This window comes from Cricetulus griseus, chromosome 4 (assembly GCF_003668045.3).
Source record: "Cricetulus griseus strain 17A/GY chromosome 4, alternate assembly CriGri-PICRH-1.0, whole genome shotgun sequence".
Lineage (NCBI taxonomy): Eukaryota > Metazoa > Chordata > Mammalia > Rodentia > Cricetidae > Cricetulus > Cricetulus griseus.
The window spans coordinates 228706275-228841363 of record NC_048597.1 but is presented as its reverse complement, the minus strand read 5'-3'; the positions used below and the strand labels follow the sequence as shown (position 1 = coordinate 228841363).

The 135089-nt window shown below is 50.8% G+C and overlaps 6 protein-coding genes and 2 long non-coding RNA genes across 14 annotated transcripts; 3 read left to right on the top strand and 5 right to left on the bottom strand.

Moving 5' to 3' along the window:
• Positions 1 to 8570: 8570 nt before the first annotated feature.
• On the bottom strand, positions 8571 to 13874 carry LOC103163886. The gene is made up of 2 exons (XR_004769783.1): positions 11299 to 13874; positions 8571 to 8910 (listed from the first exon to the last, which is right to left on the bottom strand). It is a non-coding gene; the product is annotated as an uncharacterized LOC103163886 (long non-coding RNA).
• Ccdc13 (coiled-coil domain containing 13) lies at positions 11378 to 45671 on the top strand. Its single transcript, XM_027415454.2, has 15 exons — positions 11378 to 11595; positions 12411 to 12559; positions 14615 to 14757; positions 16786 to 16875; positions 21558 to 21674; positions 22650 to 22754; positions 26117 to 26278; positions 29574 to 29750; positions 30515 to 30721; positions 34073 to 34200; positions 35049 to 35132; positions 36264 to 36386; positions 42410 to 42561; positions 43732 to 43846; positions 44558 to 45671. Exons 1-15 carry the CDS (start codon positions 11378 to 11380, stop codon positions 44715 to 44717), a joined length of 2130 nt encoding a protein of 709 aa, XP_027271255.2. The 3' UTR covers positions 44718 to 45671.
• A 7080-nt stretch (positions 45672 to 52751) lies between these two features.
• On the top strand, positions 52752 to 59431 carry Hhatl (hedgehog acyltransferase like). Its single transcript, XM_035443292.1, has 11 exons — positions 52752 to 52857; positions 53480 to 53547; positions 53949 to 54062; positions 54186 to 54380; positions 54650 to 54859; positions 55047 to 55215; positions 55539 to 55683; positions 55793 to 55828; positions 58480 to 58681; positions 58978 to 59119; positions 59307 to 59431. Exons 1-11 carry the CDS (start codon positions 52752 to 52754, stop codon positions 59429 to 59431), a joined length of 1512 nt encoding a protein of 503 aa, XP_035299183.1.
• Positions 59432 to 59761: 330 nt separating this feature from the next.
• On the bottom strand, positions 59762 to 65011 carry Klhl40 (kelch like family member 40). The gene is made up of 6 exons (XM_027415450.2): positions 63860 to 65011; positions 62588 to 62748; positions 62211 to 62318; positions 61930 to 62115; positions 60711 to 60857; positions 59762 to 60098 (listed from the first exon to the last, which is right to left on the bottom strand). The coding sequence occupies exons 1-6, from the start codon at positions 65009 to 65011 to the stop codon at positions 59987 to 59989; spliced, it is 1866 nt and encodes a 621-aa protein (XP_027271251.1). The 3' UTR covers positions 59762 to 59986.
• Positions 65012 to 71885: 6874 nt separating this feature from the next.
• Positions 71886 to 82165, bottom strand: Zbtb47 (zinc finger and BTB domain containing 47). Of its 3 annotated transcripts, none has more exons than XM_027415448.2 (6): positions 82014 to 82165; positions 77978 to 79465; positions 76821 to 76968; positions 75851 to 75966; positions 74748 to 74892; positions 71886 to 74621 (listed from the first exon to the last, which is right to left on the bottom strand). In XM_027415448.2, the coding sequence occupies exons 1-6, from the start codon at positions 82014 to 82016 to the stop codon at positions 74347 to 74349; spliced, it is 2175 nt and encodes a 724-aa protein (XP_027271249.1). In that variant the 5' UTR covers positions 82017 to 82165; the 3' UTR covers positions 71886 to 74346. The 3 variants fall into 3 exon arrangements, with proteins under 3 accessions (XP_027271249.1, XP_027271248.1, XP_027271250.1); XM_027415447.1 differs by lacking the exon at positions 82014 to 82165 and adding an exon at positions 81207 to 81772; XM_027415449.2 differs by lacking the exon at positions 82014 to 82165 and adding an exon at positions 81463 to 81763.
• On the top strand, positions 81322 to 96291 carry LOC113839183. Its single transcript, XR_004769782.1, has 2 exons — positions 81322 to 81455; positions 95283 to 96291. It is a non-coding gene; the product is annotated as an uncharacterized LOC113839183 (long non-coding RNA).
• On the bottom strand, positions 85688 to 123726 carry Nktr (natural killer cell triggering receptor). 5 transcript variants are annotated; one of them, XM_027415444.2, is made up of 17 exons: positions 123578 to 123725; positions 123349 to 123428; positions 116227 to 116301; positions 115416 to 115523; positions 114447 to 114491; positions 114113 to 114140; positions 102847 to 102876; positions 102241 to 102386; positions 101249 to 101471; positions 99710 to 99865; positions 96591 to 96678; positions 95789 to 95934; positions 91981 to 94797; positions 91131 to 91226; positions 90470 to 90526; positions 89842 to 89946; positions 85688 to 88197 (listed from the first exon to the last, which is right to left on the bottom strand). In XM_027415444.2, exons 2-17 carry the CDS (start codon positions 123404 to 123406, stop codon positions 88110 to 88112), a joined length of 4266 nt encoding a protein of 1421 aa, XP_027271245.1. In that variant the 5' UTR covers positions 123407 to 123428; positions 123578 to 123725; the 3' UTR covers positions 85688 to 88109. The 5 variants fall into 5 exon arrangements, with proteins under 5 accessions (XP_027271245.1, XP_027271243.1, XP_027271244.1 ...); XM_027415442.2 differs by lacking the exon at positions 114113 to 114140 and adding an exon at positions 112592 to 112679; XM_027415443.2 differs by lacking the exon at positions 114113 to 114140 and adding an exon at positions 112592 to 112679 and having other exon boundaries at positions 89842 to 89943.
• A 3182-nt stretch (positions 123727 to 126908) lies between these two features.
• Ss18l2 (SS18 like 2) lies at positions 126909 to 129670 on the bottom strand. The gene is made up of 3 exons (XM_027415441.2): positions 129498 to 129670; positions 129285 to 129361; positions 126909 to 127205 (listed from the first exon to the last, which is right to left on the bottom strand). The coding sequence occupies exons 1-3, from the start codon at positions 129564 to 129566 to the stop codon at positions 127118 to 127120; spliced, it is 234 nt and encodes a 77-aa protein (XP_027271242.1). The 5' UTR covers positions 129567 to 129670; the 3' UTR covers positions 126909 to 127117.
• Between the last annotated feature and the right edge of the window lie 5419 nt (positions 129671 to 135089).

Below are 135089 nucleotides of genomic sequence, written 5' to 3'. Positions count from 1 at the left end.
AAGGTTTTAAAGTTTGTTGGCTTCTGAAAATGCTTTCCAAAGAGTGCATGAAAAATACGTTATAAACTCCCCTACAACCTGAGGAAGGGGAAGGAGGATGTGTGTGTATGTGTATCTCTATGTGTGTGTGTGTGTGTCTCATCATCGGGAAAGCTGATGAGAGCTGCAGAGAAGCAGTATTTATTCAAATCATACTTGCACACAGAGTAATTGTGGGTTCCTTTTAGCTCTTTTATAATTGCAAAGTTATATTTTGCTGCTTTGTAGTAGGATAGTTCTTAAACGTCATATTGAAAGAGAAGTGTTGTTTCTTTTTTGTGGTGCTGGGCATTAATGCAGGGTCTCAAGTAGGCTAGGCAATCACCATTCCCACTGCACTACACCCCAGCAGACTGTACTGTACTGTACTTAAGTGGTGATACTTACAAAAATAATAAAGGAAATACACAGCTTACTGTGGACAGTGTGTGTTACATTCCCTGTAAGAATCATAAATACTAAAGGACCAAAAAAAGCGAGGAGAATGGGGGGGGAGGCTGTTTTTTACACAGACTGGGATAAACAGAATGCTTAGTGCACTGTAAAATCCCCAGTCCAGCATGAACTTACATTCCATAGTTACAGCATGGCATATGTATTGTTATTAAAATAAGTGAACACATCGGATGTTTTGTATTTATTTCAGCATAGAGAAAGAGTAAAATTTCCCTCAGCAACCCTGCTTATAGAACAGAATATCCGTACCTGTGGAGGGAGACAGTTAAAGGCCATCGACAACTAGGAGCGATTGGGCACTTACTGTGTGCCCCCACACTGCTGAGAAATTTCTGTTTCCTTTATGCGTAGATGTAGGTGTGTATTGGGTGTGTGCAGGTGCCCTCAGAGGCTGGAGGTATTGAGTATCCCTGAGGTAGAGTTACAAGCAGTTGTGCTGGGAACTGAATTTGGGTTCTCTGTAAGAGCAGTTCTTGCTCTTAACCATTGAGCCATCTCTCCAACCCTCTCCCTTTTACCACGTGTGTGTGTGTGTGTGTGTGTGTGTGTGTGTGTGTGTGTGTGTGTGTAGCAATCACAGGATAATTTGGGGAGTCAATTCTCTCCTGGGTGTGAACAGGTTCATAGTCTTGGTAGCAAGCACCTTTACCTGCTGAGCCATCTTGCTGGGTTACACATGTAATACTGTTAAATTAATGATCTAGGAGGTAGGACCCTTTGCTCAGACAGACCTGGGTCACATGGCTGGATCTTGGGCCTGGGAGGCAGACAGTTAACAGGACTGACTACAGGACTTTGCTTTTTATTGTTCTAGTTTAGAATAGATGGAATTGTTCCCTTAGAAGAAACCAGGAAAGGTTAATAGCTTGATAGGTGCAGACAGATGTGAGGACTTGATGTAGTGACCCTGTCTAGTAAGATGAGGCTGCATTGTGCATGTCCTACTCAGGGGCTGTATGATCTGGACCCCGCCAGGGCATGACGGGAGAGCATGGACTAGCTACGCTTCTGAGGTCCTGTCTAGCTGTTGGAACAGGTTTCAGAAAGTTCTGTTTTTTGTTTAGTTTTGTCTTTTTGGCTTCCTGTCTTAGTGTTCTGCATTTTGAGAATTTGTTATTGAGTAACACCTAGACTCATGGTTCTGCCATTCTTAGCCAGGTAGCTGGGTCTTCCTCGTCTAAAGTGGGGACACTATCTAGGATTAGAGAAAGTAAGTCATTGAAGGGCGTAGCCTAGCACACTGTGCTTTCGTCAGTCAGTACACGGCTGCTGTTATGATTGTACTGAGTGTAGGGCTTAAAGTCTCTGTCTAAAGACCACAACAAGCATGGCTGCCATGGAGGAATAGCATTCATGGAGAGAGTTCTCGTCCGGTGTTGGGTACTAATGGAGTGTCGTGTGATTGCGTCGGGCCTTCCTTCCCTGTCACCTATCCGGGCACAACGGTCTTCATCATCCAAAGCACTTGGTGTTAGTTTCCAGCTCAGTTAATGCTTGTTGAATCCATTAGTCAGTCTTGGGGGATTTTGCATTTCTCAAGTTTCAGTTGGTCCTCTGTCCATGGTTTTCCATGTGCATGGATTCATGCAACCACAGGTGTGACCTGTTTTATTTTTGTGTCAGTACTGAGCATGTGTGGATTTCCTTTTCCTGTGGGGTTCCTAGGAGTGTGGTGTAACAACTATTACACGTCGTCCTGTTGCATTAGACAGTGCGAGGGACGTGGAGAAATTAGAAGAATGTGAAGGGTGTGCACAGATCGTGAGCACACCCCTCACAGTTGTTTGAGAGACCTGAGTACCTGTCTGAGGTTTGGGGGTTCACTGGGGGTTCCGGAACTTATCTGCCATTACTGGGGATGCCGAGTCTGAGCAGCAGTGACATCTGGTGGCAAGAGTCAGATCTGACCACATTTACAAGCTCCCTAATGGAGCACATCAGAAAGTGAGGCCCAGTGGTCATGGAAACCACATCTCCTGTCCTATAGATGAGGGACTGAAGCTCCGAGTTCCCGGGACTCAGAGTTAAGCTCCCTCATGGCTGTAAGGCCGAAGGGTCATGAGGTAACAGGTGCCACGTGTCAAGCAGTAGAACTGAGGTAACTTTGTTCTCCATCCTTTTTGGAAGCACTTTGGATTCAGGAGAAAAGAAAGCCCAGGCCATAAGATGGAGTGCCACAGGACCAGTGAACCTGGGTAAGCTCAGGAACCAGGACTGTGCATGTGCCCGAGTCCCAGGCCCGAGGACTCTGCTTCCCTCAGCCACCTGCACAGGGCAGACACAAAAGAGGAAAATCAGCTGTAAGTGGGTCAAGCTGAAGCCACTGTCCATCCCTAGTATTCTGGGCTGTTCCCAGTGTGACTGTTCCCAGAGTCAAAAGTTCCTCTTCAGCAGAAGCTACTGTCTTCCCTTTCTGGCAGCCCTCCCCGGGTTTACGTTTCTGTCAGCAACAACATGACCTACCACCATCTCCCCTTGCTCTGAAATGCAGCCATGTCTCTTCCTCTGTTCTTCAGTGGGCCAGTCACCAAGTCCTGTCAGCTTGTCTCACTTCTGTCCCCTCCACTTTCAACCTGGGCCAGTCGTCTGTCTGAATCTGCCCCTTCATACCAGTGAAGATTTGTCTCAACCTCTCTTGAGGAGGCTGAAGAGATCACACACAAACTGTTCGCTGGGGAAGTGTAAGTCAAATGCTAGTGAGGGTATAAGGCTCTGGGGGCCTAGGCAGCAGGACAAACTGTAATGACAGATCTGGTGGCTTCCATGTGTGGTTGGAGATGTGGCTTAATGGTAAAGCATGTCTAGCATATTTGAGGCCCTGGGTTTAATGTCCAGCACCAGAAAGAAAGAAAAAAGCTAAGTAAAAACACTAAGCAACAACTACAAAAAACCATGACCTGAGCCAAGAATAAAATGGAGAAATTTGGGAGGAAAACCACAATGTATGCCCAATCCATTGTGCTAGTGGCTTGGGGAAGGGCCAGGTAAGATCTCATCCATCTGCGAGGTCACCTGGAGCTGGAGGGCACTGGGTCTTGTCAGAACACTGAGTTTTCTGAGAAAGTCAACATTTGATGTCTGAGATCTCCATACACACAAACACAATTTACATATGAGCTCCATTTGGTAGAATCAGACCTGCCTGGAACCAAGTTGCCGCACCACTAAAACAACATTTTCCATGACCTAGAGGAAGCTGGGGCTGAGAATACTCAGGTCTTTCACAAGTTGAAGAGGCAGAACTTCCATCAGAACAAGGCTTGAGTCTGAGAAACTGAACTTTTTAACCCTTCAGGGCTCCCAAGTAAGAAGCTGAATGATCAATAAGGCTTTAAAACCTGGGCCACAAGTGCCTCACGGGTGTTTATCTCTGCTCTGGGTCTCTTCCCACAACACCTTTGTGGTGGCTTACAGTCCCCATTAGGGCCTGTTCTGGGGAAAGAGCTCTGGGCTGGCAGAACGAGGGAGGGTGATGGGGTTACACATGGGGGTTTGCACCCTGCCCTAAGGTCCCAACACTGGTACAAGCTTTTGGCTCAGCCTCCTGTTCACATGCCTCGATTCACACCCAAGAGGTGCTCAGTGCAGAGCAGCAGATTGGATTTTGGACCCCCAAAGCTGAAGTGAGCTGGACTGTGCCTTGGTTTTTAAGCTGCAGTAAAACTCCCATTATGAAGCATGACACCTAGGTATGCAGTAGTATAGATAGTTCACACATTACAAAGCTCCAAGGCCAGTTTGACTCACAGCAATGGTAATACTGCTATTTAAGAAAATGAAGGAAACTAGAGAGATAGCTCAGTGGTTAAGAGCAATGGCTGCTCTTCCAGAGGATGAGGTTCAACCCTAAGCACCCATATGGCAGCTTGCAACCATCTATAATTCCAGTTCCAAGAGATCCAATGACCTCTTCTGGTCTCCTCGGGCACCAGACAAACACTTAGTCACATAAAAAAGAAGATGACGTTTGTGACTTGACTCTTGTTGGAGTCAGTTTTCTGTTCAATTTAGTTTCTCATTGAGAGAATGACTTTATGCTTATTGTTTGTAGAAGGAATTATAATTTCGGTGAGAGAAGCCTACTTGATGACCACGTTATCTTCAAGAAGATAAATACACGTGGGCTGGGGTGATGGTTCCACTGGTAAAATGTTTGCCTTGCAAACCTGAGGATCTCAGTGAGATCCCATGAACCCACGTATACAAAGGCAAGTGTGGTGGTGTGTACGACTAATCCCAGTGCTGGGGAGACAGACAGGCAGTCTAGCCAAATTGGTGATCCTGGGGCCATCGAGAGGCCCCATGTCCTCGATGCCTTTCTGTCGGTATGGAAAATACTCTGACTGCAGGAAAAGTTGATTTTAGCTCACAGTTCCAGGTTCAGTCCATCACAGGGAAGTCAAGAGCAAAAAGAGTGCATTCTTCCCTGCTGTCCAGCACTCTCTGTGACCTTCTACAGTTCAAAACCATAACCCAGGTGCCACCCACAATTAAACAAGACAGTGGCCCACAGGCCACCCTGATCTAGACAGTCACACTGAAACTCTCCCCAAATGAGACTAGATTGTGACAACTGACAAAACTGACTGGCACATCCTGTCTCAAAACCTGGATGAAAGCCTTCTGAGGCCCCACGGTTGGCGTCTGGCCTCCACATGCACACAAAATTAGCTTTCTTTTCTTTTTAAAGAAGTTTGCTATGACATTGCGTCTCCCAGAAATGTCAGAAGCTACAACCACAAAGTCTCACCAACACAGCCACCTAAGCATGACCTGAACAAAATGATTTCAACAGACATGCTCACATGGAGAGGGAAAGTTCACATGATCTGCACAAAGGACTACAGGCAACAAAGCAATGCTGAAGCCAGGAGAGAGAGAACTCAGGGAAGAGCATACCGATTGTTTATCAGTATCAAGTGGTCAGTCCTGAAAACATACATACAAGTAGCATTGTGCAGACCAAACAGGCAGTTTCTCCCTCTATTCTCTCTCTCTCTCTCTCTCTCTCTCTCTCTCTCTCTCTCTCTCTCTCTCTTTCTCTCTCTCTCTCTCTCACACACACACACACAGAGACAGAGACAGAGACAGAGACAGAGAGACAATGAAAAAGAGGCCACACATTTGAAAGAAAGCAGAGGAGGGCACATGGGAAGATTTGGAGGAAAGAAAAGGAAGAGGGAAATGATGCAATTATAATCTTGAAAAGAAATGTCAAGTCATGTCCCACTTGCAGAATATGAAGAGTCAACAGGAATATCAAATGTTTAAGATGTTCTGTTTTCTTTCTTGTCTTTAATCTGAGTATTTGATGTTTCTGAAAATATGTTACATAGTTATGATTAAAGCACAGTGCATACATATCAAGGGTTGCCAAGCCTGGGTGACCTGAGTACCACCAACTCCCACAAATTGCCCTTGGACTTCCACACACAGGCATGCATGGCATAGGTGCCACCCAACAAATGAATAAAACATAATTTTAAACATTCAAACAATGAAGCAGTGTTCTACAAGTAGTCCTGGTTAGAGAAACAGGATGTGGGGGCTGGGATAACAAAATGAAGATGGATCCACATTCTCTTGGCTTCCTGAATGGTAGCGCATCACGTTTATAAACTGCAGGAAAATTTCAGGCTAAAAACTGAGCAAATGGGGTGGCAGAAGCGCCTCAGCAGGGACCGTGGGAAGGTTTTTAAATGTTTTACACACACACACACACACATGCACATGCACACACACATATATACATACACACATATATACTTACACACTCTTATACATACAGACACACAGACACACACATATATACATACAGACACATATACATATGGATACACACATATACATACAGACACATACAGACACATACACATGTGTGTACACACACACACACACACACACACACACACACACACACACCTTTTTTGAAAGATGCTGCACACCCGTGCACACTACTGCACTTCAAAGGGTGAGCAGTTGTGTGCGGTGCTGTGAGAGCCCAGTCCTGTATTTTCACAGGTAACGATACGGTACTCACTTTACGTGTCTGGGAAACAGAAGGGAAAACAGCTTCGGTGCAGCTGAAGGCTTTCACATTATAAAGGCTTGTGAGCACATAGGCAGGCCCCCCTTGGGCCATCTTTCCTGTGTGTTTGCCTTCCTTCGCGGCCCTGAAACACAGCACTGTCAAACTGGGTAGTGCATTGTCAGAAAAAAATTTTAAGAAGCGTTTTTTTTTTTTCAAAACAAAACCAAATTTCATTATTTTTTAAACTTCTAAAAATGCAAAAAAATATAAAAAAGCACTAAAATTCTTCCATTCAGATATAATCACTTGTGTGTTGTCCCATGTATTTTTTTAATGTCGGTGTTTGTGTGGGTTCATAAGTGCATGGGAAAGGCAGTTCTCAGGGAACTTGAAGTGCAAGTTCTCAGGGAACTTGAAGCTTGGGGATTTGTTGTCATCCATGGCGTGATCACTTCTAACATTCCTTTTTAAACTGTTTTGTGCCCCATTTGAAAAGAAGGAAGAACTTTCTTAGCATTATCATTTTTTGGCCTGTTGCACTCATCAGCATAGAACACAAGCTCCCGCCCCCTTCTTTCATCCTCTCCAAAGACACTATGGGTAACTGCGTTACCCTCCAGGAAACATCATCCGCTTTCCAAACCCTTGCAGGCCAGTAGGACATGCGTCCCCCCTGTGCGGAACTTTTTACGAGACACTGCACACTCGTGGTGCTGCAGCCTGCCTGTCATCCAGCTCTCGGTGGGGGTTAGGAGGATCCAAAGTTCAACAGCATCCTTGGCTGCAGACCGAGTTCGAGGGCAGCCTGGGACGCATGAGAACTTGCCTGTAAAAATAAAAAGTAAAAATAAATCCTTAAATAAAATACACAACGGGAGCGTGAAGGCTTCCGGGGCGCGTTGCTCTCTTCCGTCCAGCTCGTGGGTGCAGTTTGTTCGGCAGGCCTCCCCGGCCCGCAGCACCGTCCACGCGGTCCTTTAGGGGCGCTCCCGGCCCCCGTAGACGCACGCGGCCTGACTGGTTTCCCTGGTGACGGTTGCCAGGGCAGCGCGCCGGCGTCGGGAAGGATGGAGGAAGCGAAGGCGGCGCTGCAGACAGACTGGAGCGGAGCCGCGGTAAGTGTGCGGGGCTAGACAGGACGGACCTGGGGAGGCTGAGAGCGGGGACGGACGGGGACGGACCGAGAGCGGGGCCGAGAACGGGGACGGACCGAGAGCGGGGCCGAGAACGGGGACGGACCGGGGGCCGAGAACGGGGACCGCGTGGCCTCTCCCGGAGCCCGGGCTGTGCCGCCCCGTCCTCGGGGACTGGAGTTTTCGGTTCCCGCGTGACCGGGCAGAGCCGGGCAGGGAGGGGCGGGCAGACCCGTGCCGGGTGTGTGGCTGAGACGAGAGCGCGGGCCCTGGCAGCCGCCACTCAGAAGTCGTCCCCCCCCCCCCATCCCTGGCGCAGGCGCTGCTGCCCTCCCGAGACCCCATCCCCGGCCTCAGGCTGTTTGGGGGACTCAAGTGCGGGGTGGGGCTGAATACAAGGTAGAAAGCGGCCGGCTGGGGGCGGGGGAAGCGCTGCTCTCCCGACCAAACGTCCCCCTCTCCCTTGGTCCTTTGAGTGGGGCTTCTCTCTGTAGCCCGGCTGGTGTGAAGTCAGAATGGACTGCAGACCGGGATCTTGTTGACGGAAGTTTCCGTCCAGCCCATCTCGCCACCCGTCAGTCCCACATAAACACGGAGGCTTATACCAACTATAAACTGTTTGGCCCATGGCTCAGGCTTCCTATTGTCTAGCTCTCTCTTAATTATTATCCCATTTCTATTAACCTGTGTATCTCCACGTGGCCTTTGCTTACCGGTGATGCCCAGGCTCTTGCTTCCTCTGTAGCTACTTGGCATCCCTCTCCCTACTCAACCTCTCTCTTCCTCTTCCCTGAATTCTCCTAGTCTGGTAGCCTCACCTGTACCTCCTGCCTGGCTACATCCTGCCTGTCCATTGGCCAAAACAGCGTTGTTCACCAACCAATAAGAGAAACATGTATGCACAACAAAAGGAAGATTGTGTGGATTTATGGTTATCTGTGGTTATTTAAGTATTCGTTACAATTACTTGTGGTTACCTTGGTGGCTACAAAGTATAATTATCAAAGTCTTTCACTTTTTCTAGAAATATAAGTTAAGCACCTTCTGTGTCCCAAACACGGTTAGGGCCATGTAACACGGCCATGAACAAGGTGGATGAAAATGGTGCACCCCGGAGGCATGGCGGCACATACCTGTAGCTCTAGCGTTTGAGAGGTTAACACAGGTGGATTCCATCAGTTTGAGGCAAGCCTGGTCAACACAGCAAGAGACAGCACTAGGCTAGCCGTTGCAGGGCCCTGTCTCATACAACTAAAAAGAAGAAACAAATGTTTGTCCTCTGGTAGTTTACAGGCTAGCAGGAGAAAACAGACAATTCATGGATAAAGAGTGTTACCTGTCAGGTGAAAATGGCAAGTGACCTGAGAAGTGAGACGGGATGTGGAAGGCAGAAGAAGGGACAGTAGTTCATATTCATTAACAACTTGACTCAGGTTAGAACCATCTGGGAAATACACCCCTGACTGTGTCTATAAGGGTTCTTCCAGACAGGCTTAGCGGAGAAGGGAAGACCCACCACCCCATGGCTTCCCACACTAAATAAAAGGTAGGGGACTGAAAAGGGGAGTGGAGTAACCGCGCTCTTCCTGAGAGTGGACTCCCTGTGACCACCCACTCCTGGGTGCCACCCGTCCCTACCGTGGTGGACTGTATCCTACAAGACTATGAACCAAACTAAGCCCTTCCTTCCTTAAGTTGCTTTTGCCACACATTTGTCCACAGCAATGAGAAAGGTAACAAACACACCGTCCGGGAAGTTTGATTCTGGGATAAACTGGGAGCTATTCAGACATCCAAATGGCAGCTACAACCAAGGCCCAGTGGCTTCTGGACATTAAAGTCCTGCACAACAGGACTGCGCCCTCTCATAATTGTCATTTTCCCATGGTGGCCTTTCCCAGCATACATACATATGCAAGCAAACGTTTCTCTGACGACAATCCCTGGATGCTCCGGAAAAGGAATTGGGCTTCGACTGCACTGGATCCAACTCACTCCATTTCAACTGACACTCCGGCCAGAGCCTCGAGTACTGACTTCAATCAAGTTGAGGATTTCAACCTAGATCTTCAATCAAGCAAATCCCATCTAACATGGACTGGAGATAACCCAATAGAGACTTTTACTATACTAACATTTTTTCCCACAGGACTCCTCAAGGCTGCCATCGTCCCGTTTCAGCAGGAAGTAACTTAGAAGATGCTATGCCCCCGTTCCCATTATTGTCTATTAGGGTAGTGTAAGCCTAGTTAGGAAGAACTTTCTTATTGTTTAGAGTTGGGATTGGAAGGAGGTGTTCAAGTTAGACACCCTTTCCACATGACTTTAGGGCTTAGCCGGAATAGACAGAGTTAGGATGTGCAATAGCAGATTATTGTATCTTCTTGTATTTCACCTTTACAATTGTTAATTTTGGATGTTTTACACTATTAAGTTTTTTAACAGGTTTTTTTTTAGATTTTATTTATTTATTATGCATACAACATTCTGTTTCCATGTATATCTGCACACCAGAAGAGGGCACCAGATCTCATAACGGATGGTTGTGAGCCACCATGTGGTTGCTGGGAATTGAACTCAGGACCTCTGGAAGAGCAGTCGGTGCTCTTAACCTCTGAGCCATCTCTCCAGCCCCCACTATTAAGTTTTAATCCTCTTTTAGACTAAAAGGGGAATTGTAGGGAGACACTGTAGCCCCGCCTCCTATGAGCCCCTACAGGTGTGTCTGGACACGCCCATGAGGGCGTGGTCAGGGGAAGTCGAGGATGATGGGGGGGCAAGTCTTAAGGAGCAGCAGACACATGGAGAGCCCCTTGGCTCTGGCCTTGCTAGCTTGCTGCCCCTGGCACGCTCTGGTTTGCATTTGGCTGGTGTTTATTTGAATAAAGATATCCTAACCTTACTGACTACGGATCATCTTTGCGCACGCAATAACTGATAGTGAAGTTTCAGAGAGGGGACAGGAAACAGTGGTGGCTTAGTTGGCGTTATGTCCTGAGGTAGATACGGTTCTGTGGCAGCTTAAGCCCCTCTCCTTGCCCGTGGGAAGGAAGAACAGACATGGGGCAAGGATGCATGTCAGACAGACTTGACTCCAGGGGCTCTTCCTGCTTACAGGTCACACACAGCCCTTTGGGGCTTGTCTTCTGAGCCCCAGCAGTGGGTCACCTCAGAAGCATAGGTAGAAAGATTTGCTGATCTTTCCATTCATGATGTATGTGCTTTAATGTGTGTAAATTATACCTCAAATAAATTGTGTACTTATTTAGTTTTGGTTTTTGATGAGCACAGCCCAGGCTGACCTTGAACTCCTGATTCTCCTGCTGGGATACAAAGTCTGGGACTGTAGATATGTTCCATCACCCAGATCTATCCCTCGACTTTGAAAGAAGAAATCATGGCTGGAGCCCATTTTCCAGAGGTTGGGATCTAGCTGGTCTAGGATGGGCCCAGACGTGTTTAGTTTTGGCAGCTCCTGTGAGACACTAATGTGCAACCAGGGTTGAAAGCTGATGACAGAGGGACCAGGCAAATGTGTCACAACAATGAGTCTGCTGCTGACACTGGCAGTCGGGGTCTCTGCTCAGCCTTGGCTCAGTGGATTTGAGGTGAGGGACTCTGAATGTCTTCTCCACTCACCGATGGCTCAGTAGAGAATCTGAGCCCCAGATGGCCCAGATCATGTCACATGCCAAGGCTTCTCTGTTCTCAGGGCAGGATGGCGGCAGAAGAAAGCTCAGCAGACACTCTGAGGCTCCAGTTCAAGGCCATGCAGGAGCTGCAGCACAGAAGGTTACAAAAACACATGGAGAAAAAGAAGGAGAAAGAGCTGAGTTGTAAAGGCAAAGCCGACCAGGAGGAGCTTGCGGAGATCCCAGACAACCTCAGCCTCCTCGACACAGAGGAGCAGAACCTGAAAACCATCTTTGAGAAGAGGTAAGGACTCCTTAGCATCATGCAGGCAGGTGGAGAGAGCGGGGATGTTGGAGAGAACAGAGCAGTTGCAGATTTAGACAACTGGTTCAACTGGGCAAGTGTTCCTAAGCTTAAAGTGGGTTTGACACAGACAGCTGAGGCCTCCTGTAGCTGCTGGGTGGTGTGTTTAACGCCAGATGGAAGAACTGTAAACTCCTCAAGGCGTGGCAATCATTGTGCTGAAACCCTCGTTTCCAAGGAATGAGATGGGATTGATAGTTTGTAGATCATCCTGGTTCTGCCTTGCTTTCCCCTCTGCCAGCACTCCCTCCCCCACACACCCGAGAGGCCGCAGCGTGCGAACATCACTGCTCTGATGCACTGCAGATTCCTGACTCCTTACTTTTCTTTAAACCATGGGTGTGACGAGGGTGGAGGGATGTCCAGGCGTCCTCACTGCTCTGGACTTGACAGTGCCCTGGAGCACATCAATGTGTGCAGACTGCCATGGTGCCTCCTAGCTTTGCTCAGAACCTGTTTTTGCTGGCTTCAGACTGTACCCACACAAATGCACCCATACACATGGACACACACGCTCACAAACACACACAATGAGAGTTTTATATGACTCATATGAGGAAACCAGCAGCGGGATCCAAGCCTTTTTGCATGGTGCGTCCACACTTAGTCACCTAAGTTTTCAGTCTTATTTTGTACAGACAACTTCATAGTGCCCTCTAGTGCCCAAACGTGGTACCTCAGGCCTCGGCAGGAAGCGGGATCCTGGGCCCTGGTCAGGGCCTATGAGGAGCAGTAGGCCCACCTTTCCCTTGCAGGGTGCTGGAAGACGAAATCCAGCAGCTTCGTAATGAACTCAGGGAGACAGTCGATGAGAACGGGCGGCTGTACAAGCTGCTGAAGGAGAGAGACTTTGAGATCAAACACCTCAAGAAGAAAATAGAAGAGGACAGGTTTGCCTTCACAGGTAACTCGGGCACAGCAGTCTGATAGGCTCCAGAGAGCAGTGCAGGGTCACATGGTCACGGTGGTCTGTGGAGTTGCTGGCAGGGTCGGTTTCTCCTTGGCACTTGGCTTGGATGTTACCAGCAACTGCTGTGCGCCACAAAAGGTTCAGGGACCCAAACGCCCTCAAGGGGTGCATGCCACCTTCCCCAGCGGCTATGATGGCCCTGTAGGTCGGGGCTACACTTTGATCTTTGATTCTCTTGGTGGAGATTTTGGCGCCAGAGGTGTGAGGGGCTCTGGTCCTTCGGGTCTTGGGGTAACTTCGGCACCATGGGTGTGGACCAGGCACAGGCTCTACAGTGATGCCTCTGCCTTAGCTGTGTGAACTGTCAAGGACCGTGATCCTGATGGCACAGTGCTCCTGGAGAGCACAGAACACTGATCCTGATGGCACAGTGCTCCTGGAGAGCACAGCACACTGATCCTGATGGCACAGTGCTCCTGGAGAGCACAGCACACTGATCCTGATGGCACAGTGCTCCTGGAGAGCACAGCACACTGATCCTGATGGCACAGTGCTCCTGGAGAGCACAGCACACTGATCCTGATGGCACAGTGCTCCTGGAGAGCACAGCACACTGATCCTGATGGCACAGTGCTCCTGGAGAGCACAGCACACTGATCCTGATGGCACAGTGCTCCTGGAGAGCACAGCACACTGATCCTGATGAGACGGCCTCCTAAGTGCTTGGGTTACTAGTGCACCAGGCACAGATCCATTTCTCGTTTAACTTAGAATCACACCAAGCACGGCGTATCCTCTGGTTAGAATTCCTGTCTCCACCTGCCGAGGCTGTGGAAACGCTAGTACCATCTAGGTCCCTCTGTGTCCTGCTTACGAATTTTACAAATGGGTGGGTTTTCTTTTTTCCAAACAAGATCTCATGCGACACAGGCTATACTCTATTTCTCTGTGTAGCTAAAGCAGGTCTTGAACTCTTGATCAGGGATTGCAGATGTGAACCACCATGTGGCTTTTATGTGTACTTTGCCAACTGTGTGGAAGAGTTCATGGTCAGCACCGAGGCCTTTGCTTGTAGCTTCTATGCAAGTTTTAAAGGCTGTCTTCACTCACTGCCATGTTTATCCCCAGGGTTGCAGCTTCAGGTTGGAGCAAGGCTGTGCTGGAGGAAGGACTGGGGGAGGCAGTGTTATGATAAATCTTTCCACCAAAAGCAAACTGAGCCCCACCGACACATGTGAGCTTTACACCAGCCACCCGCCCGAGTTAGGCCCAAATGAATACACAGAAACTTGTATTAGGTTCAAAGCTGCTTGGCCAATGACTAGGATTTCTCATCTGCTAACTCAGTCTTAACTATCATAAACCTATATATTTTATAAGACTTATCTTATCGGACACCTTATTGGCATCCATCCTTGCTGGGATCACATCTTGCCGCTGGAGCAGGAGCGGAGGGGAAAAGGGGGCCCTTCCTGTTTCTCCTTCGCTTAAATATGAGTCTCCTTGCTATGTCACTTCCTGCCTGGATCAGCACTTCTCTACTACATTTCCCAGAATCCTCTTTGACTCCTAGTCCTGTCTAACTTGCTATCTGATTAGCCAAACAGTATTTTATTTAACAGTCAATAAGATAAACATACACAGTACATTCCCCATCGAGGCAGGGGAAAGATTTTCCACCATCCCCGGCCCCCCCTCCCTGCTCCTCCGGCTTCCTTGGCCAGTCTTCTGGTGACTAATAGTGGGTTTTGTTATTGCATTGGGGAAATTTGCCCCCGGGAAGAGCATCCCTGGGTCATTCCTGTTCTTCTCTGGATAGTTGTCAGTTGTTTCCCTCTAGAGCCCTTCTCCACACAGCCTTTTGAGGGCTGCATTCTACGAGAAATATGGGTGTGTACCCTACATCTTACCCCAAACTCAGCTGAAATGCGATTTCTTTACCTGCTGGAGGCCATGACTTCCTGGAGGCCCTGCTTGACTCTGAACAGCTGTGTAGATTTGAGGTGCAGGTTGCATTTTCAATGGATTTTGCCATTTCTGTCATTTCAGGGACAACTGGGATGGCTGGAGATCTGGTTGCCACCAAAATTATTGAACTGTCCAAAAAGAACCGGGGACTGATGGCAGAGTCAGAGAGTGCCAAGGTCAGGGTAAAACAGCTGACTAATCGCATCCAGGAGCTGGAGCACGAAGTAAGGGCCTGGGCTGCTCTTCCTCGGGAGGGGACTCCAGAGCGAGGCCACACTGGGAGGTCACAGGGCACAGGGTCTGCAGTGAGTACCCTAGTTTCTGCCACATCCAGAGAAAGGAGTGTGACAGGCAGCTAGGGGACACTGGCTGTTGAGAAGAAACCTGGATTATGTAGCTAAGGGAGATGGACATGGTGCTCCAGCTGAAGCTGCTAGCAGGCCCCGAACTCTGTATCACAGCCCCCACCCACCAGGTGGCCACAGTGGCAACCCTTAGAAGGGAGCCTAGTGTGTGGAATGCACTAGGTAATCACGGTTCAATCCATTTGCAGAAACTGCTGCTTATTTGAAGCTGTTACAGCCAGGAGTTGTGACCCTTCTGTGTCCCCTCCCTCCCAGCTAAGCACAAACCCTGCTGCTCCAGCCCAGTCGTTCTGGTTCCTCAGGAGTGAAGTGGGCTGGAGGGAGCCATCGTAGTATTTCCTGGTCCTGAAGTCGTCCCATGGCCCTGCACCATCCATCCTGACCCTGACACTTGGCACTGAGCATGAGTGTCTTCATCCTGGGACGTATTTGTAGAGATTTGGCTCAGGTTCTGTGCCACACACTGGAGAGAATAGAGCAGGCATGGATGGTTTCACTTCTGGGAGAGGGAGCCATGCGGGTGTGTGGCACAGACAGGACCCAGCCATGGCCAAGGAAAAGAGAGCAACACCCTGATGGGCAACAGTGGCAGGAGCTGCTTGAAGGGGGGTGCCCAGCAAGCCAGCCAGAGGCTGTGGGGACGGCATCCGTGTAAAGGGTCCAGAGATTCATAGTGTGTGGTGGGGAGAAAGCGCAGGCGACCAGTATGGCCAAGAGCTGAACAGGACGGTATCAGGGACGTGAGAGGAAGCCATGCCCCAAATGAGTATGGCCACCATGTAGTAGGCACCTCTGTCACCCGTGTAGCCCAAGTCTGTTACCATAAATCTTTCCGCCAAAAGCCGCCTGCCCGAGTTAGGCCCAAATGAAAACATAGAAACTTGTATTAGGTTCAAAGCTGCTTGGCCAATGACTAGGATTCTCATCTGTTAGCTCAGTCTCAATTATCATAAATCTATATATTTTATAAGACTTATCTTACCGGACGCCTTATTGGCATCCCTCCTTGCCAGTGGATCACATTGTGCTGCTGGAGCAGGAGCGGAGGGGAAAAGGGAAACGCTTCCTGTTTCTCCTTCTTTAAATGAGTCTCCTTGCTATGTCACTTCCTGCCTGGATCACACTTCTCTACTACATTTCCCAGAATCCTCTTTGACTTCTAGTCGTGTCTAACTTGCTGTCTCATTGGCCAAACAGTATTTTATGTAACAATCAATAAGATAAACATACACAAAAGTACTTTCCCCATCACAAGTCTATGCTATCTTTATTCTCTGTCTCCTCGGCTGAGTGAATGTCATAGGGTTTCTATTCCCGTGAAGAGACACCACGATCATGGCAACTCTTATAAAGGAAAACATCTAATTGGGGCTGGCTTACAGTCTCAAAGGTTTAGTCCATTATTGTCATGGGGAGAAGCAAGGCAGCGTGCAGGCAGACACGGTGCTGGAGAGACAGCTGACAGTTCTGCATCTGGATCCACAAGCAACAGGAAGAGAGAGACACTGGGCCTGGCTTGAGCTTCTGAAACCTCAAAGCACCCCCCCACCCCTCAGTGACACACAAGGTCACACCTCCCAATAGTGCCACTCCCTATTCGTCTATGGGGGCCATTTTCATCCAAACCACCACAGAGAGTGTGGCTGTGCTCTGGCTATTTATTAGTGGGCTGCTCTTCCAGGGAAACTAGGAAGCAGGGTGGACCACCAATCAAACCTCTCCTGTCACAAGTAGCTTGGAAAGGAGCATCCCTTTCATTCATGGTCAACATGTGAACCAAGGGCTCAGACACTGGGGGCGGGGCACACACCCAGCAGCAGCAGGTACTTGAGTGGCTGTGCAGCTGCTGAGCAGAACCAAATATTAATACCAGGTTTGCTTTCTCAGCTGCAGATGGCGCCAGCCAAGCCGCCGGCCAAGGGGACCACTGACACGGGGGCCAAGCCATCAAGGACCCAGACGGGAGACAGAGCCTTGGTACGAGTTCTCCTCTGTGCTAAGTCTGTGAGGTAGCCATCACCTGAGCCTCCCCTCCCCAGTGGGTTCTCATGTTCCCTGCCATGGTCCCCCACCCATTGCTCAGCCAAGGACTTTTGTCTGCCATTGTGGCCTCCTCAGAGGCCTCCTCCTGTCTATGCCCTGTGGCCAGGATGCCTGGCAGACGCAAGGGAAGGCCCAGCTCTGAGCCAGTTTCCATGGGGTTGGGGAAAAACTGGTAGAGTCAGGGCCTTCAAGCCCTGGGGAGGCAAGACCAGGGGGGAGGACAGTCTGCCTACCTGCCTGCTCCCAGGTGGCCCTCTCCTCTGTAGTCTCCTCACGGAGAGACACCCACAAAGCCTTATCCTGTTGGCAGGTTCGCTCCCAACTGCTCAGAGAAGTTCTGTTTTTTTTTTTCCCCTTGAATCTGTATGCATGTGTATGTGTTATGTGCACATGTGCATTTATACCTCAGGGGTCGTCCTCAGGAACAGCACTGCTCCTTTGAGACAGGGTCTCTCTCACTGGCTGGCTGAACTGTTCAGCTGGGTTAGAATTGATCCTCCTGTTACCAGCTTTCCACGTGGGCGCTAGGGACTGACTCCAGGTCCTCATACTTGCCCTTTACCAGTTGAGCCATCCTCCCCCCAACCCCCCTCACCGCCCGAGAGCCCCATTCTTTACAAGACACTGCAGTGTTGGGGGCCCCTGTGCTGCCCTGCAGATTTTCAGATTCGTTCTCCAGACCCATTTTTTAGCTAATGAACAGGCCACACAAAATGTAGGCCATCCATGTGCCAGATGGTGGCTCACGCCTTTAATCCCAGCACTCTGGAGGCAGAGGCAGGTGGATCTCTGTGAGTTTGAGGCCAGCCTGGTCTACAGAGTGAGTTCCAGGACAGCCAGGGCTATACGGAAAAACCCTGTCTCAAAAAAAAAAAAAAAAAAAAAAAAGAAAGAAAGAAAAGAAAAGTAGATAGGCCATGTGAATATAGTTCCATGAAAAGGTAATCAGGCCATATATGGCTTGCTAGGGATGTTGAGCCTAGAGTCTCCAGAATGTCCCAGCAGCCACACCAGGGGTTTCTCAGGAAGCCAGACCAGCTGTGACAGGAGGTCAGGCCCCAGGGCACAGTGCTCCTCCCTCTGTCTCATGTCCGCTCTTGTCCCTGCCTCAAAATCAAGCCACTGCTTGCTGATCTTGAGAGACATTCAGTCCTAGGTGTGCAGCCGTGGGCCCCGGGGGGTGTGGGCATGAATGTGTAAACAGTGTCGTGTCTGTCGAGGCAGCCGCAGTGCTCTCGTTTGAGGTAGACAATGTTCTTTGGGACCCATCCCACCAAGGCACACTGCCAACCTGTTGTTGACTTTATCCAGGCCACCGAGGTTCCTGAAGTTGAGTTACCCTGGGCAGCATTGTTGGTCTCTTGTTAGCCTGATAGGATTGTCTGCCTTGTCCCACAGGAATTTAAACCTAGCTTCTGACAACAGAGGGGTCTAAGAGGAAATGGAGCAGCCATGTAGCAGGGTGTGATGGGCCTTCAGAAACAGTCCAGGTCTGAACTGGCAACAGGAGCTTACCCTCTGTCTGCAGGCTAGTGGGTGGTGAAGGCTTTCCAGGAGGAACAGCACCTTCAAGGCATGGATGCTGGGAGCCAGAACATTGTACACAGCTGGCTCGCCCGGATGCTGACTAGGCGGCGTTTGCTTTGAGCCCTGAGCCCAGAGCCCACAACAGGAAAAGGACATGAACCAACATAACCCAGGTTAGGGACACCCAGGGAGGGGCTCATGAGTGGCCACTGCAGCAGGGGTCTCAGATGGGCTCTGTAAGCAGCCTAAGGAGCCTGGGTCCCTGATAGAAGAGTGGGCCAAGCTACAAACCTCATCGTGTCCAGGCCAGGTCCTTTCCCTGTCATCTTCAGCTGAAAGACAGAGCAAAACCATGTCTGACCATTGTACCCCCAAGGGGCAGCTACACACTAGAGGCCTGCTTCTCACCACACATTCCAGCCTCGGTCCCCTCCAAGGTACATTCCAGAATGTACCTGAAGGCCTTCCAGCCTGCAAGATGTTTCAGAAGGTTGTGATGTACCCACTTGGCAATGCCAGAACACAGGCACTACAGCTGTTTCTTCAAAAGAAACAGCCTGTGGTGTGGGCCAGGGCAAAGCCTGTGGTGGCTGGGAGTGAGACTGGGCCCAGCTCCTTGGCCTCTCCAGAATGCCATCTGAACTTAGTCCCCTTGTCAGCAGCCCACCCAAGCCAAGGGGCCTTAGTACACCTCCCATGTATGTGCCTCCCACACACCCTCCATGCACCCCCCCACTGCGCCTCACCTGCCCCCAAGGTCAAGCATTAAGCCCCTCAGTGTGGTGAGGAACTGAGGTCTGGAGTGGGCATCGAAGCCCGGCTCTGGATCCAGATGTGTCCTATGTGTTCTGCTCATGCTCTGCACAGCCTTCCACGATGCTGCCAGATCCCAGAGGTACAGGCTGCTCATGCACTCCTGCAGTGCCCCAAACAGGGCACTGAGCATGGGGAGAGGCTGCTGCTTCTCAGCCCAGGGCAGATTAAAGATACACATTACCAGAGAGAAGATAGGTGCCTAGCAGCAGAAAGGGGGAGTGGCAGGCAGCTGGCTACAAGGGTAGAAAATGTGTATCTTTGCAAGGATCTGCTTGTATTTTGTAGCATCCTCCACTCTGCAAATACTGTCCACATTGATTTTTCACTTTTATCCTGGCAGTGGTGTTAAATGCAGTCGGGACTGCTGAACCCCATGGTCAGGCCTGATTTCTTTGACTACTGCTTTTCAGGAGGCTGCCCCAAGCCCCACGGACGTCTGTAGACTTGGTCTGTTGGGCCTTTCTTTCATGCTAGCATTTACAGGAGTTACTGTTGGTGCCTGCTAAAGAAAGCAGACACCCATTGTGGCCACCCTGCTTCCCCAAAGCCCAAATCCCTGGTCCACTGGGGCATGAGCAGGAGTCCCAGCATGGCCTGATGGGTACTTAGCTTGCTTACCAACCTCACTGTTGCCATAGCAGTCTGTAGCAGTGTTGCAACAGGAGCTCAGATTGGGAGACGTGGGCAGGATAGCAGAAGGTCCAGGGTTCTAATCCCCTGTGCTACCCCCAGCCCTATGCATGCCAGCTTACCTCTGCTCCTCTCCAGACTTGATTTTCATCACCAGTGGAAGGACTATGAATGGCTTAATTATGGAGGTCCCAGGAATATCTACTGAGACAGAATATATATATATATATATATATATATATATATATGTGTGTGTGTGTGTGTGTGTGTGTGTATGTATGTATGTATATATATATATATATATTATATGATTTATTTTTATGTGTGTTGGTGTTTGTCCTGCATGTATATCTGTGTGAAAGTGTAGGAAGCCCTGGTACTGGAGTTACAGACAGTTGGGAGGTGCCATGTGGGTGCTGGGAATTGAACCCAGTCCTTTGGAAGAACAGTCAATGCTCTTAACCTCTGAGCCTTCTCTCCAGCTCTGACAGGCAGTATATTAACCATTTATTTCCAAGATTTGCCTCAAACACTGTATCATCATCGAGACAGGTTCTCACTGTGTGGCCCTGGGTGTCCTAGAACTTACTATGTAGACCAGGCTGGCCTTGAACTCTGAGAGATTCGCCTGCCTCTGCCTCCTGAGTGCTAGAATCAAAGGTGTGCACCCAATTCAGACATTATTTTTTGAAGAAAAGAGAAAAAAGCAGACATCCCTGAGTTCCAGCCTGTGTCTTTCAGGGTTGTTTTTTTTTTAAAGATTTTATTTATTTATTATGTATACAATATTCTGCTTCCATGTACATCTGCACACCAGAAGAGGGCACCAGATCTCATTATAGATGGTTGTGAGCTACCATGTGTTGCTGGGAATTGAACTCCGGACCTCTGGAAGAACAGCCAGTGCTCTTAACTCCTGAGCCATCTCTCCAGCCCCCCAGGGTTGTTGTTGTTTTAAGTCATGTTTTCATTAAAGTAAACACACAGCGCCCATTCTGCTGGCAGACTCATGGTCTGTGCTGGCAACGCCAACTGCAGAAGAAAAGGCCCTGAGTTGGGGGGTCAGAATGTGCCTGCTGTGGGGGTATAGCTCAGTGGTAGAGCATTGGACTACAGAATGTGTCTGCTCAGCTGGTGTGGCTTTCTATAGATGGATGGAGGATACTCTTAGCACAAGCCTGTGTCTGGGTGCAGCACAGAGTGGCCATACCAAGGAGTATCTGGGAGGCACAGAACCTGCTCCAGCCTTGGCCGTGTGTGTGTGTGTGTGTGTGTGTGTGTGTGTGTGTGTGTGTGTGTGTGTGTGCGTGCAAGTGTGTGTGTTTGTGTGTGTGAGTATATGAGTGTGTGTGTGCGTGTGTGTGTGTATGTGTGTGTGAGTATATGAGTGTGTGTGTGCGTGTGTGTGTGTATGTGTGCATGAGCACACTGGCACGCAGTACGTGGAGCAAGGAGCTCAGCCCTGAGGTTGGACAGCTGGGGTTCAGTGCAGGCCCCGCCTCTGCTTTGTGTCTCAAGGAGCTGGGGATTTCTGAGGACCCCAGCCCTTGACCCGCCTGGAAAAGACCTAAACCAACAGTACCCTGATTGTCATTAGCGTTTAGGCCACAAGAAACTGCTTTCTCTCTGTCCTTCCCAACCAGCTGGAGACTCCAGAGGTGAAAGCTCTACAGGACAGACTTGCAGCCACCAACCTGAAGATGAGTGACCTGCGCAACCAGATCCAGTCTGCGAAGCAGGAACTCCGAATGGCCCAGAAGGTCCTCCAGGGTCAGGGTGTGGGACTTCTCATGTGGCCAGGGTTGACCCCAGAAAAACCATGATGGCCCATTGGCTTCTCTTCTGAAACAGGGTGCTCACTCCTGCTTGTGCTGGATCAGGGGACAGGGTGGCTGGCTCCCTGGGGGTTGCCTATGGACTGGGAAGATGAGCTCTGCCCACGAGGGAGGGGCCTGGGAGCCTTCCCTTCACCTCTCCTGCCCACTTGTCCTATACCCTGGTAGACCCAAAGTTTCCACTCAGTATGCTGCCTTGCCTGTGACTCAAAAGTTTGCCTGACCCACCCACCTGCTGCCCCCTGTGACCCACAGCATAGAAAGTGAACAGGGAATGTATACTCCTTTCAGTATACATTCAGTATACAAAAGCTCCTTTTAAAGGAAATGCTCAGGTGAAGCTTGCTGGTTTGATCTGTTGGTATTGATGTAGTGCATCCCTGGCACCTGTCCTCCTCGCTGGAACCACTCAGACTGGCCAAGAGTTCCAAAACAATGTTCTGTTGTGGGAACAAGGGCCAGAGACTCAGGCTTCTGGATGGAGATCAGCTTGGTGACATACGGAGGGTATTGAGCCGACCTCAAAGCCTTGAGGGTAGGCCTAGCTTTGTACAACTTTGGTGGCCACAGAGTCAGGCCTTCCTGAGGCACAGCAGCCTCGTTTGATTCCTGTATGCTTCCTGGAGACACTTGGCAGTGGCTGTCACAAAGGGCAGTGTGCTTCCTCAGCCAACGAGAATTCTGTGATAACAGAGTAGTGCAAGGAAGCAGGCACTGATCAGAGTGTCGCAGAGGAGGACTTGCCACCCCCACAGGACGAGCTGACCTGGGCCTTTGAGGTGCCAGGCAGATGAAGCGGGCATCAGGACTCCACACCAGCTCTAAGTCCCCACAGTGAGCAGCGAGAAGGGCCTGGGCAGCCTGTCGCCTGTCTCTACCGAGCGCCTTGCTTTATTTCAGGTTCTGGCCAGTGAAGTTGGGGAGGATGTAAATGTCCAGCAGCTCCTGACCTCACCTGGGACCTGGAGGGGGCGAGCTCAACAAATCCTAGTTCTACAAAGTAAGGTGAGTCACCAGACGTCCCTGGCCCTGAGCAGAAGGCCTGACGTGCCCCCCAAAACACTGCCTTGGCCATCCTTAGACTCTGGAGCAAACACGCCAATGGGGTGATATATTATCTGTGGTTATTAAACTTGCCTGAGGATTCAGAAAAGCAAAGTCAGCCTCAAGCTATAGAGATCAGGCAGTGGTGACACACACCTTTAATCCCAGCAGCCAGAAGCTTTAATCCTAGGAGTCAGGATTAAGAGGTAGACGGATATCTCTGAGTTCAAGGCCACCCAGGGATACACGAGATTGAATCAGTCTAAAAGAGTAACAGAGATCACGCCTTTAGTGCCAGCACTCGGGAGGCAGAGGCAGGCAGATCTCTGTGAGTTCGAGACCAGCCTGGTCTACAAGAGCTAGTTCTAGGACAGCCTCCAAAGCCACAGAGAAACCCTGTTTCAAAAAACAAAACAAACAAACAAAAACAAAAAAAGATAGAAGCAGGAACTTCAGTATTCAGTAGGAGGCATTCATTCTCCAGCCACACTAAGGAGAGATGACAGTCTGAAGCTTGATGAGAGCTCGTGGAGACAGGATCAGCCCATTCAGCCTGAGGTAGAGGTGAGAAGCTAGTGACCAGATACTTTATATTCAGCTTGAGGCTTGAACCCCAGTATCAGTCTCTGGGCCTTTTATTTTTGTGTGTGTTGTGTGGGTTGCACAGCATGCTCTTGCAGAGTGGAGGGCGCCCATTCTCTGGCCTATTGTCATTTGTTATCCCACATACATGCACTTACCCCATGCTTTTCATGTGTCTGGCCCTGGCAGTTAGCCAGCAGCCTTGAGTGAGATTTGCTTCTCTACAGGCGTGTTTTTCCCAAGTTTGTGTGAATTTGCGTGACTGCTACGATGGTGGCTTTTTACAGTTTCATCCCAGAGGCCTGCAGTCCTTTTGAAAGTTTTTTGTGACTTTCAAACTTTCAAAATAAAACAGCCTGGTCTCCCTTTTCGTTTTCAAAGTATTTTGGAAGTTAATAGCAGCAGCTCTGAAGCTGACTGGCTTGAGTTCAGACACCAGAGCTCCCCTCAACGCCTGTGGGTCTGCACACACGTTACTGCCTCAGTTCCCACGTCTCTGTAATGGGGATAACAGCAGCACCTGTTTCTCCAAGCCTTGGGGTATGGGCAGAAATGGCTGAGGCAGCATGTGTGGGGGTGGAGACTCTCAGCACAACGCCATCCTGGAGGAAGCAAGGAGTAGTGAATAGCTAGAGCTTCCCGCCCCGCCCACCAACACCCTCATTTTGCCTTTAGACTGAGAAGGTTGTGGAAAATGTGTGATTCCGTCCATTCCTCGGGCATAGCCACCTGCATTCCCAGCCATCAGGGAGTGCCACCCTCCTAGTGGCTTTTTCCTTAGGATCCTTTGTGACATCCTTGAAGTCAGCATGAAGGGGAACAGACCCCCAAAACTTTGGGGCCCTAGAGGCATGAGTGTGAATCTCCTTACCTTTAAGTCCCCAGCACACCAGCCTAACAGATCCATGGTCAGTGTCCTTAAGTGGTGTTTTCACTATCGCATGGATCTCTGATGTCCTTACCCACTGCCACACCACCTCAGCATGCCTGGCCTCATCTGATTCTTGGTATAAGAAACACACACACACAGCAGACTGCCTCTAGTATGGTGCTGTCTACCTACCTCACCCTGCAAAATGTCAGCTCAAAATGTATCAGAGACCTCAGTGTAAGACCTAAAACTCTGAAAATGCTTGAGGAAGAAACAGATGTAGCACAGACCTGAATAGGATCCAGTAGCTGAGGACACGGAAGCAAGATGAGGGTCACATCTCAGATGGAACTAAGGATGAGCAAATGAGACAACCAGCATGGTGAAGACAAGCGACCCAGTGAGGCAGTCTCTGCCCATTGTTGCTCTAAAGATTAATATCCTTAACAAATGAACAAGCAAACACATTTTTAAAAATGTACACTTCTGAAGAGAAGAAATGCAAATGGTTAACAAATGTGCGTGTGTGCGTGTGTGCCTGTGTATAGAGGCCAGAGTAGACACGAGGTGTTTTCCTCCACTCTACTGCAGCCAGTGCCTCTTGCTAAACCCAGAGCTCAAAGACTCAGCTAGTCTAACGAGCCAGCTTGTCCCAGGGCTCCGTTGGCTCTGTGTCTCAAGTGCCGGGATTACAGGTGGCCCACCATACCTGCCTTGCCTTCTGTGTGGACACTTGCCTGGCAAGTGCTCCACCCACTGAGCCATCTCCCGGCCCCCACAAATACTATTTAAATAGTCGACGTCCTTAGCCTTAGGGAAATACACATCAAAACTGTATTAGGATTCCATCCCATTGGGAGCCGGGTCATGAAGAAAGCAGCATATATATGCAGGTGAGGAAAGGAGAGCTTTACACACCGCTGTGGGCTGTGCGTGGTGCAGTTACCGTGGAAGTCCATATGGAGGGACTTCAGAAACTGTCGCCCGAGCTATGGTGTGATGCAGCTCTACCACTCCTGGATATATTCGCAGAGGAGTCGGGTGAACACACAGAGGTCCCCGACAGTCTGGATGCCCAGCAGTGCCTGAAGAACAGACTCAGTGGGGCACGAAGGGAGAGAGATGCAGCATTTCAGCCATAAATAAAAAACACAAGTATGGTATATGCAGGGCTGGAGATCGTTATGTAAAGGAAAACAAGCCACACTCAGAGAGGCAAATGTTTCATGTTTCTCTCAGAGGACTTTTTAAAAAATTACCTGGAGGAGATGGACAATGAAGAGAAGAAAACCAGGGGAGGGGAAGAGAGTGGGATAGGTTCAAGCAAGGCTGCAAATGTAAGGAAGTATTGCAGAAAAACCCACTGCTTTGTACAATCACTATGAGTTTTAAGATTTCTAATAAAAATGAATATTTAAGAAAAAAATCACCTGTGGCTTTTGTTAAAATATGACTTCCAGGCCCTTCCTGCCCCCTGGAGTAAACTCTTAAGACTTGTCATTCCCGTAAGAACTTCAGGGGTTTGCCAGGCTCAGGTGGGTCACGGTGCTGAGTCCTCCTTGCAGCAGGTTGCAGAATGTACCCTCAGGCAGGCCCATTTTTCTGATGGGGCAACTGAGGTTCAGAGGGTTCAGCAGGCTGGACACAGTCACAGGAAGGGACTTTTCTCGTTGACCAAGAATCATCTGTTTTCTAAACTAAACCCCTGGACAGCTTCCCCATTTGCAGAAAATCTTCCTAGCCTGGGCCCATCCTGTACCACACCCTGGAAGGGTGGCTCCATTTTCATTCTGGCAGAATCTTCCAAGGCACCCAAGTAGAAGGACCCATGGCTGTGGACTGGTGGGTCAGCCAGCTTTACTGTCCTCAGGTCCGAGAGCTGGAGAAGCAACTGGGGCAGCGTCAGAACAAGACCACAGACTCCTCAAGCTCTGAGATAGCTGTCAGTTCAGACCCACGGAAGCTGACAGCACAAGAGAAAAACCTGCTGAGGATCCGCAGCCTGGAGAGGGACAAGCTGGAGAGCTGGGAGGTGAGGCGGGCCCAGCCACTGGCTGCAGCACACAGGGTTGGGAGATCCATGGCACCCATCAGGAGGCGGCCATCCCTTATAGGCCAGGATAATGGGGCCTTGGGGCAGCTCTGTCAGCAGCCAGCTTGGGCTGCCTGGGTGGGGCCTCACCCTGGGTCCTTTCCTTGAAGGGTAGGTAGTCCGACCATGGCCATTTGAGGGGAGCTATATGTAAAATTTCCTATAAAGGAAATGCATTATGTGGGGGTTCAGGGTGTCTTAATCACTGTCCTCATTGTGATGAAAGGCCTGAGAAAGCAATGTGAGGCAAGAAGGGTTGGTTTCAGCTCACTGTTGAGGGGACCCACCCCTCTGCAGGGAAGGCGTGGTGGCAGGGGTGGTGCTGTGTGGCTGGCCGCCTCCTGTTTTTTTGTTTGTTTTTTCCCTTTTGATCTAGTCTGGGACCCCTCCCTGCCCCCAATGGTAAGTGCTTCCCACATTCAGGGTGGATCTTTTTCCCTGGGAAACACCCTTACAGGCATGCCCAGGGTGTGTCTTCTAGGTGCTTCCAAATCCAGATACCTTGACAATGGTAACGAACCCTCACACTGGACCACACCCCCAAGAGTGGAATAGCAGAGTGGGTGGGCCAGTGCTCCAGGCTGCGCCTCACTGCTGCCTGCAAATGGGATCTGGCTCAGCCTCAGCACCTAACTGAGGCTTCCAGCAGCAAGGCCTTTCATACCCTCTCCCTGGGAAACATCACCCAGCTGTGCCAGGAGTGAAGAGGGAGACAGGCCAGCTGTAGGGTTGGGCACAGCTGGGTCTGTTGAACCTTGCATGCCACCATAAGCACCAAGGCACTTGGGTTTGAGAAGAGCCATGGTCCCCCTGACCCTCAGACACGTAGCATGGTTTGGGGGAAGGGAGGTGGCATAGAAGTGTGAGAGGCTCTCTCAGTCAGGGTTTCTATTGCTGTGAAGAGACACTGTGACTGCGGCAACTCTTACAAAGGAAAGCCTGTAATTGGGGCTGGCTTACCATTCAGAGGTTTAGTCTGTTGTCGTCATGGCGGGAAGCATGGTGGCGTGCAAAAGACTTGGTGCTGGAGAAGGAGCTGAGAGTTCTGCTCTGGATCTGCAGGCAGCAGGAAGTGACAGTGACACACTGGCCAGGCTTGAGCTCCTGAGACCTCAAAGCCACCCTCTAAGTGACACACCTCCAACAAAGCCACACCTCCTCCATCAAGGCCACACCTCCTAATAGAGCCACTCCCTGTGGCCAAGCATTCAAACACCCGAGTCTATGGAGGCCATTCCGATTCAAACCACCACAGAGTCAGAGTGACAGTCCCTCTGAGATGAGACCAAGGACTAACACCAAGGTAGGAAGCTGACAGTGGCAGCCTGGACACACGGGATGTGGAGGGTGACTCTGGAGATGTGGGGAGAATTGGAAAGGGCTTAGCTGGTGTGTGAGGAAGAGGACGTGAGATTAGCTGGTGCTGGTGTGACCCGCTCCTGGCCTGCCGCACTCGCTCCACGGGAGGGTGCTTAGAGATAATGCCCGAGTCACAGTGGCCATGGGAGGAAACAGGTGATTTGTCGCCCTCTGTCCAGGTGGTCACAAGAGCTGTGGAGCAATACGTGACCAGTGGCCCCTGCCTGCCCAGAGCTGGCTGGCGCCATCATGTCCTACCATTCTACTTGTCTATGATCTTTAGCTAGGCTGTCGTCTTTCCAGTGATAAGGGACCCAAGAAGCCATTCCCTGCCCCACCCATCCAGGTGACTCTGTGAAGGGCTTAGCTAACTTGGCCTCTGCCCCTCTGCCTCTGCCTCTGCCTCTGCCCCTCTGCCTCTGCCTCTGCCTCTGCCCCTGCCCTGCCCCTGCCCCTGCCCCTGCCCCTGCCTGCCCCTGCCTCTGCGCCTCTGCCTGCCCCTGCCTCTGCCTCTGCCCCTCTGCCTCTGCCCTCTGCCTCTGCCCCTGCCCCTGCCCCTGCCCCTGCCCCTGCCCTGCCCCTGCCTCTGCCTCCTCTGCCTCTGCCCGGCCCCTCTGCAAGCTTGAGCACACACAGGACATGGGCTCTTATCAGCTCCCGCTTCTGCTCAGCTGTCCTTTTTAGGGAGTCCTCCTCTGATGGTATTCTGCTGTGATCCCTCCCCCACGTCTCAATAGGCATCAGTCTGTCTCCCATGGTGTCATTCCTTAGGGACAAATATTCTGTGTCGCTCTTGCTTTACCCCAGCACCTGGCACGCTGTGCATGGTAGGCCCACAGGAAACATGTGAAGGGAGGAATGAGCGGCGCAGAAGCACATGAAGCATGTGAATATCTAGTGTGTAGCAGGCACAGCCAGGTGCAGAATGCAGACAGGACTCCCGTGTCTACACTACAGAGATGCCACACAGCCCGCTACTGTGCAGGCCTTACTGAGTATGCCACAGAGCCCGCTACTGTGCAGGCCTTACTGAGTATGCCACAGAAGCCCGCTACTGTGCAGTCCTTTACTGAGTGCTTTAAATGGGGAGAGGTCAGTAGTCAGCCCCCCAACAGCGCTGTTTCTGTTAGAAACCATAAACAAAACATAAAGTGGAAGCGAGCCATTTTGGTTAAGAAATGGGTTTGATGGGCAATGTAGCTAGTTCTAGTTATTTGCTATGTTCGTGTGTAAGTATGTGTGCATGTGTGTGCACACGTGTGTAAGTATGTGTGCATGTGTGTGTACACGTGTGTAAGTATGTGTGCATGTGTGTGTACACGTGTGTAAGTATGTGTGCATGTGTGTGTACACGTGTGTAAGTGTGTGTGCATGTGTGTGTACACGTGTGTAAGTGTGTGTGCATGTGTGAGTACACGTGTGTAAGTATGTGTGCATGTGTGTGTACACGTGTGTAAGTATGTGTGCATGTGTGAGTACACGTGTGTAAGTATGTGTGCATGTGTGTGTACACGTGTGTAAGTATGTGTGCATGTGTGTGTACACGTAGAGGCCAGAGACAATTGCAGGAGTCATTTTCCACTCCTGTGTAGGCCCCAGAGATCAAGCTCAGTTTTTTGTCTCCTGAGACGTCTTGCCAGTCCTAATGTTTATCTTGTAAAACAGGAGCGGTGTGCTGCTGTCCCTTAGAGCTGTCTGTCATGTGCCTGTCAGGAAAAGGGGGGACTGAGTCTGCCTGAGGTCAGGAACCTGGCGCCATCACTTGTTCCTGTGACCTTCAACAGCTGCCTCCCACCCCCGAGTCTCCCCAGTGAGTGGGGTCTGGGTTGCCCTGAGCTAACATGGGCTAGCCTCAGCTCTCACTCTCTAATGACAGAAACTGGCCGGTGAGCGGGACACGCTCCAGACAGAGCTGGAGGAGCTGAGAAGGAAGTTTGAGGGCATGCGGTCTCGCAACAAGGTGCTGTCCAGTGAGGTGAAGACCCTCAGGAGCCAGATGTTGACCCTGGTGGAGAAGGGCAGACATGACGATGAGCTGATTGATGCCCTCATGGTATGCAGGCAGGGGGTGGTGATGACACAGCCATGCCAGGTGTGCTACCTACAGTGAAGCCCGCCTCTGGGATGCAGCCCAGAGTGCCTGAGGGAGATGGCTGTGACCCTGGTACCCGTGGCCTTGGGACCCAAGAGGGATGGGACTCTGTAACGGGGATGAGACAGGGTGTGCCCACCTCCGGGGAACAGCCGATTGCAGGGTAAGGCTGCCCCTGTGGGCACCTCACTGATGGTTCTGTGCCTAGGGTGTTCTGAGTCTCCCATTTTCTCCTGAGGTGACAACAGCTGCCCTCTCCTGTCACACATCACACTGTCCTTCCTCTTTGCCCCAAAGCAATGAACCTCTGTCCTTAGAGTCCTCTTTGGGGATACGTCGTAAGGACCAGGCCTCCCGTCAGGTGCTGACAGACTCCTTGCAAGGTGTGCTGGATCGTGTCTTCTTTGTACTCACGTCTGCCTACCAGCTGGGCACCCACCCACTGAACTGCCTTCTGGTACCTAGAGGGCCATTTCTCCCACATGGCCTTCTTGGCCCCAGTCTCCCCAGCAGGGAATCTTGAGGCCAGAAAGCATCAGAGTTGAGCCTTGAGTCCCCAGGGAGGGTATTCCTGGCTCTCAGTAGGATAGCTAGTGTCTCCTGCTAGGTCTTGGCCTAGACAAAGTCGGATGGCTCTGGGGAGGGAAGCCAGCTGCTCCTGTCCTGTCCTTCCCTACCCAAAGTAGCCTGAGCTTGCCTCTACTGCCCTCTGGCTTGACCCTCAGGACCAGCTGAAACAGCTTCAGGACATTCTGGGCAGCCTGAGTGTGCAGGAGGAATCGAGGCGCACATCGCAGCACCGCCTGGACCAGAAGGTCAACAGTGAGGCCCAACAGAGCAGCAGCCTTGTGGCCCAGCTGCGGGCCATGGTGGCTGAGCGTGAGGCAAAGGTGCGGCAGTTGGAGCTGGAGATTGGGCAACTCAGTGTGCAGGTGAGCAGGATGCCACGCGGGCGGGCCCCTTGGTGCCCAGGTAGCTCCTTCTACCTCTTTGAACTTATTTCAGCACTGGCCACGCTGCCCCGTCCTGGGTCCATGTGGACCACTTGATGCCAGCAGCCTTCTAATTCCATACACACTTTTCCTCCCTGACACACAAGCAAGCCCCTGTCTGGTCACAGCACCCTGAGCATGTGCGGTCTTGTCTAAAACGCCAGCCTGATCACATCCTTGCTCAGCTTAGAAGCCACCCTGCTTCCTGTCACCGTCACCTTCCCCAGAGTCAAGAGGATCCAGACTCCTGCCAGCTCATCCTTTCCCACCTGCAGCTGTGGCCCTCATCGCCATGAGCCAGTGGCAGCTGTTGCTCAAGCCACTGTGTTGGCAATGCAGTCAGTAGGATGGCCACACTGTTTCATTAAAAATCTTTTCAATCTTTGACAATGTCATACATGTATAAAAGAGATCTGGGTTATTCTCATGTCCTCGGTTGCCCTCTCACCCCCCTAACTCCTTACCAGCAGGGCCTCCTGCTTCAAGTCTCTCTGTGTGTGGCCCGCCGGGTTTAATTAGAGTTGCATTTGCAAGTGTGTGGTGAGGGGGTTAGTAACGGGAGCAAGGGCAACTCACCAGTGGCTACACCACTGGAGAAAGTGAGTCCTCCCACCCCCAGAACCATTGGCTGTCAGTAGTTCCTGACAGGGGTGTGGTCTTATGAGCCCCTCCCCTCCCCTCCCTCTCCTGGAATGCTGACAGCCCCATTTTGTTCAGGTCTTGCTCAGGTGACCACAGCGGCTGTGAGGGCAGCAGCCATGCCATGCCTGGGGACAGTGTGTCACAGCTCTCTTCGCAGCCTCCTCCCTGAGCCTTGGAGAGGGGAGTATAGGTGTCCAGTTTAGGGCTAAGTGGTCGCTGTAACCATCAGTGCAAACAGAAGCTTCTCTGACACAGGCTGAAGCCTGTACTGACCTATAGGCATAACACACTTAGAAGGCAGTTTGATACCATGTCCACTTAGCAAAATGACAGTAGAAGCTTCCTCCCTATGGTCTGTGACCTCCCCAGCCACAGGCTTTTGCCCATGTTTACAGTATCGGGCATGGACTCCTTCCTGTGGAGCAGGCTTCAAATCCAATCAAAAAAATATACTTGTCATGGCCACTGTTGCACCAGTGGGGACATCTATGTCCAGGGTAGCCTAGGGCTGCAGGATTGGCTGATGGAGAGCTCCGGGCATCAGGCAGGTGGGGGACACTGCCTTGCAGTCTTCAGTGCCGGTGTCCTGGGAGGAGTGCATGGAATGTTCCAGCACCACCACTTCTTGTCCTTGTTCCCTGGGTTGTATCACAGCTAGGTATGAACTTTGATGACTCTTCTCCCCCAGCAACCTCCATGTCACCTTCTAGCACCATGACAGCTAGCCAGCACAGTGGGCTCGCCCAGATTTCCTCCGGCTTGATTTCTCTGTGTCCTACAACCAAAGCGTATAGTGTGTTCAGCAGTAGGATCTTACTGTCTAGGTATGGTGGGCAGCTAAGAGCAGTGTTGATGGCCTGTGTTGTTTGGGGGCAGGGGCTATGAGGCCTCCCTGATTAACAACTTGGAGGGAGAGGTCACCTGCCTGGCACTGCAGTTTTCATCTGACAGCCTGTGGGTTCTAACAGCAGTGTTGTCCACACATACAGGGTACTGCTTTTACCCTTTTCTTTATCGTTGTTTTTGTTTGTTTGTTTGGTTTTCGAGACAGGGTTTCTCTGTGTGTCTTTGGAGGTTGTCCTGGCACTCTCTCTGGAGACCAGACTGGCCTCAAACTCACAGAGATCTGCTTGCCTCTGCCTCCAGAGTGCTGGGATTAAAGGCGTGCGCCACCAACGCCTGGCTATCGTTGTATATTTTAATTGGCTTTTCCATGCATTTTGGTTTCAGTTACTGTACCACCACCCTACGCCCCATTCCTGTTTAGACTGCATCTCATTCATGTTCCAGCTCTTGCCACCCCCACCCCACCCCCAGTGTCTTCCTGCCCCCCCCCTCCATCTGCCCTCTTGCTGCGCAGCTCCTCCAGTGGCCCTGCACCTGCCCTCCCTTCTTCCTGTGCCGCTGCCTCATCCTGGCCAGCTGCCCTTAGGATGCAAGCGTCCATGAGCTCCTCCAGGAAGCTCTGGGCTCCCTGATGGGTCCTGAGCCTCTCTCAGCTCCCCAGATCTCCTCAAGCTAAACTCTCCTCATACTGTAAGCCCATGTTTTCCCCTAAACTTCCCTCAAAGGTCACAGGCTACAGGGCCTTGGTGCCTGCTATAGGACCATGCTAAGTTCCAGTAGATAACTGTCGAGGTCTGATCTGGGAGCCTGCCCAGAACTGCTCATAATCAGGTGCCTTCAGCTCTTAGGAGTTCCCCCTATGGGGGTGTCACTGGGAGAAGGGAGTTGGTGGCTTCTGGGGAAGGAGAAGTCTGGTCAGGCATGCATGTCTCCCAGTGTGAGCATAACCCCTTTAAACCCTACTGGAATGACAAAGGTGTGTCTGTCACAGAGCAGCTTTCCCTCATGTTCCCTTCTAGTCCTAGGTCCAATCAGCGCTCTGCCCCCCTTCAGACTGGCCCAGATTGACTGGTCTGCTATGTCCAGGGTAGCCTAGGGCTGCAGGATTGGCTGATGGAGAGCTCCGGGCATCATGCAGGTGGGGGACACTGCCTTGCAGTCTTCAGTGCCAGTGTCCTGGGGAGGAGTGCATGGAATGTACCAGCACCACCACTTCTTGTCCTTGTTCCCCGGGTACCCAACAGAGGACAGATTCAAGGTCGCCAGCCAGCTGGGAGCCAAGCTCCACTCTCCAGATACAATTGCATGTTCCAGTTTTCTCAGACTTCCTGGGGACATGCCATGCCACGCTGTTAGACGCACACTCACTGCTGTCCTTTAATGGTGGCCCACCTCCTGCTAACCATCTTCTGGTACACACACAAGAGGAAGAGGCCAAAAGAGGGCGGGGTCTGGGAAGCTCCACCCACACACAGCCACTCCCTCCAGGCATCTGAAGTCCAGGTGTGAGGACTGAGGCTGGCCCTGGCCTCTAGTCACACCCTGTGTGGGGGGCCACCTAGGTCAGCTCTGACCTCCCCGTGGCCCTGGCCTACACTGGTCTCACTCTACAGCCTCCATCTGAACAGAGGCATTGTGAGATGTCATTGTTATGCAAGCAGTGCCTCCGCTGCCCAGGCCAGCATTCACCCTGAAGAGAAGTTCCTTTCATACCCCTGAAGCTGGGAGCCCGCCAAGGCACCCTCCTGCCTTCGGGCCCTGTGCCAAAGCCCTGACATCCAGCCCCACATCTGTTCCCTGCAGTATCTTCACAATAAAGGAGCGGGTGAAGGGGCCAGCCCTATCCACGCCAGGTTCCCTGAGGACCAGACCCCAGTAACCAACTCTCCGGCATCATCAGGCGATCATGTCCGCAGGCTAGGATCCTCTCGGTAAGGAAAACACAGGATGGAGGGATTGTGAGTGACTGTGTATAATTCACAGAAATGGTGTCCCTCTGCTTCCTCTTATGGAAAGCCCCTGAGTGCAATTTTGTTTTATTTATTTTGAGGCAGGATCTCACTACATAGCCCTGACTGGCCTGGAACTCACTCTGTAGACCAGGTTGGCCTTGAACTCACAGAGATCCTCCTGCCTTCGTCTCTAAGTGCTAGGATAAAGTCATGTACCACTATGTTTGGCCTTTTTGTTTTTGACACAGGATCTCAAATTATCCCAGGTTGGCCTTGAACTCAAAATGTAGCCAAGAATGACTCTGAGCTCCTGCTCTTACCTCTACCTACCCAGGACTAGGATTACAGATATGTGCCACACCACCAGTTTATGCAATACTGAGGATCAAAACTAGGGTCTTGTGCATGTTAGGTAGTTGAACCACCCCAACATGCACACCACACCACATACCACAAACACACACATTACACACACCACCCACCACACACCACATACACACACAACAATGTTTCAGGTTGACTACCCTGCTGCTCGTCCATCTGAAACCCTCTCCTAGGAGCCACCAGTCCTGGGTTTCCTCACCTCAAGCACTTGCTGGTGGCCCCTTGTCTGGCCTCTTGCATCAGCCTCAGAGCACACTCACTCTTGAGTCTCTCAGACTCACTGCTGTTGGATTGCTTGGGGCTCTGTTTTATCTTGAACAAGGAAGGGTAGCCAGTTCACAGGGAAACCGTGAGGCCCACATGGCTCCCTCAATCCCTGTGCACTGTGAGGTCCAGCGGTACCCACTCTTTCCCTGCTGATGTCCCCTTCTGCCTCCACACAGCTCTGTGTCCAGCCTGGGCCACACTCTGGTGGAATCTTCTCTCACGAGGCCATCCCTGCCTAGTCCCCATGGGACCTCACCCAGGTAGGAGTATAGCATCCCTTAGCTCTGGAGCTCGCCACCTCCCCCTGCTCAGCACCCCTTAGCTCTGGAGCTCACCACCTCCCCCTGCTCAGCACCCCTGAACTCCAGAGCTCACCACCTCCCCCTGCTCAGCACCCCTGAACTCCAGAGCTCACCACCTCCCCCTGCTCATCATCCCTGAACTCCAGAGCTCACCACCTCCCCCTGCTCAGCACCCCTGAACTCCAGAGCTCACCACCTCCCCCTGCTCAGCACCCCTGAACGCCAGAGCTCACCACCTCCCCCTGCTCAGCATCCTCAGCCCATTAAAAGGATGGAGAACCGAGGCTAGGCCAAGTCCGTGTGTTCATGGAGGGTTACATGAGGCCACCTGATAGAATAAACATGTTCAGAGATAGACCTTGGCCCCGAAAGGCAGTCTGGGCCTCTTTCCTGGACTAGGGAGTCAGCACGAGGTGCCCTCCTGGCCTGGCCCCACCTTCGACAGCCTTCTCTTACCCACTGAGAATCTTTTCTCCGGGTGGGGGGGGGGTCACCTCACACTAAGTCACTGATATCCTCTCTGCTCTCTAGCCTCCTCTTTGTGGATAAAGCCAGGCTCGGGGCTTAAATGCACCCTTTGTTCTTCTTGTGGGCTCACAGACAAAGGATGGTTTGTCCTGCTTCTGAGTCTACCCACTGTCCACCGGAGACTCCTGCTGTCAGCACGCCCCATCCCTTCATGCAGGTCAGCTTAGGATCCAGGAGAGGCCTCAAGTGGCCACCCTCACTTGAGGTTCACTGTTTGGCCGTAAAGCCAGCGGGCCTCTCTCTGGGCTACTGTCCCCCATGAAGTACCTGTGACAGTTTGAGCCAGACATTGGAGAGTCTGGCAGGGACCATCAGTCACGGCAAGCCACCCGGCACTGGCAGGGAACCAGGCCCTTGGTCCTAGACAGACAGAGGTACAATGCCACTGGCAGCTTAGTGGGCCTGAGTGCCTGGCAGAACCAGGTATGGTGGCTGTGTTTCCCTCTCCTCTGGCCATCCGAGAACCTCTAAATGTCACGGTCCCTCCTGCCACTGTGTGGGGATGTTTATGTCCTCAAACTTAAGGTGACTTCTGCCCTCTGCCCTCCACTCTGGCCCCAGGTTCCTGGATTCCCCAGAACAAAAAGGCTGGCAGGCACAAGCAGCAGAAATGAAGGCCCTTTGGCAGGCTGCCGAGGTGGAGCGAGACCGCCTCAATGAGTTTGTCACCGTCCTGCAGAAGCGGTAACACATGGCACCCAGCCAGCTCTCTCCTGGGCCTGTGTGGGTCGGGACCGGGCTCTCTCACAGTCACAGCTCATGTGCCCCTCTAGGATCCACAACTCTGGGTCCTGTCTTCATTGGAGACAGCCCTGTTGTCTGTGCCCCTGGAGGAGTCTATCAGGTGACAACTTTGGGAACTGGCTCTGTGGTGAACACAGTCAGACCCAATTCAAGGGGTACTTAAGCTCTGTCACATGTGGCCATCCTATAAGAGCTGCCAGAGGGTCTCAGGGGAAGAAGATAGAGCCTAGCCTGATGCTAGGAACAGGAGAGTGGCTGAGGCGAGAAGCTGAGGTTTCTGAGAGGCAAGAAGGCAGGGTGGAGCTGAGGCGCCCAGTAGGTGCAGTCACCTCCAGAAGGTTGCTGACAGATTTCACTCACTCAGTCAGTGCCCCTGCTCAAATGGCCTGTCTGGCAATAACCGAAGGTCCCCAGGTCAGCACATGGGCCAGCCATGTGACCTCCATCCTAAAAAATATAAAGGACAAGACCAAGCGCCTGTCCTCACAGAGGTGTCATGTATCAGCCCTTTGATGGCAGGGATAATAGAAACCAGTTCTGCCTGAGCTCATTGGACAGGATACCTGGAAAGTACTGGAAAATGCTAAGGAGCAGACCAGAAGGGCCCAAGTAGAGGCAGGGGTTTTGATAGCATGTTTTCTGGGAGTTATAGCCCCTTGTCCACCCCCAAAGAGAGGACAGCCAGACTGGTGGTACCTCCGAGCACTCACAGAATCGAGGGAGGGGGCTTTCTTCTGAGGGAGCTAGAGTGACCAGCACAGACGCAGTGGAAGGCTGCGATGCAGGGTCTCAGGTACCGGAAACACCCACTCTCTCTGTAATTGCCTCCAGTGACTGACACTAATGTCTGTCCTCCGTCTGGGACTTTGGCCCCCATTTCACTAAGTCATGTCTGTGATTGGAGGGTGGCCTGGTTAAATGTAGCTGCAGAACAAGTCATCCTGACTGAGGCTCACTGGGAACTCATTGCCTTTCCTCACCTGAAGTGGCCTTTCCCAGAGCCTCCCACACCTGGCTGGGCCTAGATTGAGACAGGCTCGCACAGTGAGTCACCTGCACTAGGGGCTCTGTGACGCTGTCCTCGGGCTCATCAGCCAAAGCCAGGCTGCCCTTAGAGCCTTTCCCAGCAGTTAGCCTCCCCCCACCACCCCCCTCCCACCCCCCCAAACTTCCCTACCACCCCCCTACCCCACCCCTACCTGAGCACGCTGTTTGCCCTGCAGCTTCTGACTGCCTCACCCAATCCTCACCTAGTTCCCAGACTCTGTTGTCCTGAGGAAGTTCCTGCGCTCAGCTGGGGGTACAGTCAGGAAGGGTCCTGGCCAGCATGTCTGAGAAGTAAGTGTGTGCACGGATGAAAGAGCATGCACCAACACAGGCATGCAGAGGTTAGAGGCAGCAGAATTGGTTCTTTCCTTCCACTGTGTGTATTCTGGGAGCCTGTCCGAGGCTGTAAGGCTTGGTAGCAAGTCCTTTACCTGCTGAGCCATTTCAATGCCCCATTTCTCTCCTTATTTACAGTGAAAGGGGGCTCTCTCTCTCTCTCTCTCTCTCTCTCTCTCTCTCTCTCTCTCTCTCTCTCTGTGTGTGTGTGTGTGTGTGTGTGTGTTGTTTTTTGAGACAGTTTCTCTGTGTAGCAATCCTGGCTGTCCTGGCACTCGCTCTGTAGACCAGGCTGGCCTCGATCTCACAGAGATCCACCTGCCTCTGCCTCCATAGTGCTGGGATTAAAGGCGTGCACCACCACCACCTGGCTGACTTGTCTCTTTTTAAAAGAATATAGTTGACTTTAGTGCTGTGTTTTGTGATAATAGCCTAGGCTGGCCTTGAACTTATGATTCTCCTGCCTCTGCCTCACTCCCAACCCAATACTGGATATTTGCTGCATCTTGACTTTTCCTATTTGCTGATTGGTCTCTGCTGCTCTTTCTGGCTTTTTGTCCCTCAGGCAGGGTTACCTGAGTTTTAATCCCTTTCCTCAGTGTGGGCCAAAACTGTGCTGTTTAACACAAGGCTCCCTCACCAGCCAGCTGCCTCACCTGCATGGCATGGTCACCTCTGGGTTTTCAGTCTGCCTCTCACAGATGTGCTTCTTTCTGCAAGCAAGTGTTCAAGCCTGAGTTCGCAGCCTCTTGCCTCTTCACAGATGTGTGCTCGGTCATGCGGCCATGGAAATGTTGGCTTTCTGAATCTTTGTTTTTAGAAACACTTTATGGTGCTTTTCTCATGAATGAGAATTTAAGAGATTTAGGGCATAGGAGTCTAAAAAGATGGAACTATCATGAAGCCTATTTTAATAACTATTTGGCACTGCTGGTGGTATTTAAAATCTGGTTTTTTGTTTGTTGGTATTTGTAGCCCAGGCTGGCCTTAGATTCCCTATGTAGCGGGGAGGCTGACCTTGAAGTCCTGACCCTCCTGCCTCTCTCTCCCCTGTGGGATTCCTTCTTGCTTGCTTGCCTTTTTCTTTTAATGATGTTAGACTTTACTTAGTGCTGACTTTACTTAGTGCTTTCAAAGCCATTCGATTATTGTTTATAGTTTTTCACTGTGTGTGGGGGGGGAGGGGCTGTCATTTGTTTGGGGACAGGGTGTGCTAGCATTAACTTGTAATCCCAGAGCTGGGGAGGGCTTGCTGGCCAGGTAGCTGGGTCTGCTTGGTCACTTTCAGACCAGTGAAGAACCTTGTGCCTAAGGGTGGACAAGGCTGACCTCTGACCTCTACATGGGCGTGCATATACACCTATACACACGTACACACATAACCCCTACACATACACACATGCAGATACACATGCACACATGTGTGTGCACTCTGGGAAGCTCACATCATGCTTTACCATTGCTGCGATGCCAGCTGTTGATTTCTTAAGTCTGTGAGTGTACATGGAAGCCACCGTTAAACGGAATGCACACACTCCTGAAACAGCAAGCAGAGCAGAAGGGACAGCCCCTGCGTCCCCCCCCCCCCCCCAGTCAGTTTCCACTCTACAAGCAGAGTGACAGTAGCCTTGGATGTGTTTGTTTTTAAATTGTTAATTTGCTGTAAATATTTAAGTCGCGCCCTTCATTATGCACGATGTCTCGCTCACTAACGCCCCATGGAGCTTCTCTCCGCCTCTTACGGGGGTTCTTCCCACACGACTCCCTCATTTCTTTAGCGTCCCACCATCTGCGTTACTGGCTTCTAGTTTGCAAATACTTTCTTCCATTAAGATGTTTATCTCTGTCCTCATTTTACTTTGACATCTTTGTTTTGTTTGTTTGTTTTTGAGACAGGGCCTCACTATGCAGCCCTGGCTTGCCTAGAGCTCACTGTGTAGACCATGCTGGCTCAGACTCAGAGACCCTTCTCCCTGCCTCCTGAATTCTGTGGCTAAAGGTATGTGCCACCAGACCCAGAGGTGGCCTTTTGCTTTGCTTTGCTATGCTGCTGGGGATGAACCCAGGGGCTTGAGCTTGGTGGTGGGAGCCCCACCACCCAGCTACACCCCAGCCTCTCAGAACCTTCCAGATTGTGAATAGGGGGCAACTTTTACCTGTGTGTCTTCATCCTCTTATGGCCATGCTCACAGCCTTCCGGACAGTTCTGATGCTGATGGTGCTGGAGCCAGGTTGTTGTGCGTTGTTGCCGGTTGTAGCCATCCCAGTGGGTCAGTGTGGTTCCTGTTTCCCTAGTGATGACAGATATGGAACATTTCTTTCATGTGCTGTTGGTAATTCATGTATCTCCTTTGAGACACAGAATTTTTTGCCTACTTTTTAATGGGATTTTGTCTTGAATTCTGTTGCTGTTAAACTGCAGCCATTCCTTTCTTTCCCTGGAATTCTTGTACTGTTTGAAGACCGCAAGTCTCCGATGACCTACCATGGCATCATAAAAAAACTAACTCATTTGGGCTTGCAAGATGGCTCAGCAATAAAGGCTCAGGGTATGGGGTATCAGCTCAGGCACCATCACCACTCCTTCTCTTTGCATGGCTGCAGCCACCTCCCACTGCCAGCCGGCCATACAGGTGATGTCCCCACAGGAGAGGGGCTTGGTCTTGCAGCAAACCTCTGCTGACACAGATGGGGACCAGAGCAATCTTGCTAACAGCATCCAGACTAAGCTGTCCATCACTAACCCTTCCCCACCACACCCTGCTATCCAGGACATTAGTGTTTGCAGATAGGAACAAGCAGGGCCTGCAGATGCCACTACTTAGTGACCCTCTCTGTCACTGTGCTGTCTGTGTTCTCATGGTATGGCCCTTGTTTCACTGACCCCATGACCTGCGGAGTATGTTTGTGTTGATGGTTAAAGTGGGGGGGGGGGTGCTGCTCAGCAGAGCCGACAGAGTGAGTTCAGGTCTGTAGTGGTTAGTGCAGCAACCACGAACCACACACAGGAGCCTTTCCCAAACCTGGTATGTTGCCAGTGTGCCTGAGGAGCTGGGGAGCCCGTTTTAATCCTCACCAGCTTTATAGCTACTTGTGGGCACTGGGCACAGCCCCACACTAGGCAGGGCAGCTCTGCTCAGCTCAGCCTTGCTGGGGTGTGAGCACAACCCCACCCCTCCGTCCATTTCCCTTGCCCCAGAGTCGCTGTGCATCTTGCTTTAGAAGATAAAGTTGGCTTCTGCCTACTGGTCATGGCAGGCTAGTGTGCAGCAGCCTCATGTACAGTTTTTGGTTAGTAACTGGATTCTCTTCAGATTTCTTGCCCTTACAATCCTTTGTTGTCTCCTCACCAATACAGAAAGATGGTTCGATTCCCTGCTGTCCGCTGTGGACTTCTGGGCTGCAGCTCTGATCTGCCACTGTTTCTGTCCCCTTTTGCTCAGGTTGGCTCTCAAGAGGTTCTGGGCCTTCTGGATTTTTATTGCCACAGAAATACAAAGTGTTTTATGGAGCCACGGCAAGGCCCACAGGGCAGAACAAGCTTCCGTGTGAAATAATCATAGCGGGGTCTTCCAGGGCCTCGAGTTTGCAGCAGGCTTAAAGAAAGCAATGAAAGAGGCACATGGCGCTCACTAAGTCCAGAGAAACGGAGAAGTGAGGACATGTCATTGCCCCTGCGTCTGCGCTCATCCAAATGTGGCCCACAGAAGGCAGGATATGGTGTCTCTGCCTCTGAATACTTTGTAGTGCTTCACAGTCCCCAAACGATTATCCTGGGTAATCACTTCAGCCCATAAAGGCAGAGAAATGTTCCTATCTGGGGCCATTCAAAGGATCTGTGGGGGAAAGAATCGGGTCACAGCGACTCAAAGCCAGCTTTTCGAAGGAGGGACTTGGGGACTGCCTTTTGAAGCCAGCAGGAGGTAGGGAGGCAGCTCTGGGTGGGCTGGAGAGCAGATTCTCCCCCTCCAGGGATTCCAGATAGGAACCTAGGTCAGCTGACACTTGGATTCCAACCTATGGTGCCTGGAGCCTGCCAGCCTCAGTCTCACAGAGAGAGCCATGAGACACTAACTTTATGTTGTCTTCAAGGAACTTTTTGCTAATTTTGCTCATTAGTCTCTGCCGTTTTGTGGTGGGTATGTTACAGCAGCAATGGGAACAGATAGATTGCCTAGTGTCAACCAGCTGAGAAGGGGGAAGGTGACTGAGTTTGACAGGAGAGAGTAAAATGAATTGAAACCCTCATCCAGTGTGATAGGAAGCCAAGACCCGAGTTCCAGCCTCAAAACCAGGCACACCAGCATACTGTGTGGCAGAGAACTCAGGAAGCAGCAGCAAAGCCACCAGAGAGGTGGTTGCTCTGAGGGCAGGAGCTGGGAGCAGAGGGGTGGGACACCGGCCAGGTTTGCCTTGTAAGCCTCAGAGAGTTTGAAATGCCTGTTCTGTTGTTACTGCTGCGAACATCAACACAGGGGAAGTGACCCATCACCTCCATAGTGTGTCCACCACTGTGGGAACCAAGAATCGGGCAGGGTAGCACCTGCCTGCAGGGTGTGAAGCTTGTGTCTCACGGCCAGGGTGGAGGAGAGCAGCAGCAAGCTGCTGGACGCTGAGCAGAGGCTGCAGGAGGAGAGGCAGCGCGCTGTCCTGCTGGAGCAGCACCTAGAGAAAATGCGCCTGGAGCCCTCCAGGCCCCCGGCGTCCCAGAAGGCCGCTAGGAACAAGTCAGGTAGGAGCATGGTGGGTGCTGCCGCCTCAGGAGTGGGCAGGTGGGCTCCTGGGCTCTTCATTCGTGTTGGCAGCTGTGCCTGCCCCTGCTGTGGGGGCTTCTTGTTCCATGTCCCATCCTGGCTCCCAGAGCCTTGGGGCCCAATGGGAGCCATCCAGCAGCCTTAGCATGAAATGGCAGTTACCCCAGCCGCATGGCCTCTGCCTCTACTCCCTGTACCACCTTCCAGAGCCTTTGCTTGGCCCATGGTTGAGTCTAATTGAGCCCTAACCAAAGATGGTCTTGGGCAGACTTGCTCTGCTGGGCCAGCCACGGTGGGAGAGTGTGACATGCAGGCTTCTGTATGAAGGGCTCAGGTGGACTTTCCATGGCTGGGAGACCCAAGTCCCTTTCTTGGGTGCCACTCTGCTTGCATAGTCAGCTCCTGTCTTGTGGTCTAAGATGCCTGAAAAGCTCATGTGACTTCTGCCACTCACTGGCCCAGGGGCAAGCACAGCTCTCTTGCCCTGCACAGCTCATGAGCACCGGTGAGGGGAAGGGAGGAGTCCAAGCACACAGACAGTGATGGAAGCTCAGGCACTGAGGACAAACATCAGTCCAACTGTTCTCACAGTGCCAGGGAGGAGACTTCCATGGTTTACCCCATTGCTACCCAGCAGGGGTGAAGGCCAGTGCTGCTAAATCTGGGTGTCTCCTGAGGCCCTGTTAGCTCAGACATCATCACCCATGGCTTTTTCATCTTTCTCTGAGCACTCTGTGGCCACTGAGCCCAGTCACCCATCTCTTCCTAATAGAAAGCGGCTAGCCTCAATGGAAACCAGTAGGGGGACCAGGATGGGGGGAGGGGCGCATCAGGAGCAGTACCGGCCTAGACTTGGGCTCAGACCTCAGGCCAGCCCAAAGGTCCCACTGTCCACTTTTGGTACAAGCAAGTGACAAAACTGAGGAGGGCCAAAGGTGGGTATTTAGGTGAGGACCACCGTGGCACAGGCAGGCAGGGCCAGGGTTGGGGATGTGGAGAGCAGTCAGGGAGGGCTTCTAGAGAGAGGTGGCCCCTTCCTGCACCCTGTAGGAGATGACAAGCTGGAAAACAGGAAGTGGGCACGGTGGGGAGGGAGCGCTCGCATAACTCTGACCTCACAGCAGAACGTGGCTGCTGCCTCTCCACAGGGCCACCTACCCCCAGCACCAAGCACAACCCGACTGGGAGCGCCAAGAAAGACTCATCCTCCAGTCAGCTCTCCGACGTTCCCATGGAATCCCAGATAGAGGAGCTGACCACCAGGTGCCTCCTGCCCAGCCTTCCAGAAAGCCTAGAGATGCCCAAGTGGAGGCTTCACGGGCAGAGGGACTATGTCCCTGTCCCTGTCCCTGGCACCCAGGACTTCTCCTTGCCCAGAATGATGGTTTTGCTAGGACTGGCCTTCGTGGGGCGGGGAGGGAGGTGGTCCACAGTGCCCCGATGACCCCATGGTCCCAAGAGAACCTGTATCAATACTGGGCTGTGCCCCACTTTCTCCAGGAGTTACCCTCTAAGGGGGCCAGGGTGTGTCCCAGCCAGTAGGGGGCTGACACGGCATGCACAAAGGCCTGGGTTCAGTCCCCAGAGTTGTGTACATAGGGCGTGGTCCCTCACACCTGTAATCCCAGCACTCTAGCGCTGGTGGAGGCAAGGTGGTGAGATCACCACTGGCTGCTTACTGAGCCTGAGTCCAGCCCATGTCAAAAAACCAAAAAAACAAAACAAACAAAACAAACAAACCAGGGGTGTCTGGGAATCTGGGTAGTTAAGGCTACTTGGAGCTTCTGGGTCAGTACTGTGGGGGGGGGGGCAGAGAAAGATCCATTTGGTTTGCACCCCCTGGGGGCCCAGAGAGGAGGGGGCAGATAGAAGGGAACCCTAACCTCGCCAGCAGCACAGCCCCTCCCTTCTCCAGGCCCCGCCCCCAGCACACCTGCTGGTTCTCGGCACTCAGCCCCATCTCCCTCTGTCCAGGCTGACTATCCAGATGGAGGAGAACAGAGTACTGAGAGACGCCCTGGGCAGTGCCCTGCGTGGGAAGGAGGAAGACTTCCGCATGTACCACCAGACCCTGGGCCAGGTGAAGGGGGTCTTCCTTCAGGCGCTGCGGCAACAGAAAGCCAACAAGCTGTAGGACACAGCTGTTTGCTCAACTCCTGGATGGCAGGGCCCTTGGAGGACTCACCACAGGTGCAGGGCCCTTGGAGGACTCACCACTGGTTCAGGGCCCTGGGAGGACTCACCACTGGTACAGGGCCCTTGGAGGACTCACCACTGGTGCAGGGCCCTTGGAGGACTCACCACTGGTACAGGGCCCTGGGAGGACTCACCACTGGTGCAGGGCCCTGGGAGGACTCACCACTGGTGCAGGGCCCTGGGAGGACTCACCACTGGTGCAGGGCCCTGGGAGGACTCACCACTGGTGCAGGGCCCTGGGAGGACTCACCACTGGTACAGGGCCCTGGGAGGACTCACCACTGGTGCAGGGCCCTGGGAGGACTCACCACTGGTGCAGGGCCCTGGGAGGAGTCACCACTGGTACAGGGCTCTGGGAGGACTCACCACTGGTGCAGGGCCCTTGGAGGACTCACCACTGGTGCAGGGCCCTGGGAGGACTCACCACTGGTGCAGGGCCCTGAGAGGACTCACCACTGGTGCAGGGCCCTGAGAGGACTCACCACTGGTGCAGGGCCCTGAGAGGTCTCACCACTGGTGCACGATATACCACCCCGCGCCCAGGCAGCTGAGCTGAGACCTGCTGAGCGGCAGGCTGAGGCCCAGATACCTGGGCCAAGGAGGAGCTGGCTAACCCCAGCAGAAGATGCGTTTCCTTGAGCAGGTGCTGTGGCTCTTGTCCTCGGGCCTACCCAGAGCCCTGGGTTGCTATGGGCTTTCCACATGTAGATGAGTCCCTTGGTGCTTCCTGACGAGGGCATCCACCAGAGCCATCCAGACCTCCCCACAATCCTTCACTTGGGCCCTAGCACCCACTTGGCCGCTCCTCCACTGCGCCCAGCCTTTCTGTGGAGAGCTGCACAAGGAGGAGCCTTGTGCTTGGCATAACAAAGCTACTTTCACAGTCACTACAGCTCTGGTTGAGTGTGTTCCTGCCCCTACCGGGGGTCCTAGTCTCTAGTAGTAGGGATTTACAGTTGTGGGCACAGACCTCCAAACAGAAGCTGAGCCAATAGGTCATTCTGGGGGTCCTGACTCTGCAGAGCTCCACCCTAACTGCTCCCAGAGGTACAGCTGCAAGGGTCAGAAGGCCATCCAGGCAGGGTTGGGTCAGAGGGTGGACAAGTGAGGGCCGTGGGCCTTGGTACATGAGTACTGTGTGTTCATTGCTATGGTGAGCTAGGGGATGCTGCAAGAGGGGCCCAGGACACGCTCATTTCAGTGACTGTAACAGTGTCATGGTCACCCATCACCATACACAGCCACAGCAGTCACACATGTCACACACAGGCATACAAGCCGCTCCGCACAGAGGCACCGAGAAGAGGGGTAGACACACTGCCTCCCATGAAACACAGCCACACATATAGCTTGTACAAGGCGCACAGTGGCAGTGCCCTCCCTGGAAAGCCTGGGTTTCCTGAGACCCTGTGTGCTAGCTCATTCTCAGGGGTCTCTGGGAAAATCCTTCCTGCCCAGGGCACCCTGGACCTCCTGGACGACAGGGGTGGCAAGATGCAGCGAAGGCCATTAGGGTGAAGTGGCGGTTTGGACACAGGGAGGAAGAGCGCTCCTCTGACTCGTCGTGACAAGCGGTGGGCAGAGAAGAGAGAGGGCAGGAAGGCTTGTGCTGGGGGGAGACTGTGTGATGAGAAGAAGAGGGAGAGTCATGGCACCTCCTTGAGGCTTCAGGGAGCCCTGGCAGAAGTCTGGGCATGGGGGTGCCGGGTGCCGGGTGCCAGGCCTCATCAGAACCCCTGGAAGTGAGAAGCAGACAAGGACCAGCTAGCACCCTCAGAGGCATGCAGGGAAGTGCTGGTAGGACTGGACCCTGCCTGTCTACTGCAGCGGTCCGGGTCCTCGTGGCCCCTAGCCTGGGCTGAGCTGATGGGTGGAGCCCTGGCTTGTACAGCCCGAAACTTAGCTGGGAGCCCGACTGGTCTGCATTCCACTAGACAACCTCCGTGTCTTTGTCTGTGAAATGGGACAGCACTAGAAACCTTGTTCAGAGGGGCCATTCATAGAATAAGACATCTAGCTGACAACTCCATGCAAGGACAAGTGTCCATAGACTAGTTTCCCCTCATGCCTCTGAAGGAGTTTTGGTTGGGGGGGGGCAGGTTCTGCTGCCTGGTGCCACAGTGAGTCCCGTTTGTACCCTGGTGAGGTGGCACCTTACAGAGGTTGGTCTGCATGGGCAGTCCGGACTCATGCCAACTCCTGCAGGCGCTGGCTTTAAAGGCCAGTGTGTTTACTTTATCAAAACTCCAGAACTTTGTGCCAGGGCCCATCCCCCACCTCTGCTGGCTGAAGTAGACCAGATTCCCAGTGTCCCTCACTGTAGCTCCCTCAGCACTCATTGAGCTAGAACAAACAGTGTGCAGAGCAAGCATACAGCAAGCGCTCATACAGTGTGTACAGAGCAAGCACACAGCAAGCACTCATACAGTGTGTGCAGAGCAAGCACACAGCAAGCGCTCATACAGTGTGCAGAGCAAGCACACAGCAAGCGCTCATACAGTGTGTGCAGAGCAAGCACACAGCAAGCGCTCATACAGTGTGTGCAGAGCAAGCACACAGCAAGCGCTCATACAGTGTGTGCAGAGCAAGCATACAGCAAGCGCTCATACAGTGGGTAGAGCAAGCATACAGCAAGCGCTCATATAGTGTGTGCAGAGCAAGCATACAGCAAGCGCTCATACAGTGGGTAGAGCAAGCATACAGCAAGCGCTCAAACAGTGGGTAGAGCAAGCATACAGTAAGTGCTCACTCTTTGCAGGCTCCCTGTTGAGTCAGCGCAGACTTGCCGAGCAGCATCCCCAGGTGCTGAGGTGAGGCAGAGGAGCTCCCTGGGTACCAAGAATTCCCAGGCCAGATGGGGTGACAGGCTCCCAGTGGGTTGCCTTACACTCAGTCCTCAAGCTCATCGAGCACCATTGCCTGACTAGGCCTGGGAAGGGCCTGAGGTGAAACTGGCCCAGTCAGAGGGATGTGGAGAGGGATGGGGCAGGCAGAGAGGCTGGAGGACGCTCCCCAGCCCGGGCTGAGCTCTTAGGTGAAGGGGCTGGGAGGAGCAGACAGAAGCATTCTTAAGGGAAGGTAGGGTTGTCAAGGGGTGGAGGACTTGAGTCTTGAGGGCTCAATCAGGTCATGTGGGCATGAGGGCAGCTTGGTCTGTCTACATTAGTGACTCCCTGGGTGCAGCCTGCCCCTGTGGCCCTGAGGATGAGCAAGCCATCCCTCAGCAGGCAGGCCAGGTAAGAAGGGAGGGGTGCGGGTGCCTTGGAGGAGTAAAGAGCGAAGAAGCTGGTGACCTCAGGGGAGGGCCCCTGGCCCTCCCCCAGGAAGGTGTCATGGGTCTGAAGCTCAGGCTCCTACACTGATGGGAGGGACACCCAGTTTGCCATGGAAATGGTCCGGCCACTGTCCCTACAGTGGCCCCTGGGACATAGCAGCTGGGCAAGGTTGCCAGCTTGGTCTGGCTAACCCAAATAAACTCCACTGTCACCAGGCCCTTTCCCCATCCTCAGGGAGTTCAAGGCAGGGTGGCCTCCAGCAGAGAGCCCAAAAGCAGCCCGTCTCACTTCCCCGAATCCCAGTAAGCCAACAGCTGGCCCTCAGCATAGGACAGTTTCCTGTCACGCCCTCCACATGCACGTGAGCCTTGCCACAGCAGTCTCCACACACACACACAGCTCATATCAAGCTCACATGCACACAGCATGCATGTAATGTCACACCCAGACGCCACACAGCACACATGATCACTGCACATTCAGGACCCTTGGCCCACATTTTTACTTTAAGAAACACAGAAAAGACTGAGTTGAAGAGCTCTGAGTTTTGGTAAAACTTGGGGCCCCCTCCTCATAACTTTCCCAGGGACCCTCGAGGCATCAGGAAGTATCTCTCAGCCCAGTGAGCTTCCTGTCCCTTGTTTGTTGGGCCAGTGTCCCACCTTTCAGCCCCTGGCACACTGGTGGAGGGACTCAGCTAGTCTGTACCTCCTCTGCCTTCCCACGAGCCACACGCTTACATGTGTCAGTGTCAGGGCCACCAGGGAGTGTGGGCCAATGAGCTGTGCACATGGAGTAAGTCACTGGATGCCCCAGGAGCACACAGAGCCAGCCCATGCATAGTGGACACACTTGCAAATAAAATTGGAGGCCCAAAGCAGTGGCTACAACTCTTCAACCCTCTTGTCGTCTCCTGAGGGCACCATGTTGTGTGACACTATTCCTGGGGAGATAAAAACACAAGTCCAGATAGGGAACTGACAACAGACAAAGTAAGGGTACCACAGAAGTCCAACTTAGTGAACTAATGAGTTGTATTGGGCTTATTTACAGGAGCATAGGCGAGGGATCACTTACAGGAGCATAGGTGAGGGGTCACTTACAGAAGCATAGGTGAGGGGTCACTTACAGGAGCATAGGTGAGGGGTCACTTACAGAAGCATAGGTGAGGGGTCACTTACAGGAGCAGAAATGACACTGTGAAAGCTGCATCACCAAAGCCCACCCCAGCACGGGTGACGGCTCACAAAAGCTGGGAGACTGGAGCTCACACTGCACAGCCTGCAGGCAGTCCAGTAGGCCACAGTGTCCCTTCCAGTGTCCTCGGTGGTTCCGAGGGTGTCTCAGCAGCCCTTAGTATTTTCATAAGTTGGAAAAGAAGAGAACCTAGTGTTATGTGATCAGTTTCAGGGACTTGCTGGGCTTCTGAGTTGTTTACTTCCTTGGTGGTAAGAAGCTTCCCTTGAGGCTGCAGTGTTTCATCTCAGAGGAGACTGCTGCAGGACACGCCAAGCCCATGGCCCGCCCATGGCGGTCTCACCTTGGTGTAGACATGGTCCACTCATGGTGGTCTCACTTTGTCTGGTGTGAATGGACTGACTTCTCACCATGATGCAGTCTCTTCCAGAAGTTTCTAGAGCTGACCCTAAGCACCACTCTTTTTGGTTTTTTGAGGCAGGGTTTCTCTGTGGCTTTGGAGGCTGTCCTGGAAGTAGCTCTTGTAGACCAAGCTGGTCTCGAACTCTCAGGGATCTTCCTGCCTCTGCCTCCCGAGTGCTGGGATTAAAGGAGTGTGCCACCAATGCCCAGCTACCACCACCCATTTTATTCCTCAGTTTTCTCTTCTACCTGCTGAGGATGGTCCTTTTGGATTGTGGGGACATTAAAAAGAATTTCTCTGCATGTATCCTGGCTATTATTTACTATCCTGATAACCACTGACTGTGCCTCTTGCACACTGCCCTTGTCACCCCCACCTACCAGAAAGCCAGAGTCTGGCTCAAACCTCTCCTCTTCCTTTGAAGGTCTCATCATCTGGCAATCACATCTCCAGACAGCGCCCCCCTGCTGCAACCCCTTGCCCAACACACTGTTCAGGGTCAAAGGCCAGGGTCATGGCCTCTGAGTTGGGCTCAGAAGACATCGTGTGGGCCCCTCCCAGCTGCATCCTCTGGGCCCAAGGGTCTGCATTCCTGGGAGGAAGCTGGTGACCTAACTTCCCAGGGTGGACATTGCCTCAAGCCCTGGTGCACAAGAGCTGCCTGTGTAGACAGGAACCACTCATCCAGCCGCCACCCACCCCCCAGCTGTGGGGATCTCATCCTAGGGGAACATTCAAGTGGCTTTCTCCAGGGGCCCCTGCCCAGCAGACACTTCAGTTGCTTAGGGATGTTGCATTAGGGTCTCTTGCCTGCCATTAAGAGGACACTGTCCATTCCAGGTGACCCTGGTGGCGGACAACTCTGTGTGAGCACAAGGCTGGCATTCTGGAGCCCCTCAGCCCCATAGTCCTTGACAGTTCCAATTCTACCGGAAAAGCGAGCCCTCCCCTCCTAAGCACCAATGCCTGTCTATCCCAGGCTCTTGTCAGGATAAAGACACAAGGTGGGGACTAGATGGGCCCACCCTGGACACCCTTGAGAAGTCACAGGTAAAGGCGGCGTCTGGAGTCCACGGTATGCAACACTGCATACAGAGTGTACGGGTTCTGAGAACTGCGGTGGGGGCAGGGCTCACTAGTCTGCAGAGACTGCCTGGAGAGCTTCCTGGAAGAAGAGATCCTGGCACAGAGCACAAAGGGACACACTGCCTTTCCTGGCCTGAGGAGAGGGTGGTCAAGTGAGGCCCAGGTGCCCCTGTGTGAGCCTGCACCTCCAGAAACCCCTTCCCTCTCCCACCCCACCCCCCAATCCTCCCTGCCGCTCCCTCTCCCTGCTGCTCCCTGTGGCCAACAGTACTGCAGCGCTCGGCTCTGCTCCACAAACAGTCTGCTCCACTCCGGGAAGGCCACCTCCTCCTCCCCCCTCCTCCTCCTCCTGCTGTCACCACTCACCGCTCTAGCCTCCAGGGGGTGGGGACCCCAGAGCTGGACACACCCCACCTTGGCCCCACAGCTCAGCCGGCCGGACAGACTCACAGTCGGGACGCAGGACCCCGGAGCCCCGAGGTGGGCAGTGTGCCAGGGTCCCTGGAAGCTTCCTCAAGGTCAGTACAAGCTTGGTGTACAGCCCTTCTGGGGCCCTGAGGCCTGAGGGTCCCACCCCAGAGACCTTAGCCTAGACCAAGAGCCCCCAGGTGGGCTTTGCTCCAGGCGCACCTGAGCCAAGTGGAGCTGGGCAAAGGCACCGAGGGTCCACAGGCAGCACAGGTGCAAGGGGTCCATCAGGTGGGGCCCCCGGCTGGGGGACCAGCCGCCTGCTAAGGTCTCACTAGGGACACTCCCCACCGGCCATGGGGAGCTAAAATTGGAAGGTGTCGAGTGGGAGGCAGCTGACACAGCTATTTTGTGCTCTTCATCCGCTCGGGTTTCACTCTCCTGCTCCACTAACCTGATCCCATGCTTCCCTCCCCCACCCCACTGATGAAGAGGAGTCTCAGGTCTCAGGCCACAGTGCAGAGGCTGGACAGGAGGGTGAGGGTCAGGGCCTGAGACACCAGGGCCGGCAGTGGTCTGTCTGTTCTGAGCCAGGACTCTGGAGGGGCTCACCAAGAGCACCTGCCCCTTAGAGAAGTTCACCGGGTGGCTTCACCGGGTGTCTGCCCCTTTCTGGCCCACACCCTCTCAGAGCCCTGACTGCTGGGTTGAGGAAGATCACGGGTCAGGGAGACGGAGTGATCCTGGCTATCTCCAAAAGGGCACCACACCGTGTTCCTCTCTCACTCAGTTCCAGATCTGAACCTGTGCGGCCATTGGGAGGATTGCAGGCTGACGAGGGTGGTGGGGGGTTAGGTAGTGGTCCAGGCCCCAGGGATGGATGGCCCAGCAGGCTAGCAGGAGACAGTGAGCAGCCTCATCCTGAGACCCTGATCCTGGTCAGGACCTTGGACAGCAGCCAGCGCCCTCTCAGTTCCTGCCTGACCCTGCCTGGCCCAGCTTGGGCTTCTGCAGGTCCCCAAATAGCACAGCCTCCAGCCAGCAGCCAGCGAGACTGCTAGGCACTTCAGGGGGGGGCGGTGGGTGGACACAGGCCGGGAAACTACTGGTCAGGGGCTTGGTGGAGGAAGGGGCCAGGCGGAACCTGGAGCTGTGTGAGGCTGGGGGCGCGGCGGGGGGGGGGGGTCTCAGGATCTCAGGAAGAAGGGGCTTTGTGGGCAGGGCTTTCCTGGAGCTAAGGGAAGCTCCCTGAGAGATGGGAAAACTGAGTGGTGAACTAGAGACAAGGTCTCCCCCATGGGAAAGACCCCAAGGTCGGGGAGGAACAGTTTTGGACAAGTCCATCCAAGACGGATGAAGGACAGGAAGCTGGGCTGTGTGAGGTCTGGACTTACAGAACCTTCAAAGGAAGCAGAGCCAGCAGCTACCACGGAAGGAAGGAGGTACTTGGGTGGGAAGAGTGACTGACAGAGTCCGGAGGGCTGAGTGGAGCGGGGTCTCCTTAGAGGGCTCCACCACCCCCATGAGAGTTCATACAGTGAGACCAGGCACGGCTGGGGACTCGGGGGCCTCACCATGCTTCTCCTACAGCCCTGTCCAGGCCATGGGCATCAAGACAGCACTGCCTGCTGCTGAGCTCGGCCTCTACTCCCTGGTGCTGAGCGGGTCCCTGGCTTATGCTGGCCGAGGTCTCCTGGAGGCATCGCAAGGTAACAGTTGGGTCCTGGGATGGGGCCTGGAAGGCCTCAGAGTTCTGACCAACAGGGCCAGAAACTTAGAGGCTGCCAATTGAAAGTATTCTCTAGGCCCTGGGTTGGGAATAGTCCTGAACACCATTTTAGACACACATGCAGACACACACATGCACATGCACGCACACACACACACACACACACATGCACACATACACGCACATGCACACATACTCATGCACACACACACATGCACACACATACACACATGCACACATATGCACACACACGCACGCGCATGCACGCAAATACACTCACTCACACACGTGCACACACACATGTGCACACACACGCACACAAACATGCACACATACTCATGCACGCACACACATGCACACAAGCACACACATCCACACATGCACACACACATGCACACACACATGCAGAGGCTAGGGGAGAAGAGAGGACAGAGGAGTGCCTGACCTAGACCCAGATGTGCAGAGCACCCAGTCCTAGACCAGAAAGCTGCAGATGCAAAGCAAACCTCGCACCTGTGTCAGACACTGCTTTCTACCTAAGAGCCCTGCAGCTCTGAGTCCCTTCCCCTCTCCTCTACTCAGAGGCCACTCTTTGTTCTCAGGCGGGGCCCACAGGAAGGCCTTCCGGGAGTCCGTCCGCCCTGGCTGGGAGTACCTGGGCCGGAAGATGGTAGGTTTCCCGAACCTTTCAGGCCCCCGACCTCGACACATCTCGCCCCATATGCCTCCCCACTCTCTACACTTGCAGTTGCTTTCATTCCTCATGGCAAGGAGGGCTCTGCCTAGCTTTGGGACCTCCAGGCTCATGTAGGAAATGGGTCCTCTAGGACAAAATGTGCTCGAGCTGGCCCCTCAGGTGCTGCCATCCAGATCTAGACAGCAGGGGTAGAGTATCTATCTGCTCAGCGCAGAGCCGCAAAGCTTTGAGAAGCAGGCCCCTCCTTGGGGCCCCTCATCCATTCCTCCTTCCATGTTCCCAGCACTTCCCTCGGGGTGCGAGCAGACACCTGCAGCCTCACCCCCCCCTCCGCCGCCCTTAGGGCCTCACTTCCTCCTGTTGGCTTTGTCCAGGACGTGGCCGACTTCGAGTGGGTAATGTGGTTCACTAGCTTCCGGAACATGATCGTCTTTGCCCTCTCAGGACACGTGCTGTTTGCCAAACTCTGCACGATGGTGGCCCCCCAGGTGAGCTGGGCTGGGGCACCTCCTGCCCCTTCTTAGCCCCCGCCCAAAGGCTGTGGGAAACTCACTCCGGGGTCTCCTCCCATCTGTACAGGGAGGTTAACTGAAGTCTCCTCGTGTCCACAGCTCCGCTCCTGGATGTATGCCGTGTACGGAGTCCTGGCTGTGGTGGGCACAATGGGCCCGTGGTATCTGCTGCTGCTGCTTGGCCACTGTGTGAGCCTCTATGTGGCCTCACTCCTGGGCCAGCCCTGGCTGTGTCTTGCCCTTGGTCTGGCCAGCCTGGCCTCCTTCAAAATGGACCCCCTGATCTCTTGGCAGGTACATAGGATGGAGGGGATAGGGATAAGACTCCAGAGGCCTGGTCTCCTGGGTATCCCCAAGCATCCCCTCAATTTTTCCACCTGCCTTCAAGCCTTTGAGTAAGGTGAACACTTGCACCACAGTTTGTCCCTTATTCTGTTGTGTGGCTGAACTGAAGCCAGTGTTGCCTGGCAAGACCAGGCCCAGGTCCTGTGGGAAGCTGGGAAGGGGCTCTCCCCAGAAGCATGGGCCCGCTAGTGAGCCGGAGGCTTGCTGTCTCCTTCCAGAGTGGGTTTGTAACAGGCAACTTTGATCTTCAAGACATACTGTTCCACGGGGGCAGCGGCTTCACAGTGCTTCGCTGCACCAGCTTCGCGCTGGAGAGCTGCGCCCACCCCGACCGCCGCTACTCTCTCGCTGACCTGGTCAAGTACAATTTCTACCTGCCCTTCTTCTTCTTTGGGCCCATCATGACCTTCGACCGTTTCCATGCTCAGGTGAGGGGAACCCCCATGGGCTCACAGAGCACGCATGGCTGGCTCTCCTTTTCCTGACGACGACATTCCTGTCTCAGACATAACACTCCAAGCATGGACACCCGCCTCCGCCATGCCCAGGAAGCTGTGTCTCCTCTCCTTAGGCCGTCTATGGCTCCTGTTTCAGACAGGGTTGTACCCCTTCCAGGTGAGCCAGGAGCCAGTGCGGCAAGAAGGGGAGCTCTGGCGCATCCGGGCCCAGGCAGGCCTCAGCGCGGCAGCCATCGTGGCGGTGGACATTTTCTTCCACTTCTTCTACATCCTTACCATCCCCAGCGACCTTAAGTTTGCCAGCCGCCTCCCCGACAGCGCTCTTGGTGGGTCCCCACAATGGGGCGGAGGCAGGGCCACCACCGGAAATAGCCTCATGTGTGTAGCACCCACACTTTGAAACCTGTAGTACTCTAATGTTCGTTCACATAAAGACCTTAGTCTCCCAAACTCCAGGTGCCACTCGAGGGGTGTGGCTGGTCTTCAAGGGTCAGTGGGGCCTGGCACACACACCAGAGAGGCAACGGGGTGCCCCTGGGGGTAGGGCTGAGACAGAAAGAAACAAGACTCTGTCCATGAGGGAGGGGAGGCTCAGGATATGCTGCGATCAGTGCCCTGACCCCCAGAGAGTGATGTCACCTGTCCCCAGCTGGCCTGGCCTACTCAAACCTGGTGTATGACTGGGTGAAGGCAGCAGTCCTCTTTGGTGTTGTTAACACTGTGGCACGCCTGGACCACCTGGACCCTCCTCAGCCTCCCAAGTGCATTACCGCTCTCTATGTCTTCGGGGAAACGTGAGTGGAGAGGGTGACCCGTCATTGGCTCCCACCTTTCCTTAGCTTTGGCCGCCATGTCAAAAGGCTCTGCATCTGGCGGATTCATGCTTGTATGATCTCCCCACAGGCACTTCGACCGCGGCATTAACGACTGGCTGTGCAAGTGAGTGGGGGAGATGGCGCCAGCCTTCCCGCTAGGCGGTCAAAGGGGCGGGGTCATTGTTTGAGAGATTGGATCTGGGCTGGAGGGAGCAGGAGGCAGTGAGGTGGCTGTGGCATCTGCCTGGGCAACAGGCATAGAGCTCTGGACTCTGTAGGGGCCCCAGAAATGGTGGGAGCGGAGGCACGGCTGGCAGCTTAGTAGGAAGTCATGTTTAGTGGGGGTATTCAGGGAGTATTGTGGCACCCAAATTCCTGTCTCCCTCTTGGGAAGCTGGGCAGGACATTTTCACACAGAAATGTCTGGTTAGCATCTTTGTAGAGACTTGGGGAAGGGTTTAGGCCTGCGAGTCTGGAGTCAGGAGAATGGTTGGTCCTCCATCCAGTGAGCATCACGAGTTGGGCAAAGGGGTCTCTTGGCCCAGGCCTCAGAGGACCTGCGTCCTAAGGAGGGAAAGTAAGGTGACAGAGGAAGGGGGTAGCAAAAGTGGGCCCATGGCTACTCTGGCAGGGCCTGAAGATCTGGCAGAAAGACATGGAAAAAGTGATACTCAGAAGCGGACACGTGGCTATGTGACTCCCTGGAGACCAAAGCAGAGTGTGCAAGCATGCAGACTCCCAAAGGATGCTGCCACAGACAGGGGGTTAGTACTGGCAGCAAGAGGCTTCCACTTTCCCTGGAGACACAGGCAGGGAGCGCAGCTGAGGACTTGCATGGGGAGTGTGTACAGCAGGTCCTGGGGCAGCCTGGGCCTGCGTGGGAAACAGAAGAGCAGCTTCAGGAATGGGACGTGATGGGACATTGAGGTGTTGCGGGGCAGAGGGGTGATTGATGGAACCAGGTCCCCAAGGGCAGGGGTCTTCCTTGAAAAGCTGCAGGAGGAGAGGAGGACAGGAGGGAGAATGGGGAAGGAGGAGGAGGATGGCCAGGTTAGTCACAGGTGCTGAAGTAGGCAAGTAGTGAGAGACACAGGGTAAGGGTCTACATCACCCCTAGGCCCCCTTGCAGGAGGCCAGGGGTGCAGCATCCGTTTCCAAGCAGGAAGAGAAAGCTGACTGGAGAGAGCCCAGCGGGGATGAGGAGGAGAACATTTAGGATCCATGAGAAGGGAAACCTCATGGCGCCATATGTCCGCGCGCGTGCATGCGTGTGTGTGTGTGTGTGTGTGTGTGTGTGTGTGTGTGTGTGTGTTGCTCACGTCTGCACGAGTGTGACTGGAGTCTCCCAGATGGGCTAGCAGGAAGAAGCAAGAGATTGTGTAATGATAGTGGTGGCTGTGAGCCTGCTGGGGAGGGCAGAGGACACTCAAGGGTTATAAGGCCATTGGGGTGACCAGATGAAGCTTCTCTGGGCAGACCAGGAATTCAGAAGGGGTGAGATTTCAAGTTGGGGTACAATCTTAGGAGTGTATGGGTATGAGAAAGCTGAGAAGCCTTGGAAATTAGGTCGGGGGTGTGAAAGGTTGGTATTTACTGGGCACCTACTATGTGGCGGGCACTGTGTGGCAGGCACCCCGGAAGCAGCAAAGTGCAAGGCAAGGACTCTGAACCCACGGAGCCTACAGTTCATTGATGAAAAAGGTCATAAGTAGTTGAGGAAACACGCACACAAGTCTAGAAACCAGAAGCTGTGGGAAAGAAAATGGTCTAACAGGTGGGCAGTTTCTTTAGGCTGGAGTCTGGGCAGGCCTCTGAGAGAAGGTTTGAATTCAGGCTTGTGTGAGGTCAGAGAGAGGGAAAAAGTGCAGACTCTAAGGTACGGACCAATCGTGTCTGAAGACCGGAAGGGCCAGTGTGTCAGGCACGGCACAGAGGGAGGAGTACAGGGTATGAGGTCAGGAAGAGGCAGACACATGGCTGCATAGTGTCTTCGTGCCATAAGGAGCTTACTTTATTATTGATAGGGTGAATTGTGGACCCGTGTGTTTAAAAAATGTTTTATTATTTTATGTACATGTGTGTGGCCTAGATGTGTATATGTGTGCCACATGCTTGCATGTGCCTACAGAGGCCAGAAGGGAGCCTTGGATATCCTGGAACTGGAGTTACAGGCAGTTGTGAGCCACCCGATGTGGGTGCTGGGAAATGAACCCAGGTCCTCTGTAAGAGCTGTGCACTCTTAACTGCTGAGACATCCCTCCAGCTGCTCTCTTCAAGTGGAGCATGGAGTGGGGGGAAAGGCAAAGGCAGGGCTAAGGGGCTCCTGCAGCGGTGGTGCCATGGGTGAGCGGGTCAAGCCCCAGCAGAACTGATAGAATCTGTGGCTGGGAGTTGGGGATGAGGGGAACCCAGAATCTTGACTACAACCTAAGCCTGAGCAAGGGTCAAGCGACATGCCTCCCGCTGACATGGGGCTGGGAGCTGGCCTGAATGGAGATGGGAGCAGCAGCCTCTGGAGTTAGATGTCTAGGAACAGAAAAATTGTCTGAATAAGGAGACTGAGTCCAAGACACCGGCCTGGTCATCCACAGACTGTTTTGAAAATCTCCTCTCTGGAGATATGAAGGTCCGAGTTCGCCCCTCCACAGTTCAGAGCCTGGCAGAGGAAGTGCAGGCAGGAGATTCTTGGAGGTTGACGTACCACGGCCACCCTGCTGTGCATCTGCTGTCTGTCCCCACACTCCTGCAGGTCCCTTCTCTCATCTTTTTCTGCAGATATGTGTATGACCACATTGGTGGGGATCATTCCGCCGTGATCCCAGAGCTAGCTGCCTCCGTGGCCACATTTGTGGTCACCACTCTGTGGCTTGGGCCTTGTGACATCGTTTACCTGTGGTCTGTCCTTAACTGCTTTGGCCTCAATTTTGAGCTCTGGGTGCAGAAGTTGGCAGAACACGGGCCACTGGCACAATTCGAGGTGGGCAGAAAGGTCCAGGGCTGGGATTGGCTGGGATCAGTTGGGTCACAGGAGGTGGTGGCACTGCTGCTTCCTGGAGTCACCCAGGCATGCGTCCCTGGTCCAGAACTTTCTCCCTTAACCTCTCTTGTTTGCCAGGGCTGTGCATCACCTAGTAGGGAACTGGGTGTCCCTGGCTTCTGAGTGGCTAAGCTTGGCTTCATTATCAGCTCTTATTGCCCCTCTGGGCCTGGGTGACACTGACTGACCATGTCCCTCTCTCCTGGCCCTCCTGTCAATACATTCTTGGACAGCAGGCCCGGCTATCAGAGCAGATGTCTCGGAGGGTCCGGGCCCTCTGCGGGGCTGTAAACTTCTGGGCTATCATCATGTACAATCTTGTGAGTCTGAACAGCCTTGAGTTCACAGAGCTGGTTGCCCGACGCCTGATACTTACAGGTAAGAGACAGTGTGAGAGGATACAGCACGTGCCCAACCTCACACGAGGACAGGAACCTCTGATCTACCCAACACACACACACACACACACACACACACACACACACACACACTAGCACCCAAGGGTCTCAGCAGGGGTGTGGGATAGGAGGCAGCATCTCTTAGAGAATGGTTCCTTCTCTAACAGGCTTCCCCCAGACGACACTGGCCATCTTGTTTGTCACCTACTGTGGGGTCCAGCTGGTTAAGGAGCGTGAGCGAACCTTGGCATTGGAGGAAGAGCAAAGGAAGGACAAAGAGAAGCCGGAGTAGTGGCAGGGTCAGAGGACTGAGCTCAGCTCAGCTGCTTCTGGGCCCCAGGCCCAGGCCATGCAGCAGCCTTACCAATAGAATAAAAGACTTTTCTACCATAGTATTCTGGTGGCTTCTTGTCCACTCTGGGTAGGGGGTTGATGGCTCCAGGCTTTGGGGGAAGATCATTCATAGGGCATGATGGGGCGTCCTGTGAGGACAGTTCATTGCCCCTGAGCTTCCTAAGGGAGGTCTGGGACAGCACCAGAAGGTGCCATCAACAGAGACGCTCCCATATGCCAGGCATAGACACCGAGTCCCTTAGGAGACGCAACAGGCACACACAACCAGCCTGGGCAAGGCCAGCACACAGTCTGGGATGCCTGCCTAGCTTTGCAGTCCTTGAGGAGACACAGTCACCCCAGAGGGACACGAAGAAGCCCCTTCATTCCCGTTCCTCGCTGAAGTAGCCTCTCTGGCTCACACTGGCCTCTCCATGCTCCTCTCTGGATCCCACAAGGCATTTGTTGTGAGGCCACAGGATAGGAGGGAGGCTCAGTTAGGGCCCTTCGCTGGTCACATCTTGGTCAGGCGAAGCACGTTGAGGCGTACAGGGAGGAAAGTGGCACCGGCCGCGTAGGTGATCTCCCGAAGGACCCCCTCCCACTTCTTCTCATCCTCGTTGAATCTGAGGGGAAGGGAACATGGGGGCAAGGATGGGAGCTTTACCTCCTGAGGCCAGGCAGGAACCCTGCAAGGAGGGGTGGTGGTGCCCTAGGCCCACCTCCAAGTATGTCTGTTTCTAAACAATTTTCATGCACTGAAAAGTGGGACCCTCAAACACACAACAAACACCACAAGAAGATACCCTGCAGTGAAAAACCAGGAAAAGCCACTTCCATGGCCTCCACATTCCTCAAAGTTCACTGCCCTTTGGGAAAAACTTCCAGTCCCCAAAGTCAAGTCTCTCCCCCTGGACACTGAAGAAGTCCCTGAGATGAAGAGGTTTGGAGGAAAAATAAAACAAACAAACAAACAAAAAAACAGCTCCTGGAGCCTGGACCCGGCTTCCACCCCTATCCTCACGCTTCCTTCAGACAAAGCACCCCAGAGAAGGGGAAACAGACTCCGGGTCTGTGCCTGAAGCTGAGGGTTGGCTCCTGCCGGTGACCTATGGTGCTCCACAGTGGGCAGGCAATAGGTCCCTCTCCTCCATGGGCTAGTGAGAAGCTGGGGTGGAGCAGCGGTGTTTGCTTGGGACACTCAGGATGCCCCCTCGGCTCCTCAAGGCGGGGCTCACCTCCATATGTCATTGAGCTCTGTGGGGACCAGCTCTCCAGACTCAGTCTCCAGAGTGGCGAAGCCACCCAGGGCATAGAGAGTGCCAGCTAGGCTGACTAGGCTGAGTGAGCTGCGCTCCTGCGGGAAGGCCTCGAAGGAAGACCACCTAGGGACAGGGGAGAGGTGAGTGATCGGGGCTTCAGCAAGCCGGGTCACCGTTCCCACCACCACAGCATCCATCACCCTGGGAATCCGAATTCCAGTTTGCAGCCCTCTCTGGGTAATAACCTCTTTACTGAGCTTCAACCACCTACGATACTTGGCCATCCCTCCATGCCCCCATTCCCTCCGACCTTTACCTCCTCCCCCTGCCCGTTCCACCCGACCTGCATAGTGAATGGAAACCCCACTCTACACCTATCCCTAACCCTGTGAGCTCAGTCCCCAGGGCTGCTAGACTCAGGCTCAGGTTGTGGCTGCCCTGTTCCTTTGACAACCCTCCATCCTTCTCTGAGACATCCCGGTGGTGGTTCTGCTGTCTGCTCCCCGGATTTCTGCTATGGGGAGCCCCTCCTGCACACATCCAGGTACCCTGAACGTACATTTCCTGAATGGCCCTTCAATTCACTGCCTAACTCCTGGGGGTCCCCAACAACTGGCTCCTTAGACTTACTCAAAAGTATCCATTCCACCCTCTTTCCTATCCTACACCCCACCCATCACTAACCTCAGAGAATGTCTGCTGGAAATGCTTCTCCTCTGCCCCACCCGCCCCATTTCTCAGAAGCCACGTCCACTGCCTCTCCTTGGCCTTCAGTGAAGCATGGAGCTTAAACTCATAGGAGACATTTCACTGGCCCATGTCCTGGTAGCAGAGCCTTCCCGCACCCCTTCACCCATCAACCTCCAGAGCTGCTTCTAGGAGCCCCACCTTTTGGTGATGGGTAGCCACTAACTGCCATCTTTGCTGGATGGGTCCAGGTGGCTTCTCTTTCCTGGCCCCCTGACCCAATGCTGCAACTTGAGAGCCAGCCCATGTCCTGGTAGCAGTCCCCAGACCCCACCCTGGGAGCCCTTCTGCAGACTCCCTTGCAGGGAAGCCTCAGAGGAGAGGGGGCTACTTCTATGCCAATGTTTCAAATCAACACAAGGACCTGGTCTATGACCCTCAGCAGGGCAGACAGGGCTGACTCTGTCGAGCAGCTGCAGAGGAGGGAGGGGCAGGGAAAGGGACCTACTTGTTGTCTGCAATGCTGTACACCTCTGTGGAGCTGGTAAGCCCTGTGTCTGTCACCCCTGCAGCCACGAAGATGCGGCCATCATGGACGGTGGCCCCGAAGAGTGAGCGGGCTGTCTGCATGGGTGCTAGCTCCTTCCACTCAAATTTCTTGGGGTCGTAGACACACATCGTGCTTAAACATTTCCTGTGGGTGGACAGAGTGAGCGGAGAAAGAGAGGCTGGGACAACTGCCTGGCCCCTCAGCCACATAGAGGCTCCTCCCACTGGCCCGAAGCTCACCTGTCCTTGCCTTTGCCTCCAATGACGTAGACGAGGTCCATGTGAGAAAGTACCGCGTGGCCATACACTGCATAGGGCAGTGAGTCTGCTTCACCCCATTTGAATGACCTGGAGGGGACAGGAGGGACTGGAGTGTGGCTCAAGCCTGCATCAGGTCTGGTTCTCGGCATCCACCCCCACAGCACACATCCAAAGTGCTCGGTTCATTCCCAGCCCTCCCCCCCCACCTGCCCTTCTGCTCAAGGATTTCTTTTCAGGTCCCCACCCAAAATGTGCACCTGTGCAGGCCCCCTGGCTGCTCCAGTGGTTCTAGCCCCTCCCCAGGGCTCTGCCCCAGACCACCCTGTCCCCAAGGCAGCCTCGCCACGCCCACTTACAGCCTGTCATAGCACAGCACAGAGTCCAGGCTGTCCTCGCTGTCCTTGAGTTCCCGGCCACCAACCACGTAGATGGCGTTGAGAGCCTCCCCCAGGCCGAAGAGGCATCGAGGTGAGGGGAGTGGCGGCATCCCCAGCCACTCAGAGTCCAAGTGGTCAAACTGTGGGCAGGCAATGTCCTTGGGTCAGCTACCACCAACCTCTATACTTTTTTTTTTTTTTAAAGTTTTTCAAGACAAGGTTTCTCTGGTGTGGCTTTGGAGGTTGTCCTGGAACTCGCTCTGTAGACCAGGCTGGCCTCGAACTCATAGAGATCCGCCTGCCTCTGCCTCCCAAGTGCTGGGATTAAAGGCGTGCACCACCAACTCCCGGCTTACCAACTTCTATACTAAGCAGGCCCAGCTCAGCCAACTCCTACTGAGAGGAGTCCTTCCCTCAAAGAGGGAGGCCCTCCTATGGCCTTGACTCTTCAGTGGCCCTCTGTCCCAGGCTTCCCACCTCTTAAAATCTATAAGCCTTTCATCCCACCTTCAGCACCGCCTAACCCCATGGTTACAGGCACGAGGCCCTGAAGTATGTGCATGGACACTTCCTTTATCAAGCAGGAAGCTCAGTGTCCCATGTACAGAGAGAAGAAGCCTAACACAGTAAGCCAGCCGGGGGGAGCTTCCCTTCACCTACTCCAGCTGTGAGGCCTGTGAACTTAACCTTGGCACCCAGCTGCCCAGTGACCCCTCACTGCCTGTGCCTTACACACCCACCAGTCTAGGTGGCCAACGGTGTTAGCCCTTCTCCTTCACATCTCCACGTTTTACCCAATGGACAAGTCAGGCTGTAAAGTCTCCACAGTCACATGGCCAACCTGGGCCAGGCTTTCCCCTCACCCAGTCCCTGCTGAGCCTCAGTTTCCTCCCCTGGACGGTGAAAGGAGAGTGAGGTGTTCTTGGTGTGATACTCTGTGTTTCCCATCCTGTCCTGACACTCCTGCCAAAACCCAGCTCCCTGACCTTCAACCCGCGGGCAGGGCCAAGGCCTCCGGCTCCCCAGATCGCTGCATGCTGGACCTAGCCACTTCCAAACTCACTCACCAGACTTACACAGCTCTTTAGAAACTGCCTTGAACTTTTCTCCCTTCAAGCAAGTGACTGCTTATCAAAGGTCCTAGACCCAATGGCAGCGGCTCAAGTAGACACAGGCCCCTCCCACGCCCCAAGGCTGCCTAGCAGTACCCGGAAGCCAGCACTACTCCCGCTCCCAAGGCTGACCAATCACCTGCAGGAAGTAAGCACTCATAGGGTCCTCCTTGTTGTCCTCATTGTAGAAGAGGCCACCGGCTACGAAGACCTGGTTCTCCTTGGTCACCAGGCTGACGTGGTTCTTGGGGATCTGGGTGGACAGGGACGCACAATAGCACTCGTTGGCGGCTGGGTCATAGGCCACAGCACCTTCCTCGCTGATCATGAAGATGAGGTCTTGCAGGAACATGCCGAAGCGCAGGGTGTCGTTGAGGATCCCCGGCAGCACACGATCCTCATCGTCATCGGCCTTGGCGTCTGCCGCACCCTGGTTGGCCTCCTTGGCCTTGGCTGTTTCCTCGCCCTTCTCCTTCTTCTTCTTGCGCAGCGTAGTGAGGCGGCCCTCGTGTGCGTCCTTCACCATCTGAACCTTGCGCAACAACTCGGGCTGGGCGCGCACGAGCGGGTGGCGCTCCACGCGGCTCTCCAGGAAGGCGCGAGGCAGCAGGCGGCAGCGAATGCTCTCGAACACTGTAGGCAGGGCGCGCTGGCGCTCGGCCTGTGCCTCAGCATCCCCGCTGCCGGCCCAGCGCATCACCGCCTCGAACACCGCCTCCTCCTTCTCCACGTTGAGGCCGTCGCTAGAGATGATGGCGATCAGCTCGTCGGCCGAGAGCCCCAGGAAGTCGTTGTCGCGCGCCACCAGCGGGAAGCGCGAGCAGATGAAGTCGCGCGCTGCTACCGCCAGGCGCGCGCAGTCCAGTAGGAGGCCGAGGCGGAAGACAGCCAGGCAATTGGCCAAGCACAGACGCTTCTGCAGGAAGGACACGCAGATGGTGAAGATGGAAGGGATCTGGAACCGGTGCGCCGCGGCGAACAGGTCCTGCACGCTTGCCTCGTCCAGCGCGATCTCCGATGTGTACAGGTAGTGCAGCACCTGCGACACCACGTCGGGCGACACCTCCTCCAGGCGCAGCTCCCCCGCGCCATCGGGCTCCGCCAGAAAGCGCGCGCGGAAGTAGGGGCTGCAGGCGGCCAGGACCAGGCGGTGGCACGGGAACTCACGCTCGCCCACGCGCACCACGCAGTCCAGGAACTTGCCATGGTCCAGCATGTCCTTGAGGCCGTCCTGAAGGAGCGTCTGCTGGTACAGCCGCTGCTCCTCCGCCTGCTCCAAGCCCAGCGTCATGGTGCGGCTCCCTAGAACCAAGCAAGCCTGTGTGACAAGGGCTGCTCTGCACACCTCTGCTGTCCTGTGGGGTCGCGCACTAACTGCGCAGCTGTCAGCGCTGGGCTATATATAGAGCATGCTGGACCCTGTAAGAGGAGCCGCTCGGCCTCCTGCACATGACGCACAGGGGACAGCTGGGCAGAGGCCCTCTCCCTTAGCAGCCTTGACTCAGCGCTGGGGCTCATGGGGCGAGGGTGGGGGATATGTCTGAGCCTTTCCAGAACTGGAAGGTCTCTTGGCCCTACTTGCCACCAGAATCCAGGGAAGCCTTGTTTCTGAATTCCTTCGTATAGACATGCCGCTGCACATGGAGGGAACTCTGGCCCCAGGCTGAAGTCCACAGAGTGGGAAGCCCCTCTTCCAGGACTCTTCCTTCCAGGGTTGGGCGCTCACAGCCTTCCCCATGTGACCACTCCTGGTTACAGTATGTTTGCACTTCCTGCTTGGTGAACATGTCCTTGGCAATCACTGTTTAGAGACCTTGGCGCTCAGGTTCTAAATGGGAAGGGGTTCCTCTCTGCCCCAGTTCAGAGACCTTTCCTTAAAGAACCCTCTAAGTCAATTAGGGTAGGCGTTTCTCTGTTGCGCCCCAGTTCCCCCTCCCATCCAACGAAGGCCTCAGCGCAGCTCTGCTGAGGGCAAGAGCCCCTGGGGCAGCATGCCCCAGGGGGGACTCCGAGGTGTCAGGTCAGCGAGAAAATTAGTTTCTTAGGATTCTTAGTATTCCGGGGAATGATGTTTGGGACTGGAGTGTCCAAATAGTGGCATTTCCCAGAGTCTGTGTCGTGCTCGGGGACTTTGCTTGTCTGTGGTCCCCTTTAGGCTTACGGTGTTTCTGCCTGGCCACTGGCCCCTGCAGACTCTCTGTACCTTGAGGACTTGGGTTGAGATTGAGCATAGCCAACCTTTTTACACACCTTGCTCCTGACTCCTGTCCACCCCCAACCCAAAAATGGGCTTCAGCCTTCAAGATTAACGCATTCCCTGAGCTCCAAAGGCCGCAGCTGTGTGTTAAATTTAGCCCTGGGACACTGGTAGGAGGTGTAATGGAGCACCCCCCATGCCTCTGAGTCACTTGTTTTTAACCTTGAGCTTGTGGGGGGAGAAAAGATGAGAGGGGGGCTGAGTCACCTCCCCTTTATCATTGCCTGTCCCTCATGAGCAGCCCACAGCTGACAGTCACTCAGTGGCACATACCTGGGCAGGTTCCAGAGGTGGGCCTCCCACCCTGCTGCAACTTCAAGGGCTATCTTAGGGCAGGCTGGGAGGGCTTCTCTCCCAGCTCTGGGCAGTGGGGGATTTCTAGACAACATTGCCAATCACCGATGGGTCTCATAGCTACCACACGGCTGAGCCAGAGCAGACATGCCCACCTCTGACAGCGTGGGGACCCCTCCCCAAGTGGATAAGAAATGTCCGGGTTCACAGCCTCACTCTCCAAAGACCTGAATAGAAGACACTGACTAAAAATTAATTTATAGCCACCAGATGACTCAATGTCGTATTTTAAGTTTGTGACAGATTCTGCGGTGCTGTCCCTACCAGGCTTCCCAGTGGAGTATTTAAGTGTTAAGTGAACACTCACCCATCCAGAGCCTACTGTGTGTTGTAGTTAACAGAGTTTAGAGGTGGCTGGGTCAGTTTTGAACACCGTCCTATGGAGTCTACATCTGCTGGGGTGGGCATCATGTGGGGGGCACAAATAAGCACCTCTGTGGGAAGGCGGATGATGGCGAGTGCCACACAGACGGGGGGGGGGGTGACAGGTGGTGGACACAGCAGAATTAAGTTGTTCCACCCTGCCTCCAATGGGAGAAAATGGCCCATGTCTGCTGGTTCCTGACCCTACCTAGCAACAAGGCAGTGCAGGAAGGCTCGTTCCTGTCACAAACTGAACCCACAGGGAGATGAGGTAGGAGACCCATCACCAGCAAGCATGCAAGCCAGGTGTCCTGGGCGTGAAACTCATTTTCCCAGGCAGAGACAGAAGGCTGGCCTGGGGAATTCCCTCCATTCCCAGGCAGCACTGGCAGGAGTAACATTTAAAAATCTGCACACACCCTGACTGTGCTCTGAACCTGAATTCACAGAAGCAGACCCGGGAGGGGCCAGGCTGGGGGAGGGAGCTTTGAGTAGAGTACTTATCCCTGAACTGGGAAAAAAATAATTCAAGAAAGACAAGGAGCACTAAAGTTAATTTGACTGCTTACGCTTATTGTAATAAAAGATCAGAGAGAGAGAGGAGGGGGGAGGGTGGGAGGGAGACAATTCAAAAGGTAAGTCCAGTAATAATGGCTGAAAATCCCCAAGTTTAGTAAGACAAACAGGAGAGGCAAGATGGCTCAAGGGCAAAGGTGTGTGAGGACCAGAGTTTAATACTTGGAGCCCACATGGTGGAAAGACAGCTGGGTCCCACAAGCACACAGTGAACACCACGCACACACAGACCAAACACATCCACCATAACACACACACACACACACACACACACATCACACATACACACCACACACACACACACACACACACACACACACACACACACACACACACACACACACACACACACACACACACACACACACACACACACACACACACACCACACACACACACACACACACACACACACACACACACACACACACACACCTCAAATAAATAAAATGTAAAAATATCCCAAAAATACACATGTAATTTTGTTCCCTCTTTAAATTCTGACGTCTGCTGTACCATGGATGGACCTTGAAGACTTTCTGCTCAATGAAATAAATACTGTGACCCCATTTGTATGAGCAGAGGCAGTAAGTAGAGAGGTGGTTGCCAGGGTTCTGGCGGTAGACAGAAAGGATTTCAGTTTGGGAAGGTGAAAAGTTGTGTCTGTGGGTGGCGGTGAGGCCGTATACAGTGTGAGTTTGATGACAGCTATCTGTATGCTTGATGGGGATTAAAGTGAAATTTGGAGCTGGGGAGACAGCTCAGCAATTAGCCACCTGCCTAAAAAGGCTGATGACCTGTGCTCAGATCCACACCAAAGCCAGATGCAGAGGTGTAACTATCTGTAACTCACATGCTACCAGGAGATGGAGGGGAAGACGGGAGGATCTCCAGAGGGGCAGCTGGCCTGGAATCTGCATCCGAAAAATAAGATCCTGTCCCGGTCATGACGGACACAGAAGGCTGCCCTCTGTTCTTCTCAGGCACACTGGGACACACTCACACCAGCATTTGCACACACACACACACACACACACACACACACACACACACACACACGCAGACTTACAGCTCTTACATGTGTTTTATCATCACGAAACATACTTGTACATGTGCGTACATGGTGAGGGGTGCTGGAGCAGAGCGGGTGCCTTGGCAATGCTGAGACTTAGATTGGACTCTCGGGGAGTTAAATAAATGTGTGTGGCTTTAGTAATGTAAACACGGGGCTGTGAGTATTTGGGGAGGTGCAGGAGAATATCTTAGGTATTTTGATCAGGGAATTGAGTCCTCAGCTTCAACAAGACACATAAAAAGGAAGCGTGAACAGCGAAATCTCAAAACCAAACTTTCATGCTACGAAAGCAGGGGTAAAAACACGTGACCATCTCCAGAGCCAGAGAAAATATCTGTAAGCACACTCCAGGTTCCACAGAAGAAGGAAAAGCCAACACCTCCCCTTGCACAAGGCTGCATTTGCTTCTGGTGGAATTCGGTTCTTCTGAAGACTTAGTGTCCTTATGTCCAGTTGCTCTCTGCTTTAGAGAGAGCGGATTCTGCCCTTTGCCAGGAGCCCTGGTCCTGCTCAACAATGACACGTGTCTATCTCCGAGGGAAGAAATATGGTGTGGTATTTACACAGCAAGTGGCTTAGACTGGGACAAGCCTGGGATCTAATTCCTGTGTCGATTAGAGTCTGCTTATGCAAATAGCTCCAGTTTTCTGAGTTTCCATTTCCTCATGTTCCCAGCACCTCAGAAACCTGCAGTCTGGGCAGCCACAAGGAACTGCAGAGAGCTTGAGAACTTTGTTTTTACCCAGGTGCCCCAGGGGGGCATGGGCACTAGGCAAGGGTGTGGAGAAGAGTTCAAGGTGGGGTCTGCTCAGTTGCTCCCTGAGACGTGCAGAAGGACGGGGTCTGTGTTCCCCGCTCTCCCAGGCCCCAAAGGCCATCTGTGGACATCTAGCAGGTTCCCCCACCTTCCTGCAAGGCCTTGGCAGTGCTGTTGTCGCCTTTTATCCAGATTCTCTCCACACTTTATATTTTACACTCCTCACCCCGAAAAAAGTGTACTCAGGGTAGGGTTATGGCTCAGTTGTTAGAGTGCTTACCTAGCATGCACAAGACCTCGGACTGGATTTCCAGGGCTGCATATAACCGGGAGTGTTGGGACATGCCTACAGGACCCAGCATGGGGGAGATGGAGGAGGAGGTGTACGAGAAGTTCAAGGTTTTATCAGCTACATCGTGCACGGGTGCTTGCACACACATGTGCATACATGAACTTGTGCACTGTACTGGCTGGTTTTGTATGTCAACTTGACACAAGCTAGAGTCATTAGAGGAAGGAGCCTCAGCTGAGGAAATGTCTCCCTAAGATCAAGCTATAAGACATTTTCTCAATTAGTGATCGATGGGGGAGGGCCCAGGCCATGGTGGGTGGGGCCGTCCCTGGGATGCTGGTCCTGGGTTCTCAAGAAAGCAGGCTGAGCAAGCCATGGGGAGAAAGCCAGTAAGCAGCTCCCTCCGTCATCTGCATCAGCTCCTGCCTCCAGGTTCGGGCCCTGTTTGATTTCCTGTCCTGACTTCCTTCAATAATGGACTACGATCTGGAAGTGTGAGCCACATAAACCCTTCCCTCCCCAACTTGCTCTTTGGTCATGGTGTTTCATCACAGCAATAGAAACCCTACTGAGACAGGGACTCAGTGGGTAAAGTGCAGAACCCATGTGAAGCTGGACACAGAACTCGAACCTGAAGTCCCAACAGCTCCACGGGGAGATGGAAGGTAGTGGTATAAGAACACGTGGAAGCTTAGAGGCCTTAGCCTAGCCTACCAAGTGGAGAAACGAGAGATCCTGCACCCATCCCAATAAACATGAAAACTGACACTTGGAGGCCACCCTCTGATCTGTTCATGTCAGTACTCACACACATGTATGCGTATGTATGTACACACACACACACACACACACACACACACACACACACACACACTACTGTATTCACTTTGAAACAAGGTCTATGTTGTAGACTGGCCTCAAACTTCTGGGCCCAATCAATCCTCCTGCCTCAGCTCTCAGGTGTTGGCCGAGTAGACTGCCTGGCAATCTGGCCTCCAGAGACCAAGGCAAAATGCAGGAGAGGGTATCGCTGCCCCCTGTATTTCTAGAGCTCTATTCATTCCCGCTGCTCACTAGGGCTCTCTTTCGACATCACTTTGAAGTAGGGCTTGGCCATGGAGCCTCGGATAATAACATAGAAACGTCATTGATGCCATCCCCGAATGGCAGCATGCTGTTCCCACCCTAGCTCCTTCTGGAGGCCCAAGTCAGTATGACTGTGCTACCAATCAAAGTAATCTGCCATTCTGGGGCACCAAAACCTCTCCCACAGACCTCACAGGGTCATAGGTGTTTTGTCACTGAAGTGGGGGTGACTTGTCAGCACAGTGGGATCCTGCCTCACCCCAGTTACTTGCCAGACACAGTTCAAAAGCCATGTCATAGCCCGGGAAGGCTGGAGAGTACTGCTGAGCCAGAGTGCATGTTTTATTCACTGACAGGGCACAGCCTTCCCGGCCAGACTTCAAGACAAGAGGCTAGACAGCAACCTGGGCCCAAATCCTGGGGGAATGGAATGGGCACTCTGAATCCTGCCCAGCACCCACAGCCTATACAGCCCAGACTTTGTGTGAAAGTGGCACACTGCAGGAAAGAGTGCATAGGTGAAAGAAAATAATATAACAGGGTGTTCCCAAAAAGCCCACTCACAGCCCAGCACTCAGGAGGCAGAAAGCAGGCAGATCTGTGAGTTCAAGGCCAGCCTGGTCTACAGAGTGAGTTCCAAGACAGCCAAAGTGACACAGAGAAATCCTGTCTCGAAAAACCAAACAACAACAAAAGAAGCCCCCTCACATCAGAGCTTGCTTAGAGTCCTAAGCCTTTTGGAGACAGGGTGTCAATTCCATAGGGCAGGCTGCCCTAGAACTCACTGCATAGCCAAACGCGGCTTTGAACTCCTAACTCTCTAGCTTCTGCCTCCCAAGTTCGGGTGTTACAGACACATTTTACCCAATCTAGCTTTCAAGAGTGTCTTGAGTCCAACCTGTTTCTTCTGAAGCAGGAGATGAGAGCAACCCCAGAGGAATCGGAATAGACAGCTGACCCACCCACAGCCCCCCACACCAGACCTCCAGGTCTGAGATAGTCTGCACCTGTGGGCAGGGTGACAGATCACAGTTGTGGAGACCCATGTCTCCAGGGCCCACAATTCCAGGTAGAGCATGAGTGCCAGGAAATACCTGTGAGGTCCCTGACACTCAGAGCTACGGGGTTTGAAAGTGTAGATGAAAGAGACAGGCCCTGGACTCTCATTGGTACTGCTTTGGGAGTTACTACCTCAGCAGACGCCAGAGCTTCAGGTCTTTTGGGCCGTTCTGTGTCTGACCCAAGACCCAGGTGCAGTGTGATGCCCATCTCATCCAAACTTTGCTGGGGGAAGCGGGGGCCACATGGATGCCCTAAATGCCATGAGGGTCGGGTGCTGAGATGAAGGGATACCTGCTACCCTGGCTCAAGGTGGCAACATACAAAGAAAAGGCTGGGCCAAAGGCCAGGAGCAGTACTGAGTTTATTCCCCCATCTCTCCTCTCCCTCAAATGCCTACTGTACGCACCGTGGGACCATGGGGATGTCATATACAACCGGACACTAAGGCTCCACACATCCGTGTCTGGCCTTCTTGCCACCACCTAGACCCCTGTGAGGGCATACGGAGGTGGCCATCCCTGGGTTCAGAGCCCACCACGCCTCCATGGAGACTCTGAAACAACTGCTCCAAGACCAGAGCAGCTTGCTTCACCTCAGAGGAACAGGCCCAGGACTGGGCCTACCAAGTCCAGTTGTGCAAGAGACCCCAGCAAGTCTCCCCAGAGGTGATGGTCCCAAGGCCGCTGTCTCTTGGGTAGGCTTGGGAAATCGTCACGATGCTCAGTTCCCTCATACCAACATTCAGCAACTTGACCTATCTTTTTAAAAATAAAGCATAAAAGCTGGTGAGGCAAGAACCCCAATTCCAGGGAGGGCATGGAGAAGCATGGGGGGGGGGCGCTCCATGTGGGCAGGGTGGAACAAGCAGCACCAGGCACACAGCGGCCTTAGGGAGAGGGCTGTGCCCACCTTCCACACAGCAACCATCCCAGCCAGTGCCCAGAACCTGTCTGGCCCCTGGGGGAGGGTGTGTATGAAACCCAACGCCTGGGACAGGGTTTCATCCCCACACCCTACCCTTCAGATTGCTGCTTACTGAAGAATGGCCACACAGACCAGGGTCCTGGCCCCATGAAGGCCACCAGGGCCAGCAAGTGACAAGAAGGATAGGGAACCCTTGAGGTCATTTTTTTTTTAATGTGAGCCAGCTCTGGAGAGCTGCCTGCCAGGCACTGGGGCCAAAGGTTAGAAATAGTGAGAGGCAGGGAAGGGGTCCCTGAGGACATTTCGGAAGCCCAGAGATCAAGGGTAGTGGGGGGAACAACAGGTACAGGGAAGGAGCTAGAAGCCAAACCTTGGGCAGTGAGGCAGGAGTCTGCAAGCCAAATGGGAAACATTCCTTTCTCAGACAAGTCCCACCTGTCTCCCCTGTGGACACAAGAGGGACCTGAGGCTATGTTTGTAGCCTGACTCTCCAGGCTGGGAAAGGAAGCCTACATCGGGGTCCCTGATCACTCAGTCCTTCCTAGTCCAGAGGACAGCCAAGTCAGCAGGGCACCTCGGGCCTGCCCACATCTGTACAGAATAAAGTGCATCGTTTATTGATGATTAAAATGTCCCCAGCCCTGTCCCAGCTCCATGGGTTTCTGAGGCCAGAGGGGTCTGGTACCCTGTGCCAGTCCCCTTGGGCACAGGCCTCTTCCCAGTGTGGCCATGCTGGGGAGGTGGTAATGGGCGGGGGTAAGGTGCAGAACGTGGCAAACAGAAGCTTATCAACAGTGGGGGTGACCAGAACTCGGAAATGTAGCTTATGGAAACCATTGAAACGCAGGAGTAAGGACGGTAAATGACAACAGAGAAGGGTCACCTATTATTGCCTGCCTCCCAAGGGCAAGCACTGGGCACTGGCTGAGCTCCCACAGGGGTCTAAACACACTGACTTCTCTCCCTGTCTGGGCTGTGGCACACCAGACAGTGCAGAGTGCAGGAGGGGCCAGGAGCCAGCCAGAGGCAGGTAGTGGCCTGGCCCCAGGAGAAGAGGAGGCCTCATGTGGGCCTCCGGGGAACAGACACAGATGCACGTGTCTCCTGGTGGGGGAGTCCAGCCAGGCAGGCTGGTGAGGGACAGGGGTGCCCTGTGGACAGCTCCTCGTCCCCTGACACACAGATAGCACCGTGAAACCCTGAACTACTTGCCTGAGGCTCCTGTAGGGCCCACCCCTGGGAGCTCATTCTCCTGCAGGACCCTCCCCCCTGAAGGCTTGGTCCCCAGCACCCAGAGAGATTTGCTCCAGGATTTGGGGGCTCCTTGAAAGTCCAGCACAGGCTGAGGGTCCCTGAGCCTGCCTGGCAGGGATGTGACTAGGAAAAGAAACTTATGGGGGCCAGCCCCCACCTTCCCCACACAGAGGGGGGTCTGCCATCTTCACACCCTGCCACTCCCCCACCCTGCCATGCCTCCCTGGCCACAGGCCTCCTGAGGGGAGGGGCGGTCCACAACTCCTTCAACAGGGGTGCACCCAAATTCTTCCCAAGCCCTCCCATCCTAGGGAGTAAGTTAGGGACACAGGGAAGCTGGGATGAACAGGTGAGGCTGACCCAGGCCCTGCCTGGCTCATGGCCATGTCTGCAGCCCAGAGCCCCTCCTGCCCTGTATCTGTTGTCTCCAGCACCCCTCACCTGGAGGGGTGTAGCCAACCGGTCCCTCTCAGTTCCTTTACTCCCAAAGAAAAGGAGTAAAACCTGCAAGGAGTAAGAGCTGCAAAAGGGACATCCCAGCATGCACCAGGACCCAACGCCGGGGCATCTGACTGCAGCATAGCCTGTGTTTCTGTTGTCCCTGGCCTGAGGGCCTGTGCTGGGGGTCAGTTGGTGTCCAGCCTGGGAGCTGCAGCGGGGAAGAGCGGGGCTGTGGGCTGCAGATGTGTGGCGGGCAGGGTGGCAGGGTCGCCGGGCAGTGGGTGGCTGACACGGAAGCACTTTTCCTTGTGTGCCTTCAGCATGTTGGAGAAGCGGAAGCGCTGGCCGCATACATCGCATGGGTAGGGCTTCTCTCCGGTGTGGGTACGCCGGTGCCGCTTCATGTTGGGGCGGCTGGTGAAACTCTTGCCACAGATCTCACAGATATATGGCTTCTCCCCTGTAATTGGAGGGCGGCAAGCGTGTTATGGCCAACTCTAGTTCCCACCGCACCCCACCCCAGCCCACCAAACTCAGGGACAAGGAGGTCCAGAGGTAAACTGAGGCCCGGGCAGAGGGCACGCACCTGTGTGGGTCTTCATGTGTTCATCAAAATACTGCTTCATGTTGAAGTCCTTGCCACACCACTGACACATGAACTGCTTGTGGCCAATGTGGATGCTCATGTGTGAGCGCAGCTGGTACTTGTACTGGAAGCGTTCATTGCAGTTCTGTGAGGAGGGGAAGAGCTGCAGATGGCCTAACCCTACTTCACCCAACCTGAAACTGTGCAAGCGTGTGCGCGTGCACATACGTGTGATTGTGTGCATGTGTGCTGGAGCGTGTGTGTGTGTGTGTGTGTGTGTGTATGTGTGTGCACGTGTGTGTGTGTGCGTGTGTGCATGAGTCCACACTGATAGATGTGCCTGTGTAGTCAACCTCTGTGTTTGTTCAGGTGCCCTCCTCCTTAGCTGCTTTTGAGAGAGTCTCTCACTGGCCTGGACTTTGTTTAGGCTGTGCTGACTGGCCAGTGAGCTCCAGGCACCCACCCACCCATCTCTGCCTCCCCAGCACTGGATTGCCAGCATGTTCCTCCATGCCCAACTTTAATTTAGTAAAAGCAATATAAACAACAACAAAAAAAAAAACAAAAAAAAAAAAAAAAAAAAAAAAAACGAACACCTGGATTGAACCTCAGGCTCTCAAGCCTGCAAAGCAAGCATTTTCTTGGTTGGTTGTCTCCCCAGCCTTCCCTTCTGTTGGTTTGTTTGTCACACACACACACACACACACACACACTCACAGACACACACACACACACACACACACACACACAGACACACACACACACAGACACACACACACACACACACACACACACACACTCACACACACACACACACACACACACACACAGACACACACACACACTCACAGACACACACACACACTCACAGACACACACACACACAAACACACACACACACACACACACACACACACACACACACTGCTGACTCATTGAATGACTGAGGCTGATCTGCTCATGCAGCGTCCACCTCTCCAGTGCTGGGACTACACCAATCCAGACCTCCAGCTCCCTCTGACCTCCCTTCCTCCCCATCCCTGATGGTGAGGGTGGGCCCACCAAGGGGACCCTGTCGACAGGCAGCAGGAAGCAGAGCTCACCTCACAGCGGAAAGGCTTCTCCCCCGAGTGCTGCAGCGAGTGTACCTTGAGTGACATACTGCGTTTGAAGGACTTCCCACAGGTCTCACAGGTGAAGGGCATGTCCTTGGTATGGGCTGTGGGTGGGTGCCAGCCGTCACTTCTCCAGGGCATCTACCTGAACCCCCACTTTCAGACCTGCCTTTTGGCAGCCCTGTACCCCACACTTTCCCGGGACGGTGGCACTGAACTCAATGGCATATCCGAGGTGAAGGCCTCAGCCTTGGGCCCGCCCAGTGACATGAGGCCAGTGAAAACATCTGCAGGAGATAGCCCTCCCAGCTCAGAGATCACCAATCTGGTTACCCAGCATGCTCCTGGCCAAGACCTAGACCCCAGGGTTCCAGTCCCATCCAGTTTACACTGTCCAGTGGAGAAAGGGAGGTGGGGCCATTTGTCTATTTGATCACTCCTCCCCGGAGCTTGGAGCCCAGTTGAGAAAAGGTGACCACAGGAACTCGGGACACTCAGCCAGGCCCACCTGGAGAGTGTGCAGCCTTGCCTGAACATGGCGTGGCTATTGAACTTGGGGAGGCCTCCTTACTGTGTTCAGGTGTGAGCCCTGGGGGAAGTTGTACTCAAGAGAAGCCTGATGCCCTGTGAGGGCCAAAAGGTGAGAAAGCATTAGAGGCCCATTGGCTGTCACACCGAGACAGGACTGTGCCAGCAAACGTGGAATCATGCAATCCAGGGAAAGCTGTTCCTTTCCATGGGTGGACTGAACCCCATGGCAGGGGAGGGTCCGCAGCCTGGCCAGCAGTGTGCCAGCTGGATTCCCACCTGCCAGCTTGCCTGGGTGTCCTGACACACTGGGCAAACTGCCCATCTGTGCTCTGCTTCCCCATCCCCTCCCATCACCTGGATGCTGTCCTTCCCAACACACCGACAGCTGGCCCCATCCTCTGCCCACACCTGCACCGCAGGGACTCACCGACCATGTGCTTGCGCACATGTGCCATGGTGTAAAACTTCTTCTCACAGATCTCGCAGGAGAATTTCTTCTCTGCGTAGCCGTGCACAATCTTGTTGTGCTCATGCAGGGACCAGAGCTTCTTGAAGGCTTTGCCACACGTTACGCACTAAGGGGGAAAAGGAACAGAGCTTTGGATGTGAGGCTAGCTTCGGCCTCAGTTTCTCCTTCTGAAAAGTGCTGGTGAGACGGCTGGATTCGATGCTCCCAACCTGTGTTGGCTCCCCCCAAACCTACCCACAGGGCTGCTGGGGTACCACTTCCAGGATGCCCCTCTCAGGCCTTTCCAGGCAGTGAAGGCTGGGTGGATTGAGGGTGGCTCTCCTGGACCCCTGTCCTGCTCATCCCAGAGGAGCCCCAGAGGCAGGAGGCCACCACGGGCTTGCAGGAAGGAGTAAAGGCTTCACCCCCTTGGGGTGACTTAAGGTGCAGCAGGAACAGCTGAGAAACAGCCCAGGGGCAGGAAGCAGGTGCACAGAGTGGGGGATGGGCAGGTTACCAGGTCACACCTTCCCCACTGGCATCACAATTAGCAATTAGTCCAGGTAATTAACACCCGCCTACCTGTGGCCATTTTTTTCCCCTCCTGGGCCAGAAAACTAGCTGGTCCTGTGTGCGTGTGCACACGTATGCATGCACACGCATACTGGGGTGTGCTCAGACAGAGGCAGACTGGCCCAAGGCCTGGCAGCCATCCCCCCCTCCCCGCCACCCCCTCCTCCCACACACAGTTCTTTCCAAATTTTTCATCCAGTCCTTTTCCTCCAGGTAGCTGGCACCTCCACTTAGTTGAACGCAGGGGCTTCCTCCCGATGGGCTGCCTACTGCCCTACACAGTGACCTTAGGGGGAGCGGAGGGTGCTGCTCTCTCCAGGCAAGCCCCTCCCCTTTTGTGTAGTGGACAACCGATGACTAACCACACAGGCAGCTCTGGGCCCTGGGTATTAGTGAAAAGACACATCGCTCCCCAGTCCCTACTGTCCCCTGACCTCAGGCAGCCACATAATTTCCACTCTTCCGCCACATGACTGTATGGGCCGGAGCCCAGCTCCACCTGCCTCCTCCTCTTGGAGCAAGCCTGGCCCAGGCCTGGGAACCACCTGGGAGGCACGCCTCACCTGGATGTTCCGCTCGCAGTCTGTCTGGCGATGCAGCTGCAGCTCACTCTCCAGCAGGAAGCGTTTCCCGCACTGGCCACAGATCTGCATGCGACTGTGGGTCACGTTCATGTGCTTCTCCAGGTACCAGCGGTTGTTGAAGACCCGAGGGCACTTCTGGCATGGATGCTGCTGTTTCTCCTCCAGCTTCACCTTGGCCCCCAGCCCATCAGCTGCCTGGGTTGCAGGAACAGCTCCAGAGGCCTTGGGCCTCTTCCCGCCTCTACGCCCGGCCTCCTCTGGCTCCGGAGTGGTTCGGCGCTGAGTGTTCTGTCCCCGGGACCGTGTGGACATGCGGCTGTGCAGCGGAGGGTCCTCCTGGCTGTCTTGACACCCTGCAGGACCCATAGGGTCCTGCCTGCCCTCAGCCTCCCGCTCTTCCTCCGAACTCTCTGCATCCTGCTCGCTGGGCCCATCCTCCTCATCTTCCTCCTCCTGCTCGCTGGGTCCTTCCTCATCTTCCTCCTCCTCTCCCTGGCTGCCTCCGTCCTCCTCCTCCTCCTCCTCCTCCTCCTCCCCCTCCTCCCCCCTTCCACTCCCTCCTCCTCCCTCCTCTTCTGAATGTCCCTGCATGCCATCCTCCTGGCCCAGCACCACGGTGGCCCCAGAGCCTGGCTTGCCCTCGGCTCCGGTGGACACGTGAAGTGTCTGGTTATTGAGGTTCACCTCTACAATGATCTGTGACTGCTCCTGGCGCCCATAGGTGCCCGAGGCACCCAATTCTGGCTCCAGACCCTCTCCACTTTCTAGCTTGCACAGGCTACCAGGGGCCTCGGCCTCCTCGGGTGCCCCTTCCTTTTCCTCCTTGAAGAGGAGTGGCTGTGCTGGCCCAGGAGCAGCAGAGTCCCCAGAGGTCCCCGCCCCATCCTCCACACGCACAGAGTAGGGGTCAGGGCCCTCTCGGGCATAGATCTTCGGCAGGCCCGGGGTGTCTGCCTCCTGCTTGATGTCACAGTAGTAGGGTGGTGGGGGAACTGGGGTGCAGCTGGCAGCTGGCTGTGCCAGGGCCACGGGGCCTGAGGGCGCCAGGGATCGAGCGTCCAGCAGCTCCTGGCAGGAGGCTGCGATGTCCGCCATCTGCAACAGCGAGGCCGCACTGAGAACCTCGTGCACGTTGGCTGCGTTCACCAGCAGCTTGGATGTGTAGATGAAGTTCAGGATCTGCTGCAGGCCACCGGGCGCCAACGCCTCAAGAGACAGCTCAACCCGCTGCAGCTGCTTGTTCTGTGTGAAGAGGGAGTGGAAGAACTGGCTGTAGGCAGCCAGCACGCCCTTGTGTGCGGGGAACACGCTACGCTGGGGCACCAGCACGAGGTCCACGTCGCACAGGTCTGGCTGGAAGAGACGCTGCTCGTTCAGGCGGCCCATCAAGCAGGCGAAGTGCAGGGCCACGTCCTCCACCAGCGAGAACTCTGCCGCCGGGGAGTCTGTAGTCTTCTCAACCAGCAACTGTGGGGCAAGGACACAGGAAGGTGAGGAGCAACCACTGCCCACAGTGTGTCAGAAGAAATGATCTGCCCCACTCGTGTGTGTGTGTGTGTGTGTGTGTGTGTGTGTGTGCGTGTGCGTGTGTGTGTGTGTGTGTGTGTGTGCGTGTGCGCGCGCGTGTGCGTGTGCTGGAAACACAGCAGGGACAGCTGCTCCTAGGTCTACAGTGTCCTGGGACCCGTGCCCAGGTGGCCACTCTGGGCCCCCTCCCTTAGCTCTTCTATGCATCCTAGGACAGTGACACAGAGAAGGGAAGGGACAGGGGCTGTGAGAACCACCTGTACAGATGGGTAGGGAACCCAGAGCTTCTTGGGATGTGGGGCTTTCTCAAAAGCCCAAGTCTGGGAGAACCAGGGGTCACCCCAAGATCCTTATTCACTGCACCCCTCCTGGGCTTCCACCTATTCCTCCATGTCCTGACTGTCCCATCACACTGATGGAAAAAAGAGCTTGCCCGATGGTGAACCCAGCTTCCACCACAGCACCCAGACTGCATCTGAGGGATGCGCTTAGACAGAGGCCAGCAAAGGCCTTTAGGATCACAGAAGACAACGGGTGGAAAACCCCCAGGCCTAGCCTATTTTTCCTCCCACCCCTGGCCACAGTAGCTCCTTGCACCTAGGGCCCTCGGGGGAGGATGGGCTGTGTTCTCTGTTCACCACACTCCCAAAAGGACACCTCCATGCAGCTGGGGTGATGCCCAGGTCTAGAAGCTCCAAGACGACTCTGTCTTGGAGGCCATACCTCCTGGAGAGCCCTAGGGACCTCAGAGACCTCTAGACCAGACTGCCAGAGGACTCCCGGAAGTTGGGTGACAGACACTGGCCTGTCTTATCCCTTGCTTAGTGTCTGGGGCTCAGCAGATGACACTGGCTACTCCAGCCCCACACAGGCCAGCCTGGCTGGCTGCTCCGCAGGCTCTGCCTGGCAACGCGAAAGCTTGCCATGTCTGAGTGCCGATTTGTCCCAGAGGGAGACATAAACCCACCACCTCTTCCTCAGAGGTCCAAGGGTGAAGCTGCCAGCCAGTCCATTCTCCTGTCAGCAGTGGGTGGGCCAGCCAGCAAGGACTGAGTCTGAGCTCCCCTGTCGGCCATCTAAGGGAGAGCCCCAGGGAGCCTTGAGAACTTTGCCCTTCCGGAGAGCAGCCTAGGGCCATGCCTCCTTTGCCCCCAGGTCCGCAGCAGCGGACATCACCTTCCTCAAGCTACCTCCGCCATCCAAGTGCCACCCATCTTTGACTCTACCCCAGAACTGCTGGTCCATCTCGCTGGGACGTGGCAAGGAGCCCCGCCCGTGCCTCTCCTCTGACTCACTCTGATTCACCCTCTGGGACCAATTCCTACGGCACAGAGGGAGAAACTGAGGCCCAGAGAGGCATTGCCCCGTGGAGCTGTGGCCGTCTGGGCTGCCTCGGTGCCCTTCATTCTGACTGGGACGCTCCAAGCGGTTAGGTGGCTTAGCGGGTTCTGAAAGTGAGGTGGGCGGTGGAGGTGTGGGGTCTGTGAACCATCCCAGCATCTAAACACGAGTCGCCACGCCCTCCCCAGTCACGGCCCCTGCGGGTGACCGACCGACCGACCGACCAGTCTGCACTACCGAGGGGATGGATGGTGGCCCGGAAGGGCCTGCATACCACAGACCCCACGCCTGGGGGCCTCTTCTTCCTTTGCAGAACGCCCCCTACCCCACCAGGTCCCACCTGCTTGGAAAGGGCCCCCTGAGCCCGGCAGGAACCCATGCGCTGCCAGCCAAGTGGCGGGGCCAGCTGTGGGCACGGCCCCTCCCGCCCACGCTCGCAGGGCCCACAGCTGTGGGGCTCTGGACAGATGCTTCTGCTGCCTGAAGCTGAGGAGGCCGCTCTCCGCCTGGCTCTGCCGGCTCCAGCAGCAGCCCTCCCCTCGGGGGACACCTGCAGAGGCCACGGAGCTTGGGTCCTGAGGGCCATCTGGTGAGACCTGGGCACAGTGAAGCCATCCGGTCTTCCCTGGGCTGCAGCGTGGGAGGGAGAGCCCAAGCCGAGCGGGGGTACGGGCTCGTGACTTCTGGATGCCTTCTTTGGAGAGGCCTGGCTCAGAGACAGCAGGGGACCGGCCAAGGTCACACAGGAGTTTCCACTCGGGCTGAGGGCGCCCCCCGCCCGCGGTGCGAGCAGGTCCCACTCCCCGGCAGGGCCGCCGCGGCGCCCACGTGGCCCAAGGCCTGGGCGGGAATCGAGTCCCGGTTTCCCCCGCATCGCCAGCCCCGGGGCGGCGCCGTCCGGGCGGGCGCAGAGTGGCGCCCCCTCCGCCCGCTCGCTCGCGCGCGCGCGCACCCCCACCCCAGGAATCCAGCCCCGGCCGCGCCGCACTCCGGGCCTGCCGACCCGGCACAGAGGGGCCGGGACCCCGGGGGAGGGGCCGGGTCGCTCCAGCGCCCGCACCGGGTCGCGCGGGACCCTGCCTGCGCTCCGAAAGGCGGCGCTCGCAGGTGGGCGGATAAGCGGGGGGACAGGCGGGGCCCTGCGTACCATGGTGCCGCGGCGCTGGGAGCTCACAGGGCCCCGCAGGATGGCGCTGCCCCCGGCGGCCGGGCCCGGGCCGCCCCATGAAGCGCCGCGCTGGGGCCGCTCCCGCGACCATGGCCCCGGGGCGCGGCCGGCCGGCGGGCGGGCGAGCGGGCGGGCGGAGGCGCAGGGCCGCGGCGAGTCCGGGCCGAGCAGCTGCGGCCCGGGAGCCTCGGGCGCGGCGGGCGGGCGGCGAGCGGCGGGCGGGGGCGCGGGGCGCCGATTGGAGCCCGCGCGTCAGCTGGGGCCGCCGTCTGGACGCTTAAAGGGCCAGGCCGCCTGCGTGCGGGCCAGGGGCGCGGACGCGCGTGGTGCGCGCCGTCCCGAGGCGGCTGCCCCGCCGAGTCTCGGGGTCCCCGGGCCGGGCCGGGCCGGCCGGGCCGGACAGGGCCGGCGGCTGACGTGGGAGCGTTTGAGCCGCGCGACCCGACCCCACCCTCCGGCGCTGCGGGGAAGTTCGTCCCGGAGTCTAACCCGTGTGTCCTCCCGCTGCCCTGCGGGGGCGGGGCCGGGCCGGGGCCGGGGTGAGGTCACTGAGCTGGGCGCCGGCCCCCGACCCACCTGCTCCCTCGCCCGCGCCCCGCACCCCAGCCGCGCTCACCGCCCGCCCGGTGGCCCCGGTGCTCCGACCCGGGGGTGAGTCTGGGGTCCCCAGCTGCCCCGCCCCCCCCACCCCCCACCCCCGCTTCCCTCGCCTAGTGCTCCGCACCTCCGGGACCTACCTGGTGGCCTCGGGCGGCGCGGGGCCTCCGAGCCGCCGCCGCCGCAGCGGGGGACGCCTTGCGGATGACCTGCCCGGGACGGCCCGGTGGGGGACAGGGGCGCAGGCCGGGCCAAGCGGCCTGGCGGCGCAGCCTCCGCCGGGGAGATGCAGCCCGGCTTGCGGAATGCTGCTCTGGCACCGGCTCCGTGGGGGCAGGGGGCTGGCTGTGCTGGCAGCAGGCTGCGAAGGAACGCTGCCAGTCTGAGCGGCGGCAGGGCGGGACCACGGGCTACCACCGTGGTCTCTCCTTCGGACTCCCCGCACCCCTACCCAGCGGCCGCCGTTCAGCTTCGTCACTCTCCCTCCCGGCACTGCTCCAGCCCGACCACTCCACTCCAGCCACAAGCCTCTCTGGGTGTACGCCTTCCTCGTGGTGGGCAGGGGGCTGTGGCTCTCTAGAGCCAGACAGGTGTCATCAAACAGCTGGGGGGGGTCTGTCCCCCCCCCCCAGGAATGAATGCACTGGGCTGGCTACCCGAGCCAGGGAAGCTGAGTCAGGTGGGGACAGAGGAAGGCTCTCTCCATCTGAGCAGGACATGCCCTGGAGCCGGGGGAAGCAAGCTGCTCGCTGCACGAAGGCACAGATGCCTGGCGGAGATCCTGGTGTTTGTTCTAGGCTAAAGCTGCGCGACTGCCAGTTACCAGGATGCCTCCTGTCGCTTCCAACCACCGTTTCTCTTCTCACTCGGAGGAGATTGCTGCACTGACCTGGGAGGTGGGATGGGCGAGGACAGAGCCCCAGAGGGAGACTAGACAGAACCCTGTGTCAGGAGGCTGGAAGCTGGGCAGTGGCCAGCCTGATCACAAGGAGGATGCTGGCCCTTGGGGTGATGGCCTTGGCTAAGGTAAAGGAGCGACCCCCCCCCCACTCCCCAGCACAGGACAGAGGCCTGTGCTTTAGACCCCAGAAGCTGGGTGACTCCAGTCCAAAACTTCTGAGAGCAAGGGTACAACCCCAACTGCTTGGGGCTCCCTGCGGAATCTTGGCTGGGGAAGCTAAGGTAATCAGGTAACACAGGAATGCAGGTCAGGTAGTACCTGGGGTGGTGCAGGCTGGAGGGAGGGCAACAGCGGGCCTGTTTCTACAGTGTGGGGCCTCCATCTGCCTGAACTCTGGCTGCTGAGCCCCGCACTAATGGGCCACAGCTGCACCAGTGTGGGAGCCCTAATGCAAAACAGCAGGTTCCCTTTCCCACACCAATTCAGGGCCTTGGAGAGTGCGCCTCCCTGGTGGCTTTTAGAAGTCTGCCAGACCCTAGTCCTGCACAACCCTGGGAGGCCCCATGTCTTGTAGAAGCCTCCACCTCCACCTCCAGTGAGAAGCAGTAGTCAAGAGCTGTTCATCACAGCTGCTCACAGAGGTCCTAGGGGTCCTGAGGAGCCTAGAGTGTCGTTCTAGAGTGTAGTCTACCCTGTAGCCTGCAGCTCAGGCCAGTGCAGAAAGGCCTGCTTGCCTGGTCACATGCATCCTCGGGGCTTATCAACGGGGAGACAAGGGTTCTCAGAAGCTGTCACTCTAAGGTGGGCAGCAGAGATGTCAAGGGCCAGGGCTCGGTGGACACAGGGACAGCCCTGGCCCTTTCCACTTTTTGCCTTGGTGTCCTCGAGGTCTGTCAGCCCAGGCTATAGAGTTGGGTGTTGCTGTGTGTGGGGTGTGCTGCTGAGGAAAACAGCACTAAGACAGGAAGAAGCAGCCTTGGCAAAAGGGAGGCCCAGGCCTCAGAGAGACATGCAGTCTGCCGTGGTCTGGGGGATTCCAGGTCCCTGAGGGACTGCAGCAACCAATAATTTGTCTTCAGCCAACACATTCTAACCTTTGCCAACTTTTTGAGATAGGATTTCTGTGTAACAGCTCCGGCCATCCTGGAACTCACCATTTTGTAGTTCAAGCCAGCCTTGAACTCATAAAGATCTGCCTGCCTCTGCCTCCCAAGTGCTGGAATTAAAGGAGTGTGCCACCTGGCCCCCGTGCCACCTTTTAAAGATTAAAATATATGGGTGTATGTCTATATGAGGGGGTCAGATCTTGGGAGTTACCATGTGGGTGCTGGGAATTGAACCTGGGTCCTCTGGAAGAGCAGCCAGTGCTCTTAACCACTGAGTCCCATCCAGCCCCCGATCCTAGCTCTTTTATACATCCCTCATAGGACCCTGGGGACAACTTATGTCCGCTTAATTCAGAAAGTGAGACCAAAGCCTCTGGGCAATGTCCCAGTACTGTCCAGCTCACCAAGCAAGCTCTTACCAGATCAGAATAAAGTTCTTTGAACTCTGTAAACACCACAAGAGACTTCCTCTAGTATCCTCCCCATTTCTTGAGCGTGTGAAACAGGGTCTCATGCAACCCAGGTTGGACTAGTGGACCCTCCTGTCTCCATCTTCCAAGTGCTGGGATTACATAAGGTTATGAGACCAAACCCAGCTAATTTTAAATTTTAAAATTGTACTCACAGAGACCTGCCTGCTCTGAATGCTGGGGTTAGAGGTGTGTACCACCACACCTGGCATTTTCTTTAAGTTTTAAAGGAAATCATCCAGATTTGACAATTTTCAATTTCCCAACTTGGAAAGACAACTATTTAGAACACTCAGTGGCTGCAAACAAGAAGTTAGGTTCCAAGGCTCGCTCGCTTGTCCTGCAGATCCTTACCTGTATGTTCAAAACGTCACTGTGGTCTCTCTCAGAGGTGGATGACGATGGGCACTCCATCAGGTAACTTGCTCCAGGGCTGAGGGACATGGCGGCTGGAGCTGCACCCACCAGAGAAGGTGCTGTTTCTGCCAGGCTTTCCCTGGCCCCAGTTCTGCACCACTGACCTGCTCCAACAGAAACTCACTATGGAGTCTGAGCAAGCAAAGACCAGTCGGCACAGACTCAACTTGGCATGTATTTTCATTTCTACAAGACCCTTTTCAAGTTGCAGGGAAATTTAATTGATATATACAAATTAAACATTGCTTAGTATGTACAAAAGTATTTTCTACATTTTTGACAATATCAACTATGCCATTTGCAGTAAACAGGATGTTACAAAACTGTCCAATAAAGCATTTTCTATTAAGCACGTTACACAACATAATTTAATTTTATTAAAAAAATAACTTCAAAATACAGAATGATCCTGGTTAGGAAGAAAATCCATTTCTGTCGTTCACTTGAGTATAAACAGCCAGGCAGACAATGCTGAGGACGAGAGCCTGTGCTGGGCAGGTTAAGCTCTGTCCATGGTGGCAGCAGGTAGCAGCCCTGTCTCTTCCTGTGCCAACCCCCAGAGCCCTGCCAGTACCTGCAACTCCTCTGGCCACGGGACTGCAGACAGGGACTGCTCTCTGATCTCGTTTGATCTAGTCACATGGACCCTTGAAACAGGAGGAAGGCAGACGTTTTGAAGAAAGACAAAGACTCAAAGGAACCCTGTTGAAGAGGGCAGGGGATGTGGGCAGCCGCCAAAGAGCCTGGCGGGTCCCCAGTTGACAGTCTACAAGAAAGTCACACCTTCCACACCTTCATGAGGAATGCACCCTTTCAGCACTTAGTCACAGTCTTGAGACCCTGAGCAGCGAAGTCAACCACACCATGTCTGGCCATGGACTACAAAATTGACACTCAATGATGCATGGGCACTGTTTTAGGCTGAGAAATTTGGGATAATTTGTTACACAGCTACAAAACAATACATTGCCCAACAGCGACCTTTCCTTACTAATTGCATTTGGCAGTCTGTTTGGGCTCTGAATGCATTCTTCTCACCAGCCAGTAGATTCAAACCTCTTGTTTGCAGGGAACTTTTGGGAACAAAAGCCCCACTATTAAACCACATGTTTACTCTTCGCCAACCAAGCACCGACTTCTGATGTTTCCAATGAACTTATATTTACTGGCATGTTGAACAATGGCTAGTCACCAAAACGCTATTTACATACCTCATAGGGTGACAGCATTATTTATTTTGGGGTGCTGGTCACTGAACCCAGAGCATCATTACATGCTATCCCTGAGCCCCACACCACATGGCCCTGAAGACCATTTTCATACATTCAGTGCCTCCCTCCATCAGGCCAGGGCTGGAAGCTCCTCCAGCTCGAGGCTTTTCTTCTGCTGACATAACCAGCAAGGCCTGGGATTGGATGGTATAGATTTCCACACCACATACAGAAATTCCTTCTGTGAACAGGATTAAACCGGCACTAAGGTGATTAAGTACACTTGGGGAAAGAATGCAAACTAAAGAGTAAAACAAAGAAAGAAACCCAAACTAGTTTTTACAGACTAGGCTATTTTTGGAGGAACCACGCAAAGCCACAAGAACATCTATCTGTGCAACAGCCTGTAATCCTTCTGCCAACTCTTGTCCTGGGTTTTCTCCGGTCAGGCAGGGCTTCGCAGAGCCAGTGGGGGTTTCAACGCAAACAGGGAAAAGGCTGGTTGTTGCCACAGTGTGAGTGAGAGTAAAGCTTTGCTTGCCAAAGTGTCTCTGGGATGTGGTAATTAAAGACTGTGGAGTTACTTCTGAAGTCCACTCTTCAGTTGGCTCTTCAAGCACACATGTGCAAAATAAGATGGTCCACCTTGCAGGCTCTGTTCCAACTGACCTCCACCACATATCTGTTTGGAAGAAGCCCCTACACCCAGTGAACCCAGCTCAGAAGAAGTAATTTTTGGTGCCAGTAAATTTAAAAAGAAGTCATGATTCTCTCTTCTGGCATCAGGACGTGTAGCACATGAAGTAAGGTGTAAGAGGAACCAAAGGCACCAAGCACCAAGGTAGGAGCTGGGACAGCAACACAACTACCATCTGAGTTTCCGGCACTCTCTGTGGAAAGGCAGACTTGGTGGCATGAGCCACCACCCTGCACACCTGACCAGTCAATACGGATGTGGATGGCCTGATTTGACAGCACACAAACAAGACTATAACCACCGGCATGGGGACATGTGGCTTGTGACAGCTCTCCACAACTGTTTGGCAGCACAGATGCTAAAACCTGAAAACACTGACAACCCTGAATTCTATGGACTATCTAAAATAACACTGCAAATTATACTTACATCAATTTCACCATTTCTTGATTCAAGAAAATGAAAATTCCATAGTTGTTTACTATAAAATGGGTCATAAAAATATTTCTAGTTGACATCTGTACTTTAAATTCTTCTGCACACATGTAAGTGACAAGAAATAGCCACTGCTGGACTTGAGCTCTAATACTGAAACAAAACAGACTGCCATCCAGTGTCTTAAGCTTTAAGTTAGCAGGTATTTACAATTAAGATACAATTTGTGTACAAAGCTGCCTCAGCTGTATCTGCTGCTCTCACTGGGGCTCCGGTGACGAGAGTAGCTTCTGTCACTTTCACTGTCCGAACCGTAGGATCTTCCGCTCCTGGATAACAGAAAACCACACACCACAAAAGACTTTAACTCCTACTCTTTGGGCTCTAACTATGGCAACACTATGGGCTTTTCAAGATATTTTAAATGGCAAATGGTGGCAAAATCAAGGTTAAGGTAACAAACCTCAAGATTGCAAGGTTTTATTTTTAAATTTACTTGAAATCCATTCATGAAAATGAGCAAACTCCTTCTCTACTGTATCCCAACGAGTGTCAACACTAGAGTAGACTGAAGCAGGGCAGGCCTAAAGGTGTGGGTTTGCCTGTGAACAAAACCATTAGGATCATGGCCAATGGTTTTGGTTATGGTCATCATTCAGTTCATTTGAAAGTGTTTTCTGAGAGCTAGTTAACATGTAGGCATGGTAGCCATCATCCCACCACAAATGAGCAGACAAGTATAAGGGCTCAAGGACAGCACAGGACAGTGGACAGGTAGGCTGGTGCAGTGAGCACCCCATTCAGGTAGGAATGCACCTCAGAGTTAGCAGATGTGGGGTGCCCGGGGCACTGGGCTGCAGTGGAGACCTACTGGGAAACAGGGGATGTTACATGATCACTTTAAGACACAAATAAAGGAAATGATGGATATGGCACTTGTATTTCTGGGCAGAAGGTTCTAGAACATTACAGGATGGAAGTCAGGGCTGGAGCTGGTAAGTGGACGGGTGATGGGAAATACTCGTCTGTGTATGTTTCTCTTATTGGTTAATGACTATAACACTGATTGGCTGATTGGTCAGACAGGAAGTGACATAGCTGGGCAGAAACTTGCCACTAGCTAACCATAGAGGTCTGTACAGATAGGAAGCAATGTAGCTGGATAGAATCGGGATATAAGCAGGGACAAACAGGAAATTGCTTTCTTCTCTGCGGAGACGCTTAGGAGTCACCATGTAGACTGCAAAGGTCCGGACCCTTCTCCAGTAAGATAAGACCACGTGAAATACTTAGATCAACAGAAATAGGTTAATAATTAAGACAGAGCTAGACAATAAGAAACCCTAGCCAATGGCCAACAGTTTCACAATATAAGCGTCTATGGGAGTAGGCTGGTGGGAAAGAATGCATGCAACAGAGGGGCTCATGTACATTGAGTGCCAAGGCTCCTGGATACCTGGAAGACAGCTGGCGTCCCCTGAAACAGTTCAAGCACGGGAGGGGCCATATGCACTGTCTGTAGAAGGTTTTGTGGGGTTGCAATGGATGAGGGAGGGTGATAGTAGCCACCAGGAAGGGACAATACAAAAGCTGTCATAAAGGCTTACATCTTATTAAATGAATGACACAATGTAAACCTCAGCCCTGCTGCTGAAACAAATAATGATGATTAATAAGATGACAAACTGGCCATCCTAGTGAATTAGCCTGACTTTCACAAGTAAGCCATGGTCTCGTCTCCTTATTCCGCCCCCTCCACAAGAAGTGTGTGCTCAAAGCTATGCGAGTATGTGAAAACCCATTTTAGTTTCAACTGTAAAATAATAACTAACAAGTATTACCTGGCAACTCTTAGTGCCAAGGCCACATTTAGTAGCTGGCCAATGAAATTCATGAGGAAAGAGAAGTGCTGCACTGATGGAGTGCTTGCACCAGGTGCTCAGTCATCTGTAGTGTTCTAAAGCGGGACCCACCTGGACCGCCTGTTGTAACTTCTACCTCGATGGTAACTGTCGCTCCTCTGGCTGCGGCTATGGCTGCGACTCCGGCTGTAGTAGCTATCGTAACTGTAGGATCTGCTTAAACAGAAACAAGACACACTAAAATTTTCTCATTCAAATAGGGGAAGCCTCCTCTTTAGGGGTGTCAGAGGGTGCTAGCTCACACGGGCACTCTATGGAGGTATGAAGACAGTTGCATAAGAAGTTCTAGACACATCCAGCAATTGCCCCCAGTTGGACTTACCATGTTAAAGAGAAAAATGTTAATTTCTTTTCTGCATTGAAAAATATCACAAAATTAACACTGAGTTAGTCTGTCTGAATCTGGGTCTTATTAGGCAATTATATTCAACAAGCACCTGCCATTACAATTGGACACTGTTGCACATGGGCCATAGATAGATCTCATTTTTAAAGTGTTATTTCAGACGATGAACATGTGTTTAAGTTATTTAATTAAAACATCCCACATTTGGGCTGGGAGGTAAGCTTAATGGCAGAAGACAAGCTGTGCATTGCACCTAGGCCCTGGGAAAAAGCCCTGGCACCTCAAGCGAGTCCTCCCACCCCCAGCACACTAGGGCCTCCCACTGCCACTTACCTGGAGCGACTGTGGGGGTCATAGGAGCTGCTCCTGGACCTGCTCCTGCTGGATGTCCTAGTATGAACCACAGGAGGGACTGTCACCTTGTGCATTAGGGCACAGGTCACATTAGCAATTTTTGCCCATCAAAGTGAAAATACAATGAAATCTTTTAACTATTTTGTTTTTATCATAAGTACATTGGATTTTCTTTTTAAAACCTTTGTGTTTCACAAGGTTAAACTTTATGTAGTTCCCTGGGGAGACGCTCAGCTGGGTAGGAAGGGAAAGGGGCCATTTACATGAGTATTCACAGCAGAAAATACCTCAAGGCTAAAAGGAGAAGCAGCTAGGAAATAAAAATGCATGCCCTGCCCTCTAGCATACACTTTCCTCTTGGTTTCCTCACCATAACCCTGTTTTAACCCTAAGGAAGTCAAGAGGGGCCTGTGCTTGTGACCCTCAGTAACATCTATGTATGGAAGAGGCAGGAGTGGCATCACCTCTCTTTCTCTTGTCTCACTCTGACAAAGGAACAGGCAGGAAGTGTTCCCCAGCTCTCAAAGAGCTGGGTGAGAATCAGATCAGCGTGGTATCTGACAAGGACAGATCTACAGCTGTCCTGCTCTATCCCAGAAGGGCTCCATGGCAAGTGACAGGCCACCACACCTCAGCTCACCTGTGGCTATGGAAACTTCCATAGGAACTGCTCCGGCTGCGGGTTCGGCCTCTGCTGTACCAACCTCTGCTCCGGCTTCTAGAGTAGCTTCTTGACCTGCAATGGAAATGAGCGAGAAAGCAAGCAATGTGTGCGTCCCCAGTTAGGATGAACAGGAGGGCAGGAGGGACGCAAAAAAAAAAAAAAAAAAAAAAAAAAAAAAAGGCAAGGTCTCCTACAGTCACGCACTGCAAAGGAAGCAGCCCAGGAGCCACCATGGCTTAATCAGACAATGAAATTTAAGCCACAAGAGACTGCAATAGTATATTTGCGTGCTCATGACTATAACTAATTTGTTTCCTGTTACGTGACCCCCCCTCTTCTCTTAGTTGTCACTCTCATTCTTTGTACTCTTCAGTCTATCCTGATAACAAACGCTGGATGAAAACTTAAAGGTTTGAACATGATCACAAAACTTGACTGAGCTGTGCTTTATATAGCAACTGTGCCTCCATGGCACGCATCTCCCACATGTGTAAAAGGGGAGTTGATCAACAATCCCTAAGCCCTGCAGATTCTGCTGAAAGGGTTCTTTGCAAAGGCAAGAAAGCCAGCTACTTTATACCTTTAAAGAAAACTGTCACCAGTCCTGGCAAGAGAGCTTTCATTGTCCAAGTGATAAAACTTCTTCTCAAATGCCCATTCCTTACCTATAACTGTGGTCACATGGACTAATGCTGCTTATTCCCTTGTCAGATATTTGGAAACAGTGATCTATCTCTCTCTCTCTCTCTCTCTCTCTGTGCGTGCGTGCGTGCGTGCGTGCGTGCGTGCGTGCGTGCGTGCGTGCGTGCGTGCGTGCGTTTCTTACCGGTAAGAGGATGTGGAACTTCTGGATCGACTTCTTGACTGACTATAGGAGACAGACCTTGTTCTGTGTCGAGATTTGGTTTCAGATTTACTTCGAGATCTGTGTGGACTCCTGGACTGGCTATTACCATCCCGACTAGGTGTCTGCTCATCACTGGAACTCTCTTGATTCCGTGGCCTCCGGTTTAGGCGTGCTGTCTTTCTTACTTCATCAAAGAGAGACCCGGGCCGAACTTTATTTTTGCTTTTGATTTCTATTCTCAAGCCTTGTGGTTTCACGTCAGGCACAGGAGCCGATGGCTTCACATCTAGAGCACTGGATGTGGTTGCAGTGGGCACTGCCAGGTTTCCTACACCTTGCAATGGCTTCCACTTATCTGTGAGGTTCATATGGTTCTTCTCAGTTCCCTCCTTCTTTCCAGCAATTTCTACAGGACTGGCCAAGCTGGCAGAGCTGTCCTGTTTCCCACCTTCATTTGAGGTTTTACTCTCAGACACAATGCTTTCTTGTTTTCCTCCTGCTCTGGGCTGTGTCACATGCTCAACCTGCTCTGGAATAATGCTCACCTCTGGGCTGTCCAGCCTGTGGTTTTCTAATGGGGACACCCCCTCTCCTTTTGTAGGGGAACTCCTCTCAGGGGTGCAAATCTCCATGTTGTCATCTGTCTGAAGCACGTCCTCCCCTCCACCGGGGACATGCTCTTCAATGTGCTGGGCGCTAGCGGGAGAGCTGGTGGCATTTTCTTCCACTTTCAGAGGTGCAGGGCAAGAGCTGGGAGTGTGATCACCCTCTGCAAGTGGGTCGTGCTCTGCAGTTTCCTTCTTAGGGTTCCTGGGGCAGCTGCCTTCGTTACAGGTCTTCTCTACCTTTGGAATAGTGTCTTTCCCAGTCTCACGCTTCTCTTCCGGCTCCTGTGGGACTTGCTCTCTGCTCACCTCCTCCTCCTCCTCGTCTCCGAACTCCAGTGGAGGCTGCCAATGGAAGGCTTGCTTCCGCTTTGGAGCCTTGTGTTTTCTGACTTCTTTGTCTTTCAGTTTCTCCCTCACCTTTTTCGTGTGATCCCCTTTAAGACTACTATCCTTTGGACATTTTTGCTTCTGGGGCTCCATTCTAATGTTTCCCAAGTTGAGGCAGGAGCCCTCTGACTCAGAGGCCGAAGACTGTGGTCGCCTAGACTTCCAGGCACCATTACTGTCAGGCAGAGAAGTGTTTGATGAAGGCTTTGCTGGGAGTTTGAGGTGACTCTGACCAACTTCTGGCTCAGAGTCTGAAGAGGCTTCGCCCTCCTCCTTATCCGAACATCTCCGGGAATCACTCTTCCTGTTCTTAGTCACATCTTGCTCTGAGTTTGATTCCGAGTCCCACTTGCTCCCAGCACAGTGCTTCCCTCTGGACTGACTGCCATCTCTAGACTGATCAGAGAGACTCTCTTTCAAAGCTCTTTTTTCCCATTCAGGCTTGGACTTTCCTTCTTCTCTGTTTTTCCCCTGCTTATCATTCAACACTTCTATTTTCCCCGGTTTCCTCTCGGGGGCTGAGTGCACACCGTGAACATGTGACTGTTCACTGTCTGAAGAGTAATCTAAAGATGACCTACTTTCACTATACCTCCTATGACATGACTTCTCTCGGCCTTTAACATACTTGCTGTGAAGTATCTTTTTCGAGCTGCTGCAGTGTCTTTTATTTGTAGTGATACTTTTTTCCCCACTGGATCTAAATGTCCTTGTGGCTCGTCTTCCATCATCACTACTAACAGAGGTGTATGAAGATGACCTACTGCGCTGGGAAACATCACTGTACTTATTTTGTGAGCGCGACCTAGATGACAGAGACCTAGACTGTGATCGTGAAGTAGGAGGACTTCGTGACCTTGACCTTGTATATGACCTAGAGGATGACCTGCTCCTGGAAGACCTGTCCCCTGACCGCCCTGAGCCTCTTGAACTCCTATCACTGTACTTTGAATAAGCACTCCCGTCGCTTTCTGAATTTTTTCCCCTTTTGTGATAGGATGATGAACTTCTAGTCTCTTTAATATTTGTTAAACTGTATGTGCTTTGGACAGGCAGCAAATGGGTTGTTTTAGCCTTCATCTCCTGAATTCGCTCATAAGAGGGCTTCCAGGGCTTCTGTCCAGGCTTCCACCGAGAGGGGGGAGGGCTGTCACTCAAAGGGATCACAGGGATGTTCTCTGCTGCCACTGGCTGTACTAGCACACTTCCATTCTGTGGCATCGATGCTCTTAAAGGTTCTGTCTTAACTGGCTTATTGTCACTCAAATGAGGAGGCTTTTTTGGTGATTTTGATGCTGTCCTTCGGCGCCCTGATCTGGAACTAGATCTGGACTTTGACAGAGCCCTTGATCTCGAGCTCCCTCTAGAATCAGATCGTGAATGAGACTTGGATCTGTAGGAGTTTCTGCTAGAGTGGGTTGAAGAGCTCCGGTCACCCCTGTCTGATTTAGACCAGTCCCGCTTGGATGAGTGATGAGAGGAGGAGGAGGAGGAGGGGGAGGCACGGGATCTCCTTCCTCTATCGCAAGAGGACTTCCTTCGGTGGGTGGAAGGTCTTGAGGGTCCTAAATCAGATGGCACAACCAGTCTTCTCTTCTTCGTCTGTCTGTGTCTTCTACAGTGTTTCTGCTTTTTAGCTTTTTTCTTGTGCTTAAACTTCTTTTCCTTCCTGCGTTTCTTGTGGTGCCCGTCAGAATGTCTCGCTGTGCTGAGATCTGAATAGCACCCATTATAGGACCACGATCTGGATCTCTGGGACAGGCTTCTTTCATCCCATCGGCTTGAACAGGGGTCACTTAGCCTGTAAGTGGGATGGGGGATATATATGTATATAAATCATACACATAACGTGCAGGCAGTTATTTGCAAACACTTCTTACAACACACTTCTCCTAACCACTGAGCCATCTCTCCAGCCTGTTTCTCTTTTTTAAAATGTTCTTTTGAGGCGTCTCAGTGTACAGCCCCAGCAGGCCTGGGAGCACCAAGGTTTCAAGCAGACCAGGCTTGAAGACACGAGGATGCATGCACCTTCCTCTGCTCCCAACACAGGAAGGCAAACATCACTGTGCCCAGTTTTCTTTTCTTTCAGAGTCTTTATTAGCTACGTAAGTCCCATCAACACAGAAATGTCCTTAGTGGGAACCTATTTCAACACTGAAATAACAACTACATTCTCTCCACTTCACAGTGGTGATTAACACTTTCTCCTAAGCTCCTATTAACTTAAAATACAAATCAGACACAACTACATGGAAACTGACAAAAGCTTTATGATCTTAACAGGTAAAGACAAGGCTCACCAGTGAGAGTCCTCAGCACCACCATGCCCATGCTATTGCTACACAGCAGCTGCCAGCCTTTTCCTTGTTCTTTCAATGCAAAATCAGTCTCTTAAGATGCCGTCAGAGAAACCACAATTGACCCTTGCAGAAATACTTTCCGACTAGCTCTTCTGAAGCCAGACCCCTTTGGAAACAAACAACTACTCTACTGCACTTTAGGGCACCACTGTTATCTAACAGTCCTTGGAGTCAGGAGATGCGGAGCAGGCTCTATTAACCAATCCATGCCCTGGCAGAGGTCTGACATCCACCAGACATGCCTAAGTCCTGATCCCTTCTACAATGAAGAGTCCATTCAAACCTCCAGCAAACTTGAGAAGAAGCACCTGACTAAAGACCCTCAGCCTCTGGGGGCAGCAGAGCTCCTTCCTCCTCCCCAGCTTTCCCTTTGGCTGTGGTGGCTGTGGACATCAGACACAACGCTGTATTTACGACCCAGGGGCTTACTTGTCTCCTTTGCTCCATTTCTCTCCACTTGGTGGCCTGTAAGCTCTCAGTCTCTGCATCTCCTCCTTCCAGTGAGGAGGAGTTTCACTGCTGTCATCATCTTCCGACTCAGAATGGGATCTTGACCTTGGAGGTGTGTGATAGCGCTTCAACACAGAGAGGGCAGTGACTGTCTAAGAGAGCCTCTTGTAGGACAGAGTCAGGCAAAAGTTTAATCTGGGCACCAACTTAAGTATTAACTGGATACTATGGAGTTACTTCAAATATAAGACACTGAGAGGCGAGAAAGACAAGACATTTACCTGGAATCCTTTAATGGCTCCCGTTGCAGTCCTAACACATTCTGGCCTCCAGTACTCCATAGACTAAGATTTCTCAATATACCTTTTCATGTATTACATCACTGAATAATTAAATCTACCCACAGCTGTAAATGTATGCGATGGGAGTGAGTACCTTCCCAAACTATGGGAAATAAAAAACAATTCCTTAAATAAGTAAAATAGTCTTTTTCTTTTCTTTTTCTTTAGACAGGGTTTCTCTGTGCAGCCCTGGCTGTCCTGGAGCTCACTCTGTAGACCAGGATGGCTTCAATCTCAGAGATCCACCTGCCTCCATCTCCCAAGTACTGGAATTAAAAGTATGTGCCACCCCCTGTCTCAAGAGAGAAAAAAAAAAAAAGTGTGCCACCACGGCCTGACACGAGAAATAATCTATCTAAAACTAAACCTCAGATCTTTAAATTTTAAAAAGTTACTATTTAGGTAAGCAATTTGAAAGAAAAAAGTTCTAACATACGTACAATTGTGCCTCTTCCTCTAATTTTCCTTCCAGACTTTGATACAGATGGTTTCTGATCACTTACAACAGGTGCAACATCTGGGATGTTCCTGAAAAAGTGGTGATGACAATTAAAGATGGGCAGACGCCAGAATGTCTTCCCATAAAGTTTTATGAGAGCAGTCACATCCATCCAGCTATTTCTGAGCTCCCTCACGCAGCTAGGAGGTGCAGCACACATCACCAGGTACAGTCAGCATTTCAAGTGCTACATACATGACCCTGCAAACATGAGGTGAGTGAACTCTCACTGCAGACTGTCAGATCAACAGCTCTAATAACTGATCTAACAGAGAACACTGACTTGAGCTCTTGATGAGAGTTACCCTGCCCTAGAAGAATTCCATTAGTAAATATGCACTTGAAAAACAAGCATTTCATCTTCTAATAAATGCTTTTTTTTTTTAAGTAAAAGATTTTTGAAGGAAGCCAGCCATGCCAGCACATGCCTGTAATCTCAGCATGTGGGGAGTTCGATGGCAGCCTAGGCCACCCAGCAGGACCCTGCGTCACAAGTAAACAAGCACACAGGAGGCTGTGCAGGGCAGCGGTGCAGCTGTGCTTCGCTGCTCGGCTTTCTCAGCAGCTGCTCACAGGGACACACCACTTGCACCAGGCACTGCAGCATTGTTGTTCAGGCATCACAGTTTTCCCTCCTTCTCCCTCCCCACCTCCCTCTTTTGAGATTACACCTTGTGATGTTGTTCAGGATGGACACCACTCCCGAGGTCAAATGATACTCCCCAGCTGTCCCTGCCCTCTAGGGGCTACAACACTAGGAAATCAGGCCCCGCACCTAGGCTGGGCAGCACAATAGAGCTAACCCTGATGGCAGAGGTGTGGGTGAGCCAACGTGGAGACTGTAAGTGGGGCGAGGTGCCCCCACCACTTACTGCCTGCAACACACGAGCAGCATGCCTCTCCCCCTTGCCAGCTGCAGCACCAGGAAAGCAGGCCCTGCTCCTCCCCTGGGCAGCACAGCAGAGCTGGCCCTGTGGTGTCGGTGGGAGAGAGTCAACCCTAAGGGCGTGAAAGCAGAACTGGCCCCGCCCCTAGCTCATTGCTGCAAGAGGTCAATCAGCTGGGGCAACGCTGCAAAGCTCACCCTGGTGGTGAGGAGAGGGGAGAACTGACTGGCTGGCTAACCAACCCTACAGCTGCCCAGGCCCAGAACCAAGGTTCTGATTTGGCCTGCCCCATCTATCATCTGCTGGAGCACATGAAGGGGCCTGACCTGCAGACCCAAAGCTGCAGGATCTCCACAACCCAGGCAACAGCAGGATAACCAAGAGGAGTCTCAGTGAGGGCCAAACATCAATGGTGAAGCAGAAGCCAGAGGCCTAGAAGTGGACCAATGACCCTTTGCAATAAACACTTATAAGATACATGAACAAAGGGGTTTATTACATGACACACTGTGCCACAACGCAGCTTCCATGATGAGATTATTAATGTTTTCCTTTTCTTTCTTACATTGTGTTTTATTTGGGGGAGGGGAGGCTTGCAGAGGCAGAGGGCAGATGCAAAGGGACAGACAGGGAAATGAATGGTATCCAGATGGGTGATATGAAAGACACATTGAATAAATAAAAACAAAATCTTTTCACACATTAAAAAAAACCTTCCCCATGGCTAGGCTACATGCATATATCACCATGCTCATATCCTTTTAATAATTCTGAATTGAAATCTATTACACAAAGTATATTAAATACTATTTGCTGAGACTAACTCTAAAGCCACAATTCAGGGAAATTAACTACAGTAATATTTATGATAGCAAACTATCTTCGGTCATTATGTAATTAACTTTGCACTATTAAAAGTGAAACAGATGGGGCTGGAGACATGGCTCAGAGGTTTAAGAGCACCGACTACTCTTCCAGAGGTCCTGAGTTCAATTCCCAGCAACCACATGGTGGCTCACAACCATCCGTTATGAGATCTGGTGCCCTCTTCTGGTGTGCAGATATACATGGAAGCAGAATGTTGTATACATAATAAATAAATAAAATCTTTAAAAAAAAAAAAAAACCAATAAAGTGAAACAGAGCCACGTGGTGGCGCACACCTTTAATCCCAGCACTCGGGAGGCAGAGGCAGGCGGATCTCTGTGAGTTTGAGGTCAGCCTGTCTACAAAGCTACACAGAGAAACCCTGTCTCGAAAAATCAGAAAACAAAACAAAACAAAGTGAAACAGATGTCCCCACTCATTTGGATGCCCTAGGTGCAATCCACCTGATAGCCCAGTGTGAACAACTGCATTACAGTGCAGCAAGAGCAGCGATGCAATGCTCCCATAGCTCTCACAAACGCTTCCCTCCCCACCAGCGTGGCAGCAAAGACACACCTGCAACCCAATACTCTGGGGGGTAAAGCAGAAGCATCCCAAGTTCAAGGCTCGCCTGTGACACACAGCGAGATCCATAAGCAGACAAAACCACCTAACCACCACAGCAAAGCATACCTTCAGTGAATAACCTGCCCACTTCCTTTACCTGTTCATGTATCAAATGTGGATTCAATAAAGGAGGCACAAGCCACTCAGAGCTCTGCTGATCACCCAAACTATCTTTCTGTGTACTCTGAGCCCGAGTCATGGTGAGTCTAAAGTTGCAATGAAATAATGGACTTACCCATCAGAGAAACAAAAATATACAGGGCAATAGCTAATCATTGCTGTTAACTTGCCTGGATATCCAGTCACCTAAGAGACTGGGCACACTAACTATCCCATGTGCTAGGGCCAGGGAGATTACAAGAGGCAGGAGAAAGCCAGCCGAGTGACAGCACTCCTCCCTGGCATACCCTCTGCATGTTCCCTGAGGGGAAAAAACAAAACAAAACAAACAAACAAACAAACAAACAAACAAACAAAAAAACCTAGCTGTCCTATGGACTTGCAGGTGTAAAAAACAAAATAAATTTCCAAAGTCGTCCAGCCAATCAGTAAGTAAATGACTCATGTATGTATGTATGTATGTATGTATGTATGTATGTATGTATGTATGTTATAGCCAATCAATATGTTGTCGTACTCCTGCCTTGGAGAAGAGGACTGTGCTCATCAGCCTACTTACGGTTCAGGCTCCACTGTGACAGCAGGCATATCTCTGCGAAGTAAGAACCGGTTCTCAGGGACTGGAGGGATCTCTTCTGGACGGACAACCGGCTTTTCTCTCTTAGCACTCCAGTCACCTGACCCTTTTTCATTCACATCACTCCTTCCAGAATAACTGCAATAAATCAAGTCACCAATTTAGATGCCAGTATTTTATAAAATAAAGGCAGCAAAGTGCACTCACCCTGAAGCTCTGACTTTTACAAATATGTAAAACACCAACAGTGACAAATCCAGAGCAAACAAAAGTTTTCCAAAAAAATTACAAGGAGAGAAAAAAACCCAGAGTACTAAAATTTTGAATTGGAAATTGTTAATGCTGCCAATGTTTCCTTTTTTGTTTGTTTTATTTTGTTTTCTCTGACAAGGTTTCTCTGTGTGTGGCTTTGGAGGCTGTCTTGGAACTTACTCTGTAGACCAGGCTGGCCTCGAACTCACAGAGATCTGAGTGTCTCTGCCTCCCGAGTACTGTGATTAAAGGCCTGAGCCACCACCACTCAGCAATGTTCCCTTTTTTGAAATTGTGTGTGTGTGTGTGTGTGTGTGTGTGTGTGTGTGTGTGTGTGTGTGTCTGTCTGTCTGTCTGTCTGTCTGTCTGTCTGTGTGTATGTATGTGTGTGTATGTATGTATGTATGTATGTATGTATGTATGTATGTATATGCGTGTGTGTCTGTGTGTGTGTGTCTGTGTGTGTCTGTGTGTGTGTGTGTGAGTGCACATGCCATGATGTGGACTTGAGACAATGGCTTTCGGGAGATAATCTCACTTTTCACCACACATGTCTAAGGGATCAAATTCAGACTGTCAGCCTTGGTGAGAAGCCATGGAGCTATCTCAGTTGCCCATGTTTTGCTTTAGGGAGGATCAGTTTTTTCAGGGGTGTGGACCTGGGTATACTGCCTGTGTTCCATGGGTGGCCCTATACCCCTGCACATACAGGCCACATTAAATGGACTCGGTGGGTTATTGAGAGAAAAAAGAAAAAAGAGGAGGGAGACATACTGGGTACTGGAATTTGAAGAGGGATTAAGTAGATGAACAAATTATTGTATAGACATGTGCAAAATTCTCAAAGAATAAATAAAAATATTGTATTGAGAAAAAGAATTTTCAGGCATTGGGACTGGCAAGATGTATTCGGGAGTAGAGGTTCTTGTCACCAAGCCTCATGTCTTGAATTTAATCCCTTGGGTCCCATCTGTAGAAAGAAACCACTCCTCTAAGCCGTCTTCTGACCACACACATGCACACATGGTCATCTGCCACATAAAAACATCTTTGAATACACAAAATAAAACTTAAAAAAAGTTCAGAATATCTTTACCTAAAAACCCTGCCAATCTCTGCTATGAGATGACTATGCCACTCCTGGATAGTCACAGGTATCCCCTCTCTAAGCACAGCGAGCAAACAACACTGAGCTGGCAGAGTGGTCACTCACTGTGGCTCCCGTTACAGGCTGTGTGTGCTGGGTCAGACCCCCCGACTCTCACTTACCCTTCAGGGCTCACTGTGCGCCTCCCCCTCGGTCCCTCTGAACTGCTCACTTCCTTCCGTCTCTTTTTAGTGTGCCTGACTTTTGGCCTCCTCTTATGTCTCCTCTTTCTGACTCTCTCCTGTTCAACTCCACTTTCTGAGGAAGATTCTGAAGAGGAAGAGGAATTGCAAGAAGAGTCCGAGTCCTCTGAATGTGTCGGTTTCTTCCTTTTTTTCTCAAACACTTTTAATAGATATTAACAAAAACATTAGTACTCAAGTCCAGTGCATACCATCCAGAGTGAAAAAAACGTGACTGGTGATTATCATAATTGTTTCATGCATAGCAAACTAAAACTAGACTTAAACTCTTCCCCAGTTACGTATAATATAGTTGTCTGCCATCTTGAAATAAAGGGAACAGAGAGACGCATGTAGCCTAAGATTACATTTGAGCAGAGACCTAAAGTAGGGAGGGGCCATATAGATATCTTAACAAAGAATGTTCTAGACACCCGAAGGCAGGCATTAAGTCCCTTAGTGTCTGAATAAAGGTCAATGTGGCCGGAAGACAGTGAGTAAGGGAAAAGTCAGAAAGACAAGGGAGACCCACAGGCCTCTATGCTGAGGGCACCACGGTAGGTGTCTGGGCAGAGGGATGTGTGCATATGAAATGTGGTTTGAGAAGCTCACTTTGGAAGCTGCTAAAGACAAACCAAAGTAAAACAAGGAAGCCAGTCAGGACACTCCTGCTGATAAATGGTCACAGGGAAACAAGCAGACAGAGGCAGGGGAGAAAGCTATTAGGGCACTGCAATAACACGGGCACGAGACGGCCTGAATCAGCCAGTGGCCCAGGTAGGAGAAGGAGCTGACGCTATCAGTGGATGGGATAAAGCGAGGCACAGAAGCTTTATGCTACCACTGTCCACACTGAAATTTAGAAGGTACCTTTCAAGTTGCCATACACTTTATACCTGTCTCAGACTCCTTTACCCTCCAGAAGCTCTTACCATCTTTGGTCAACTTTGTGGCAAGCACCCCACAGTCAATAACTCGGACATCTGCATAAGGTCTGCTTGCAGCATCCGTTTTCAGATTTTCAATCTGTTCAATTACTTCAAAACCAGAAATAACCAGTCCAAAGACAACATGAACCCTGTCATAATACAAATTCAAGACATAAATTAGTCTGATTCTGATAATTGCATTATGAACAGTAATTGGAACAATGCCGTAAAAAACACATCCACAGAACTGAAAACAAACCCAAAGTGTTATGAACCAACTAGAAGGGAATGACAACTTGAAATCTACTTCGTAAAAGTAAATAGCAACAGTTCGTCTGTAGAAAAAGTGGGACTGCATCTGCAGTAACTCCCAGCCTTCCTAGGGTTAGGGATCTGATAACAGAGTGCACTTCATACTGAGAAACCATCTCAGCAAGGAAGCCTACCCATGAGCACATGTGAAACACGAGAGATGGGCTCTCAAAACTGCTGCCTCCTGTGCCCCTTTAGGAAGGGCTTGGCTATGAAAAACTAACAAACCCCTGGCTAACCTGCCTTTCAGGCTTATCACCCAAACTGCTCCCCAAAATTGTAGCAATTGATGCTTACCCATCCAGGTGTGGAGCAGGCTTTGTAGTTCTGTACAATAAACATCAACACAAAGATGGTATCAAAAATGACGTAGTCAGATGAGGAAAGCAGAAGGTTTAAACATAGCATGTAGTGAACAAAGAAGTAAAGATAAAAAGACAGAAAAATGTTAAGTATAATTATATATCCAACCTTAAAGACCCCCAAACACCAATAGTAGCCATTTTACTGATAAAAAAAAAAGATTATAATGAATTATAAAACCAACTCTATCAGAATATATGAGATAGGTTTCATTTGCATTATAGAAATGTACAGCATACACACTGAAATTAAATTTACTCTCAAATCAAAAACAATAATGGCAACAGAAACAAACATTAAAAAAAAAAATTCCCAGTAGAATTAAACAAGGAGGAAGGTCCTGCCCCACTGGAAGGAATGATGAACACTGGCTACCCCCTGAAGACTGAAAGGCAGGCAGTTGGAGGAGCTCAGGAGTCCTGTCTGCACAGCTGCCTGCCTGCCCCACTTTCACTCAAGCTTTGCCTCTCACTGACATCTGAAAATGCAATAGGGAGACTGTCAAACTGCTGACGCTCCTCACAGCAAAGCAGAAAATGAGGGGTGCTGCTGTCCTGACACCTTCACTTCCGTGGTCCAGAAAACACCCCACCAGCTGCTCTTCCAGTGTCCCACTGTCACTGTTGGGAAATCTGTGTGGCACACTTGGTTGGGATATTTTGAACCCAAGCTGGATTTCCCATAACATTTTCACAGATCTTTATATGTGAACCGTAATGCAAAGACTCAAAGTGGATAACAGCCTGATCAGTGTCAGCCAATCAGAGCCTTAATCAGTCAGGATGGGAACAGATGAGCTATCAGGCCACATTCAAGCAGTCACTTGTGCAGGAAAAACGCACATTTTAAAGCCATTCTAAGACACATGAACAGAACACAATTTGACTTTTACAACAATGCCAAAAAATATTACTGTACAAGAGACTGTAATACTTGTACTTACTTTTGGAATATCCGTTTCTGTTAGAGGAGTATAGATAGTATTTAACTTAAAAAATTTTAATGTCAATTTAAGTTTCAGAACTTTAAATGGAATTTTGTGTTTTAGAGTTACAAGTCTCAAATATTTCTCAGAAAAATGAGTAGGAATTAAAGCCAGTATAATTCTTAAAATAAAAATAAAAACAGGTAACAAAAAGGAGGAAAAGAAATGAAGAGAATCTAACAAACTGGTGAGCCACAAACATTAAAACTATGAAACAATCACCCAGAAGCCATGGCAGACAACAACAGTAAAACAAAAATGCTTCCTGTATTATAGAATTTTACCAAACAGAAACTACCACACAAGCCAGACAGAACCCCATCCTAAGAAGATGTAAGGGCATGCAGAAGATAAAAGCACGTGGCTGGTTTCCTGGCTAGATGTGCCCTGGCCCTCCTTTCTTGGGCTTCACTCTCAGGAATCTAGCATTCACAAGAGCCAACAGATTTCTTTCTAGCACACACAAAGTCCAATCCAACAACCACCCCTACTAACAAATCATGTAAAAGCTATGTAAGACAACTCTTGGAGCAAATGGTGACACCCCAGCTGGCTGCAGCAGCACATGCTCAGACTAACTGAGGATGAACAGTCACCTTGGGGCATGCAAGCTTAGGAGAGACAACTCATCTCACTGACAATGAGCTCGGGGCCCTCACATGTGCTATGAACATGCTCAACCCCTTTTCAGGCCTTTTCAGGCCTAGTTCTGTGCTTAATTCCAATGAAAACTGGCTGATAAATACCCTCGGTCCTCAGTGTACACATGAATACTGGAAAGGGCCACCTCTGCCTCTGAGGACAGCTTTCAATCTGCTCAGCGTCCATCTCAATGTGAATCACTTAATTTACTGTCCCAGGCAATTCAGGACACAGAAATACCAGGTGTCGTCACCTTAGCTGGGATAGAGTACATGGTAAGAACATCAACAACAGTGCACAAAAAAGAACTTTCCAGATCTGAGCCTACAAATTTCAGGACCCATTCTAAGGCAGGCTCACTGGCACTGTGCTGACAGGACACATGATAAACAGTCAACAGCCCACAGAATCGAGACCATGTGCTCAGCCAAGTCTATGAAAGCTGACAGAGAAACCCCACCCACCAACTCTTTACTATATCCAGTATTCTCAATGATGTCACACGTGACAGGGACACACATGCAGTAAATGAAGACTCAAGTGTAAATTCACACACACTTACTAAAGCACACCCAGAAGAGAAACACACAGAAACCATTTCAAACTATAAAGCTCCAGTGCTCACACATGTCTGTTTTCACCTGTCACTTAGAGACACAGTCACTCTCGCTGAATCTCAATCTACTTAAATAGTCACTACAAGGGTTCACTTAAATCACAAACCCTGGAAACTGAGAGGTACTGCTGTTGTTCCAAAGACTAAACTATGCTTACGCCATCATCAGAGCAGCTTTTGGACCTTACTAGCTCCTAAAATCCTAATGTAAAACACTGCCTGGTACACACGAGAGCCACTGAGATGAACTGTACTTCTTAGGTTAACCATGAGCAACAAACACTCTTGTTTTACATACACTGCTGCTACACAGAACAAGCAAAAAGCTTTTTTCCTTAAAATGTTTCAATACACATAACAATAGGATTAAAGAAACAAAGAAAGAGAGAGCCTTAGAGTAATGAGACATTACCTTTGGAGCGCACGGTGTAACACTCTTTCTGTAAATTTTACACAAAAATGGCAAGAAATAAATTGTAATACACTTTTAAGACAAGACTGAATCTATGTTTTAATATCAATATAACTTTGAAATTAAAATTTTAGAGTTTTATGCAAAGCAAGAAAGCTTTTTAAAATGGAGGGCTCTAAATTTTCTTTCACAAGATGAAAAGATGAATTTTTTTTCAGAAAAGCCTTGTGGAGATCTTTTCAGACCCGTGGTATTTTAATGGTAACAGCTAATAACACATTAAAGCTCCAATTATAATACCAGAAACTAGCTACTCCATCTTTCTCAAAAAGGTAATGCATCTTGAATATGAACACAGATGTACAAATCCAAATACTGAGAAGTGGGAACTTTCAGTAAAAAGCAAAGATTCCCACCCCATCCCCCACAAAAAAAGAAACCAAGTTCAGATCATTCAAACACAACTTGAGAAACTTAACTAATTCGGTTAAGACTTCTGCTTTTCAAACCCATTTTTTGGTTGTATATCATAACATCACAGAGCTGATTGTATATTATATATATCACACCCACTGGAGAATGATTTGGGTAGAATCTGGACTATGCTCGCTGCTTGCTGCATATACTCAAGCTGTGAAGTTGTTGGACAGAATGAACAAAAAGTCCTAAGGGCACAATTAGAACTTCAGGGACCTTCTCTTTGAGACTCAAAAGGCAACAGAGAGACAGTCTGAGAGCATGATGTCCAATCCTGGCCAAGGAGTTCACATCTAATCTGATCTTTCCCTTATGACCACTTTTTTTGAAGAATACACATTGATGAATTTTAACTAATGAAATAAAAAACAACCTATTACTATATAAACCAAAACCCAACTATACCACAAACAAAATTTGATAGGATTTTAGATCTATTAATTAAAATGTTGTAAAAGTAGATCAGAATCTCTCATATAGGCACTAATACATGCATCAGGGTCACAAAAGAGTTTTAAACCATGCAGTTTTCAGAGTGTAAAACAGAAAGGTCCCTCAGGCCTAAAGTAAGAGGGCACTAAAAACAACTACTCTAATGTCACCTTTGACATATAACTAGTTCCTTCACAGCCTGAAACTATGGCTGTCACAAAGCAGGAAACCTGTCTTCAGGCAATGGGCACTCATCCAGAATTAAAACTCAGCACTAATATAAAGGAAATATACACACATGATAACTACACACAGCACTTCTTCCTGACTGCTAATATGTATGTCAGAAAGCACTCAGTAAATCTAAGCCTGGGTGTCAGAAATGACATTTGATATTCAGAGAAAGTAGCTTTGAGTTCAAGTATCACCAACTTCTTTCCTCTCAAAAACTTTCTGAAATAAGAAGTTATGACTTCCCTAAAAACAGAGCCCAAAGCAACAACAACAACAAGAGTGGACCCTAGGGTCATGGCATTTACTGCCGTTTCCTCTCACGTAAACTTCAATGTGTGGATGAGCCATTTCTCCACCAAATTTACTTTTGCTTACCAAAAACACTCGATTTCCACCCTGGAGAGAGTGTTCCCCTGTCATTAGATGAAGGGCCATTTGTGAGTCTGATTCTTAAATGATAGAAAACAGCCCCACATCATGTGCCCTGCCTTACTTATGATGGCTACAATGAGCGGGACTAGAGACGTGGCTCAGTGGTACAAGCACTGCCTGCCTGCCTGCCTGCCTGCCTGCCTGCCTGCCTGCCTGCCTGCCTGCCTGCCAGGACCTGAGTTCACTTCCCTACGCCCACACGGCAGCTCACACTCACAACCAGCTGTGTAACCCCGTCTCAGGAGGTATGATGATGCCCTCCTCTGCCTCCAGAGGCATTGTATCCACATGGTACATAGACATACATGCAGGCAAAACATCCTTACACATAAAATAAAAATGGGGGGGGGGCTTCATGTATATAATCAACAGGCTGGGTGTGGAGGTCCTCAATTTAGAGGACTTCTGCCTAGCATTTACAGAATCGTTTAAGTCTGGTCACCAGCACTGAGAAAAAGAGAAAAAACAACAACAACAACTGTATTTCTATATTATCTTGTTTTCATAAAAATTATCATGACCAGGAATTGTGGTCAGTGACAGTCTATTCACTAAAGCTTTGCAGCCATAAAAGGCCTACACTGGGGCTGGAGAGAAGGCTCAGTGTAAGAGCACCAGATGCTCTTCCAGAGGACCCAGGTTCAATGCCCAGCACCTACCTATATGGTAGCTCACTACAATTCCAGTCCCAGCAGCTCCAACGCCCTCTTCTGGCTTCTGAGGGCACTGCATGCACATGGTACTGAGATATGCCGGCAAAACACTTATGTGCACAAAATAAAGTTGTTTTTAAAGGCCTGTACTGACAAATATTTTAGTAGCAGCTGAGGGAGTGACTGCTGCAGCTCCTGGTTTACACAAGATGAGTCCCAAGCCTTTTTGAGAAGCTTTTCTTACTGAATTAAATTAGGTAGCTATAGAGCCATTTCTTTTAAACAACAATGTTTGTACACAAATCATTCCATATATTCAGGGTCTTTCTATAAGACAGGCTCTTTCTATGACATTTTTGTACCAAAATGTTTATAGTTTATCTTAAAACAGGGCTATCTGGGGCCAGATGGCTTGGTGGGTACTTTACTGTGTAAGCATGAGGGACCCTAGTTCCGACAGCCAGCATTCACTATTACAATAATAGCTGGAGGGAGCAGGTTCCTGTAATGCTAGACCCGGGGAAGGCAGAGAACAAGGGGGGTGTTACTGGGATTTGCCAGCCAGCTATCCTAGGAGACTCTGGAGAGAGTTCTAGCTTCAATGAGAAACTGTCTCAAAAGAAGAAGTGTGTGTGTGTGTGTGGTGGGGTTGACAAAGAAAGATACCTGATGTCAACTTCTAACTTCTGTTCTCAAGTGCACTCGAGAATATGAACGCACGTGCACGCATAAAGACACAAGCTTTTATAAATACTAGAAAGATTTTAAAAAGAATCTCAGGGCACAGAAAAAACAGAACTATAACCAAGATCTCTCTCTCTCTCTCTCTCTCTCTCTCTCTCTCTCTCTCTCTCTCTCTCTCTCTCTCTCGTGTGTGTGTGTGTGTGTGTGTGTGTGTGTGTGTGTGTGTGTGGCTTTCTTGGACAGGATCATGTGATGTGTATACCAGGATGACCTGGAGCTCACTCTGCACTAAAATCCACAGCTGCTCTCCTTCCACAGCCACCCAAGTGCTGGAATCACAGGCATGAGCCACACCAAGACTTCCTGATAGCAAGGTATGTATTCCATCCCAGGAGCTGTAATGATGAAGTTATGAACTGACCTTTCTAATCATCGTTTTATAATGCTTTCCGGTATTCTCAATAACTACAGGCAATATAAACCAGCACCAGAATTATCACCAACAATGACAGGTAAACGAAAGTTCCCCAGCTGTCTTTTCTTTCTCAGCAGTGTCTTGCCTCTGACACTTAACCACAATGACTCACAACACAGTGCTCATGCCCCTGGAGCATGCAGTCAGCAGCTTTCTTATCCCAGCATGTGAGAAGAGGCTCTGGAGCAGCCTGGTCTGGACATGTTTTCTCTTCCTTATTTAGCATTTCATTCTCTATAGAACACAAAACAGCTTTTACCTGATTCATCCATTGCTTCACTTGTTTTCTGCAGTGCTATTGACTGAGCCTATGTCCTTGTACATACAAGATAAGCTTTCTATCACTTCCTACACTATAGCATTTATTGCCTTTTTTTTTTTTTAAATACTTGGCCTAAAAAAATAAACAGAAAATGACAAAATGAGTAAACACTAATGGTTTGACTTGGTGAGTGTGGTCCCAAGATTCTGAATTCCTTCAAAACCGTTTCCGTGTGAACTCATCTTATTCCTTAGTGCTTGAGGGGGATGGGGCCACGTTATTTCCTTCCCACATGTGAGCAGCACTACCCCCCAAACACAAACACCCATTCACACAGCAGTCAACAGAGTTAGTTAACAAGTAAATTACAAATTTACTTGTAAAGAAAACCTCATCTTCACTATATATGATCATAAGACATGCATCTGCTAAGATATATTTTCTCTTCACACGCAGTTTGAGCCACTGAAAACAATACATGTAAAATTATAGTGATGACAACAGTGTACACCTTAGGAAGGGAAGACAATGGTCAGTGCACAGAGCACAGTAATCCCCGAGGGACTGCCATATGCCACAATGACAGCACCAAATCAACTCCTCAGAAACTGCAGTAGACTTGAGGGACACAAACGGAGTACCACTTTGTACAGATGTTTTACAGGTTCTCGCAAGACCAAGGAAACAATCTCTAAGACACATCTGAAGTCTCTCCTTTAACATTACCCTTCCTTTCTGTTTCAGAACTGCTACTCAAGGTACCACACAAAGTGTGTGATGAAAGAACAAAAGCCCAGAGCTGTTCCAGGAAAACCACTGGGTAGGCCTCATCTATGATTACACACAACTAAAGACAGTACATTATTCTTTTTACTATTTCCAACTCCAAAAGGACATTGGCGTGCAAGATCCAGAGTTTCAAAGATTTCTCCTTTATTGGCTACCATCTCCTTCTTTGTATTTATCCTTTCTGTGAAAGCCAGGGTATCTTGTTCAGAAATGTGAACAATAGTTTGATTTTATCTTGCAAGTCATGGAAACTGGAATTTTCAGCCAGCACAAAAGCAGCACATGGGCACACAAGTTACTTAAAAAAAAAAAAAAAAAAAAAAAAAAATTAGAACAACCTTGCGTGGGTACAAAATGTTCAATTACCTCCAAGACTGAGAATTCCTCTCCACAAGGAAGTTTCAAATAAATTTTCACCAAACTAAAGATGGAAATTTTTTTTTTAGAATTTTTTTTTTTTTTGTAAATGTATACAACATTCTGCTTCCATGTATATCTGCACACCAGAAGAGGGCACCAGATCTCATAACGGATGGTTGTGAGCCACCATGTGGTTGCTGGGAATTGAACTCAGGACCCCTGGAAGAGCAGTCAGAGCTCTTAACCTCTGAGCCATCTCTCCAGCCCCTAGAAATTTTTTTATCATGTATTCAGTGATTTTACTGCTATCTAGAGTTAATTATGAAAACGAGCTTAATTTTTTTACTCCTAACTTACTGATTTAAAATTTTCATTTGTCGCTCGTCTTCAAACAGCCACCAAATGCAAAATTAGGCCATACAGAAAGCAGTAATGCCTTTACTAAATGTTCCTAGAGATCTAGTAGCTATTAAATGATAAGGTAACAGAGGTTTATATAAATAAGCTAAGTATATGTAATAGAGGCAAGAAACTGCTACTACTGCTAAGGCAAATTTTAAATGTAATGATATAATAAAAAAGAAACTTTAGAGCCCTCAGATGTCACCATCCTGACCAATGAATTGTTAGTTTTTCATGTTCACAGTTCAGATAAGCTTAAAAATGGAAACAGAGGACTTAGAGCAAACAGCTTTGACATGGATTTACTACAAAAAAGGTTTTGAAAATCTAACTCTTTACTTTGCACTGTCCCCACCCCGAACAGAACAAAGGTCAGGAAAAGGAAAGTACTGCAGTGAAAAGTAGTGAAATAACCATCTGTGGGGTCAAACAGTGCACAAGTGCGGGTCTCAGGCTCCCTCCCCCTAGCTCCAGCACCATTGCCTTCTACCAGCTCTCCATTTTTAGAACATCCTTAGGAACAGAATGCCCCTTATCTGAACTCTTCAGATCATGGTGGAAGTCTTTCAGACAAACTTCAAATGTGAGTCATTAGATGAACAACTGGCTCCTTTAAGGACAGGGAAGCGCCATTCATATTTATCCATTCACAAAGATGGAAAAGAAGTCATTTCTCCAACAGACATAGAGCGCCAGAGATTACTATCTAAAGCATTAAGCTGCATGCTGGACAATTATCTTTCATATTTTATATGATGAGATAATAAAAAAAAAGGTTTAGATAAGAATGTAATTAAAAGTATGCCAAAGGTTTTACTTAACAGTTTTTACATGAGAATCTAGTTTTTGGTTGTCCATGCATATATAAACAAGAAAAGGTATGTTCTTTAAAAAGTATTCATCGTCACTGTGTATGACGTCTATATGAGTGTGCAGGTACACGTGCAGATTAGAAGGCAACTTTGCAGACTTGGTTTTCACCTTCTACCTTTATGTGGGTTCTGGAGATCTAACTCAGGTCATTGGGATTATATATCAAGTGCTTTACTAACACTGAGCCATACAGCCAGCCCAAAAGGCACTTGACTCTTTGAAAAGAAATTTAGTACTTTAAAGTTTGTTGAGTAATATTACAAATTTTGGAAAAATGACAGCCAATGTTGGGTTACTCATTTTCCTATACCTCATTAGGAAATAATGTTATCTCAAAATAGGCTCATAGTAAGAAAGAAATCAAAAACAAAAACCTCACATAATGGTTTACCCAAAGCAACTTGTGCCTAGGGTCCATCATAGACAATGTTTTTTTGTTTGTTTGTTTTTTAAGGGTCTCACTATAAAGCTCTACAGCCCTAGCCGTCCTGGAACTCACTCTGTAGACCACATTGGCCTCAAACTCAGAAACTGGCCTGACTCTGCTTGCCAAGTGCTAGGATTAAAGACGGGCACCACCACATCCAGCAAGGAGGCTACATCATGGACATTTTTTTGCATGTTCATCTTGAGTTCATATTCCAATCTAGGTTTCTAACCTCAGCCTTCAAGTGAGGAAGAGGCTAAAAGTCAAACTCTTCCCTCACAAGGCCAGCATGTGTAGAAACAGTATGTACCTTCAGGTTGCACTTTTCAGTTCCATTCTTCAAATCCAGGATAGGGACTGAGTGCTGAAGCAGCCATTAGAGATTACAGTTACTATGTACATCAGAAACACAGAGCCAAACCAAAGCTGTGAGAGCCTGAGCAGCACAAGGAAGTCAGCCACCCATCTCTCTCATGAACAGCGCCTCTCTGTAGGAAAAGCTCAGCTGCATTACGCCTACTCACATGAAAAACTGGGAACCATTGGTATGTTTCCCGCGATTTGCCATTGACAAAAGGAACGCTCTGTCATGTTTGAGAATAAAGTTTTCATCTGTTTGAAGAAAACACAAACTTGTTAGCCTCCAACTATAAGCAGCTTTTGCAGTTATGCTCAAGTACTAAACTGAAAGCAAAAGATGAAATTCCTCTTCTGGTCAGTAAGACATTTGGCAATATTTAGAAAAAAAAATTAACTAATCAAATAACAAAAGCACAAAAAGGCTGAAAAGATACTAATTAAAGCCTTGAGGAAAAGAACAAGTATTTAACACTCTGTACAAACAGCCTTAGAACAGTCACTTCCAGCAGCAACACACTTAGCTAAATGATATAAACTACAGACTCTCAGGGTAGACCAGTCAAGACATTTTTAGAAAAATACCTACAGTAAATGTATTTCCTTCAAGTTTCCAATTAGCCTGACATATGAACTATACATAAGTGAGTTTTAATCTTAAATGCTTAGCATCTGCATGGTAAACTTATTTATTATTTATTGAAGTCAAGCTGGTCTATGAGAACAAAAATATTACATATATTACGTTTTAGGAAAATGTCAAACTATCGAAGGATCACAAAATTACCTAAGGAAGAAAGCTGTATGAAACTAACATTTTAAAAGGCAAAATACAATTTTAAGACACAACAGCATCTGCCACAAGGAACAGCCATATTAAAGAGGCCCACAGCATTGAGTGTAAGTTGCTACATGCCATTAGAACAAGCTACAAAGGGGAAAAAATTCTGCCATCACTTAAAGATGGCTTTAATTCAGTGGAAATATCTTTAAAACTAGACAGCCATATTACCCTGATGCACCCGATCTCCTCTAATATCAGAAGTTACGCAGAGTCAGGCCTGGTAAATATTTGGGAGACACATCTTTAAAACCAAATTTCCTTTTACATTCATACAAACAGATCTTTCTTTAGAACAAACAGAAACATAAAACTTTAAAGAGATGGTTACCTTGGGGACAGGCTTCTGAAAAAAAGTAGTGATCCATTTCCCCCAAAGGAAATATAAAAAACCATTATACACTGAAGCATTCAGAGCATCCAAGCCAGCAATGCTGGAGCCCACTCTAAATCCCTGCAACTGACTTTTCTAAGGCTTTTTGGGGAAGTGCAATAGTTAGACTTATGAAATGTTACTACTGTAGGAGTAAAATACAACCATAAAGTTCTAGTACACAGAAGAAAACATACAAACCTTTGAAAAAGGGAAAAATACCAATTTTTATCCAAAGAAATTCCTTGGTTTAGGGGGGAAAACCACAACTTGATTTTTTTCCCCCTTATGTAGAACTAATAACCAATTGTAAAGAAACAAAGGCACAGATACATGTATGAAATTACATAGCTTTTTCCCAAGCCTTCAAACAATACAGAAATCCAGCCACAACCTGACCAGACTGTCCATGGATTTATTAGGAGGGCACAGGGAGCAGAGTGGAGTTTGTGTTACTGAGCTTCGTTCTCTTACCTTTTCATTTTGCAAAAGACCACATTCTCTATAAACAAAAGAATATGTTGACAGTTTTAGGCAGGAAGATAGGAGTTTTCATGTATATAGTTGCCTAACCTCCATGCTGAAAGTCATGTTTAACCTTAAAGTTAGCCTTAATTAATCTTGTCAATTAAAAGTTATATATTACAATATAATTGATCCCCAAACTCATGCAAATAAAGTATTTTCATGCAGCATTAGTTTCATGCAAAAGTGAACTACAAGTAAACCTCTTCTCATTAACATATGCGACCAAACTTGCTTTATATCAGAACTGAAAACAAAAAACACACAGAATACCAGGCCTCACCTTTAAAGTATCCGCCATAGATGGACTCTCCACCTTTCCCGTTACCTGAAAACAAGGAACCACGATCAAAATTTAAAAACTCAACACATGAAAATTAGAATCTTTTAAACATCTACTCTGTGTGCGCGTGCGTGTGTGTTGGAGCAGTGTGGGTGTGGAAGTCAGAGGATAGCCTGCAGGAGTTGGTTCTCCCCTTCTATCACGTGAGTCTCAGGGACTGAACGCAGGCCATCAGGCTAGGTAGGTCACAAGTGCCTTTACCTGGTGAATACCTTGCCAGCTCCATCTGCTTTGCATTTTAAGACACGGTCTCACTACTGTAGGTCAGGGTGACCTTAAATTCAAAATCCCTAGCCTCTACCTCCCAAGTGTTGGGATTCTACGTGTACACCACCACATCCACCTCTATGACAATTGTTATTCTATTATGGCTGCAGTGCTTGAGATTGAAACCAGGGCCTGGTACACACCAAGGAAGTGTCCTACCATTCAGCTACACTCCCAGCCCAATACAATATTTTTGATGGCTTCAATACCCTGAAGGAAATCCTGAACCTTTTAATTGCTACAAAAACAAAACAAAAAAACAAAAAACCTGTGATTCCAGATACATTCAATTAATTTAATCTTTAAAATATTATAAAAAACACTATAACCCATTTATGTCACGTAGTAGTCACACTAAGAAATTTCTAGAATAACGGTAACTGGACAGTACTATGGTGTTCACTGGAAGGTAATCTATGAGATAATCATAATGTTGCTAAAATAAGTTACATAAACAAATCAAACATCAGTCTTATATTTTTTCACAAAATTCTAGATCTATAACATCTGTTCACCCAACAATGATGCACCAAGGACAATATTCACATCGTTCTGTGACAAGATATTATTCACAATTAAAAGCAACAATGAGATCTTTAAACACCGACGGATGATTTATTAGGAATATAACTTTAGCTCTACCTTCACTGAAGTCCCCACCCTGAATCATAAAGTTTTTAACCACACGGTGGAATGTAGAACCTTTATAACACAACTTCTTCCCAGTTGTTTTCCCAAGGCCTTTCTCCCCTGGGGAAGAAAAAAACAAGTTTAGCTACAAACCCATCACTCCATGGGAAAAAACAACAAGCTAATCTGCAGTCAAATCCCTCCCATGTGCTGATACCATGAGATGTAAGACACAGACAGATGACACAATGTGGGTAGCACACATATGTAACATACAAACCAAACTAAGTAACACAAAATCTAGAAACAATTCTGCGCTACAGGAGACAAGAATGGAGATGGATGAAATAAATTAGTTCAAATGTTGTGTCTCCTTATAGTCAAATAAAGGTTTTAAAAATGAAGTTTGCTATTTCTAATATTTAACATTTTCTCTTTTAATTCTGTTTGGCTAGGGTATGTGCAGTGATACATAATGAAAAGTAATATTATGCATTTATAATTTGAGGTGCTGAATCTATTTAAAGAATTAAAATTTGGATACAATTTTTCCAAGATAAATTAATTTTGAAGATGTCTTATTTGGCAAACTAATACATAAAGATTTTATTACATGAAACAGAATATTATCATTTTAAAATTTGTTTTCCTCCTGTCCTCTCAAGAAATGTTTCCTTCATTTTATATGATGTAATAATAACATTTTAGCTGTAAAACTCATTTCATAGACAATTATATTTTTATGAAAGTTCCCCTGGCTCAAAGCAGACATAGCTGCAAGCAGCCAGACATCCTTATTGAAAACAGGTTAAAACTCACTCACCTGAGCACAGGCACAGGAAGTTTTTGCATGTTTTTGGACATATGTCTGAGAAGAGCTGAAACATAATTCGACCAACTGAAACAAAATACACGAGGGGAAAAAAACAGTGAGCAAGTTAATACAAATATTTCATATAAGAACTTACTGGGAGACACCCAAGTAACAGTGAGTTTCTTCTTTATGTTTTAGAGATCACTTCCATACACGGTACTAAAACTCATGGCTCTAGCACAAAAACTGTACAATTTAAAGTGTTTTTTAATATTTTTAACAGAGCCTTCTTGTACATTAGACCCATTTAATACAGAATAACCCTTCTAAAAAAATCTGTTTGGTATTGCTAGGCTAAAGATCAAACCCATGCCTCATATATACAAAAGTGTTCTAGTATCGAGCTACATACACTCCTAGCTCCAAAGCATTCCTTTTTTTTTTTTAAGTTTGCTGAGACAGAGTTTTTCTCTGTAACCCTGGCTGTCCTGGAACTCACTTTGTAGACCATGCTGGTCTCGAACTCACAAAGATCCGCCGGCCTCTGCCTCCTGAGTGCTGGGATTAAGGTAGTGTGTTACTCCCCATCCCCCACACTGCCTCAAGTATTCTTAATTAATAGTTGTATGACCCATTAGGCCCTGTCAGTGATGGGCACAACCTCCTTAAGAGTCTATTTGCCAAGTGCAGTTAGAAGGAAAGCTCGGCCATGCTTTCTGGAGCTCAAGTTCCACTCCCTGAGAGCCAGGGGAGAAAAGGTTGCTCAGAAGACACCACAACAATAAAAAGGAATACACTATGCCCTGGAAAACAGTTCACAAATTCTGGTCTCCATATTCTTCTGAACTGTTTTAAATTACCATGCTGTTGTTTATGGGTTACACTTGTTAATTGGCAATGTATAAATCAAAACTAAGACTTTTTTTGTTTGTTTTTTGAGACAGGGTTTCTCTGTGTAGCCCTGGCTGTCCTGGAACTGGCTCTATAGACCAGGCTGGCCTTGAACTCAAAGATCTGCTTGCCTCTACCTCCCTGAGTGCTGGGATTAAAAGTGTGCACCACCTCCATTCAGCTTGTGAATTACTTTTGCTTGTTTGTTTTTTGAAGATCTTCCTGAAAGTGTAAATCCTGTTTTAGTATTATCATTAAAAAAAAAAAAAAAAAAATTCTGGCAAATGCCTTTAATCCCAGTACTTAGAAGGCAGACCTCTAAGCTCAAGGCCAGCCTCTACAGCGTGAATTCCAGGACAGGTAGGGCTACACAGAGAAACCCTATCTGAAAAAGCAAACAAGAAACCAGTGCTGACTGTACAGACCTGTTGAAAGAGTCTCAGTGAAAAGATTTTTAAAGTTTATTACATTTCCTTTACTTACTGGTGGGAATGGTATGCATGTATTTCAGGGCATGTATTGAGGTCACAGGACAACATGCAAGAATACATTTTCTCCTTCCACTATGTGGGTTACAGGGTTCAAGCTCAAAGCCGTGTCTCTGGCCCCCAAGAAATGGAGTTTTAGTTTACAATTCTCCTCTCTCAGTCTACAAAATCTTTTCCCTTATGGACATTTTATTTAAAGAGACAGACAGGATAAATCAAACTGAACTGTAGATCAAATGTAAGTCATGCTTAGAATAGACACAGACTGTCCTTTCTTGCACTATGGACACCTATCATGGACACTCTAGACAGGAGAAATTCCTGTTGGGTTTTGAAGCCAGCCTACTCTACAAAGCAAGTTCCAGGATAGCTAGTGCTGTTACAGAGAAACTTTGTCTCCAAAACAAAACAAAACACAAACTGTAGAAATCTTGTCTCAAGGAAAAAAAAAAAAAAAAAAAGTGCTTCCTATTCTTGCAGAGGACCAGGGTTCTGCTTTTAGCACCCACACCTGGTGGCTCACAACTACCAACACTCAGTCCTAAGAGATTGCAGCGTAGTACTCACTTAGGCGGCAGAAGCAGGTGGATCGCTGAGTTGGAGGCCAGCTTGATGGTCTACATAAGATAGCCAGAGCAACAGGGTTTCTCTGTGTATCCCTGGCTGTCCTGGAACTCCCTCTGTAGACCAAGCTGGCCTCAAAGTGCTAGAATTAAAGGTGTTTGCCACTACACTGGCTTCAACCTAGGCTTTCTTAAGATCATAGTAACATTTAAATCAAGTGGATTTGTTTTTTAGTTTTCCGTTTTCCCCTAAAATTCACAAGGCTTTAAAACAGTGGTTCTCAATCCTCCTAATGCTGTTACCCCTTAATAGTTCCTCATGCTGTGGTGAATCCCAGTCATAAATTTATTTCCATTGCTACTTCATAACTGTAATTTTGTTACTCTTATGAATCATAATGTAAATATCTGTGACTTCCAATGGCCTTAGGAGACCCCTGTGTGTAAGGCTCATTTGTCCCCAAAGGGGTTAGGACTCACAGGTTGAGAACCACTGCTTTAAAATGAAAGCTGATGAAAGTTTCCTAGTAACACAATAAACCTGAAAATATGAACATCTCTAACATTCAAAGATGTAGGCCTAACTACAATAACCTAACTTGATGCAGAAAATTTTCAATTGGATTCTTCATCTGAGGAGGCAAGGTTTCGTGAAAAAGATTTGTCTTGTCTATAGCACATTAAGACTGGAGGAGAGACAAAAAATAAAACTGGTATGATTTTAATTTGGTGCAAGGTTAAAAACACTGCCATATCCAGCTAGAGATAGCTCAGCAATCAAGAATCCTGGCTGCTCTTACAGAAGACCCAGGTTCAACTTCTAGCACCCCCTGGTAGCTCACAGTAACTCCAGTTCCAAGGGATCTTATGCCCTCATGCCCTCTTCTAGCCTCCAAAGTGCTGGGATTAAAGGTGTACACAGACATACATGCAGACAAAATACCCATGCACATAAAATATAAATAAAAACAAAGCAAATTGCTATCAGCAGAAAAATGTGTTTTAAATATCCTAGAGCAATGATTATCGACCTATGCGTCACAACCCCTTTCGGGGTCACATATCAGATATTATGCTATCAGCTACTTACATTACAATTCACAACGGTAGCAAAATCACAGTTATGAAGTAGCAAGGAAATAATCTTATGGTTGGGGGTCCCCACAACATGAGGAACTGTATTAAAGGGTTGCAATGTTAGGAGGCTGAGAAACACTGCCCTATGGCAAGGTCTGGGGAGATGATTCAACAGGCAGAGCACTTACACCACAGTATGAAGGCCTAAATTTGAATTTCCAAAAAGCCAGAGGCAACACCCCCCACCCCCCACCCCCTAGGATAAATGGATTAACCCAATCAGGTTCCTAATGTATGGCAGCACATTAGGCACATACTTTACCACTGAAAGAGAAGTCATGGTTTATACCTATAAAGAGGTATGTATAACTTGGCCAGGCAGTGGTGGTGCACGCCTTTAATCCCAGCACTGAGGAGGAAGAAGCAGGGGAATCTGTGAGTTCGAGGCCAGCCTGCTCTAAAATTACACAGAGAAACCCTGTCTTTTTAGAAAAGAGAGGGTGGGGAGGTATAGTTTGAGTTAGTTCAGGAAAATCCTATACAGAAATTGACCACTGTAAAAACAAACAATATCAACTTTAACTAAGCTCATCTGTGGAACAAACTAGGCTTTCAAAAAACAGCTTAATGGAATTGTATTACTTTATAGGAAACAGGTACTATTTGATACTTTCAGTTTTTGGAACTTGGAACAGAGGCATTCTGAAGATATAGTCTCTGAGGAAAGTAAGTAATATGCTTCAGTAGTTTATTTCCAGTGACAGGCATTAGCTCTGGTCATGAAACATACCCAGAAGAAAAGAACAGGGCTCAGAGTGGGTGAGAAGGGAGGGCTGGGCACACAGCTCAGTAGTGGAGCAGTGGTTAGGATGCCTGATGCCCTGGGTTTGATTCCAGTGTCAAATGTAAAAGATGAAGGAAGGAAACAAGATGTAAACATTGTCCCCGTAAGTTTCTATAAACACACACACACACACACACACACACACACACACACACACACCAATAAAAACTTCATTCATTAGCCTCCAGCACCTGCACTCTTGACACTTTTTGAGACATGGTCTCCATTGAGATGCTCAGGTTGGCCTCAAGGTTCAAAGGCAATCTGTAGCTCAGGGGGACCTTAAATTTAAAACTTCCAGTCCAGGCCAAATTCTTAAGAAAACTAAAAGAGGAGCTGTTGACATGTCTCAGCAAGTCAAACAAGACAAGAGTCTTGTGACCTCAGTTTCTTAAAAACACAGAATCGTGTTTGGAACGTGCTTTGGTGACCCTCCCAGATGTAATAGATAGCAGTGAGTTCACTTAGATTATTGATTACAACTGGCTATTATTCATTCATATGCCTCTATGGGAAAACATGTTTTTGCCATGAGTGTCATGTCCTTGTGACTGTTCCTAACCCTCAGAGTATAAATTCCCTGGTGCTCTGGATAAAGCTGACTAGTGCATGAGACTTTAGTCCACCTCATTTTTAGGCCCTACTCCCCCAGGTCCACACTGCCATTAGAGTGGTAAACAACACACTTTCCAATCAGGAGTGAAACATGAGTTATGACTATAGACCATGGCAAATAGTGCCTATGCACACAAATCTGACAAGTCAGATAAATGCATTCGTTTCTTAAAAGCTACAACCCACCGATACTATATCAGTAAGTAACAGACATGGAGTGAATACTGTATCAAAGAAATTAAAAACTTAAGATCCTTAATAACAAAAAAACAGTCACAGCATTATTTCCAATAGGAACAATTTATTGACTTCATACAGAAAACCTATTATACAATGAATGTATAGGTTTACTCCCTTTAAATCTGTATTTGAATGCATTCAATAGTTTTATAATTCAAAAACCAATCTGTTTTGCTTTTGTATTGGTGGTAATTGAAAATACACACTAAGTGTACTCAATTCTTATCAGTATATCTTGATTTCTCTATCAAAGTAACTCAGATACTGTATCTGTGATGCTGAGTGAACTTGGAGCCTTACACATAACAGGCAAGTATTCTCCACACAACTATACTCCTGTCTGATTAGTAATTCTTCACAAGGATCTCTGTGAGTTCATGGCCAGCCTGGACTAGAAAGGGAATTCCAGGACAGGCAGAACTGCACAGGAAAACCCTGTCTCAAAAAGCAAAGAAACAACCCCCCCCCCAAAAAAAGAAGAAAGTTTAAACAGAAGATGCCCTTAAATAGACATTAAGCCAAGATTGTGTAACTGTATTAAGTATTTTCAAGATTGATATCTGTGATGTTGGGGACCAAAGCCAGGTCCTTGGGCATTCTAGGAAAATACTTCTGAGTTATATTACTAAGTGAATAACTATTGCTTTCTGAGTATGCTCATGCCTTATGTTTGCAATGGTCTGTGAAAAAAAGTCTCCACATTAAGTTTGGTAAATTCTTAATGAACTGCACCAAGAGTAAGGGTGGAAGTGTTAGAGGGGAGAAACAAAAGTTTTAAGATCACTTCATTCCGCTGTCCCTCAAGGTCTTCCTTCCTCTATCATGGAGCCAGAGTCCTCCTGTTCTCCTCCCTCTACTCCAGCCACACTGGGCTCTCTACTTTGTCTCAGAGCCTAAGTAAACTCTTGTCCACTAGGCAGCACATGGTTCAGCTTCCCACCTACTTTTTAAAAAGGCCTTTTCTCACCACCTTACTCAACAGCACTCCTAGAAGGAGTGTGTTCTCACCCTTTCTTTACTGCCTGTCTTCTTCTGACAGGATGTAAACACACACGTCCCAGCCCTGTTTCAATCACTACTGTATCTCCAGAGCCTAGGACAAGCTCGCCTAAGAAATCCACAACATAAAATGGGGCACACACAACACACTTCCAATTAAAATTCCTGCCTGCCATTTGCAACTCTTGAGTCTACCCTTTAATCCCAGCGCTCGGGAGGCAGGTGGATCTGAGTTCGAGGCCAGCATGGTCTCCAGAGAGAGTTCCGCATAGACAGGGCTGCACAGAGAAACCCTGCCTCAAAAAAAAACAAACAAAAAAAAACAAAACAAAAAAAAAAAAAACAAAATAAACAAAGAACTTTGCGCCTGGAACAAGTGTTTCAGGAAAATAAATGTGTTCATATACATGTGTATGCATGTTTGTGCTATGTAAAGGCATGTTTTATGTGTGCGTGTGTGCACATGTGCACGAATGTACGTGTGTAGTCTTAGTGTGTGTGTACGTGTGTGTACACATGTATGTGTGTAGTCTCCGTGTGTGTGTGCATGCATATATGAGAGTGTAGTCTCAGCAAGTGTGTGCATTAATGTATGAGTGTAGTCTCAGCATGTGTGTGTGCGCACACTTATGCACGCATGTACGTGTGTAGTCTCAATGTGCATGTGGATGCATGTATGTGTGTAATCTCAGCGTGTGTGTGTACACGTGCACGCATATATGTGTGATTATGTGTGTATATACGTGCCTGTGTGTGCACGCGCGCGTACGCCTGTGTGTTTATATTAGTGACCACGGTGGAACCCCTGAGACACAACAGCAGCACAGCAGCAGCTGCAGCCCGGGGAGGACCCGACGCTCCCCGCACGCCCGCTGCTCCCCGGTCACCCGGCCCCCCGCACGCCCCTGCTCCCGGTCACCCGCTCCCCGCCGCTCCCCGGTCACCCGGCTCCCCGCACGCCCCTGCTCCCCCGGTCACCCGCTCCCCGCACGCCCCGGCTCCCCGCACGCCGCCGCCCGGTCACCCGGCCCCCGCACCCCCTGCTCCCGGTCACCCGCTCCCCGGTCACCCGGCTCCCCGCACGCCCCTGCTCCCCGGTCACCGCTCCCCGCACGCCCCTGCTCCCCGGTCACCCGCTCCCCGCACGCCCGGCTCCCCGCACGCCCGCCGCTCCCCGGTCACCCGGCCCCGCACGCCCCTGCTCCCCGGTCACCCGCTCCCGGCTCCCGCTCCCCGCACGCCCCTGCTCCCCGGTCACCCGCTCCCCGCCGCCCCGGCTCCCCGGTCACCCGCTCCCCGCCGCTCCCCGGTCACCCGGCTCCCCGCACGCCCCTGCTCCCCGGTCACCCGCTCCCCGCACGCCCCGGCTCCCCGCTCCCCGGTCACCCGGCTCCCCGCACGCTCCCCGGCTCACCCGGCTCCCGGTTGATCTCGATGTCGAAGTGGCACTGCGGCCGGTCCTGAGCACCCATCGCGAGCGCGGCGGCGGCGGAGCTGCGGACAGGGTGGGGACGCTGAGGGCGGGCGGCGGGCGAGCGGGCGGGCCGGGCGGGGGGCGCGGGCTGCCTGACGGGCGCGGCCCGAGGAGCCGCCCGCCCGGGGCCCCCGCCCCGGCGCCCCGGCGCCCCCGCGGAGCCGCTCACCTGGCCGCACAACCCGGGCGGGTCAGCGCGGGAGGACGCCCTGCCTGCCGGCCCTGCCTGCCCTGCGGCGCCGCCGGGGCCCAACGTCACCAACGGAACGCCGCCTCCTCCTCCCGGCCAGCGCCAGCCGCCCGCTGCCACGCCGGAGCTCGCGAGACTGCAGGCAGATATCGCGAGAGTCCGACCGCGCCGCCGGTCAGCCCCCTGAGCTGGGGCCGGAGTGAAGGCCCTCCGGCCCCGCCCCCCTGGGTCAGCGGTCCAATCCCAAGTCCGCAGACGGGGGCCTGCTGTCAACCACGGCTCGCGTAGATAGCCTCGCGAGACTTCCGGTTGTCTGACGAGGCGATGAAAGCGGAAAAGGGCCGGCCGGGCCCAGCCCAGGAACGCACCCTGACCCTGGAACCACAGCCAGATCCCACCCTAAACCTCTGCAGAAACGCAACCAATCCCCGAGCAGGAGACCTAACCAATCCGAGCTCAGGGATTGTAATCTGACCAATCCCCACCCTGGAAGTCTCCCTGGACAAAGCCCCGCCCCCTAAGAAGCCCTATATAAACCCCGCGCTGCTCGGGGCCGTGCCTGCTGTCTCTGCCACCCTCCTGGGCTCTTCCCTCCCAGCGGGGCCCCTCTCCTGCAGGAGCACAGCTGATACCCTGGGGAAGCCCTCCCCTGGAGCCGAACTCGGGGACCCCGCTCCTGCAGGAGCACAGCTGATAACCCTGGGGAAGCCTTCCCCTGGTGCAGGGCTGTGAGCTGCTGTACTTGCTGGGACCTGTGCTATTCCTTGGCTCCCGAGTGCCAGAATACCTGTCTATCCGATCTGTCGTCATAAGGCGCACAATATGGGCTTCCTTAAATTTCCTTACCCTGTCTCGAGTTAGAAGATTTGTGGGTGCTGGGTGGTAGTACTGCACACGCCTTTAATCCCAGCACTGGGGAGGCAGAAGCACGAGGATATCTGTGAGTTTCAAGTCAGCCTGGTCTACAGAGCTAGTGCCAGGACAGTAAGAGGAACACAGAGAAACCCTGTGTTGAAAAACAAAACAAAGAAAAACATATTTTGGAGGATTATAATTATGCCATATTTGACTCTTTCCCTCCTCCAAGTCCTTCCATATCCCCTCCTCATTCTTTTCAAATCCATGGCCTCTTTATTAATTGTTGCTAAATGTATATACGTATATGAACATGCATATAGATCCTTAATTAAACAACCTGCTCAGTCTGATGTTACTTGTATGCGTGTTTTCAGGGCTGATCATTTGGTATTGCATGACCAATTGGTATGTGCTTCCCTGGGGAAGGCTATTTATTTCTCCCACTCAGCTGGCCGAAAACTCACAGAGAACAATGACATTTTCATACGTACATGCACAACATATATACATACATTACTCATTCTTGATCCCTTCCTACTTGAAGGCTTGATATACAACAAGGATGCATTTTCAAGGTATTTCACTTTTATGCTGTGAAACCCGAGAGCTGTGAAAGGATAGACATCCCATGTATCAGTTTGCTTTCTATGCTGTGGATACACCTCCATGCCAAAAAGCAACCTGTGGAGGGAAGAGTTTATTTGGCTTGAACACCCTGGTCATGGTCCATCATGCAGAGAAAGTGAGGGTAGGAATCTGGGGGCAGGAACTGAAGCAGAGGCCATGGAAGACTGGGGCTTACTAGCTTATTCTCTTATTAAAAACTGAAAATCTGGGGGCTGGAGAGATGGCTCAGCTGTTAAGAGCACTGAGTCTCTTCCAGAGGTCCTGAATTCAATTCCCAGCAACCATGTGATGGCTCACAACCATCTATTATGAGATCTGGTGCCCTCTTCTGGTGTGCAGATATACATGGAAGCAGAATGTTGTATACATAATAAATCTTTAAAAAAAAAAAAAACTGAAAATCTGTTAGCTGCTCAGCCCAAGAGGCTGGATATCTCAGCAATCCCAATCTTACACTGAGGTCTCGAAGATTCCTGGGGAGCTGCTGGTCTTTGATCTGTTGGGATCTCAACCAGGCTGGTTCTACTATCAATCAACAAAGGACAGGTGAGCTTAGCAGTGGTAGTGCAAGCAAAATCAGTTCCTTCTTCCAGGTCCTTTTATCTGTTAAAAGGAAAGTGAGGCTCAGATTTAGGGCAAATCTTCCTCTTTCAAATAATTCCAAAATATCCCTCAGAGGAGTGCCCAGCAGGTTGGATTTTAGCTGGTTGCAGATGCAGTCAAGTTGATGACCAAAACAGACCATCAGAACTTGCTTCTACAAACAGAAGGTACTAACAGCAACTAAACTGACAAAGTAGAGGTGTCATACAGAACAGGGGTGAAGGGTAGAGGGAAATGAGTTTGTGAGCTTCAGTTCTACCAGATAAACCTGAGTTGGTTGATGGTGATGGCTGCACCATGAGGTGACTGTACTTCATACCACTGAACGGCACTTAAAGACGCAGGCTTTACAATGTTATAAAAATGGCAGAGGCACTGATAGTCATATGTGGTCACAAAGCCAAGTAATCATGGGTTGAAAGTCTTCTACACAGGCCATGGAACACAGAAAGGCCTCCAAGATTTGAGTCCCACCCTGCATGACACAGGAAGACTGGGTTTATTTATTGTGTATTATTTTTATTGATTATTTGGGAATTTCATGTAATGCATTCCCTCCCAGTCCTCCCACGTCTGCCCCCAACCCTTGTGAACTTCCCCAAAACAGCAGCAGTAGAAGAAACCAAAGTTTAATTTTGTGTTGCTCATACACTCACTGGAGCATGGCCAAATTCCCAGTGGCCAACCCATAAAGAAGACTGAGCCTTCCCCACCCCGACCCCCACCAGAAGCCATCAACTGTGAAGAGCTGTGCTTCAGCACCCTTATCACAATTTTTAATGGTTTTCTGAAGACTGGATTTAAACATAAAAGGAGAAACTTAAATTCCCAGATGCCAAGAGGAGGAAGTTTTCATGAACTTGAAGTCAATACATCTATTTTTTTTTATTCCCTCCCTTCTCTTTCTTCCTTGATTCCCTTCTCCCTTCCGTGTTGTAGATAGAACCCAGAACCTCACATACCCTAGGCAAGTCCTGTTCCACTGAGCTGCATCCCCAGCCTCCAGGGACTCCTGAGTGCAAAAGCACAAAGTGAAAGAACCAGATCAAAGCTGGGCGTTGGTGGCGCACGCCTTTAATCCCAGCACTCGGGAGGCAGAGGCAGGCGGATCTCTGTGAGTTCGAGACCAGCCTGGTCTACAAGAGCTAGTTGCAGGACAGCCTCCAAAGCACAGAGAAACCCTGTCTCGAGAAAAAAAAAAAAAAAAAAAAAAAGAACCGGATCAACTGACCACCAAAATAATAATCTTTATTATTAAAATATTTACACTAAGAATACAGTAGAATTAGTAGCAACTTTCTTCACAGTCTAGAAAGAAGCACAGACTTTTGCCCACATTCTAACTTGCTCAGTTACTAACAATTCTGTCTCTATTTCACAGGAGATGGGCTCCATTCAGTCACGCCTCATAGCAGCTTCCTGGAAGATTGATTATTCCACTGCCTTTGTAAGGCTGCTTGTGTTGGCATCTGCGATGGTAGCTAAATAAATGAGATTTCTATGCAAGACATGCTGGTACCTAGGAGCGGAAAAACCAGAATTAGACGCTTGTCTTTACAAACCATGCAAGCTAGAAGAGAGCCTGCTGCCTGTGGTGGGGTGGCATTCCCCTGACCGAATGACACAGGTCACCACCAACCTTTAACTTTTCCTCCACCTGCCTCTGCCTCCCACACCTCACTTCACTAAATTCTTGTTTAACTTGGAACCTCCTCGATTCTCTCTCTCTCTCTCTCCTCTCTCACGCACGCGTGCGCGCACACACGCTCACGCACGTGCATGTGCACGCGAGTGTTAGACCAAACAAGCAACCGTGACTGACTTGCTTGGGCTACAATAGTAGTTTACTCACCCCATGATCTACACTGCAGCCCTGCTTTATTCTCCAGGGCTGGGGTCATCACAGCAACCGTTGTAAACCCCTCTAAAGACGTCATCTCATCCCTACAAGGTCTCACGTGACAGGATTCTTCAGTTACTCTGTGTGCCCATCTCCTATGGCTTTCCCTTTGTTAAATTCTGAACACAGGGCCTCCTTGATGTGGCCTGAGGATATTCAGCACCTTTATCCTGCCTATCTCTGGGGCACAGGGCTTCATTCAACACTACCTTATTAGAGGCACTCTGCACCCCAGTTTACCCCCGACTTGCCATGCTTGATCTCTGCAGCGTTGGAAATTGAACTCTGAATTTCCTGTACAAGAGGCAGACAAGGTTCTCTGTCACACCCTAACTTTACCCCACTCAAAGCACTTATTATTACGTGTCTCATTATATTTCTTCCCGCTAGGTTCTGTGTATGAATGTTTTGCCTACATGTATGTATGTGCACCACATATGTGCCCGATGCCCAGAGCATCAGATCCCCTGCAACTATGAGTTATATGAGCCACCATTACTGGGAATTGAACCTGGGTCCTCTGCAAGAGCAATAAGTGCTCTTAACCTCTGAGCCAATTCTCCATCCCTCTCTCTGGATTCTAGACTCTAGAATGTCAGCTCCACAAGAGATTTGGAATCTTTTGAGCTTCTTATTCCCCTGTATGTCAAACACTGCTTCCTAGTCTATAGTACACCCAGCACTCAGGAGGCAGAGGCAGGTGGATCTCTGACTTCAAAGCCAGCCTTGCCTATAGAGCAAGTTCACAGAGAAACTTTGAAGAGACGGAGGGAGGGAGGGAGGGAGGGAGGGAGGGAGGGAGGGAGGGAGGAGGAGGGAAAAGAGAGAGAGGGAGAGAGAGAGAGAGAGAGAGAGAGAGAGAGAGAGAGAGGAGTCCCTTGTATGATTAAGGTGAGCATATGACTGTAGCAATTCTCAATTGCTTGCCATGCAGGGAGTGAAACATTCACAATGTGAAAAACCAGGACAGATTTGTAAGGCTTTTCCTATCCTTTTGCAAGAGTCAATGTACCAAAGAGAAGTATTCGGCAGGCATGGTCTAAAAATCAGTGTTTTCCACAAATTGTAAAAAAGCAAACCACCAAATGCTGGAGTCAAACATAAACACCTCACAATGGAAATTCCGCTATCCCATCGAGGTATCTGAAGAAGGATGGCAGGTGACTAATTCTTGGACCGAATTTAGAAAAGGGTCTAGAATTCTGAGTCTTACAGAGAGCACATTAGTTCTATCCCGATTTAACCTTCGGTTTAACACAGAAATCCCTTTGTTGGTCCTGTGTATCTCTCATAGGCTGACTGCTAGTTAACCAAACGTCCGGACTGGATTTACTTGGGAATGGAAGTGAAATTCACCAGCAAAGAGGCAACAGGGCTCTTACCTGAGTCTAGCTTTCGGATGCTTCCCTGGTCATCAGCTGACGGGGCTGATGCGAAACCCTGAATAAAGTCCAGGCTCTACCATAAACTACCTATATGGTTTTGAGCAGTGAGTAAATAACGCACTGGGGAGGGAGGTAAATAAGCACAGAGTCTTGCTATGTCACCTTAGCAGGCCTCGCACTTGTGGCCATCCTCCTGCCGCAGGCTGACAAGTGCCAGCTAGCACTAGAGGCAGGCAGAGCCACTGAGGCCCAGGGAACCTCTCCTTTCCCAGCGGCGTCCCGTCGTCACCCAGGCGGCCCCGGAGGCACTTACTGGACGCACTCGTTCGCCCGGCCCTTGTTCTGGTACTCCACGATACAGCGGATCAGCTGGTCGTTCTCCTCCAGGAGCTGGAAGGCGGACGGGCGGGCCGAGAGGGAGTGCAGGGCGGCGTCAGGCGGGGCCCCGGCTCCCATCCCATCCCTCCCGCTGCCGCCCGGCCCCCGCAGGGAACCCCGCGACAGGCCCCGCCTCGGGGACGCTCACCCGCTGGATGGTCTCCTGGTTGACCTTGGCCTTGCCGCGAAGCCAGTCCGGGGCGAAGATGACCGACATGCCGCGAGTGAGCTCGCAACCCCGTAACCCCGCAACCCCGAGCGCAGCGCCCGCAGCAGCCGCGGCAGCAGCACCGTCGCGCGCCGCTGACGCCAAGCCTGAGCCGCCGCCGAGTCCATCCCCGCCCCTCGGGAGGCGGGGCGACAGAACCGACGCTGATTGGGTGGATGCGCGGCGGGGCGGGCGTCGCTGGTGATTGAACGCGCGAGCCTGCTCTTGCGTAGGCCGCGGCGCTCCGCCGTAGGCGGGACTTGGCTGAAGATTGACAGCCAGGGTCTGACCCGCCTCTCCGCAGCCTGGCTGTCCCGTACCCTTGGTGAAGAAACTCTAATTCACGAGCAGTGAGCACTGAGGGTGTTGCCTCCAGGCAGACCAAACCAGAGAGCACTGGTATTAGCTTTCCTCTTAACCTGGGAAATCCTTCAATGTGCCCAGATTCTCTCTGCACATTAACTCAGCTTGCCAGGGCCGGCGGTTAACCGGCTTACCCGCTCGTACAGAGGAGAGGAGTTGGAGTCCAAGCACCTCTAACTCCAGCTCCGGGAGACAGTATTCTCTTCTGGCCTGCCCGGGCACCCACACACATGTGGCAGACACACATACACACCTGAGAAAGAATTGGTTACGAAATCGCACTCATTGCAAACCTAAAAATATTTTCTCCATTTTACAGATCAGAAAATAGGTGCAACCCCCACCCACCACCCAATCCTATTGATCAAATGACCGTCAGACTCTGGGCCTGGGCAGTGTGGCGCTACAATTTCACTTAGGTGGGAGATCTTGAGGGTCTTCCTGGAGCTTCCTTTCCCTGACCTAGAGCAGGTTTGCATGGGGATTCAATGAGAGAATTTGGGGTGACCTGCCTGTGTGAGGTCAGGACTCGTTGCTTCTCAAGTTCCCACATGAGGGTCTCTCCCCACAGGAGTCCTCCCAGAGATCCCGCAGAAGGCAGGGTGGGCAGAAGTAGAGCCATCAAGAACAGGACAGAGCCCTTGCTGAATGCCATTCTGTCCTCAGTTCCTGCTCAGACAGTGGAGGAGCCAATGACTTTAGCAGGAGGGGGAGCTGAGGAGGGCATTGACCCTAGCGTGGAGAACAAGCCCTCCAGGGGAGGAAATGTCTCAGCGTGAGGATGTGCAGATTACAGAGGTGGCAGGACTCGCTCAGCTCGGAAGTTGGCATCTGCTGGATGGCATCAAGGACCTGGTTGAGGTTGGCAGTGTGTATAGCACAGATTCACGTGGCATCAGCACTTACACAGCGCAGGAGGAGATGGATGGTAGGTGGGACAGAAGGATGGCCGTGCAAGGGGGTCGTATGTCATGAAGAGTGTGATAGATGCAGGGCAGTGGTGGTGCACGCCTTTAATCCCAAGCACCTGGTGGATCTCTGTGAGTGCAAGGCCAGCCTGGTCTACAAGGTGAGTTCCAGGGCAGCCAAAGCTACAGAGAAACCCTGTCTCAAAAAAAAAAAAAAAAAAAAAAAGTGTCTCAGGCTGGCTTCAAACTCACCAGGGATGACTGTGAGCTTGACTCCCCAGAGTGCTGGAACTGCAGGTGTTTACATAGTGCTGGGTGTGGAGCCCAAGGCTTCACACAGGCATGCCAGGCACAGCCACTCCCCACACGAGCCACACTCTAGTTTGGTTGGACTTTTCTACTTTTTTTTTTTTTAAAGACAGGGTTTCTCTGGCTGTGAATTAAAGCAGCCTAAATACTTTAGGGACATCTTAACTTTAAAATGGAATTCAGAAAACATATTGTGTTGGAGAAGAGGTTATGCTTTTGTTTCCATGAGAAACAAAGGGCTGTGGATTCCTTCAAGGTTATTGGAGATCAGGTTTAACTAGGGGAGACCTCTTGAAAATTCTGGCTACAGACATAAAAAAATAAACAAAGATTACAAGACCGATAACATACATATTCATCCCTCTGCATGGGAACAGTTCTGAGACTGCACAACAAATGTTATAACTAATTTTCTCAGGACTTGACCATTGTCTCAATTTTCTCAGGGTTCCCTAAAGATCCCATAGCCCTCAGACAACAGGAAGCAGTCTAGAGAACGCAATGCCCACATGCCTAAGAGGTAGGGTGGGCAATTTTTGGTCATTCAGTGGGTTATGGATGTATGTCATCAATTAGGGGGCAGGGATATAGGAATATAGGATGAAAAGACAACCATTAACCTCAAATGTTTTACATTGGTTTGGATTTTAAGTTATTTTGTATATTGTCTGTATGTTCCTACTCTTGTGTGTGGTATTGTGCTTATGAAGCTCATTTAAAAATGTAATGTATAATTCAAAATGTAGGTTAGTAGTTAGTCATCTATAATAATTAACTTGTAGTCACATTAGGTATATTTTCAAGGTTAAATAGATATGTTTTAGATAGACAGATGCACTTCAAATGCTTCAGAGACGTACATAATATGGCATTTAAGATGTTTTGCCGGGCGTTGGTGGCGCAGCCTTTAATCCCAGCACTCGGGAGGCAGAGGCAGGCGGATCTCTGTGAGTTCGAGGCTAGCCTGGTCTCCAGAGTGAGTGCCAGGATAGGCTCCAAAGCTACACAGAGAAACCCTGTCTCAAAGAACCAAAAAAAAAAAAAAGATGTTTAATAACCTAAAGCTTTTCTTGACAATGAGACACATCTGCTCCTGGCAGCACCAATCTACTTCATAAAAGGATGATGGACATAGAAGAACCTCCATATGGAGTTTGCTTTCATTGCAGCAAAGCTAGCCATTTGGGCAAGAAACTGCCCTTGCTTTGAGGGTTGACAGTATAATATCCAAACTGGATATGTAGGACACAAAGGAAAGTGACTGCAGAACTTTGCCAAGACAAGGTCCTTCAAAATTCCCACTTCATAGAAAAGTCTGCCAAATGTTCTAGGCCTGTAGGCCCAAGATGGATGCCTGATATTTCAGAGGAACCTCAAGTGACAGTCCAGGCAGCCAGGTGTCTCTGGATTGTCTTTAGTTTTTGGAAGTTATTTGCTATGCATTTCCTGTTTACTCAGGTAATATTATATCCCTCTGGGGTATTTGATGGAGTTGAAGACTAGATAGTGATAGTTACAGTTTTTCCTAGTTATGATGGGAGGTAAATTAGGTACAGAGCTTTGGACTCACCAAGATAGAATAAATAATAGAGTGTTTTCTCGAAATTTGTCAAATAAAAATGGACCGGATATTGTAAATGTAATTCTTACTTGATAATTGGTCCTATTGTAAATAGTCTTACTGTGTTAAAGTTCAAACCTTTCTTTTTATTTAGATAAAAAGGGGGAAAATAGTGTGAAATATTACTTTAGCAATGTAAAGATGTGTTACATTTTCTTATGTTGCAGAATGTTACTTTAACTAGGCAAAGACCTGCTACAATTTTTTATGCTGCACTTGTTTAACTATGTAAAGATATGTTATACCTGTTTATGCTGCATTTATTTATGTAAAGATGTGTTACTGTTTCACTTTGCCTGCCTAAGGCACCTGATTGGTTTAATAAAAAGCTGAATGGCCAATAGCTAGGCAGTAGAGGGATGGGCAGGGCTGGTGGAGAGGGAGAGAGAGCAGGAGGAGGGAGAGGAGAGAGGACAGTGGAGAAAGAGAGGACGATGTCTGGGGCCAGCCAGGCAGCCTTCAGACAGACAGACATGGAGTAGGATATACAGAATGAAAGAAAGGTAAAAAGCCCCAATGCAAAACGTAGATGAAGAGAAACAGATTAAAATAAGTTATAAGAGTTAGTGGGACAAGCATAAGATAAGGCTGAGCAAGCATTCATAACTAGTAATAGTCTCTGTGTCATGATTTGGGAGCTGGTTGGTGGCCCAGCTGGGAGTCAAGCCCAGGTCCTCTGCAAGAGTAATAAGTACTCTAAACTCCTGAGTGAACGCTCTAAGCTCTACTTTTTTATTTAAATAGGGTCTCAAAATGTAGTCAAGCAGGTCTATATAATTTACTATTTCACCCAGGCTAGGCTCAAATTCATGGCAATGATCCTGCACCAGCCTCCTGAATACAGATAATATAGGTGTGGGCCACTACACTGGCTAAATTGTAGCATAAATTCTCTTTGGTCTTAATAATAAAAACTTAGAGTCAGGTATCAGACTGACTGCTCCTCAGACTGCCTGTCCTGTCTTATATTCCTCTCTCTGCCCAGCCATATCCCTTCCTGTCTCCACCTCCTTAGTGCTGGGATTAAAGGTGTGAGCCACCACCACTTGGCTCTGTTTCTCTTTTAGACTGGATCAATTCCGTGTCTAAATTCCAGGGAGGCCTGGAACTAACAGAGAACCATCTGCCTCTGTTTCCCAAGTCCTGGGATTAAAAGTGTGTACCACCACCTCCTGGCCTCTATGGCTAACTAGTGTGGCTAGCTATGCACGCTGATCTTCAGGCCAGCTTTATTTGTTAGACCATAAACAAAATATCACCACACTAAATCAGAACTTATAGGTCTAGCATCACAGTTTCTCTATCTAGACAGACCAAGCAGTGGGTAGGGTGCCAGTCTCCTCTATCTACCTACCAGCTTTTCTCTGTGAATGTTATTATGACCGAGGCTTGCTGAAGCTTGTTACAGACCAGGCCTGACTCAGCGTGGGAGGGGACTATGGCAGGGCTTGAATACCAGGAGTGCCCCGAGGGTATTTCAGACTATCACAAGTCTTCCCGTGTTCTTTTTGTAATTTGTCTGTGATTACATAAAGCCAGTTTCCATTTCCACCCACAAGAAAAATGCCTTATAGGAGTCTTCACCCAACTCAGATCTCTCTCCACGGAACTGCAACCTGTCTATCCAGCTGCGGTCTGCACCTGTATTAGGTTTCCCCATAAGACAGAACTATCAAGGTTGTTTCTTCTATGTGAGAATTTATTAGGAGACTGTGCTCATGTGGTGATGGAGGCTGAGGACCAGGGGAGTCACTTCTGGGGTTCACTGACTTGCACTTGGTCTCAGAATCAGGAAAGATGGGACTGGGGATGTGTCTAAGTGGGTAGAGCTCTCTCTTGTCTAGCAGGCAGGAAACCCTGGGTTTGAGCTCCAGCGGGCCACACAGACCGGTCCTGGAGGCACACGTGGGTAATCCCAGCACACAGGAAAACGAGTCAGGAGGATCAAGTTCGGAGTCCCAGTCGGATACATCGTGAGCTCAAGGTCAGCTTGGGACACCTAAGACCCTGTCTCAAAAAGTAAAAATGAACTATCAGTGAAGCTGATGGGTCCTGAGAACCAGGAAGTGGAGAGTCACTGGTGCAAACGTTCCAAAGGCAGGAGAGAGCTTGGAGCTCTGACGCCAAGGACCGGGAAGACAGGGCTGACCCGGGGTTTTGTAGCTGAAGCATTCTATGAGCAGAGCCTACAGCCTCAGCCACTGTGCATAAGCGAACGTGAAACACACCAGCTCTCCTTCGCCCAGCCGGCTGCTACTTGGGGAAGCTTTCTCTGAGCCCCAAGCGAAGCCAAATGCTCCTGTAAACTCTCTCTAGAACCCATGCTTCTCT

Coding starts and splice junctions, on each gene's coding strand:
- Zbtb47 (XM_027415447.1), bottom strand. CDS start 81,740: ATGCGGGGGAAACCGGGACTCGATTCCCGCCCAGGCCTTGGGCCACGT. Junction 76,969..77,977: donor ACTGCGAGCGGAACATCCAG/GTGAGGCGTGCC, acceptor TTTCCCCCTTAG/TGCGTAACGTGTGGCAAAGC. Junction 74,622..74,747: donor ACACATGAAGACCCACACAG/GTGCGTGCCCTC, acceptor CTCCAATTACAG/GGGAGAAGCCATATATCTGT.
- Klhl40 (XM_027415450.2), bottom strand. CDS start 65,011: ATGACGCTGGGCTTGGAGCAGGCGGAGGAGCAGCGGCTGTACCAGCAG. Junction 62,749..63,859: donor TGAGTGCTTACTTCCTGCAG/GTGATTGGTCAG, acceptor GCCTGCCCACAG/TTTGACCACTTGGACTCTGA. Junction 62,116..62,210: donor GGAGGCAAAGGCAAGGACAG/GTGAGCTTCGGG, acceptor GTCCACCCACAG/GAAATGTTTAAGCACGATGT.
- Nktr (XM_027415442.2), bottom strand. CDS start 123,406: ATGGGTGCTCAGGACCGGCCGCAGTGCCACTTCGACATCGAGATCAAC. Junction 114,492..115,415: donor GGGTGGGGACTTCAGTGAAG/GTAGAGCTAAAG, acceptor CCTTGTTTTCAG/GTAACGGGAAAGGTGGAGAG. Junction 90,527..91,130: donor GGAAGTTTCCATAGCCACAG/GTGAGCTGAGGT, acceptor GGTTCATACTAG/GACATCCAGCAGGAGCAGGT.
- Ss18l2 (XM_027415441.2), bottom strand. CDS start 129,566: ATGTCGGTCATCTTCGCCCCGGACTGGCTTCGCGGCAAGGCCAAGGTC. Junction 129,362..129,497: donor ACCAGGAGACCATCCAGCGG/GTGAGCGTCCCC, acceptor TCCGCCTTCCAG/CTCCTGGAGGAGAACGACCA. Junction 127,206..129,284: donor CGGGCGAACGAGTGCGTCCA/GTAAGTGCCTCC, acceptor TTCCGCTCCTAG/GTACCAGCATGTCTTGCATA.
- Hhatl (XM_035443292.1), top strand. CDS start 52,752: ATGGGCATCAAGACAGCACTGCCTGCTGCTGAGCTCGGCCTCTACTCC. Junction 53,548..53,948: donor AGTACCTGGGCCGGAAGATG/GTAGGTTTCCCG, acceptor GGCTTTGTCCAG/GACGTGGCCGACTTCGAGTG. Junction 55,829..58,479: donor ATTAACGACTGGCTGTGCAA/GTGAGTGGGGGA, acceptor CTTTTTCTGCAG/ATATGTGTATGACCACATTG.
- Ccdc13 (XM_027415454.2), top strand. CDS start 11,378: ATGGCGGCAGAAGAAAGCTCAGCAGACACTCTGAGGCTCCAGTTCAAG. Junction 26,279..29,573: donor ACAAGCTGGAGAGCTGGGAG/GTGAGGCGGGCC, acceptor CTCTAATGACAG/AAACTGGCCGGTGAGCGGGA. Junction 42,562..43,731: donor GGCCGCTAGGAACAAGTCAG/GTAGGAGCATGG, acceptor GCCTCTCCACAG/GGCCACCTACCCCCAGCACC.